Here is a 133,424-nt window from a genome sequence, read left to right as displayed (position 1 = left end):
ACAAATAAAAATAAAGAGAAAATCAATTTCTTTTTATTATTACCATTTTTTAAATGTTTACTTTTGAGAGACAGAGAGAGACAGAGTGTGAACTAGGAAGGGGCAGAGAGAGAGAGAGAGAGAGAGACAGAATCTGAAGCAGGCTCCAGGCTCTGAGCTGTCAGCACAGAGACCGACCGGGGTTTGAACCCACGAACCATAAGATCATGACCTGAGCCGAAGGCGGATGCTTCACCGACTGAGCCACCCAGATGTGCCTGAGAAAATACATTTCAACAAATTACATACATCATGCTGAGTGAGAAGGTTTTAGGTAAGAAGGGTACTATGGAAGAAAATTGTCACGTCCAGAAAACACTGGTCATTTTCCAGTTTTTAATTTATTAAAAGTACGAGCTAGCAGAAAAACAAGAGTGTTTCAAGACCGCAAGAGCCACAATAAATCCACAGACTCAGTGGTCATTAAAGGCATAAAGGACAATGTTAGAGCCAATCAGCTTTCTGAAAAAAAAAAAATTAATCTCTTCAATCTGTTGCTTAAGGAACACAAATTGTTAACAGCATCTCATGTCAGATCTTGGCCCAGAAATGACCTAATAATGACTGTGAGGTAGTAACAAAGATACTGGGATTACTTTCAGGATTTAAAAAAAAGAGAGAGAGAGAGAGTTTAAGATTCTTATGTTAGCATTAAAAAATGACAGAAGATGCTACAAACATTTCTAAATGCAGTGCTTACCGTTAGAAGAAAGATAAATGGCTATTTCTCTGGAGCTCTGTGGCCTTCTAAATCTCGGAGAGTATTTTGTGATTACAAAGTCCTCTGGTTTTAAAATTCCTTGACTGTGCATTGGAAGCAGGAGAGGATTATTTCAACCCAGAGACGTTTTCGGTTGCTGTGGAGAAAACTGCTCCGGGGATACCAATGAAGGCGGGTAAAAGTGAGAACTTTCTGTCTGGCAGATTTTCAGGAAAATCAAATAAAAGTGGCTAATGAACCTAACGTTTTAGATCAATATTTACCAGTTCTCTTAGAAGTCTAAGAAAAACCTAGAATTTCTTACAGTCACGTGCCTTTTCCTCTTAAAAGATCTAGGTCAAAGGATTCCACCTTGCAGGACGGAAAGGCTTTAGTGTTAGATCGAGATTTCTTTTTTCTTTTCAGTTGCTTCTCTGTTTTATCAACCCTCAAACCGAAGATTTATTGAAAAAGTAAGCTCTTTAAAGCCTTAATTTTATCAGGTGCAGAGGTTTAAAAGGTTGAAGGCATTCGAAAATCTGTAAAAAGCTGTCTTTAAACAGGAGGGAAAGTCTTTATCGGAGGCATAAAGTTCTTACCCGGGAAGTAAGTGGATGGGAGTGGGGAACTGTAATTAGCGTGTATATTCTGACCCCAGCGTCTGTGATACAAGCGCCCTGTGAAACAGGCTCTCAGCAAATTCTTACGAAGGAGTGACTGAGAGAACAAAGTGGCAAATTGTATAGGAGGTAAGAAGTTACAACCCACGATTTCAAAATGCACACAGTGCATGTAAATGGTACATGAAAAACGAAGAGAAGCTGAAGGATGAAGGGAAGGGACGGAGTTCCGAGTTCGGGCCCTGGGGTAGGAGTGGGGAGGGGAGGGGGCTTCTGGAAGGAGGCGGAGGAAATGAAAAGAGAAAGCAGTTGGGAGGATTAGCAGGGTGAGGCCATCCTAAGAGAACGCTGGTAATACTCACAGAAACGTGGAAGGCAAATGCTCCCAGAAATGCCCGGCTTCTCTTTAATTGCACATCACGGAGCCCTTGGATTTGCCTAAACTGCCAAGGGCAGAGACCTGGCCTGTTTCTCCTGAGCTCTCTGGTGAGATGAGCTGCAGTTAGTGTCCAGAATCATCAGGCCAGCAGAGGCAAGAGGAGCTGGTCAGGACCCCCCCAGTTGTGACCCCAGTCGGGGCGGAGAAGGGCCTGGGCTCAGGACAGAGGGACGTGGCCAGAGCCCCCTCCATCTCCACAGGGGAGACCATCTCAGCCCCGGGGGTCTCAGGGGTCGTCTGGGAGGTGACTAGAGCAAAGTAGTCCAAAAACCTACTGAACACAGTATCACGTCCTCCCATCGCGTGCTTTCAGTCCCTCGGCTTGACCTTGTTTCCGGAATTAAGCCCTGGCTTCCCGGCCCCGCCCCAAACGAGCAGGTGCCGCATCTGTCTTCCCTGCCCAGGTCTCATTGCATAACCTGCCGGGTTGCAGCGGAACCGGATCCTGATTCGCTCTAACCGCTGGTGCCAGGACAGTGCCCCCCTTCTGAGACTTGGGGAGCTTTTTCCCGATTCCCCTATGCCGGTGTCCACCCCAGAAGTCCTATTTCCCAGCCTCGGCTTCCCTGTGGCTAAGGGATTCGCTCCCGATAGGACCCCAGCACGTGACCTCCTGCAGGACTTCTCAGCTGCTCCCACCGCCTGCAGCCACCCCACCCACAGCCGCTCGACACCCCACGAGGTCGACTGCCTCCCCCTGTCACGTGCCCGAGCCTGCGCTGTTTGCCCCCAAGGCTGGCTGCGCCCCCACAGTCAGCCACCGACCACGTCCCTGTCCCTGTCCCCGTTGAGATGACGTTCAGGTGGGTTGGGGGGAAGCCCTGGATGTGGCCCCAAGTCCAGCCAAACCGCGGAGGGCCGGCAGGCGGATCGGAAGAAAGTGGGAATAATAAAGGGTAAGGAGACACTTGGCGGAACACGGCTGGTGTCACCTTCTCCTGACTCTGGGTCGTAGCCGTCTGCTTCCCCCACAAGCCTGAAACCAACCTTTCTCAAACGGTTGTATCTGCAATCGAAACCAACGTCGAGGGGTAGTACGTTTCAGATGTTAGCTAAGCAAATGCATAAAGAAGGAGCTAATTTCCTCCTGACTGATAGTTACCAGGCATTTAGCCCCCTTGGGACCACTCACGTCTGCTGCAGTATGTCTTGATATACAGATACTTTGTGCCATCACAGGAAGATGCAGGGGACCGGAAGTGGGAGGGAAGACGGGGACTGACCAGTCCTTCCTTCAGTGTGGATTCTGTGCCTTTTGGTATATCCTACCTTTCAACTTCTTCAGGTCTTATAATGTATTGACATGGATTCCCTGCCTTGACCTAGAAAGAATTTAAAGGGGCCCACCGGGAAACGTAAAATACACATCAGCAATTTAAGAGACTAAAACAAGGAGAAAGCCATCTTGTGGGTATAGTTCTGGCATGCCCAGTACAGTTTTGCAGGTTGTGCACTGTACAACTTTAGGGATCATCATTCACTTCCGTAGTCATCACAGATTTATATATCCATTTCAACAATTTCCCAGCAAATTTCCTCAGGAAAGGAGGCTTTGAGCTGGTGACAGGGTTTTGTGCGTGCCTCTTCAGCATTCAGCCTTGGGGGGGCCTTTCTCAGGCAGTAATAGGAGGTCCTACAACTCTGAGCTACCTCTGGGCCCAGTTTCTCCCCAGGTGCTCCTTTACGTGGTCTTCTTCCCTCTTTTTCCAAGACACTAACCTCTCTAAATAATAATGTTTATTATCATTTTGTGAGTATCTTTTATGCCTAGGCACGGTGCTAAGCAACTTCATGTGTATTTTCTCATGTGATATCGATGGAACCTAATGAACTCATTGTACATCTCAGAAATACTCGGTGTCACACGGACGGTAGGTGCCGCAAGAAATCCAGGCCCGTCCGCATTGAAACTGGTGTTTACACCACGGAGCAACCTTGGGTTGTGATGAGGTCCCTTGATTCTACTTGTAAGTGCAAGCTTCTCTTACAGCACGGCATGGGTGGGGGGCGGGGGGGGGATACACAGAGGAATCAGAAGAGAGCCCATCATCAAGGAAATGATCTGCTACATTCTGATTTTCGAATTCTTCCCCAAACCTTTCAGCCCAAAAATTCTCAGAGGAAAAAAAAAATGTAAGCAAAAAATAGAACTTTGAAACCAATAGAATCTCAGGTTCTACTTTTCAATACTACCTAACAGGGCAACGTAGCAGGCGTGTGAGACAAATGCTACCTGTTCACGAAACGATGTCTCAGAGGAAAGGCAGGATATTCCACTGAGAAGACAGCCCCTACAGGGTAGGGACTACCTTACACAACTTCTGATTCTGCGACACGGAAGTAACAATTAGAAAATGTCAATTTGTTTTGACTTTAGACCTTTCGGCCATCTTCGATTCGGAAGCTGGTAGTAAAAATGATTCTTAAAAGAAACATACATTTCATGTGCAGCTTTCAAGCAACATTCTTCTTCTCCTTACGAAAGCCATATATACTCACTAATTAAAAAACCATAGGGGCACCTGGGTGGCTCAGTTAAGCGTCTGACTTCGGCTCAGGTCATGATCTCACAGATCACGAGTTCCAGCCCTGCATCGGGCTCTGTGCTGACAGCTCAGAGCCTGGATCCTGCTTCGGATTCTTTGTCTCCCCCTGCCCTCTCTCTCTGCCCCTCTCCCACTTGGGCTCTGTCTCTGTCCCTCAAAAAATGAATGAATGTTAAAAAAAATTTTTTTAATTTTTAAAAATAAAAAATAAAAGAAACTAAAGAAAACACCTAAGAGTATAAAAAAAAGTGGCCTCTGTATTATGTGTATCTTTTTTTAGTTTATGTCTTTTAGTTTATCTCTTTCGATTATTTTAACGGAATTTGAATTATGTTATATGCATGATTTTGAAGCTCCTTGTTATTCATCTCAGGTCAGTCTCACCGTAAATGGATCCATTTTAGATGTCATTTCAAAAATTCACCTTCCCATTGGGCTTTGATGAATCCTCATTTATAGCTTGCTTTCCATGTCATTGGTGTCTTTCCATGATTCTCTCTGTGGGAACAAAGCTTTGAGGGGCAGACTTTGCTGGGCTCCCAGCCTCTATCCATCCGCCTCACTTTTCCAGGCTCCCGAGAAGTGAGGCACGTGACATAGCTGATGTCCGCTGGGGACAGCAAAGGGAGCGTCCGGAAGGCAGAAACGACGCTGCATGTGGCCCCAGGGACTTAAGGAGCCGGAGGCCAAGGGCTGGAGCCAGAAGACCGAAGAAGGAGCCTAAACAGGAAAGTGATCAGCCGAGTCACGAGTCACGGTGGGAGCCCCTGGCGCCCTGTCCCTGCAGTTTGGATTGAGTGAAACCGATAAGCCCCTACATCTGGATGTCTGTGAGGTCCCTTTTGCCAAGACTTCCATTCGTCTGTGCCAGATGCAAACACGGGTGCCCCTGGAGACAACAATGATCCACGTTGTCATCCTTTTCTGCTTCTCGAAGTGACTTTTTCAGACATGGAAAAAGCTAACAGAAGCGGAGAGTGGCTCTGACGAGGTCCAGTGACCACTTCGTTTCACAACTCCTTTCTGACTCACTCTGGGTGAATCACTGTGTCAGTAGGTGTATTAGTCATCTACTTCTGCATAACAGATTGACACAGATTTAGACCATAAACAGGACACATTTGTTACCTCACCATTTCTGTGGGGCGGGAGCCCCGACATGGCTGACGTGCGGTCTCTGTTTTCAAGCCTCGTCAGGCCGCAACCCAGGCGTCGGGCAGGGCTGGGGTTTCTCTTGAAGACTTGCCCTGGAAGGATGGCCTGTCAAACGCGTGTGACTGTTGGCAATCTTACGAATTCTAATCACAGAGGGACATTTCCTATTTCACTGGGCAGAAGGGAATCACACATCCCACCCACAGGGGGGCAGGGGAGACGGGTACCGTAAGGAGGTGAACACCGAGAAGTGGGGGTCATCGTGGGGCATGAGTTGTCGAAGGGAAGGGCACAGGCAATTATGTAAGTAATTATGGCCACTTCACATTCCGAAAGGCTGTATTTTTCATCCATGTTCTTTGCTGGGGAAGTGGAGACACTGGAACTTCTTACAACATCTTTCTCGATCTTCTGGCCACACCCCAACTTTACTTGTTTCCAAGCCCTCCCGGGGTTAGCCACAAATATTACGAAGGATATATTCAACATTGAATATTTACTCAGAATCTTGAGCGCCAGTCTAAAACACGGAATTTTTTCCTTTTTAATTTCTTATTTGCTTGTTCCTAAAACGAAGCTCTAATCCTTTGTAATTTGAGATGAAAGGGTATTAAGGTACACAACCGTCGAATATATTTTTTATTCCACAAACCCAAACCATTGCGGTTTCTAGAATATTTTTAGAAAAATAGCAGAATCCTTATTTAACATTTTATCCTGCTTTTTTTTTTTTTTTTTTTTTTATTTTATTTACTTGAGAGAAAGAATAAGAGAGAGCAGGGGAGGGGCAGAGACAGAATCCCAAGCGTAGAGCCTGACATGGGGCTCAGTCTCACAAACTGTGAGATCATGACCTGAGTGGAGATCAAGAGTCATCTGGGGGCACCTGGGTGGCTCAGTCGGCTGAGCATCCGACTTTGGCTCAGGTCATGATCTCCCAGTCCGTGAGTTCGAGCCCCGCATCGGGCTCTGTGCTGACAGCTCAGAGCCTGGAGCCTGCTTCAGATTCTGTATCTCCCTCTCTCTCTGCCCCAACCCACTCGCATTCTGTCTCCACCTCTCTCAAAAATAAACAAACATTAAAAAATTTAAAAAAAAAAGAGTCATCTGACTGAGCCACCCAGGGGCCCCTTTATCCCGCTCTCAAGATTAAGATGTTGGTGTTAACGGATAGATATCAGAATTATGTGATGTGCTGAAATTTCTGTCTGTTGAATATCCTTTAAGTTAAAGACAATTTTAAAAAGTTTTTAACTCAAATATTGCCAGAAAGGATGGTTCAACATTTATGTTGATTTAACTAATGGCATTCACAAGAATTCTACAAAATAAATTGTTCAGTGCTTCTTACTTGGTGGATTTCCTTCTCAGTATGGAAAGAGAGTTTTCCAATATTTATCCCATTCCTAGGCACATTGTATAACAAGAAAAGTTAGCTTTAAACATTTGTGTATAATGTTACATAGATCATAACTATGTCATATGTCTATGATAAGAATATTACTATAAATTAAGTATTAATAGTTCCCCACTGGTGTAGGAATATATAGGTGATTTTTCCTTCTTTTTTCTAGATTTTCCACATTTTTATAGTAAATATGTGTCATTTTGCACAGGAGGGAAAAAATAGTCATTTTTAAAAGAGGATTGGAATAAATAATTTTCCTTTTCTAAATCATGTATTTGTTTCAGCGTCAAAGCTCTCTTGTAAAAAATTTTTGGGGGGCGCCCAGGTGGCTCAATCAGTTGAATGTCTGACTCTCGATGTCGGGTCAGGTCATGATCTCACGTTCGTGAGATCGAGCCCCACGTCAAGCTCTGCAGTGACAGCACAGAGCCTGCTTGGGATTCTCTCCCACCCTCTCTTTCTGCTGCCCCCCTCCCAAAATAAATCAATAAACTTTTAAAACTTTTCATTTAAAGGAGGGCATCCTAATACATAAATGCAAGAAGAGTAATAATTGTGTTTTGGTAGGATAGTATTTTTTAAATTATTATTATTAAGTAAAACTCTACTCCTCTAACATGGGGCTCAAACTCGCAACCCCAAGATCAAGAGTCTCATGCTCTACTGACTGAGCCAGCCAGGCACCCCCTTGTTTGGGAAAGTACTTTTTATTGTTTGTGGAACTCTACAACAGCTGAGGGCTCTTTGCAATACTTTGAAAACTGCAAGCCACGATGATTTCTAGAGTTAAAGCAGGCTGTGATGGTAACAGGAATCAGAGAGACATGGAGGCGGGGGGAAGAATATTGGCCCCAGGTAGGATATTTTATGGATGCTTTGAGCCTTCTCCTAATTTTTTAAGATGGGGGTATCACCTGCTTTTATCGCATTTTGGTACCTGGCACAGCTAGGAGCTCAGTAAATGGACTGTCATCACTCTGCAATTATTATGCAAGCTCTACAGTACAATTCCGTGAAAAGTTCCCCTCCAGTCCCTCTGTCTTCGGCTCCTTCTCCAGGCCACTTTCCTTCACTTCTCTTTCCCTGAGCTTCTCTAGGTTCTAGTATTCAAGCTATTTTCTCAGGGCCGTCAGCGCCCTTTCTCCCCTCTACTGCCAAATCTATAATTTGCTTGGTTTGATTTTCCCTAAGACCCAGCTCAGATAACACGTTCTTTTACATTTTTTTTAATGTTTATTTATTTTTGAGAGAGAGAGAGAGAGAGAGAGAGAGAGACAGAGCATGAGTGGGGGAGGGGCAGAGAGAGAGAGGGAGACGCAGAATCCGAAGCAGGCCCTGGGCGCTGAGCTGTCAGCACAGAGCCCGACGCGGGGCTGGAACTCAAAAACCGTGAGATCGTGACCTGAGCGGAAGCTGGACGCTTAACCGACTGAGCCACCCAGGCGCCCCAACTAACACGTTCTTTTAAAGAAAGGCCCCACGATTCCCATGCAGTAGTAGAATCGGCATCCTCTTTGCTTTGTGAGACTTTGTTTTCATCCTACTGGTCCCAGGATGTGGTGATATAGACGTCTGTCTTATCTCACCCATTACTGGGCCCGGGTCTTCACCATTTTTGTAGCCCTGGCATCAAGAACTGCATGCAATATGTAGCAAGCACCCGGGAATGGAAAATGGCCACCATCAGTGAGCTCTGATGTAGCCAGCAGCCACTTACCTGTGTTGGTTAGACAGAAGGCTGCTACCATTGGAAAACAAGGAGGAGGGGAATCACCATTTTGGGAACCTATTGCTAAATGTAGAATCATAGGATGATCATGCATGAACCAAACTCCTATGTGAGAGAGAGGGCAGGCTCTGCGAATGGAAGAAATCGGGAAGATATACCAACATCGGGAAGCTACCAACTTCAAAAAACCCCCCCTTTTTTTTTTTTAACGTTTATCTATTTTTTGAGAGACAGACAGACAGAGCACAAGTGGGGGAGGGGCAGAGAGCGAGGGAGTCACAGATTCCGAAGCAGGCTCCAGGCCCTGAGCTGTCAGCCCAGGCCTGACACGGGGCTCGAACTCACCAACCGTGAGATCATGACCCGAACCAAAGTCGGATGCCCAACCGACTGGGCCCCCCCCCAGGCGCCCCAATACCAGCTTTTAAAGTGTTCATGAGTTCTGACGATGGGCACAAGGCACTTCAAACCCATCCAGAAATTTTTCCCACAGGATGTTAAAATGTAAAGCATTGAGGAAAGAGAACTTCCTTTCCAGTGTATTTGTTAAACCTGTGCATCCAAGATGGAGGACAAGCATCACTTTTCCAAATGGTTTAAATCCATCCGTCAATAATTACCCACAAAGCTGCTGACAGCTGGACAGAGGAGCACGCGTGTGCGTGAGACATATGGCTTCTCTTCATTTTCTCATGTCAACCTCGGTCTGACTCTGAGCCTCCAAGCACGCTGGCTGGAGGGAAATTCCATCCTCAGGTGGGGGAAAGGTCCCAGGTCAAACATCAGGGAGCCCTTCCAGTCCATGGGGTTCTCTGGTCATCGCTAAGAGTCTCCTGATCCCCACTCCCGTGGTCTGCTTCTATTTACTGCCTCTCTTGCTTCCACTCTGCATCCTTGCTGAGACTGGAAACCCCTCTGTCACTTCTAGGTGCTCCCCTGAGGTCGTGTCACCCAGAGCACCACAGCAGGGCAGTGAGCCAGGATCTGGTTCTTCCCGGACTGATGCATGAGTAGGCGACATTTCCCTTCTTTTTCTCCCTTCTCTCAAGAACGCTTTCTTCTCTTCCCTTATCCTCAGGGAACCCTGGCATACTCTTTTTTCTTTTTTTTTTTTTCTTTAATGTTTATTTATTTCTGAGACAGAGAGAGACAGAGCATGAATGGGGGAGGGTCAGAGAGAGAAGGAGACGCAGAATCTGAAGCAGGCCAGGCTGTGAGCTGTCAACACAGAGCCCGACTCGGGGCTCGAACTCACAGATCACGACCTGAGCCGAAGTCGGACGCTCAACCAACTGAGCCACCCAGGGGCCCCCTGGCATACTCTTTTGGATGCAAGTTGGCTCTTATGAAAGATAAGAGGACCCTTTGATATCAAACAGGTCTGCCTTCTTGGTGCAAAACCCCTGAGGCCTAGAAGCACTAAGATCCCAACTTCTGGGTCAGAATAGGGCAGGACACATAAAGTGTTGATAGGGGAAATAATCCCAGAATAGTCAATGTGAGAAAGCAGAAGTTGTCCTTGCCATTTGTTGGGGAAAAAAAAAAAAAAGGATTCCCTTCCGAGTAAATGTTCCAGAAATAATTTCCAGAAAACCTTTTACATCAACACATAATAATGCAGTTCAGGGAGCACCCGTTCAGCACCTGCTCTGTGCGAGTTACTGTTACAGCTTACGCGCAACACGAAGACCTATACTGTCGGATCTTCCAGGCGCTAGTCCTGGTGGGAGACCGCGGCCCATCCCCAAACATCGATAATCCAAAGTGGTTCAGGATACGTCCTGTGTTGTGCGTGTGAGTGGAGGAAAGTACTTCATTCTTAGTGGACCACCTCCGGTGAGAAAAATAACCACATCCAGGGATTTCCTTTTTTTTTTTTTTTTAAGTTTATTTATTTGTTTGGAGAGGGAGAGAGAGAGAGCACACACATGAGTGGGAAGGGGCACAGAGAGGGAGACAGAATCCCAAGCCGACTCTGCACCATCAGTATGGAGCCCGATGCGGGGCTCAAACTCACAAACCAGAAGATCAGGCCTGAGCCAAAATCAAGAGTCGGACGCTTAACCGACTGAGCCACCGAGGTGCCCCTAGGGAATTCCCTTTTAATCAAATTTTGGAGAATTGAAAGGAAAATAAAAGAGATCGTCTCAACTAGGGTTTGTAAAGTCTGGGAGCTAAGAAATGGCGCAGGCTCACCCTAAGCAGTGGGCTCCCACCTTGCTTTTTTGCCTCCCTAACTGCTCCCCACACACTCTTTCCCGACCACCCAAGCCTCCAATTAGCAATTTCTCTGAGCTTTGACTCATTCCATCCTTTACAACTTTCTCAAGTCTCCTCTGACCTCAATACGTACCTTCACGTCTTCCCGTAAGTTTCTTCCATTGTGCTTCCTTCAATAACAATTGAAAGTTCTGTGTGAAATCATTTATTTACTGATTTCTTTTCCCGGGTGCCTGGATGGCCTGCCTGGGATTCTCCCTTTCTTTCTGACCCTCCCCCAGCTTGTGTGTGTGTGTGCGCGCGCGCACACGCCTTCTCTCTCTCCCAATAAGTAAACTTAAAGAAAAAATTCAGTCTTTCCTACAGGCCTGCAAGGTCCACAGGAGGAAGGACTGTGTCTTCCTGTCACTTCTGTATCCCCGTTTCCACACGGTGCCTTGCATACAGTGGATGCTGAATAAATACCTGATGAACGAATAAATGAATACTTGAATGAATGGCCCAGAGGAGGAGAGGTTGATTAGAACTGTGTGATCCCTGTGTGGATAAAAGAGAATGGGTGCGATCAGGACACACTTGCTGCTGGGAAAAAGGGAGGACAGCTTAATAGAAAGTAGCTCAACCACTGAAAAAGAAATAGTCACAGTCAAGATGATAAGGTGCTAAACGGAGAAAATGATATCATGGGGAGCCATGCTCTGATCTCTTATTCTACTTAGCATCCTCCTCTTCTAAAGATGAAAAGATTAAAAAAAAAAACCCAAAAACAAAAAACATCCAGCTAATACATGGGCCTCACTTGCCAAACTGAGCACCTTTGTGCAAATAATTGCTACGTTCCAGGATTCCTACTGTGAAAGGTACATTGCAAACACCTAGATCGGACCTTCCTTGAACTGGAGGGCATTTCTATATTACAAGGAGAACCCTTGTTGGGTCCCATAACTGCTGGTAAAGAGCCCTGGATTCAGGAAAGTTGAAGCCTCAGCTTGACCTGGTATCATTCACATAGTCCATGATGTGAATGGTGCCCCCCAGGGGTGTGCAGTGCAGTGGCCCTATTCACTACATTTTGGAACTGCCAATTTCATTAATTTCCCAGAGAAACAGAACCAATAGGAGATATATAGATAAAGTTTAGATAGATAGATGATAGATAGATAGACACATACGTAATAGAAAGATAGGCAGACATTGACTGATTGATTCACTGATTATAAGGACTTGGATCATATGATTATGGAAGCTGAGAAGTCCCAGTACATCTAGTCCAAAGGCCTTAGAACCAGGGGACCTGGTGGTATAAGCTCCAGTGCAAGTCCAAAGGCAGGAGAAGACTGATGTCCCAGCTGAGAGATTCTCAAGTAGAGAGAGTGACTTCCTCCTTCACTTTTTTCTATTCAGACCCTCAGCTGACTAGACGAGGCCCACCCACATTTAGAAGGGCCATCTGTTTTACTCTGCCCACTGATTAAAATGCTAATTTCATCCAGAAACACCCCTCACAGACACTTTCAAAAACAATGTGGAACCAATTACCTGGGCAACCCATGGCCCTGTCAAGTTGACACATAATATGAACTATCCTGTCAATATAATATTATTGAAACCCAATTTCCTGTCAAAGTAGAACTTCTGGAAACTCAGCTTCTCTCTGAAACTATATAGCATGTTCCATTTGAATTTCTTTAGATTTTAGAGTTGAAGAGAGTGTGAAAAGATTAAGGCTAAGCTAGGGGAATACTGGAGGTGAGGGTGCTTTGGGATAGCATCAGAAATCACAGATGGGGTGCCTTCATGTTGACCTAAAACTGGTTCTCATCGCCCAGTTTCTAAGATAATATTGTTCTTATTTTTCAAATGTCATTTTAAAAGAACAACAGACTCTGGCAAACTTCGCTGAGAATATCTGGTCCTCATTGATATACATTCATTCCCCAAACTGAAGTTCGATCCAATCTACTCAGGGTGGTCAGGAATGAGTCAGAAGAGAATATAATGAGCAGCCCTGGGAGTTAAGAAAAAGGTTTCAGGCAAGTGTAAATTTAAATTCCAGGCTCGGTCATCCGTAAGATTCGTGAGCTTGGTCAGTTTACTGGATATCTGTGAACTCCAATGTCCTAATCTCTGAAATGCAGACGATGATATAGTACCTATTTTGTGTGAGGATTAAATGAGAGAGAAAGCACATGTAAAGCACAGCACCTGGCACTGAAAATGTCAGGTGAATATTACTGTTATTATTATAAAAGCCCAGATTTTGTTAGAATCCTTCCTTCTCACTCAACTTCCCAGAGATCGTCCGTGACTGCCCAATCCTGGATTGATTTCCAGCTGCGCTCCATCAATACCTTTTGTCAGGCTATCAATATATAACAAGACTTCTGGTTAAACATCGTGTATGTTCATCTCTGAGCTGTCCTCCAATGTAACTGTAATAACGTAATGCAATTATATTGACCATTGTAATGACAATAGAGGATTTTTTAATAAAAGAAGCACAACCCTTCAAATAAGGAGAACAGAGAAGGGATGAAAGTGTAAAAAAAAAAAAAGAGAGAGAGAAGAAAAACCTTGGAAAGATGAAAATGGATGAATGGATATTCATGTGTGTGTGTGTGTGTGTGTGTGTACTACTATTAAAAGTTTCTTGTATATTCTTCCAGAGAAATGCTGTGCATATATGTGTGTGTATGCGTATGTATACACATTTGTGCGTGTATTTATAGCTTATCTCTAGAAGAATATACAAGAAACTTCCAACAGTACTTGCCAGTGGCTGAGGGATGGGGGTTGGAGCATGGGGGGTGTAGGGGTTCCCCATCCTCTTGAATCTTTTAATTTGTGTACCCTATATATGCATTATCTATTCATTCATGATGGTGACAATAAATGTAACAAATACAGTGAAATACCTCATTTGTTGTTCTCAGTGCTGATATTTGCAATTCAGCTTGAAATCCTGAAGATCACACCCCACCCCAATGCCCCAGGGAATAGTCATCCTGGAGAAGGAGGAGTGGGTAGTGCTGGGAAACAAGCTGTTCTTGCGCCCCCGGCACTATGATCCCTTGCTCTGGGTCGCTGTCTCTGGAAATACTTCATGCTTTGCTGCTGGCGACTTGGAGTCATATTGACTCTCCCTTTGGTTTGAACCAGAATGCTACCTCATGGCCAGTTCCATTCCACCCTGATCTAGTCTACTTTTCATGACCTCTGCTCCCTCTTGCCCAGGGAGGGAGTTCAGACAGATAAAAGTCCTTGTTGTCCGTACTTCCTTTCCTTTTTCATTTCTTTCAAAGTCAGCTTACTGACTCAAGAGCCAGACTGCCCAGGCTTCATTTTCACCGCAGCCACTTGCTAGCTGTGTGACCTTCCACGACTTTCTTAAACTTTCTTTCTTTTTTTGTTTGTTTTTAATATAATTTATTGTCAAATTGGCTAACATACAGAGTGTACCCTGTGCTCTTGGTTTGGGGGTAGTTTCGGTGGTTCATTGCTTCCACACAACACCCAGTGCTCATCCCAACAAGTATCCTCCTCAATGCCCATCACCCATTTTCCCCTCTCACCCACCCCCCCATCAACCCTCAATTTGTTCTCTGTACTTAAGAGTCTCTTACGGTTTGCCTCCCTCCCTCTCTGTTTGTAACTATTTTTTCTCCTTTCCTTCCCTCATCGTCTTCTGTTAAGTTTCTCAAGTTCCGCGTATGAGTGAAAACATATGATATCTGTCTTTTTCCTAAACTTTCTATCAGTTTTCTGTGATGAGAGGATAAAAATAGAAAACTTGCCTTCATAGAGCTGTTGTGAGAATTTACCCGAATTAAATTAAATAACAATACAATCAATGACTTGTCCATGTCATATTGGAAGTCTCAATGAGCGTTAGGCGTTACATGTATATTTACATAGTGTCATACTCAGATATTTATTGAGCATGCCTACATCACTATATGCTGCTTATATAGTGATGAATGGAGCATGATCACTACCCACCATCACAGCTTGTCAGAGAAAAGCAAGCAGTCCAACAGAATGCAGCAGGAACGTCTATGAGAAAGGTATATACACTGTCTTCTATGGGAATCCCTTACCCCATGGTAGGCCATGAAAGGCAAGTTGACTTGAGCACTATAGTAAAATAGAGAAGTCCGTGTGAAATCAAGTGAAGCAGGGAGGTTAGAAATATCCTTGAACAAAATGATTATCACTGAGCACAAATTGCCATCCAGCTTCAGCTCTCAAGGATGCCTCTGGTGACATATAAATAAGACCTTCAAGGTGATGCCATAAGGAGTCACGGCTAATTCTGGCTCGTTAGCAGCAGACAGAAGCCTTCAAGCACTTCCTTGGTCTAAGGGGGTGGAAAGTTGCTTAATAGGTTAGAGTTTTAGTTTTGCAACATGAAAGAGTTTTAGTTATACAACAATGTGAATATACTTACTAGTGAACTATACCCATAAAAATGGTTACAATAGTACATTTTATGGTATGTGTTCTCTACCAAATTCTTAAAAATGAATGGAAGCATGGATTTAAAGCAATTCAACTGGGTAGAGGTGAAGGTACCCACTAATGTCTTCATATCTTCCTGCTGGCATCTATCCACTGCCCTAACTCAATGTTTGCCCAGCAAGGAAACTCCTCCTACCTGCAAAGTGCTCTTTCTATACACAAAAGAAAGAGAGGGGAAAACATTGAAGAGACTGCACGCTGGAGGAACCTGGATGCTTTATAAATATACTTTATCTAGGCCCCATCCCTAGAGATCTGATTGAATTGGATTAGGGAAGGGGCAGGACATTGATACTTTTAAAAGCACCCCCCCCCCAAGTGATTTTCACAGTGACTCCAGAAAACTCTTTTTCTTTCACTTGGGCTTTGGGTTCCATAAAAGTGGATCCCAGGGAGGCTGTATTTGGTTGAGTATAGGTGACTCCCTGCTGACTCTTACACTTTCGTTCTCTCCTAGGTCCGTTCATGTACTCAACTGTACTGAAATCTTTCCCTCCGGTAACTTGTGCCTGATCTCTCTTCTCCTTCACCAGTCTTCTTGAAACTGCTCTTACCAAGGTCACAAATGACTCTTAAAGCTAAATCCAGCAGACAGCTTTCCACCCTTGTCTCGGTTGACAAATGGCAGCATTTGGTAGAGCCTACCCCTCACCCCCCTTCCTTCTTGAAGTGTGTCCTTTGATTGGCTTTCAGAATATTCTAGCAGAGTCCTCCCTCTCCTACTGCTTCTTCTGAGTTTCCTTATAGGTTTTTATCCTGCTCCCCAATGTTGATATTAACATGCCCCTGGATTCTGCCTGATGCCCTCTTTTATTATTTTAGTATTTAAATTCTTCCATTGATTCAATGGTGTTAACAAACGTTATTGGGTACCATCATGAGGCAAGGACTACTGAAGGTCCCAGAAATTCATCAATGAATCAAACTAGATATTGGTTCCTGCTTTCATTACACTGGGGTAGAAATAAAAGGGAAATATTAAAGAATTAGGAGTGTTTTGGAAACAAGCAGGAGGCTGGGTTGAAGAACAACAGGATGGGAGCCTAGCTTAATGAAAATGACTTGAAGGATCTAATGGGTCTAGCTCTTGAAGCTGGGAAGAAAGCACATTCCAAGTGGAGGGATTAGGAAAGTCCCTGAGGGAAGAGAGTTCTACTTTCTGACATGCTGAGAAAGGATTAGTAGGCTGGTGTGTGGGTGGTGAGCCTGTGGCAAGCCAGCGACAGATCATATGGGTCCTATCGGTCATGGCAAAAAGGTTGAGTAGCCTTCTAACTGTAATTAAAAGCTATTGAAAGGTATTGAGTTGTGGAGTGACATATGACCCACATTTTAATAAAGTCACTTGCTGCACATTGGAGGACAAATGGAGGACAACAGAAGCAGAAATATGGAGATCAGGTAGCAGGCTACTTTTGTATTTCAGGCAAGAGATAATGGTGGTTGGACTGGGGAGCAGCCATAGAAAGAGGGAGACATGGACGAGTCCAAGAGCTTATCTGGGGAGAATTGAATAGACATGGTGACAGATATAGGGCGTGAGTGAAAGAGACGAAGTAAGAATGGCTCCAAGTTGTCTAGACTGAACGACTGGATAGCTCATGTTGCCATTCACAAAATGGAGAACAGAGTAGTAACAGCATGGGGGGAAAGGCTGTGTTCTATTTGGGTAAATCCGAGGTATGTGTGAAATATTCAAGTAGACCAGTCAAGTAGACATGTTAAAAGTCCCAAGCGCAAGTTAAGGCTAAAGATACAAATTTGAGATTTATTAGCATGAACATGCTATTTATTCATTCTCATGCTTACTTCTTTTTCCAGGATCTTATTTTTCTTTTCATTAAATGACTATTTACGAAAACAAAATCAATTACTCACCATACATTTCACAGAAGTCCTAAGTAGAATGGGTTATAAATATAACACTATATCAAAAGGGAGGATCCACACTATATCACAAGTCAAGATCCACAAGAATTCTCTCTTTAGAGCTGATCAAGTTGAACCATGACCTAATAAATTAAGTCCATGATCAGCTTGGGATCACTTACACCTATGTTGACAGAGTTACTACCTTTTCCTGGCCTATAACATGATCTTTTTTTTATTTCAAAAAGAGGAGGAAGGTTTTTTTTATTATCATTATTAAATTTTTTTAATGTTCATTTATTTTTGAGAGAGAGACAGAGTGTGAGCAGGGCAAGGGCAGAGAGAGGGAGACACAGAATCTGAAGCAGACTCCAGTCTGGGAGCTGTCAGCACAGAGCCTGACACGGGGCTCAAACTCACAGACCGTGAGATCATGACCTGAACCGAAGTCAGACGCTTAACGGACAGAGCCACCCAGGCACCCCAAAGAGGAATAAGTTTTTAGTAATAAATTAATTTCAAAACAAATGTACTAAGCATCTGGCATTTCTCTCAAATTGCATCAAAATAATGCACAAAATAATACCTTATTTGGACTTAACAGAACAATGGAGAAGGAGAAATGTCCCCCAGATTTCCAAGCACACTTAATACAGAAGTAGTTCTTTGTGTAAATGTCCTTCCAATAATTCCTTCTTAATCTGTCTAAAGTCCATTAAGTACTTTGCTGGGTGTAGTGCTACTTGTAGCCTTTAAAGGTAAATATGGTAAAAGAGAAGTTAAAAGGGTCACAAAGGGTAGGATCTGCTTACCATTTGGAAGCTTTGTGACAACAAGCAAATATTGCCCAGTGGATCTGGGCTATCTTGAGTTTGTTGTTGGTATCTTTCGTATTTTTACAATCTGTCAAGACAGTACTGACTGTGGCCTCAACTCTAGATTTTTCTGTCATCAGTCATCAGTATAATATCTCAACCTCCTTCCTTCAAAACTGTAAGTTCATAACGCGCATGCGATTTGGGGTGTGGCCTTCAGCTGCATGGTCAGCACGGATGGTGCCTTCATTTCTGACTCAGCTCTTCATGCCCTGATGCGATCACTGATGCCAGAGACGTGAATCCTTAGGGGTGATGGTGTTGATCATCCCTGTGGCGGTTGTTTTGGCCTCAAAACATAGTTTTGGCTCTTGAGTTCATAGTTTACACAGTCGTCACTTTTCTCTTTGGCTTTTTACAGCATTTTACTACTGGATGCGTTACTATCAGATACAATGGAAACTGAAATACCATTAAGTGAAGAGAACAAAGTGAGAGCTAAAGAAAAACACCCCAAAAAACCCCCAGCATGATCACGGATGTTGATGGCTACCCAGGTATCCTTAGCGGTCCTTGAAGCACTACGTTGCCTTAGTCTTTTTGAGTGCCTTAGGGTCGGTGGTGGCGACTAAAGCAGCTTAGGTTGGCCCATCGCGAGAACTCTTGGAGGAAGAGTGACTGTGTTCTTTCCACCAAGAACATAGTCTCATTCTCCTTAGGCATTTTTTAAAACATCTGTTCCTTTTTTGTGTGTGTGTCTAGGTCCATGTGATATATATTGGCAGAACTATCCTCTTAGCTAAATCATTTCTTACGAGAGAGAGAGAGAGAGAGAGAGAGCGAGTATTTTGTAAGCGTTTCTTTGATATCCTGAGGCTTGGCAACTGTGGAATATGTTCGGTTGAAGACAGTCCAAAAGGACACAGCGGCTTGGATACTCGAAAGGTCAACTTCAGGAGGGGTTACCTGATGCCACCCTGGCCTCCCCAGACCTGTTCTCCTGCCTCCTCTCGGCCCTCATAGAAACCCCTGAGTGCTGAGATGTTGCTGTGTGTCGGGAAGGCGTTCTGACTTTTAAACAAGAACAGGGAGGAAGCGAAACAAGCACGATGACTGCACACATCTTGAGGGGGAGCTCGGAGGAAAGCTGTGGCTTCCGAAGTTCCAGTTGGCTGAGGCTCTTCGGAGATGATGCCAGATTCTCTGTTGCTTGGCAGGGGAGTCTCCGTCAGCTGCTCAGGCAGAGCCCGCAACTGGATCTGCTTCCTTCTTTATGCCCTGCAAGCTTGGCCCAGGGGGTCCTCCCGGGGTGAGGAGTGGCCCTGTGGATGGTGGAGGCGGGAGTCCCGCCACCTCTGTGGGACACACGCCGCACGTGCTGGAGCCAGACGGTTGTTTCTGGCAGGGCTGCGGTCCAGCTGGGGAGGCGGCCCACAGCAGAGTCACGGCCCCCGTGGGGTCCACAGGGTATGGAAACTTGACTCTTCTGACGAAAGCGATTCTTGCACAACCCGTGTCTAGTCACAGCCTATTGATACACGGGAGCAAAGGCCCAGAGAGAAGTCTGGACGCTCCAAGGAAAAAAATCAAGACTTCTTATGGAGACCCAAGATCAACAACACGGAACGCATAGGGACTGTAGAGATTTTGCTCATCTCTTAATCCAGTATTTCCCGAAAGGAGTCAAATCTTGCCTGATGAACAAACTGCCATTTTCAGAGAAGTGGATGCCTGGAGACTATCAACCCCACATCCTTCCTTCTTCTCTGTTAGAAACTCCAAGTCTCCTCCTCTATCCCCATAGCTCAAGAGCCAGGACCTCTGGGTTTTGGAATTAACCCCTAGGGTGGCACATAGCAATCGGCCGAACACACTTCAGGACTATCTGGAATTCATCCGATTACATGCCATTGTGTCCAGCATGACAGGAACTTAACCGGTTTCCCTATCACCTTCATAGCCAAGAGTTTCTCTGATTTCCAGAAAATTGAGGGGAAAGAAGAGACAGAACCATCTTTGAAATATTTCTTGCAATTTTTATCAAAGGAACTGATGAGGTTTCTTTTCCCTTTTAGTTCTCAAGGAGCTAAAGGTGAATTACAGAGCTATGATGGTCATAGCATCTGAAGATTTTTATTTACTTCCTTTTCTAACGTGAGCAAGCCCTGACCCATGACAACTGACCTTTCCATGAGCTGGGAGTCTCTATAGGGATAATTTTCAGTTATCACCCATAGCAAAGAGAAATGGTTCTTTTCACAAAGATCTAGCGTTCTGTCTAGGACCCCACAGTAGCTTTTCCCTTCCTTGAGCTTAGACTATAAGACTGGATAAGAGAGACAAATCATCAACTCATACATATTCATTAATGGTGATTGTGAAGGGGATGTAGGAATTGTAGAAGGGGATGCACTGGGGGCATGTCTTAGACCACTCGGGCTGCTCTAAGTTCTGGAGGCTGGGAGTCCAAGATCAAGTTGCCAGAAGATTCAGTGTTTGGTGAGAACCTGTTTCCTGGTTCACAGACAGTCGTCTGCTTTCTATGTCCTCCCATGATGGAAGGGCCAGGGAGCTCTCTGGGGTCTCTCTTATAAGGGCACTAATTCCATTCACAAGAGTTCCACCTTCATCACCTAATCACCTCCCCGAGGCCCCCCCTCGCAATACCATCATATTGGGAATTTGGTCTCAACATACGAATTTGGGGAGATGGGACGCAGAAATTCAGCAGAGGGCAGAGAGTATGAGGGAGTTTATGAAAGGTAGTGCAGAAACGTTTTAGCATCTAGAGTTCCCGGTTAATTAGCAGAGAGAATAGAAAAACTGCAGCTTCGGTGACCTCTCATGCTGTTGGGCTAGCCTGCTTCTACCTCCTGGATTATGTGAGATTTCTAACAGCTTTGAGGAAATGCCATGTCAATGCAAAATGATTCTGAAATAGAATGCTCCTCAAAATTGTAGCACGAGGGCATCAGAGTCCCTTGGGATTCTTGCCGAAATGCAGATGCCAGGACTCGGATCGAGCTCTATTTAATCAGAATCATAAGCATGGGCCCAAAGGAATCTGTATTTTAAATCAACCCTCTAGGGGGGTTCTTAGGCCCATCAACGTTTGAGAACCCCCTGCCAAAACCCCACATCGGGAGCCAGCCCAGAGAGTCTTGAACTTTCTTGCCCTTAAAGAAGAAAAAGTTAAGTCTCCAGAAAAGGGAGCGTGAGAGCTTTGTGGCATTCTCTAAAACTCCTAGAGAATTGCCTGTATATGCGCTGTAATCAGACCCATGAGGAGAAAGCTGTGATAGGAAAGGTGTTTTCACTCAACCCACAGAGCGAGTTGAATGAGATCAATAATCGTTGCCAAAATCTAATCGTGCGGAGCCGCCATGAATAACGTTAATGTTTAAAAGCCCCCACAGCACAGCCAGGATCTCCGGCCAACTCAGGGGGCCTTTCCAATGTCAATGCCACCTTTTGATTAAAGCAACTGCCTGTCAGGGGGCCTTTCCAAATCCAAAACGTTATTTATAGAATGCTAAAGAAGTTCCAATACCCAAATATGTGTTGCACCAGTTTGCACAAAATCACCAGTGGAAGGAATCTCCTAAAACATTTTTATGATAATGTCTATTCAGGCTTGACCAAAAACAATGTTTTAAGGAAACTTTCTTATTTGACACTTGGACACAACATAAATCCTCTAAGAAAAACCAGAAGTATGAAAGGGCAAATGACAATATTACTATTTTTGGTGATATCTTCTTTTTGGTTAAAAAAAATTATATTAAGGGCAGCCATTCTCCATCAGGAAATTCACCCACTGCCCTCTGCTAATTTTGAGAAATATGTGTTCATGCTCTCAAGAATTTTGACCTACTAGGGAATCCTGAAGAATAATGAACAGCTTCAGGGGTGCCTGGGTGGTTCTGTTAAGCGGCTGACGTCGGCTCAGGTCATGATCTCACAGTTCGTGAGTTCGAGCCCCGCATCGGGCTCTGTGCTGACAGCTTAGAGCCTGGAGCCTGCTTCGGATTCTGGGTCTCCCTCTCTCTCTGCTCCTCCCCCATTCATGCTCTGTGTCTCTCTCCTTCAAAAATAAATAAAAACATTAAAAAAAAAATTAAAGAATATCGAACAGCTTCAAACGTGAACTATTTAACACGATTGCTTCATTTATCCAGTTCATGAAGTCAGCTGGGGAGTTTTCGTTTGCCAAGGTCTTGTCAAGCTGCCAAAGCCTGAACACCACGCCCAGTTGCTCGTCTCGTGGGTCTGAGACGAGGCCCAGCTGATTACAATGTGCAGCCAGGGTCGAGACGTCCATTTACAGCCAGCGCAGTAGGTTTTCCCTAAGACACCAGCGGAAAATAAATGCTCGCTAATATAGGTGACTTACATTCCTCACAATTCAAGCGTTTCTAAACTAAGGCAGGATTTTCCACCTCCAGTCTTGTTATGGAAACAAGCCAACTCTTCCAGGCCTCCCCGAGTTATCTAAGTCTCCACGAGTCTGTAAGCCTAATTCTTCCTGAGTCTACGACAGTAACTCTGAGTAAGAGGGAGTGTCATTTCTGAGGACCTCCTTAAGTTAGGCCACGTTACCTACGCAGCTTTGATTATGTGTGTTTAGGCAACGAACGAGTAAGACGTGTTGTCCCCTTGGTTAGGTCACCTGGGCCGAGCCTGACACATCAAGGGGCTGTGAATGCACATGAAGTAAGGCGAGGACCAGCCAGAAGACTGCCTGCTGTGAGTATTTGAGGGCATGATCCCTAAATTCTAGTTCCTTCTCACATTCATCCCGCTTTACTCCGTATCTGCGACCAGTGGTTTCTCATCTCAGTGGTTTTGCTCAAGTTTTCCTCTGTCTGCCATCTGTTCCGACCTTCCCCCCTCCCTGCTGAGATGCTTTTTTCTCATCTTTTTGGGTTTTTTTTGAGAGAGAGAGGAAGAGGGCATCCGCATGTGCTTACCCAGGGGAGGGGCGAAGGGAGAGAGGGAGGATCTTAAGTAGGCTTCACACCCAGTGTGCACCCCAACCCAGGGCTCCATCTGACGACCCCGAGATCGTGACTTGAGCTGAAATCAAGAGCTGGATGCTTAACCAAACTGAGCCACCCATGCGTCCCTGCTCTTTTTTCTCGTCTTACCAGATTGCGTTCAGGTCTCCAGTCCGGTGACACCTCTCTCAGAAACTACTCCTGACATTCAGAATGGGTTCTCTAGTGAGGTTTTCAAATGAAGCCTAAGTTTGGGGGCCCTCACTGGCATGGTTCCCTGCCACGCCAGTGGACCAGGCCCTAGCAGCATTTTCACACTGAGGTTGTGTTTCTAAAATAAGATGTGTAGAAGTAAGATATTCTAACCCTAATTATTTCAGACTCTCCACTTCAACTACACTTCCAATGACCTCTTGTCTTGTGTCCCGGAGTGTGGGAGTGACCATGGGCATTTGGGGGAATCAGGGTAAAGGGACCTTGAGTTTGAGACACATTTGGTTGGTTTAATGGAATAATATATTTATGTGGTTGTCAGTATAGAAATGGTGTATCAGTCAGGGTTCAGCCAAAGAAAGACAGCCAGTGGGAAACGTTAAGATAAGAGATAATGGACGGACGGATGGATGGATGGATAGATAGAAGATAGGGAAACATCTACAGAGACAGAAGAATTGGCTTATGTAACTGCAGCAGACTGGCTAAGCAAGTGTGAAGGCCACAGGGCAGGCCATCAGTAAGGGAAGGACAGGAGCGAGCTGGAACCTCATGGGCCAAAGCTGTTTTCTAAAAGCAGGAGTTTGCGCCCACATCCTACCCCGGGGAAAGCCTAAGTCCAATTTTGAGACCATTTAACTGATTGAGTCAGGCCCGTACAACTGCAAGTCACCCGATTAGGGACTTTAATGACTTCTACAAAATCCCTTCACAGAGCAGCTAGATCCATGTTTGATTCACTGAGTACTGTAACCAGTGAGGCCGCCGCGTCAAACAGCCGCCTCACAAACGGCTTCTAGGAACGGACCCACCATCCACTGTGCCCAGTCACCTTGCCTTGCCTGGAAGGTTGGAAACCAGAACTCATTCAGCAGCGTGAGCATGGCCTGGTGTACCCAGGACCCAATTCAGTGGATTTAGAGGAGAAACAATGTTTGAAATATTTGAAACCAGAAACCAGTCTGCAGAAATTCCTACAATTACCACAGGGCAAAAAATTGAAGTAGAATTTCATTTCTCATCAAAGCCAGATCAAAACTAAAATAATGCAGCATGTACAATATGAAAGAAAGCACTCTGCGGCTTTCCTTTTTTTCTCTTCTTTTGCCAGGAATGTGGTACACAGCTCTATCCAGTATACTATGTTACCTGTAACTTGGAAACACACTTCTGGAATATTCTCAAAGCAATCGAGAAATTCTTCTGTAGGTACTGGCAGACTGCACATTTGCATGTATAGAAAATATACCTTACCTTGTCGTTTTAAAATTTGTTAAAGGATTAGAATAGAATGAAAGTCAAACGAATGGAAACATGAAACAAAGCAAAGAATCAACCAATAGAGGGGCGCCTGGGTGGCTCAGTCGGTTAAGCGGCCGACTTCGGCTCAGGTCACGATCTCGCAGTCCGTGGGTTCGAGCCCCGCGTCGGGCTCTGTGCTGACAGCTCAGAGCCTGGAGCCTGTTTCAGATTCTGTGTCTCCCCCTCTCTCTGCCCCTCCCCTGTTCATGCTCTGTCTCTCTCTGTCTCAAAAATAAATAAACGTTAAAAAAAAAAAAAGAAGAATCAACCAATAGAAAATTGAAATCGAGAAGTTTGAAAATTTCAAAATAAAACCAGTAGAAATTATTCTGACATCAGGATGGAAATATGAGCAAGAACATTTTCTGATTATTCCCAAAGCAATAATTTATTAACAGGAAGAGACTAATGTCAGGTTGAAGTACTGAAGAGACTCTTAGGTTATATGGTAATTTAGTTAATGAAGAGAATGAAGAGAACTGAATCATATGAGCATATTAGAAAAAGATTTAAATTTTTAGCTGATTTGACACAAAATACCAACCTCCCCAAACCTTCATAATATGCCATTATAAAAAATGTCAACAAACTGATTAGTGATTATCATCAGATTCAAAGGTATTTATGACTACTTGTGCACACACACACACACACACACACACACACAAAATAAATGCCCTGAAGTATTAGTGCTTGAATATAAATGAAATTCCAGAGGTTTTCCCATATTCGACTATAACCCTGAAGTTTATACTATATTATCAACAAGTTATATAAAGAAACCTCTTAAAACTATCATTCTTTTAAATTCTGATCTATCATGCTGAAGACTTATCTTCTATTATCTTTCTATTCCTTACATAAAAAATATCACAAAACCATTGCCATATAAAGGGGTGTGATGGTTAATTTCATGTGTCCATTTGGCTGGGCCATGGTGCCCTGCTCAAGCATTACTCTGGATGTTCCTATGAAGGAGTTTTGAATGAGATTAACATTGAAATCAGTGGACTTTAAGTAAAGCAGATTACCCTCCCTAGTGTGGGTGAGGCTTGTCTAATCAGTTGAAGGCCTTAATAGAACATAGACTGACCTTCCTTGAATGAGAAGAATTCTGCCAGCAGACTGCCTTTGGACTCAGACTGCAACTCTTCCCTGGGTCTTCAGCCTGCTGGCCTATCCAGTACATTTTGGACTTACCAGGCCTCCACGACTGCATGAGCCATTTTTCCTTAAACTTTCTCCATTTAGATAGATGATAGTTAAGTAGATAGATAGGTGACAGATGGATAGATAGATAGATATATAGATAGACAGACAGGAATATCCTATTGGCTCCGTTTCTCTGGAAAACCCTGAAAAATACAATGGACAATAAAAAAAAATGTTATAGGCTAAAATAAGTCCCCACTACCCCCACCAAATTCAAATGTTGAAGCCTTAACCCCTAAGACCTCAAAATATGACTGTATTTGGAGATAGGATCTTTAAGGAGGGTATGAAGTTAAAAATAATGTCTTTATTGGGGCGCCTGGGTGGCCCAGTCAGTTAAGCATCCAACTTCAGCTCAGGTCTGGATCCTGTGGTTGGTCGGTTCAAGCCCGGCTTCAGGCTCTGCTGAACAACTCAGAGTCTGGATTCTGTGTCTCCCTCTCTCTCTGACCCTCCCTCGCTCACACTCTGTCTCTCTCTCTCAAATAAACATTAAAAACAATTTTTTTAAAATAAGGTATTTAAGGTGTGACCTAGTCCAATGTAGCTGGTATCTTTATAAGAAGAGGTAGGACGCACATAGAAACAGCAGGGACTCCTGCACGTAGAGGGCCAGCCATCTGCAAGCCAGAGAGAGAGGCATCAGAGAAAACCACCCCACCAGGACTGTGAACTTGGACTTCCTGCATCCAGAACTGTAAGCTGTAGGAACTCTGAAAGAAAACAAACTTCCACTGTTTAAACTACCAGTCTGTAGTACTTTCTCGGGGTAGATCCTAGAAAACAAACACAAAGTAGATCAGCAGTTAATTATTAAAACTAAAGTACAATTATCCTGAATTTATGATGTTCGTTGTACGTGCCGACTTTTAAAAATTTGTAATTTCTCATGACTTCTTTTCTCATTTTGAATGATTTTTCCCTTTTGTACTACTTTTTTGTATTATTTTTCTTCAGAAGTGCCCCTCCCCACCCAAGGTAACTCCTCAGGCCCACGAAACCTGGCTGTCACACTGCTGAAACCACGTCTGTGTCCGTCACTGTTCCATTAATATCTTCGGTGTATTTCAAATTGTCATTATGTGAGGGGCTGGATGTGCTACCTAACCTTGAAGTCATCATTTTGCAATATGTACATATATCAAGTTATTATGGTGTACATCTTAAACTTACACAATGTTATATGTCAACTATACCTCAATAAAGCTGAAAAAGTATCTTAGGCGTATTTCTACTAGCACATTCCCACATCGCTGTAAAATGATCTGTGTCTACACCTCCGTTTGTGAACAGGCACTGGTCCTGACCCAGATCTGAATCTCCAGGAGTTAGCTCAATGCCTAGCGCATGTAATAGATGCTCCAGAAATATCTGCCAGATGAACGGGCAGATATTCAGACAGATGCACTAGGGAATACGGAAAAGTGAATTAAAAGTCTCCTGGTGTCTACAAATCTCAGCTTTAGTTTTAGAGTTCAAGTTACAGACTATTCACATGGTATGAGCTCAACTGGGGAAAAACAATATCCTTAAGGATCTTCCACCTGCTGGATGCTGATGCAAACCTGAAGCAAGTGCAAAGCCATCGAGGAGAACACTTAACCATTTACCGCCAGATAGAATTTCTGGTTAAGACGCACAGCTCAACTATAATAATCAAAACCAAAACTGCATACAACTACTCTTCTCCCCCCTATATTTCTCTCCCCCACCCCCAAAATACCCTTGATAGTTTAGTATTGTGTTTGGATACATGCGTAGATACAAATGACCTAACAATTTATGTTTGAGGGGATAATGTGAGTGGGACGTATAAGGCTCAGCACTCTGCCAACTATGGAATATTTCTTGCAAAGGTAAGACATTTAAGTCTGAGATACATGTTTGAAGCCCAAAATGTTTTCTGTGAAGATGCAGCTCTCAGTTATAATGAAAAGGACTTGTGTCAACAATTTTTAAATCATGCTCACTTAGGTATTCCTCCTTATTCAACATTTCTAATGCTCTCTTGTATCTTGAGAGATACAAATATGTGCATTAGGAAAGGGATATATATAAAGAGAGAATATGTAGTATATATATTAGGAATATATTAGTATATATATTAGAAATATATATAGCATTTCTATACAGAGCATTATATATAGAGAATATATATTATATGTTAGGGGAATATATATAGCATTCCTAATATATATACTAATATATACACACACTAACATATATAGCTTATATATGTACGTATATATATATATATGTACTAACATATATAGCTTATATATGTACTATATATATATATATATATATATACACATATATTAGGAAAGGCATTTCTGTAGTACAGTTCACTACACACAGCTGTGACACTACAGCCATCATCTCCATTAGAACTTCTTCAAACTGAATATGGTTCATTCTCACAAGAAAGGAAAAGCAATTTGTTTTCTCGTGTTTCAGGGATCAAAGGGAATTGTTTGTGCTCAGCAACCTTTTCCACAATTGCCTCCCTCTCACTTCCTATTTCTTTCCACCTGTTACTCATCTAAGTTGGGGTATTAGAAAGTCCATCCTGTCCCTACCCAGTGTTCTGCTTCTTAATCTTTTTTGAACACAGACTTACCTGAAAATCTATTTTCTTCCCAGAAAAAAAAAAAAAAAAAAAGAAGGCACAAACACAAATTGGTACAATGTTTTGCCTGCAATTTTTTGGACGTTCATAGACCCCTTAATGGCATCCAAGGAGTCCCATCCAGAGACCCCAGGTAAGGAGCTCCCGCCCGTTGAGCAGTCCCTTGAGAAAGGCAAGGATGGGCTGATAGTGTAGTCCCTGTGTGAGATGCAAAACCTCCAGGTATTACACCATGTATGTGAAGCTTTATTTAGGAAAAAATTTTTTCTTTTCTTTTCTTTTCTTTTCTTTTCTTTTCTTTTCTTTTCTTTTCTTCTTTTTTCCTTTTTGAGAGAGAGAGAGAGAGAGAGAGAGAGAGAGTGTGTGTGTGTGTGAGCCAGGAAGGGGCAGATGGGGGGGGGAGGGAGAGAGAGAGAGAGAGAGATTGAGAATCCCAAGGAGGCTCCATACTCAGCATAGAGCCTGACATGGGGCTCGATCCAATGACCCTGGGATCATGACAGGAGCTGCAATCAAGAGTTGGATGCTCAACCAGCTGAGCTACCCAGGTGACCCTAAGGTAAAATTTTTAAAAGCAAAAAGGAATTATTAAAGTGACAAAAAGATATTTAGAGATCTGATTCTCAGTAACAGTGCCTTTGGTTGTGGAATTCTGAGTGGCATCAATGTTATAGATGAAGATCTGGGGAAATTATGTAAGTCACCATGAGAAAAAATTCATTTTGTACATAATGCTTTAGCAACACATCTTTTCCAAACAGATGGAGGGTCTAGTTTAAAGAATTTATCTAGTAATAAATTGTTTATTTTCAGAGGAAAGACCAGTATAAAGAAAATAGATAAATAAGTCACACTTAAAAGAAAATTTACATTTACCAAGATCACCAAAACACAAATATATTATAAATAGACCTTGTCTTTGATGTTTATTTCACATTATCTAAGTACACCCAGTTATGCAAATTTACATTTTTATTTCACATCTTTGCATTCCTGATATACATATAACAGGACAAAGAACACATTTGCAATATTCAGCCTTGAAAACCCTGCTAGGGGAAAACAGGTTCTCAGCTGCCTCATTCTTTCTGCACATGTACAAATGCAATTCTAAATAACTGATGTAAAAGTCAGGATTGGAAATCCTGAAAGGATTTGTGACTAAATTTTTATGCTACCTGAAACAACAAAGAACAAGTTACGGGTACTTGATTTTCAAAATGGTTTTCTAATTACTGAATTATAATTCAATAGGTAACATTTCTTTGGGAGCACCTTAAACTATTTTAGGAAGCTTAGATGTTTGGGGTTCTTCTAATCACTCTGTCACAGGCAGTCGACACTACCGACACACAAGTGAGGCTTAAATGTGTTGGCATTATGGTGTTGTGTGTTCACCTAACATATTTTTAGAAGTGGTCATCAATATCATTACCTCTCTTTCATGAAGATACCTTGCCAGACTAGAAAATGAGCGATTATTTCTTCAATTAGGCAAAGGAAAAGGACAGGCCAGTGCAATACAGTACTAATTGTAAAGGAGACAATCACATTGAATTAAAGAACCTTAACATTTTAGTATAATGTTATGAAATTCAAATATATCAAAATCACATTATGAGACTAGATGCCTGCATGTTCGTTCTGTTCGATGTTGCCCACGAGATCTTTTGTATCGCTAGTTCCTGGACTCAACCTACTGTTAAAATAGAGAGTGTTTTCAAAAGTGTTCTCTTGAGGTAAGTGCACACGTCTCTTCTTGTAAAAGAAATACGCAGCGAGGCCAGCACCTGTTACGATCAGGAGGACCACAATGACCACGACTCCTGCCATGTTAGAAGCTGGTTTGGAAGGGTCCATCTTCCTGGGGTCAGCTGGAAATAAACAAACTCATCAGGATAAAGATGGAGGGAGGCCAAAGGTAGAATGCTATGAAGAATAATACAACTTTCTTTTTGGAAAAACTAAACAAAGAATATATATTCTTTCATTTCAAATGTTCTTTGACATCTGTCAAAGAGAAATGCAGGACATGAACACAGGAGTCCAGGTAACATGAAGGATTATTTTAAACGTTAATATTAGTATTCGGTTGCAAGGATATTTCATCTCTTAGTTAATCAACGTTTTAAAATATTTATCGCTGTTTGAAAATAACTGAAGGCTGATGACAAATACATCATACGAAGATACATAGACTAGCAATAATAATGATGATTTTTAAAAAGCAAGAAAAGGGGCACCTGGGTGGCTCAGTCGGTTGAGCATCCGACTTCGGCTCAGGTCATGATCTCACGGTTTGTGAGTTCGAGCCCCGCATCAGGCTCTGTGCTGACTGCTCAGAGCCTGGAGCCTGCTTCGGATTCTGTGTCTCCCTCTCTCTCTGCCCCTCCCCTGCTCATGCTCTGTCTGTCTGTCTCTCTCTCTCAAAAATAAATAAACATTAAAAAAATTAATAAACATTTAAAAAGCAAGAAAAAATAGGGAAAAGAGAAAATCAGAATAGTGGAAATTTGAAATCATGAGTATAATTAAACAAATAGCACCCGTAAGGTTAATAAGGAGGTGGCAGGCAAACCCTAAATCTCACTTTGAGTTTTTTTTAGCTGCTAACACAATAAGCGAAATAAATCAGTTGTCTATAAAATTGTAAAGAACCTTAATGTTCAGGTTGTCTATAAACTTAAAATTTAAAAGGTTGCTTTAAAAAAAAATGAAAAAAAAAAACCCACAAAGATTCGAGAGAAATTTCCCCCATGGGTTCCAAAAGGTAACTCTGCAACACAGCAATGTCTTCAATAATATCTATGGTAAAAACCCCGACCTGACTCCAAGGCCTGCTTTTCTAGAGCATCGTTCAAGGAAGGCTGATGACATAATGACAAAGGTTAATATAACCCCAAGCAATTCTACTGAGAGTACGGGGGGGGGGGGGGGGGGGGGGGAAGGGATTATCATGGTTGTTAAAACAAGCAAACTGTATTAATACATTACTAATACAGATCTTAAAATTTCATAATGAATGGTCTTACCTTTTGTGGTAATTAATGCATGAGTAGGTTCAGCATCAACAACTGTTTGTGAAATAAGAAATCAATTAAATACTTATAAAAACCCATAATAATTGCATGTAGATAATGAGTATTATTTGGCTCACAGATACATGGAGTCCTCCATATTTTGTTCATGGTGATATGATATGATGCGATATGATAGGATACAATATAGATGTATCGTATAGATACATGTATGTATAGATAGGATACAATATATATACGATATACGATATAGGACAGATGATAGAGGCTACAAGACTTATGGGTATGAATGTATGTATATACATATGTATGTATGTATGTATGTATCTATCTATCTATCTATCTATCTATCTATATACATACTATATCAGCATCCTACAGCTGTAGGGAGAGTTTGAATACAATGGAAATCGCTGAAAATACAATCCAGTGAGTTGCATTTGAGCCACTGATACTGACCCTCAAAATCTATCCAGTCTATCCAATAATCATGTATTCTTGGCTAGATCTTTTGAAATTGGCCCACTGAAGCCTAAGGTACCACACGGCGTGTTGGAATGAAAAGTAAACTAAGATTTCAACACTGCACCAAAGAGTGTGGTGTCTCAGAACAGAGTTTTAAAAGACTGAGGAACTACCTAATTCCAAAATAACAAGATCTATTGGGGAGAGAGTGTTAATTTACCTAATTCATTTATTTAAATAGATTCCCTAATTAATTTTATCTCTTCGGAAGGATGTTATATAAAGTGGACTGGCGTGAAAATATTAAAGTTTAGGTAGTACCACGTCGTGGGCATATCACACCATTAATTCCCCCAAACCGTGTCTTCACAGGGTCTGCCACTTAATCTCAGAAGGAGATTTCATCGGTCTTCCACGATTCATTCTATAACAAATTCTGAGAACTCTCTGGAACTTTGACCCCATCCCCTTGGTGGGGATGACTTTGTCAACTGGCTCTCCAAACCGCTTACAACTTGACAGTCCCTCTGTGTGGGTGTCCCATTAGAAATGCACTGATATACCAACATCATTATGTCAGCTGAGCAAGCTACTCTCTGCTCACTCAGAGCTGCGGATAGCTGAGCACCAGGGCAGAGTGGGTTTTTCACTTACACTGGGGTAGGGCTTGCAAGGGACGTAAAATCACATTATAATCCCACACATGACATCTTGACATTTAAAAGAAATGATGGCCTGTGAACATATGGGCCACAAGGAACATTCTTACTTACTTTTTGGTCTTTTACAAATATACCCCTTGTAGGAAGAACAGTGAATATTATTCCAAAATCCAGAAGCTGCGGATAAAGCTACACAATCATTTCGTTCACCAGAAGGATCTCCTGTGTTCCAGTTGACAAAGGAAACTGGATTGTTGTTTATCCACATCCACATTCCTGGTTGTCAAATTAAGTCAATAAAAACAGAAGTTAAAAATCACCTTTGGGTTTTTTTTGTTGTTTTTTTCGAATAGGCTTCAATGCAGGGAGTGCAACCCGGGGCTTGAACTCACAACCCTGAGATCAAGACCTGAGCTGAGATCAAAAGTCAGACGCTTAACCAACTGGGTCACTTATGCAGCCCCCCAAATCACCCATCTTAAAATAAATTCTACCTATTCGTGCAAAATTTCTACACATATTATTTTAAACTATAATCAATAGTTGTTTACAACCAGACTTTTAGTTTGCAAGATTATAATGACCAATTATTATAGGGAAAAAAACCTGAAAAGAATATGTCTCTTATACAGCTTTCGTTGAACATTTATTCCTAATTAGTACAAATACGTATACTTATCCTCCCCTAATTTTTTTCTGAAGATAGAAAATGCTTTTTAAAGCTTCTTAAATCAACTTAGCTACAGAAAACACTCTATTAATTGGCAGCTTCCAAGATAGCATACATAATACGTGAGTCATTTAAAATTTCAGTTCTTATCATAAGTGAAAATATGAGTTTGAATTTTCAAATTCTTCACCAATTAATCATTATTTAAGGCAAGACTTTCTGGAGCTGAAAACTTGTTTTGCAAACACCACCGTGAAATATCTGTGATTATCATGCCGCAAAAATTACCTTCGACATTTCTGAACAATCCTATCCAAAAATTGGTTTTGCTTTGAAGTGGCTCAACTCGATATGACAGAAAACTTGACTCAGCAGCACTTTCAATGGAAACCAAAGAAGAGCCTGCAACGTAGAAACACACACACACACACAATGATGGAACTATAGATAAGCAGTTAAAATATTTTTGTAATGACAGTATTGATCTTAGAAGTAATAAAAATCACCCCGACTTCTCCACTTAAGGGACAGAATTTCAAAGAACAGACATTTGACTTCTAAGAATTTCAGTTTCCATTCTGCAAATATGATGGTTTAAGCATCATGTGCGTTACAAACACCGAATGAGTTGCTGAAGGACATGAGAAGATGAGTAAGACAATGCGTCTTTTCTCTTTTTTTGAAAACTCTGCTTTAATGTTTCAGGGGCACATCAAGCTCAACGTGTGCAAAACAAAACTCATAAAATCCTTGCCTAGAAATCTTATTCCTCCTTAACTGTTTCCATGTCGGTACGTAGCGTCATCATCTTCCCATTTGCTCGAGCCTGAACCTGAGAATCACTCTTGGCTTCCACCCTTTCTAACACCAATGCCTAATCTTATTGATTTTACTCTTTGTCAGTCACGTCTGTCTGCTGTTAGTCCATAACTGGAGGCCTGTATCTCTCTCTCTCTCTCTTTCTCTCTCTCTCCTTCGCCCATTTTGCCCAACCTTCTACCTCCCTCCCCTCTGGCAGCCATCAGTTTGTTCTCTGTATTGATAATTCTGATTCTGCTATTTGTTTACTTATTCTTTTTTTTTTTATCCCATTTCTACATAGGATAATATGGTATTTATCTTTCTTTAAATTATTTCACTTGGCAAAATGCCCTCTAGGTCCATTCATGTCTCAAAAAAAGCACAATCTCATCCTTCTTATGGCTGTGAAATATTCCACTGTGTGTGTGTGTATGTGTGTGTGTGTGTGTGTACCACATTCTCCTTATCCACTCATCTACTGGACACTTCCACATCTTGATTATTATAAATAATGCTGCAAATAACATAAGGGTGCATATATCTTTTTGAGGTAGTGTTTTTGTTTTCCCTGGGTAAATACCCAATAGTGGAATTATTGGCTGATATGGCACTTCTATTTTTAATTTTTTAAGGAATCTCCATACTGTTTTCCATAGTGGCTGTAGCTATTTGCATTCCCACCAACGGCACGTGCAGGTTCCTTTTCCTCTACATCTTTGCCAACACTTGTTATTTCTTTTCTTTTTGATTTTGGTCATTCTGACAGGTTTTGGCCATTTGCCATGCCATTATGGTTTTGATTTTTATTTCCACAATGATGAGTGCCGTTGAGCATCTTTTCATGTGTTGCTGGCCATCTGCATGTCTTCTTTGGAAAAAATGTCTGTTCAGGTTTTCATAGAGTGTGTCTCAACAAGGTTATGGTTCAGGAGACATTATAGACAGATAGACGGATGCATTAGAAGAGAAAATAAGTACGATATGTAACTGACATGTCAAACCGAAGACTTGTTTTAGGTGAAACAACCAAAGGGGAACATGGAAAAATAGAATTCAAGCTGTAAGAAGCATAGGATTTCAAGTAGAAAGAATAGAAAATCATTCCAAGAAGAGAAGGAATAAGAGAAAAGACAGGGAGGGAAGCATAGTGCTTACTCAGGAACATGGCGCACAGATACACGGACTCTCCCATGTTTGGTTTGTGGTGAGAGGAGTTAGACAAAGGATAGATGGATGGATAGATTTATCTACTGCGAGGAGCCTAGAGTGCTAATAGATGGCTCCTTTTGGCCGGACTAATCTGACCCACAGGTGAAAAAAGACTTGGGTTGGGCCTCACTGCAGATGGCAAGAGATTGGTATTTAGGGTAGTGATAAAGAACACTTGGGTTTTTTTTCAGGCAGCAGAATGATGCAGTGCCCTAGAGTAGTGATCCTCTAGGTATGGGATCGTAGAAAGTAAAATGAGATAGGAAACTGACAGACTGGTTAGATTACTATGGCACCAACACCTTACACTACATTAGGGTTGATTCAGCGTCAGCATTAGAGTTTATAGTAAAATACTATAGCTTTCTAATAATAACCACTAATATATTTTAAGTACTCCATGCCAGACATTTTGCTTTGTGCTTTACCAGTATGATCTCCCTAAACTTTTACAACAACCGTATCAAATGAGCACTACCCCCTCTTTATAGATAAGGAACCAAAAGTACAGAAGGTAAGTAATTTGTCAAGATCCCGAAGATAGGAGAGGGTAGGGTCATGGCATGATCCAGGCCTTCTGGATCTCAAAAACCTACACTTAGCCGTGTGCCTGCATCCCATGTTACTGGGTCCTGGATTATCCCCTTGATTAGTGTTTTTATTTCACAGTCACATATTCCATGGTTTAATATATTTCAGGGATGATAACCATTTCGAAATATTGATGACATATTTTGGTAAGTGAAAGTCATTCATTTTATTTACAGGAAAACGCAGTCCTCTAAAATTGGAAACAAACTTTCTCCATCTTCATTGCAATTTTAAAATCTCATTATTTATGTATTTATGTATGTATGTATTTATTTTTAAACACTTAATTTTTGAGAGAGAGAGAGAGAGAGAGAGAGAGAGACAGACAGTAAGTATCCACGGCAATCCTCTACAAAAGCAGTAAGAACACTGACAAATTTTGGAACCCTAAAGATTAATAAACAGCATGTAACAATCCAGCGATACTTATCTTAAAAAATTCAGTTTTTGTGTTAAGAGTGAGCTTCATGATGTTTTAACTTGCTCTAATTTCACTGCATTACCCTCAGCTCTCTGTTTACCTTAAAAACGACAGCTCCCAAATCACAGTGAAAACTAACAGCCTAGAAACCACTAGAATAATCAGAATGGCGGTGGAGCTCTTGCGAAGTCCCACTTCAAAGAATTTCCATTATTTTATCTCTCTGACAGTTCCCTGGAAAGTCTGAGTTGCAAAGCTTTGGCTTTATTTGCCCCAATTCAGAGCTCTTCCAAATGTAAACGGTCTTGTCTCTGAAGCTGTTCATGCAATTATCTAACATCACAGGTGCCTGAGGCAGGGATAACAGTTGAATAAAAAAGAATAACAAAACAGCAGCAACAACAACAACAACAAAAGCTTAAAAGAAAAAATGGGAATAAGATGTCTGTAGTGAGCTCCAAAAAGCTTTGATCCATTCTTGAGAATCGACAAGGCCACAGACATGCACTGGGGCGTGTACATGTGCATATTTACAAAAAATCTGAGAGATTTCTAAGCTCTCACTCTGGCTAACCTTGAGGATCTGCAAGAAGGAAGTGAGCACTAAGGCAGAGTTGTTGGGGGTTTTTGTTTGTTTTAGAGACAGAGTGTGCTGAGTTGGGGAGAGGGGCGGAGGGAGAGAAAATCCTTAGCAGGTTTCATGCTGAGTGACACAGGAGTCCATCCCATGACCCTGGGATCATGACTCAAGCCAAAATCAAGAGTCGGATGCTCAACCAAATAAGCCACCCAGGCGCCCCACTAAGGCAGAGTTGTCAACTATTGTATGAGTGTGGAAGCTGTCATTAGCTGACCCCCTGAACTAACTAAGCAGTAACTACCATGATGACACATGAAAAAGAATATAAACTTTACAAAAATAGTTAAGGAAAATCACTGAACAAGAAAAAAAAACCCAGCAAAAACAACACACTCTGTGGAATGGAAAGAATCTTATTTCCAGAGTTGTACATCATATTATTTAAAATGTCTAATTTTCAACAAAAAACATCACAGGAAACGCAAAAAAAAAAAAAAACAAAAACAAGAAAGTATGGCCCATACGCAAGACAAGGAGTAAATACCAACTGTTCCTGAGAAAGTCACACCTTCGACTTACCAGAGACCAAATCATCTATGTTAAAGAACTAAAGGAAAACATGGCTAAAGTATGAAAAAAGAGTATGAGATACGTCTCACTAAGTAGAGGATATCAAGAGAGAGATACAAATTATTTCTTAAAATTCTGGAGTTGAAAATTATAATGATTGAAAGGAAAAATTCACTAGAGTAGCTTAACAGCAGATTTGATTAAGCAAAAGAAGTAACCACAAAAACATGAAAATACGTAAGTTGAAATTATCGCATCTGAATAATGGAGGAAAAATAAGAAAAATTTACAGAGCCTCAGAAATTTGTGGGACGTCACCAATTAGATCAAAATATACATAATGGATGTACAAGAAGGAAAATAAAGAGAAATGGGCAAAAAGAATACTTGAAGGAATAATGGCCCCCAAAAATCTGAAATTTGATGAAAAACATTAACGTATGCATCTAGCAAGCTCCACATCTATCCGAGCTCCAAGTAAGATAACCGCAAGGAAATCCACATCCCCGAGAAACTGTCAAAAGATAGAGATTCTTAAAATCAGCAAGAGAGAAGTGACTCATCATGTACAAGAGATCCTCCCGAGAATCGACAGTGATTTCTCAACAGAAACCATGGAGGTCAGAAGGCAATGCACGACACTCTAGATAACTCAGAATGACAATCCTAACAATTTAGAATATTAGAGCAGGACGCCTGGGTAGCTCAGTCAGTTAAGCGTCTGATGCTTGATTTCAGCTCAGGTCACCATCTCATGGTTGTGGGATCAAGCCCCGCATTGGCCTCCATGCTAAGCTGTCTGCCCCTCCCCTCTCTTTCTCAAAATAAATAAATAAATATACATTAAGAAAAAACCCTACAGAACAAAAGACTACTAGGGCAGAAAGTGAGAAAGACTTATTCAGCAAATGATTGTTTTTCTACTGTAATTCTTTAAAATTTTGAGGCTGTAATGTTATAAATTACATTGGGGACGCATGATGTGGACCATCCTGTCACAATAGAAATTAACAAGAAGAATAAGCCGGTGTGTTTACATTCCACAGGATTTTAATGTACAGTGTTTTTAAGTACATGGTAATCCGGACTAGGTGATTATGACATTTTTCTTACAGTAAACGTGGCACCTACCCATTCGGAGACATTCCAGAGAAGCCTGGCCCCAGTTTCTCGTGTATGAAGATTCGATATAGTAGCAGTGACCATGGAAGGGAATCCATGCTGTGTGCTCAGACTCTGGGCACCTGCCAGGCAGTTGTGGAGGTTCGGTGGCAGGGATTTCTGTTAATAAAAAGACATTTAAAACAAAGCGAAGCGTGAGGTTTCTCTACTATGTAGAATAAAAGATTAGCAGCTCAGGAAAATTTCATCACCCATCACCATTTTTTTAAAAAGTTCTAACGGTAATCATTTGGATCTGCCATTTTTGTTATTGGGTGTTCTTTTTAGTGTATCTTTTTCTTTTCTTCATTTTAAATGTATTTCAGTAGACGCTACTCTGGTAGAATAGAAATCAATTGCCATCACAATGAAGAATGCAGATCTATAAATATTTACGAAGGTGTTAAGTTCCTAAAAAAAGTTATCAAAAAATAATTTGCAAAGGGAGTCCCCCTTCACTGTATTTTAGGAAAATTATCACCTTCGTATCACTGACTCTTATTAATCGATATGTAGTCTGATAAAATTATATTGATACAGATGTGCTGTCAACATAAAAACCAGTCATAGTTGCCTGACAAATCTGACATCACATAATCTCAAAAATAAAAATTCAAAAGTTTATAAAGTGCAAATAAACTCTAGCCATGAAGAAAATTTTCTGTCCCCCTTATTTGGATCTATGTATATTTGCTTATTATCAAGTTAGTCTTCTGTTATGTGAAGGAAGATGTTTTATTATCTTGTTCTTTAAAGCTATTTTTTTAAGGTTTATTTCTTTACTTTGAGAGAGACAGACACAGCGAGAGTCAGGGAGGGGCAAAAAGAGAGAGAGAGAGAGAGAGGGACAGAGAATCCCAAGCAGGCTCCACACGGCCAGCGCAGAGCCCAATGCGGGGCTTGAACCCATGAAGCCTTGGGATCATGACCTGAGCCACATCCAAGAGCCATTGCTTAGCCAACTGAGCCAGCCAGGTGCCCCTTATTATTTTATTAAGTTAACCAGGAGACGTTACTGTTTAATAATGTCAAAAGTCATGTGTATTCACTTATTGAGGAAATTTCAAATCCCTTGATTGTTTTTGTGTATTCAATTACCATCCGATCTTTTGCAGAGAAAATAAAAACTTTCATTGCAATATGCTGTCTTCCAGGAGCCATCGAGATCCATGTAAACACATGCTGATTTCAGTCTGGGCTCATCAGCAGCCCAGTTAGTGTACCTCATCCTCCATTTATCAGTCCAAGCGTACTCATTATTGGTCTGCAAAGACGAAAACAACAATTAACGTGCAGTCTTGCTTCATTTAGAAAAGACCGAAAGAACCAAGTGAGAAGTAAAAGTATATTTTAGACTGTGATTTGACAATCTTCAACATTTGGTAATAAATCGTTTCTACCAACTGCAATTCAGTAGAGAGAGCCCTTTCTTTTAGAGGGACTCTTGGAGTTCCCCATAAATACATCCTTGAAAGCTAATTTGAAAAACACTGACTTAAAAACCTATGTCTTATTCTATGAAACGTTTTATTTGCAGGTTTTCAGGGTGAAATACAAATTTTGTCTTCAGGACCAATAAAATATTTATTACATCAACACTAAAATGACAATAAAACTAAGTAATTTTCATTGAATTTGTAGACCTTGGAGAGAAACACTAATCTCTTCTAATCGCCTCAATGTTCAGCTGTTGAAAAAGCACACGTGACAAATGACTTAGGCAAGATCCGACAGATAACAGAGGAGCCTAGGTGCCACGCTTTCCAGGAAGATGGTCTTTCAACTATAACAGATACTTCTGGGTATTTTTTAAAAAGCAGATTGTTCTTTTCAACTTGCACACTTAACTTCTTACTGAATTTAGTGGAACAAAATTTATGATCACATGTAAATTAATTAACCACATCAAAAACAGTCCTTATCAATAATATCCTTTGACCAGTCTAAAAGATCTGACAGGCAATGTCTAACAACAGATGATATATAATATTAATGAAATAAATGAATTCTGAAACCGAACCATGGGTCCCATTTTAACTGCATTATTTAATTTCCCAAGCCAATTACCAAAGATTTAATGACAAAATCAAAACCATGTATTACCTCAAGTTGGAATTTTGTAGTATTCTACCACATTTAATCAAATAATGCTTACGTTGTCCTTAATTCTATAGATGTAAGGAAGATAATAGTACTGTTTTCATTATAAATGTCGGTATAGTGGAAAAGCTACTTAATCTTTCTAAAAGTAATAAAACCTTATGTTAAACTCATGAAAGAATTGTGACCCTGTGCGTAAGAAGGGAATGAGTGAACTAACAAGCAAATTAATTACTAAAAAACAGAGTCAACACAGACATAAAAATGTCTTGCCTAAGTTTACTCACAGAAATCAGCATGGAACTACTTACTTTTAAGTATTCACTTCCCTACTTAGGAAATACTCTTCGCATGAAGTGTGTATTTTGATCTCTGTAGCACAGCATTAGGAAATCTATAAAATCTGACGCCAACCTACTTTCCAGTTTTATCTCTTTCCGTCCATTTCTCTCTTCCTGGTACTCCCTTCCTTATGTTCCACCGTCCCAGGCCACGTCAAAAAAGTCCGCTTTCTCAGAGAAAACTGCTTGGCCCTCTCCCCTGACTCGACTGATCCCTTTTCTCTCTTGCAGCACTGTTAGATACCCCTCTTTAACATTCTGGTTTTGTCTCCTAGTAACGTGTTGACATTTCTATTTCTTCTACTAGGAAGTTTGCTGGTTGACTAGCTAAATGGATGAAGATAGACGGATCACAGGGGCACCTGGGTGGCTCAGTCGGGTGAGCGTCTGACTTCGGCTCAGGTCATGATCTCATAGTTCGTGGGTTCGAGCTCCGCATCGGGCTCTGTGCTGATGGCTCAGAGCCTGGAGCCTGCTTCAGATTCTATGTCTCCCTCTCTCTCTGCCCCTCCCCCACTTGTACTCTGTATCTCTCTCTCTCTCTCTCTCTCTCTCTCTCTCTCTCTCTCTCAAAAATAAACATTAAAAAAAAAGGATGCATCAGAGGGCATCAGGGAAGACTCATTTTAGGAATATTTTAGCAACTCCATCACCACTCTTAGTTCTGTGTCCCCCACCCCAATTCTCTGCCACTGGCAACCTGCCTTTTTCTATTATGGAATAAAAGAAACGACTGCAGTGACGTTCTTCGCACAGGGACAGAAGCTTCACAACTTCAGGACTCACAACTCTAGAATGACTGGCCACAAAAAAAATAAATAAATAAAACGTATCCTCATTACCCAGGAACCATGCCCCTGATCGGCTTTCTTGATTCCCATGGTAGAGCTGTAATTGTGACACTCTAGAGAGAAATAAGTTAATACCTGAGAGTGTTGAGCTGCAGAATCTAATTTTAATATTCAAAAGCAGTGTGAAAGTTAATCTAAGTTATGTAAATTTAATTTGATCTCTGACATATATCACTAGCTTGCTAGATCCCTGAAGGCACTGGATCCTTAAAAGATGAGGTCTAGTTTATGTTAGTATCATTCACATTGCCCAGCACAGTGTCTTACATTTAATGAGTGCTCAGCAGAATGAACAGAAAGAGAATCCTGTTTCATCACAATTTATAAATCGTGTCGAGTTGCGCATGTTTCCAGCATCTTACCAAGTTACTGTTCAGGGCGATCCACACGGGTTCGTTAACTTTTTGTATTTGCATAAATGCAAATGCATTACTATAGGGGTCCAGAATGCTAGCAATAAGGGAAGTGTGGAGCTTGCAATAATTTTCCGCCTCTTGCCACTGTAACTTTAATTTCATGAGTGAATAGTTACTTTCACCATATTTAATAAAGCCATCTGTTGGAATTGTTGTTGGAGAACTAGGCAAGGAAGAGTCTGGAAGAAAAAGATTATCTTTCATTAGCATTACCAATAAGCATCATTTAGAGTGTCAATGATATACTGTATCTACTACCATATCTCATTCCATTATAAAAACAATCAGAATAGCATCAATCCAAACCATCAGGTGTTAAAAATATTTCCTAAGCCATTTCACACCAAAAACCAAAGCTCTGATTTTTAATCAGTATGCCTGGTTAACTTAAATAATTTCCAAACTGCATCCAGATCATTAATATAGATATGTAATCAAGTTTCTAAATTAAAAAAAAAAAAAGGCTCGTAAATTCAACGATATGTAGAATCTAAGCAGAAGAAATGACACAGTTTAATCCCATAAATTAAAGAGCCTATCTATTGTCCTGTCATTACTAATTTTTACTTTACCATCTTGGTCAAATTTCAAGGTCACCAACAGTCTTCCTTCCCCTCCTCCATCTGTCCCACCCTATCCATGAATTTGCATCTATTTGTGTGTATTTGGCTCCACCTGTTAGTAAGGCACCTTCAAGAGACTGATTTAAATTCTGGCACGAAGCCAGATACTAGTCCCGGGTTCATTTAACCCCTATCACACCATCATGCTTCATCCCCACTGATGATTGCCTACGCCCTTCACCCAGGCACCCCCACGCCTTGACCAAACTGACTCAGTGGCTGGAGTTCTTCTAAGCCACAGTCACTCTGGCTTTCTGAAGCTTTTTCCTCAGTCTTCCAGCATGGATTTCTAAATGTTGTTGTTGTTTTTAATGTTTATTTATTTTTGAGACAGAAGGAGAGAGCAGGAGAGAGGCAGAGAGAGAAGGAGACGGAGAATCCCAAGCAGGCTCTGAGCTGTAGGCACAGAGCCGGACAGAGGGCTCAACCCTATGAACCATGAGATAACGACCTAAGCCAAAATCGAGAGTCAGATGCTTAACTGACAGAGCCACCCAGGGGCCCTTCCCAGCATGGATTTCTAATTGCTGTTGTAGGCCAATCTATCCTTTGTGCCACTTACTGTATAGACCCCCCCCAAAGAGCTTCTTTCTGTGTCCCTTAACAGATGCCCTAGAGTTAGAGGTTAGCAAATGTCAGCCTGTTGTCTGTTTCTGTAGCCCAGGAGCTAAGAATGATTTTTAAATGGCTGACAAATTAAAAAAAAAAAAAATCGAAGAATAATATTTTGTGACATGTAGACATTATATGAAATTCAGATTTGTATCCACAAATAAAGTTTTATTGGAACGCAGTTATGTTCATTTGTTTACATGTTGTTTATGATTGCCCAATATCATGGCGGAATGCTAGCAACAGAGAATGTATATTTACAGCCTAAAATATTTACAATCTGTCTCTTTCCAGAAAGCAAAAATTTGTCAACCCCTGGCCTAGGGTTCTAGATGTCCTTGCCTGCCAATTTTGTCTTGGCTAAATCTCAGATGTGTTCCGCTGTATACCAACCTAATCCACCATCTGTCTTGTCCCGTCGCTATACAAAAGCCGAACGTTCTTTTGATTACGCCTGGTATGGTGACAACTTTGTATCATCAAGGGCAGTTTCCCCTTTCTTCTGCTGTTGCTGCCACCTTGTGTTGGTAAAAGAATATCCTTAAACCAAGCGACCCAGGCCAGCACCCTCCAATGGTACAGCCAGTAGAGACTGAACAATCTTACGGTTTCCCAACTTGGGGAGGTCTGGGTTTGTCTTCACAGCACCAGAAAATTGTAGGACCACTAAAAGTGGCAAATGAGGCTCGAGGGCAGGCTGAAAAAAACCGTTTCGTGGCAGACTGTATGCAGCTAGGAAACAGCTCATCTGTCCAACTTGCTTATGAAAACAGTCATAAAACAATTATAGGGGAAAACTAAAATATTGAGAGGTTATTTTTAGGTGGTTGGACTGTGGGGAATTTTTTTCCCTTCTTTTTTCCTTTCTGCATTTTCTAAATGTCAACAAAGAACAGGTGCTATGTGTTTTTTAAAACAGTGGGTTTTGGCTCATATATATTAATATACATATGCATAAAAACATGACTCTATATGTGAATAGGATTATAAATATTATCTATTTTTTAATAAGTTTTTATTGGGGGCAAATAGTCTATCACTTATGCTTGTAAGAAGAAGAAAAAGATTGTTAAAAAGCTTGTAAACCGTCATTCACTCCTGGAAGGACAGTCCCTCCTTTCCTCGACACACAGATGCTTATAAGAAGAAAAAGATTGTTAAAAAGCTTGTAAACTGTCATTCACTCCTGGAAGGACAGTCCCTCCTTTCCTCGACACACAGACACAGATCGCATGTTTGGCATTTCTCGTGGCCCAAGATTCTGGTGCCATAAGACACAGCGGAGAGAGAAAAGCTCCTGAATTAATGAACGCTTAGGATTCCCGCGGTACTTGCCAGTCATCTGAAAATATCTTAAGTGATTTTCACTCATTGCCATGAGCTGGTCTGAGTTCCCTGATCCCCCAGAAAGTGTGGAAAAATCCATTTGATGTAGGAGAACAAACACCTTCTAATTCAAACTCTAAGAATTGTTCTTAGGAGGATAGCAGCCCATGCTATCCCCTCCCTCATCTCTCAACCACCTTGCATTGTTGGTCCTCTTTCTGTGGAGCTAGATAATTGTATTCTTGTTTCACTGGAAACAGCCATAAAGTGCATACAACCATCATCCTGATTCTCAGTACATATGTACATTTTCTGTTTTATTTTCATTAAATGATAGTAGGGCTTCCTAGGATAAACAATGACACACAAAGCAGATATCTACATTTTTAGGGGCTCCTGGGTGGCTCAGTTCGTAATGAATTAACTCTTGATCTTGGGGGTGTGAGTTTGAGCCCCACGTTCGGTGTAGAGATTCCTTAAAAATTACAGCTTTAAAAAGAGAGAGATCTATGTTTCTTTTAAAGTTTCTTTTATTTATTTTGAGAATGAGAGAGAGAGCGCACGTGAGAGTAAGCAAGCATGAGCAGCGGTGGGACGGAGAGAAAAAGGGAGAGAGAATCCCAAGCAGACTGTGTGCTTTCAGTGCAGAGCCTGACATGGGGCTCAATCTCATGAACCATGAAATCATGACCTGAGAGCCAAGAGTCAGCCACTTAACCAAGTAAGCCACCCAGGCACCTTGAGATATACATTTTTTTAAATTTTTTTTTAACGTTTATTTATTTTTGAGATAGAGAGAGACAGAGCATGAATGGGGGAGGGGCAGAGAGAGAGGGAGACACAGAATCTGAAACAGGCTCCAGGCTCTGAGCTGTCAGCACAGAGCCCGACGCGGGGCTTGAACTCACAGACCGCAAGATCATGACCTGAGCCGAAGTCGGATGCTTAACCGACTGAGCCACCCAGGCACCCCGAGATCTACATTTTTAAAGGCAGAGAATATAGAACCAAGGAGGCATATATGATATTCTGTGTCAATGGTTCTCAAATTATGCAAGCACGACTGAGGTATGCTTACCGTGACATTTTTAAAAAGGTACAGGGAGGCAAATACCCTAAAGTTCTAACGAAGTTTGAGAAAGTTCCAACTCCAAGTGTAATCTGCATAAAACTTTTCAGATGGATGAAGGGGCACACTCATGAATAGTTTATAGAAAACGCCACCCTTTTCATCTGTCACGGGCATCCATGGATTGAGGTGAGAAACAAACCTGTCAAGGTGCCATTCTTTAAATAAATTTTAAATAAATTTATTTATTTATTTATTATAAATTTATTTATTCTTTAAATAAAATTTTATGTTTTTAGAGCAGTCTAGTGTTCACAGTAAAATTGAGAAGAAGGTTCTCAATTTTAATATTTTCAAGGTTTAATATTTTATAAGAAATATTAAATAACCCCAGCTCTCATGGGCAGGCGAGGTTTGGTAGAACTTACCAGGAAGTGTTTGGCATATGTAGCCCCGCCTACTGTCACACGTGTCATCCATCCATTTTCCTGCATCCCTTGATTTCCCACCAATAATAACAACACAGTCAGCCTGTACATTTATGGAGAAAGGGGGAAAAAAAGGAGTGTGAGGAGTGTGAAGCAGTAATTGTTAAATCAATTCATTAATGAGCCAAAAAAATCCATTATTCCTAACCTCCAAATTTAATCATCCTATTTTTTAATATATTTTTTGATGTTTCATTATTTATTTTGAGGGGGGGGGGGAAGGACAGAGACAGGGAGACACAGAATCCAAAGCAGCTCCAGGCTCTGAGCCATCAGCACAGAGCCCGATGCGGGGCTCGAACCCACAAGCCGTGAGATCATGACCTGAGCTGAAGTCAGATGCTTAACCGACTGAGCCACCCAGGCACCCCTTCATCACCCTATTTCATTTACAGTATGTTCAATTGCTCCTTACTTTCCATGCACCTGCTTGCACTTTCTACCTGGATCTCTCACAGTGAACTCTTGCTATTTTTAATTAACAACCCGGTAGATTAGGGTAAGTTTAGAGACAGGTCTGAGAAATTTTGCTATCAGAAATTCTATTAATCTCTATCAAAATTTAGCAACCAAATGTTAGGAGAATACAATATCTTCTCCACATAAATTCCCCTGATTCAACCCCCAGAATAGGTGTCCTGCTGTTAAAGGGAAATAAGTATAATCTATATTTTTCATTTGCTAATTTAATTTATAAAAGCATCATTATGGATTCAGAACAAATTGCCGTGGTAGAGCTAGAAAGTTTCACATCTTATTTGCGATCTTACAGGGAAGTACGCCAGGCTGGAAAGAGTTCTCTATTCTGTGTTGTGGATATGTTTGCACTATCTAGCTTCCCATAGGATGGTCTATGAGCCAAAGCAAGTCATAAAGTCATGAAATCTGCACCTGCCAAAGTTTTCATCCCATGTCAGATGAAGATTTTGACTTATCACATGTTGGGCTTCTTGAATCTGTCAGTTCGAATAATGAGCTTCAACTCCCAGGAACTCCCTGTCCGACACGTAGATGGGCCATCATTATCATCCCCATCTTCCTCCTTAGCTCTTCTTATCTTTGTTACCCTGGCTTACAGCCTGTGCTCTGCTCCAGAAAGCCTGGACACAGCAAGCATGTTTCCGCCACAAAATGCACACGAAGAGTTCTCTCCCACCCTCTCGATCACACTGTATTTAATCCTCTCAAGTTCCTGAAATTGTAACAACACAGTCTGTGTGTTTTGATTCCATTTTCATGCAATCGACTTTATATTTTGTGCTCAGAAAACGTCTAGAAACAAATTCGACGAAAGATGAACAGTGTTTTTTCCTGGGTGGTGAGATTACAAATTTTGTTTTTGTTGTTTCTGCTTGTCTTTAGGTTCCCAAGACAAAAAAAGAAACTTGGGCCGTAATGATTTTTGTGTGTGTGTGTGTGTGTGTGCTTTACACAAAATTCACCTCTCATCCAGAAATTGTTCCCAGCAAATCCCCTATCACTCTATTCTGCTTCATCTTCTTCAGTAAGTTTTTAGCCCTCATGTATGTAAATGAAGATTCAAGGAATTTCTGCACAGAAAATCACTAGGTACCCTACACAGAGCTACCAAATTAATAATCACAAACACACCATTTCGATCAGATCATGTTTCTCCTCTAACCTTTTCTTGCTGCCTGTCTGACAAAGCCAAACTCATTCCTGGGGCATTTAAATTTCTCTAAATTCTGCTTTCAACATTTTAAAGTTTTCTCCTACTTTTTTTCTGTATAAAAGCCCTGCTCTACCAGAGCTATTTACTCCTGCCCAAACCCACGTGGTGCCTTTTTCTTGAAGAGTTAACTTGCTTCACTCACTTAGCATGGCCTTCCCCAACCCTCACCTAACTTCTGGATCATTGTCTCAAACCTCTTAAGGAAAAGAGCCCTCACTGATTCTTTCTCATGCTCCTTCTCTGCATCAAATGAAAGTCTCCCTATGTAAGTGTTTACTGATTAGATCACTCCGTCCCATAGTAAGTTCTTTCCTGCTAACTACACAGGGCTTTATAAGGGATCCTGACATTATACACTTGCATTCCTTACTATCTTCTTTCCCATATAAGACTTGTGGTCTAAGGGGCACCTGGGTGGCTCAGTCAGTTAAGCATCTGACTTCGGCTCAGGTCATGATCTCATGGTTCGTGGTTGGAGCCCTGCGTCGGGCTCTGTGCTGACAGCTCAGAGCCTGGAGCCTGCTTCGGATTCTGTGTCTCCCATGCTTTCTGCCCCTCCCCCACTCGTGATATGTCTCCTTCCCTCAAAAATGAAATGTTAAAAAAAATTAAAAAAAAAAAAAGACTTGAGGTCTAACCTAAGTGTAAGCTTCTTTAAGGTAAGAAAAAAGTCTTTTGTTCATGTTTTTCTCAATGCCTAGTGTGCTGTTTAATACTGACCAGTTGACTATTCAGTGATACAAGATTAAAAGCACTAAAATAAAGAAACAATCATCTGTCTCTTAGGTTAATGTACAAGAGCACCCAGGGCACTGTTTGGCACATAGCAAGCACTCTACAAATGGCAGCTCAGTCATGATAATGATGAGGATGGGATCTTTAGTAGTAGTAGGTCCTGGGCATAAACCCTCAACACTACAAGCATCAAGAATTTACAAGGGGCGCCTGGGTGGCTCAGTCGGCTAAGCGTCCGACTTCAGCTCAGGTCACAATCTCACAGTTTGTGGGTTCGAGCCCCGCGTCGGGCTCTGTGCTGACGGCTCAGAGCCTGGAGCCTGTTTCGGATTCTGTGTCTCCCTCTCTCTCTGACCCTCCCCCGTTCATGCTCTCTCTCTCTCTTGTCTCAAAAATAAATAAACGTTAAAAAAAATTTTTTTTTAAAAGAATTTACAAGCAGCTGGTACAAATAAAGTTGATAACTCTGGGCTCAAGTGCACATCATGACTACAACAGAGACCCAGAGTGGAGCCGGCTTGGCCATCCCTTGGGATCCCCACCAGCTGCCCCACGAGCTGAAGAGTTCTGAATTGAATTTATACTCCTTCTCTCAAGGCTGGCTCAGTCTGAAACACTTAAAAACTGCAAGAATGAACCAGATCAGGGAGAACTCTGGTAGACTGTCAAAGAAGACTCATCACTAATATGATGAAGCAGGCTGACGGTATACGGAGAGGTGACCTGAAACGGATATTTACATCTTCGTAGGACAGACTGCTCCTTCTCCCACCAGGGTAACCTTTCCCCCAGTTTGTATAATGAACTCCTCGACCATCCGTCCACAGGAAAGTGTGCTCTGAATTCACATCATTCAGCCCAGTCCAGGCATTAAACTTGGAGTCCTTCATGTGATAGGTGAGAAATGCTGAAAGAAAAGTTGCACAAGATACTTTAAAACCTGGGGGGAAAATACTCAACATATGGAAAGTATTCAAAATACAGAATTTTAAAATACTGAATCCATGATTAACATCTTTATTATTTAAAAGTACTTACCATGAAAACAAACACAGTCTAACCTTAAAATCACTTTATCATTTCAGTTTTGTACTTTGGCAAGTTTTGCGTCATACGGGTCTAGGTTCTTCTCCGGGCCAGGGCAGATAGCTGTCCGGTCTGTGCCCCGCCCAATGGCAGTGAGGAAAGGGTGGCTCAAGCCCATCCCATACACTGCTTTCCATTTCATACACCCCGATCTGGGGGTGACTGCCTGCCTTCTGCAGGAAGAGGTATTGTTTCTAATTCATACATAGTTATCTTATGAGTTATCGGGTGTCGTGATTTTTTTAAATAAGATGATCTAATTATAATAACTAGGGGGCAAAGAGAGCTCTTAATCCAGAAAATTTCTGAAAATGAAAACTACTTGTCAAAACGAGAAGCATTAGGCTGTCAAATTCTCGCTACTTTGGGTTTCCGAGCCCAAAGAGCTACCCAATTGAAACTGCTTCTGGGCAGCAACTGCTAGGGGTCAGGGGCCATCCGCTAAGTGTGCTTGGACCCAGGGGGGTAACTGGATGCTAAGCACTCATGTCATTAGGAGAGAAGATCTAGAACAATTCAGAGAACGAAGAACAAATGTGGCCTTTTGCTTCTTTGCCAATTCTGTGGCAGTGAGAGAGGATGGGGGCAAATATTCAGAAGCTGGAAAAGGCTGAAAGGCACAGGTGCCCCAACCCCTGTCCACTTGCCCTTCCTCACGCCTCCCACACCGCGCGGCCACCTTCCACAGCTAGCAACCTCCCAGCCAGGAGTCGTGGTTGCCCAGGTGGATGAACACCGACTCTCCAGAACAATTTCCACACCCTTACGCTTGAACACGACTCCTGAATGCAAAGAGGATACTGACTCACTGTGCACTGGGGTTTTACTAAAAAATGCAAAATAGAGAGAAGCCCAAAGAGACACAATGATCTGTTTATTCGTGAACAAGTAATTCCATGGAAGGGCTACTACTCCATGGTTATTCTGACGAGTAGCAGAGGCAGTGAGTACTCAGCTCAGAGATTTTTGCTTATTTCTCAACTAAAGGTAAAAAAAAAAAAAAAATTTTTTTTTTCTTCCAACATTTTTCAGAGAGAGAAGAGAGCATGGCAAGGTATTTACTTTGGTTTTATTTTATTTCCTAAACAAGATCATAACCTTTCCCAACCCCAACTTGAAATAATGTGGAAAAGAACTAACTACCTGCCAGTGTTTTAGCCCTGACTTCTTTTTCTGCCAACAACCACAAATAAGAATTCAACAACGTGTGCTTGCTTTGCCAGGAATAATGTTATTTTATCTGAAAATTGTTTCCTTCTGCACGTCTCTATTACCCAGGTTCTAATTCTGTTATGCCAGGAATCAGCACTTTGTGGTTAAGAGAAGAAGTCAATTATTGTGTTTCTCCACTGGGTAGCTAAGCCCAAAATGTGGTAGGCCAGTTAGAGAAATATGAATATTATATTCTTAAAATGTTTTTATTGTGTGCTATGGTTTGACCCTTTTCTTTCCGTGTCTGGAAAGTTGCTGCACTTGACAAAGGTTCTCAGCGAAACCCTGGTTGATTTATCGTATAATATGATAATATGTTCCAAGAGAGCACACGGCAGCCTTTATGGAATAAGGTAAACATTTGAGAGAGTGTCTTTCTTCTTTCTTATATTTTCTGAGATGTACCATGATTTTGGAAGTCAAAGGATTTCAGAACCAAGAGGGAACTTAGAAATTATCTAGTGCCTCATCTCCCCCTTAACAACCCACATAAATTCATTCATACAAACATTTATTAAACATCTTTCATGCCATGTACGAGTCAATATGTACACTATATGCTAGAGTCTATAGGATCCAAATAAGAACTTTCCAATGTAAGCATTTTCACAGTCCTTTAGAGAATTCACAAAGCAGCCCATTTAATTAGTTCCTTTTTTTTTTTAATGTTCATTTATTTTTGAGAGACAGAGCGAGCAGGGGAGGGACAGAGGATCCGAAGCAGTGTGCCCAATGTGGGGCTCGAACCCGCGAACCTTGAGATCATGACCCAGGCCAAAGTCTGACACTCAACCGACGAAGCCACCCAGACGCCCCTACTCCGTTCTAATTCTTAGAATGGCCTCCCAATTTTGAGCCTAGGCCTATTTCTTTATAATTGCCATTCATTGGTGTTAAATCTTCCTTCCAGAAGCACACGTGTCCATATCCTGTCTTTTTCAGGCTGTGAAAGATGAAGGTCTTTCAAACATGGCTCACTTGCTGCCTGCGGTGGCTTCCAAATTCTCCAGCCATTTGGTTTCTTCATCTGGCTGGCCTGTCAGTGGCCAGCATCCTCCTTAAAGTGGTGGCTCACTTATTTAACTTGCTATCTATTTCAGGTAAGGTGGCCATGAAGAGACCATGCGAAAGTAGTCAACTGTCTTTCTCTTGTCAACAATACAGTAAGTTTTAACAATCCGCTCTATGGATATGATGCGTTTTTCCCTTCATTGTTCTTCAAAGCAGTTGTTCATCCTTATGTTTTATTAAAAATTTTTTCTCAATTTGTTCAAAGTTCATATCTAAAAATTAGTTTTAGTGCATTTTAAAATGTTTTCTATTGATGCTTATTTACTTATTTATTTATTTAAAAAAATTTTTTAAGGTTTATTCATTTTTCAGAGACAGAGAGACAGAGCGTGAGCAGGGGAGGAGCAGAGAGAGAGGGAGACAGAATCTGAATTCAGACAGGCCTGAAGCCTGCTTCAGACTCTGTGTCTCCCTCTCTCTGCCCCTCCCCTGCCCGCACTCTGTCTCTCTCTGTCTCAAAAATAAATAAACGTTGGGGCGCCTGGGTGGCTCAGTCGGTTAGGCGTCCTACTTCAGCTCAAGTCATGATCTCACTGTCTGTGGGTTCAGGCCCCACATCGGGCTCTGTGCTGACAGCTCGGAGCCTGGAGCCTGTTTTGGATTCTGTCTCCCTCTCTCTCTGTCTCTGAAAAATGAATAAACCTTAAAAAAATTTTTTTTAAATAAATAAATAAGTAAATAAACATCAATAAAAAAACATTATAATTTCCATTTACTGCTCTAGGGGTAGTTCTAGGAGTGAAAGTAGAGACTAGTTCTAGGAGTGAACTCTCTAGGAGTTAATTTTAACAATTTTCCATTTCACTCCTAGAACTACTCTCTACTTTGGCTCTTTGGGGAACAAACTGGCTTGGTGGAAAAAGAATAGCGTCTAAGTGGGAATAGCCAGTTTGATTCCCAACCCTCCTGCTTACCAGCAGACTGCCTGAACACCAATCACAAACGGGCTGATGATAACCTACTTCACAGAGTTGTCATTAACAATGAAAAGGGACTTCTTTTGTTTTTAATTTGAGAGAGAGAGAGAGCATGCATGAGAGCAGGGGAGAGGGGCAGAGGAAGAAAGAAAGAAAGGGAATCTTAAGCAGGCTCCATGGTTAGTGTGCAGCCTGATCAGGGTCTCAACCCCACAACCCTGGGATCACGACCTGAGCTAAAATCAAGAGTCAGAGGCTCAACCGACTGAGCCACCCAGGTGCCCCAAAAGGGACTTTCTATGTTAAATGCCCAGCAGGCTCCCTACAACTGAAAAATAGTTCTCCATATGTGTTTGGGTTTTCTCCCCTGCCTCGTCAAAAACCAAAATATCATTTACTATCATCAGCGGGAAAAGGTTACATATTGAAGCGCATCACTGATTGTACAATGGTCTGCATACCTTGTTCTTTGTCATTGCGGATCGATACCAGATTTCCCCCAAATCCTATGCAAGCTTTTCGTGCCTCTTGCCAATTTTTTCTTTCTTCTTCAACAAATCCAAAGATTTTGAAACACTTGGAGGGAAGAAAAAAATAGGGACTAAGTCAAGATAATAGTGTTTGCCCTAAAGAAATTTAAATTATTCATGCAGATCGACGCTAAATATAAATTTTCTCATCACCCAACAGAGATCCAGAAAGTTAAGTTAGTTTCGTCACCCACGGACTTCCTTTGCAAAGTGTTTTTTCTTCCTTGTAACAAAGGGCACATCTATCTGGATCCTTCAAGTATACTCTCAATTTCCACAGGGAATTTGACACAGGAACCTTCATCTATTCTTGCCTAAAATTTTCTCAAGGGACTAGGTAAGAGGAAGTTAACTTTCAGCTGAAAAGTTTGCACTGTCACTCTCCACATCGATCGATGCCAAGGTTACCGCTAATTGTTTTAGTACCTTGTTATTGTAAAAATTCCAGCCTTCCTTACAACCTCCTGGGACTGCAGGCACGGTAGGAATGACCGTGGCATTGATGCTGCTGTTGTGCCGCTGGCAAATGAAGGCATTTGGATAACCACAATTAATGTCATTCCAAAACCCTGGCAGAGGACAAAATAGCTAAATTAGATTTACATATTTGCATTTAAAAACACTCTTTTTTAAATAAAATGCCTTATGTTTTCTAAGGATTCTCAGAAATGGCTTAGATTACAACACCATTTTTACACAAGTAACTAGAAAGATCTATGCCATACCCTTTTGTTCTTTCACTTAAACTAACAATAGTTCGGCTTTATTTTATTTTATTTTGTTGTTTTATTTTAGAGAGAGAGAGCACAAGCAGGAGAGAGGGGCAGAGGGAGAAAGAGAGACAAAGAATCTTAAGCAGGCTACCCGCTCAGCATGGAGCCTGATGTGGGGCTTGATCCCACAACCCTGGGATCATGACCTGTGCCAAAATCAAGAGTCACACACTTAAATGACTGAGCCACTCAGGCGTCCCGATAATAGTTCAACTTTATGGAGAGCTTCCTACGAGCCCAGAATAAACTTGATGTTGCAGATACATTATCTAAACAGCCATTAACAGCTAAAGATAATAATCTAATCGTATCTAAACTTATAGATACCAAGCATTTGTTTAGTGGTTTAGAAATATCATATCTTTAATTCTCTCAACAACACACAAGTTCTGGTCACTATTCTCATTTTACAGACAAAGATGTGGAGAGAGATAATGGAGACAGATAAACCCTCTGGATATTCTGCTCAAATCAAAACATAAAAAAAAAAAAAACACTTCCTAAAATAAGTGACAAGATAGTGTCCTTTATTAGAGCACATGGGAAGCACACATTCTCCTCGCCAACTAAGCCAACATTCTCCTCGCCAACTAAGCCAACTAACAGTTACGCCGCTGAGACTTAAAGTATTTCTTCTGCTTTTCTTGCCTGACGTAAGGGTACAACTTGCTACTTTTAGGCTAGGGATGTAGCAAAAGACACATCGCACCATGGGGCAGATTCAAGATGGTGTTTATGTTGTCTACCTGAATTTGAATACATGGTCACACAATTTTCATCGTCGTTTGCAAAATTCGGTTCACCTGTGGCCCAAGACACATAATCCACTTTGCTTCCGTCCATCCAACTGAAAGAGAAAATTCAGGCCCTTAGCAATAATAATCCAAACATGGGATAATTGGTTACAGCCTAGCGTGAGGGAACACCTGAGTCAGTGAAGATGCACAGAGCACAGGATTGGAAGCAAACAGAAGAGAGGATTCTAGAAAGACTAGCGGAAAAACTCTGAGGAGCCGGTGATTCCCGGGCCATTGTGCTCCTCTGCGGCAACCCAGGGCTTTGGATAGTCTGTCTTCTTTTCCCTCGCTGGAAGAAGCTACCTTTAGTCTTGAAGCGAGAGAGGAAATGGAGATCCCAGTTGCTCTGGAAGCAGCCAGAAGCAAACATCTCTCGCAGTGCTGATTAGACAGGATTCCCACAAAAGAAAACCACCCATAGAGAGAGACGGAGCATTGAGACTTTCTCGGTAAGGCCCATTCTGTGATTTTTGTGTTTATTCTAGGTTTCTCCCAGGGTATGCAGGCCAATGCTTATTTTATATAAATTACAGAAATTCAGAGACTGTTAGCTGGGAAGAGAGCAAGAGATCATCGAATCCGACCCTCTCATTTTAGAGATGATTAAAACGGATGCTTGTCCAGGGGCACCTGGGTGGCTCAGTCGGTTAAGCGTCCGACTTCGGCTCAGGTCATGATCTCACAGTTTGTGAGTTCGAGCCCTGCATCGGGCTCTGTGCTGACAGCCTGGAGCCTGCTTCTGATTCTGTGTCTCCTTTTCTCTCTGCCCCTCTCCCACTTGTGCTCTATCTATGTCTCTCAAAATATAAATAAATGTAAAAAAATAAATAAATAAAACAAAAACGGGGGCTTGTCCAAAGAAGCATCAAACATTTCTGATCTTTAAAATTAAGGAGTGTGAGTTTGGGTCTCTATTTACTCAAAAATGGCAATAAGGGTCAAGCGGAACATATGTGGCTAACACGTCTGCACACGAGCCAGGAAGACATATCTGTTCTTCAAACTTAGGAGAACATGTGTATTCATGAACAAGGAAAGAAACCCCAAAAATGTGCTAATTTCCTCCCTCTCGGAGCTTTTCCTGGCCCCTGTATCTAATGGAAAACAGTACAGTCATTCCTTTGAAACGAAAGCATTTCATGCAGTTGAAAGGGTATTTCAAAGTAGGGCTGTTAAAGCAGTGAGTGGGGCGACATAGAAGGGCGGTTTAATTCTGTGCACCACGGATGGTCCAAGTGGGAATCATAATTTTAACGGTAAAGTCGGTATTCATATACGCAGCATGTATCTCCTTAGCAGGTGACTTACTAACATGGGATGACATCCTAAAACAAAAATAGGTGGAGTTTTGCAAGATTAAATCAGACTTTGAATTGTTTACTTGAGAATTATGATGCTCAAAATATTTAACTGGATTTTAAGAAATTCTTTTGCTTTCTTTTTAAGACGCTTTTTAGATTGAGAGCTCAGCAGGATTTTTTTTATAGATATATATACATCTTTATTTTTTATTTTTTTTAATATACGAAATTTATTGTCAAATTGGTTTCCATACAACACCCGGTGCTCACCCAAAATATGCCCTCTTCAGCCCATCACCTACTCAGCAGGATTTTTAAAAATGCGTTCAGCAAAGCCGAAGTCTCAAAATAACTGTGAGATGTTTATCAGATCCTCCTCTGAAGCAAAGTTGTCTTTATTTTGATGTACTTACATAAACTTTTTATCCAAGCTGATCAATAAGCCAATAAAATATGCTGGTTGTGCATCATTCCTGTTTACCTAAAAGATGGAAGTTGACATATAGTTCAATCCATACTTACGTAATAAGAAAATTCTTAAACAAAACCTACTTAGTAATGAGGCAGCCCATTTGGGTTGCTTTCTAAGGAGGGATTCATGCAGAAATTTTGTGGTATATTCAAAGTTACGTTTTTCATAGAAATAGAAGAAAAATATTGGGGCACTTGGCTGCCTCAGCCAGAAGAGCATGTGACTGACTCTTGATCTTGGGGTCCTGAGTTTGCACCCCAAATTGGGGGTAGAGATTACTTCAATAAACTTTTCTAGTTTTTTTTTTCACTTTAAAAAAATTTTTTTAATGTTTATTTCTTTTTAAGAGACAGAGAGACAGAGCATGAGCCGGGGAGGGAGGGGCAGAGAAAGAGGGAGACACAGAATCCAAAGCAGGCTCCAGGCTCTGAGCTGTCAGCACAGGGCCCAGCATGGGGCTCGAACCCATGAACTGTGAGATCATGACACTTGCCAAAGTTGGACACCAAATGAACCACCCAGGCATCCCTTAAATTAACTTTTAAAAAAAAAAAAGAAAAAAGAAAGGGGTGCCTGGGTGGCTCAGTCAGTTGAGCGTCCAACTTTGGCTCAGGTCATGATCTCGCAGTTCATGGGTTTGAGCCCCACATCGGGCTCTGTGCTGACAGCTCAGAGCCTAGAGCCTGCTTCAGATTCTGTGTCCCCCTCCCTCTCTCTCTGCCCCACCCCTGCTTGTGCTCTGTGTCTCTCTGTCATTCAAACATGAATAAACATTAAAAATTTTTTTAAAAAAGAAAAAGAAAAATATGCATACTATATATGAACCTGAATTTATAAAGCAAATACCTTCAGTCATTTTCTGCAATAGCAAATGCCTATAGTAATTAGGTTGTTGGAGATATTCTTTAAAACAAAGTAACCATGTGGTACTTTGCATCTAAGGAAAGACTTTGTCCACATATATATTTATTTGTGCAATATTAGGAAATGTCCTAAAAAGTTCAAACCAAAATATATCCACAAAGATAAAGATAGGTCAGACTACACTGGAATAGCTTTGTAAGCAAACGATTTTTTATTCTTTCATTATATTCAACTTATTTTTATGAGGTCATTCATTTCTGTTATGGCCACCACCCACCTCTCCTCTGGCATTCATGTCTTCCCCTGACCTGAGAAACTTGAAATTTAGCCCCTCATTTGAAATTGCACCACAGGGTACCAGTAGTGGATATTATCTTTGCTTATCACACGTCACTGTTTCATTCTGAAATTAATCGTATTCTTACATATTTCCATAGAAACTTCTTTTTACTTTCACTCTGAATAGAAACAAGATCACCGAAGTTCCTCCTGCAAAATGCTCGGGCGTTGTCCATGGTCTCCTTTTCTTTGCTAAAGTAATACTGGTAGTCTTTGTAGATAACCCACCCATCTTCGGTGACTGGCGGATCTGAAAAAGGAACGGAAAAGGGTGATGAATTTTCCCTCGACAAATTCAAGAATCTCGTACGTGTGCTGCACCAAAGTAAAAAGGGCAGAGTAGCTTTGTCAGAGGTATCAGCAAGTCTGAGAGCCCAGAATAAGCAGGATATTTATGCCCAACACAGACTGAATTACCTAAGTGCAGGGATCCACTCTGCACCAGATCTGGAACTCTATCTTCTCCATTAAGTCCTATGTATCATCATTGGGTAAAAGAACTCCCAGGGCTACTTTCATCAAAGGGATCACATAGCAAACAACTTACATACCTGGACCTATGATGTTCTGAGTTCAATAAGTGAAAGCTGTGAGAAATCAGTTGCATTCTTATACACCAATAATGAAGCAACAGAAAGAGAAATCAAGGAATTGATCCCATTTACAGCTGCACCAAAACACATAAAATACCTAGGAACAAATCTACCCAAAGAAGTGAAAAATCTTGATTAAAATCATGGTTGATCATGATTAAATTCAGGGTCTTGAGATGGAGCCATTATCCTAGATTATCTGGGTGGGCCCTAATGTAATCGCAAGTATCCTTAAAGAGGGAGATCTGACTACAGAAGAAGAAAGCCATGTGACAAAAGAAGCAAGATTGCTACATTGTTGGTTTTTCAGGGTGCAGGAGGGGGGACACAATCTAACTTCGAGGGATGCCGTTCTAGAAGTTGGTAAAGACAAGGAATCAGATTCTCCCCTAGAACCATGGGAGGAAGCATGGCCTTGCCAATTTTGGCCCAGTGAAACTGAGCTCCTGTTTCTGACCTCCAGACCTGTAAGGGGGAATAAATGTACTTTGCTTGAAGCCACCAACTTTGTGGTAATTTGTTACAGCAGCCCTGAGGAACTAATAGAGTACCAAAGAGAAAACCTGGGCCCTTGGGTTGGATTCAAGAGCCCTTGAGCCAGCATATTAAAATACTTTGCTTTTGTGCCTATGAGCATTTGTCTGGAGGAAAGGATCCATACTCCCACAAGGTTCTCAGAGATATTAAGAACTCTGTTCTTCCTGGGTGAAGGAAAGGAAAGGAAAGACCAAAAAAGGCTATCAGTGTGGAGATCACGAAATAAGGAAACACCTACTGTCTTGAGGAGCTGGTGTTGGCTCAGGTTTTGGTGTTTGTCCTGGAAAACAAAAGAAAACCAGATTATAAAGTGTGCGTGAACTTCCTCAATCATATCTCCTTCTAATTTTCCTATTTTTGTGGGTCAAAACAGTTTAAAATGTAGCTCTTCCTTCTCTCCCTCTCTTCTACTCCTCAATTGCCCTAGCATGTTGTAGAGGAGGAGAATGAAGGCTAAGAGAATTAGTACAGTAATAGCTACTAGAAATTGGAAGACACTTTTCAGACCCAACAAATAGTGTCATCAAAAGGGAAGAAAGGAACACGGAGTTTTAGAATCAGAAAACCTAGTTTCAAACCAAACTGGGGTTTAAATTGCCTACCTTCAACTCTGTCAACTGCTAAAAGGAGTTAGTAGTATGTGTAAAGAGGTAGAATAAATTATGTGCATTATTGGTATGTAGAAGATATTTAATAAATGTTAGGGTGACAGTTACACATCTTATAATGAGCTGTGGACTTACTTAAAATTTCATTATTTGAAACCATTAAAGATACACTATTTACTTATAAAATGTTTTTCCCAAAGAATATTATGTTTATTAAATGTATCTTATCCTAAAAGTTAAATGAAATATTTTTCTTTCCAAGGAGTTAATGATATATCTGGACTTTGTTGAAATCTGATAAATGGAATCAGATTACCCAGCTTTTGGCTTAATGTAGTTAACATCTGGAAGAACAGAGTTACTAATAACATGTAAGGAAACTTACGTAGTCATTGGTAGCTAGGAGACTTCTAAAGAAAAACTGGCCACTCTTTATTCCTCTACTCTGAAAACTTTGAAAGCACTCATCTATGCAGGAGTGAGGAAAACAAGCAGACAGCAAGAGAGCAACCCAGGGTCTCTAGCAGTGGAGTTGGGACAGTAGCCGAGGTTCTCCAACAGCAGAGGGCAATGTGGTTCCACAAACTGTTTTAAAATGAGGAAGATTATGTATATTGTGGTTCAAGGGAAGGTCTGTTTGTTCCTTTATCTTAACAGAAGAACCTGGATCCTCTGACCTCAATGCCTGACTTGGATATGTGGAACTTTCTGAGTCCCAGATCGTGACTTAAAGTATGCACTGATACTTTTTGACAATCATAAACATAGTGGCTATAATAGCATCAGGGCCTCAAAATGGTGTTTGTTCTTTGTGTTGAATATTTATTTAAGAAATCAACATTTAGAATATTCAGATGTTGGGAAACTTTTACCTACTGGATGGCTAACATAGGTCAGAGGGTGAATATACCAAAGAAGAAACAGCATGTGCATTACTCTACTTACAGAGTAGAACGCCCACCCACTCCCACCCCTGTAGAACCTGAGCCAGAATCACAGCTCGTGGGAACTATTTTAGAGGACGTGACTGTCATCCAGGATTCCCGGGTGGCCTTTTGATCTTCTGTTCCTTTGGAACATTTATCCGTGCTCAGTGACTTCATTCTTATCCTGTGAAATGATGGCCCCTGCCAGTTCCCTTATTTGGTTATTTTGTCTGTTTGGTTCTGCTAATAAAAGGAAAACGCTGGGATATCAGGAGGTTAGTTCTCCAGTGTGAGACAGAATAGAGGACAGGTTACCATACCTTTTTGTATCTGGCAAATCCAGTTGTTAAGATGTTCACAGTTAATATCATTCCAGGACATACCAGAGTCACCTTTCAACTCACCACAGTATTCAACATTTTGATAATTATTAGGTTCTCCATAAGCCCAATTTTCATATGAAACCTATGTCAGAAACATTACATCGCAATCATTAATTACGTAAGTCATTTAAATCAGGCCATTGACAATCATTTATCTAAACAAAAGAAAGAAAGGGAAGGTATATTAACATTTTTTAATCCATCCACTTTTTTTGCAATAGCTTTGTTTTGAAAGCAAGGTTTATGAAAATGGATTGGAAAGAAATAGCTTTCACTACATGGAAACTTTCAAAGCTGAATAGAATATGCTATTATTATAACATTTTCTTCGGTCTTATAGATAGAATGGATGCAGGGCCTTGAAAGTGGGATTTCTATATAGAAAAAAAACAGCAAAAAAGCTCCACTTGTCAGTATTGGGTGTTCCTAAATCTCTAACCCATTCTTAAGTGGTAATATTTCAGTGTGACGTTGGAAACTTTCTCTTTACAGGTAGGATAGAGAAATATAATTAGTTTTTATAATAAAAGAAAAAGACTTATGAAATGCCGTTAACAAAGCTACATAACTCCGCCTAAAAGAACAGTGGAAATAAATGGAGGGCTGGGTGTAGAACCCCTTGCAGGTTTCAGTGTAGAATCATACCCAACAGAGTTTTAGGCTAAGCATTTTCCAGAAATATCAATATGAAATCCAAGTGTCAGTGGAGCTGTCAAAGAAATCACCTTACTCAAGTGCCTTGAAAAGTTGCTGATGGGTTATAAGAGGAGGTAGAACTGAAATTACACAAAATCACTTCCTTGGATGACCAGACCACTAAATACTGCCAACACGTGTCACAGCCTCACACTTCCCCATTCTTAGGAATGGGGAAGGCTGACAAGGCCCAATGGTTATTAATGGATTCTCAAAAATTGTTTCCAGATCTCTTGCTCTATAAGAAGCTATAAAACACTCAACTTTTTATATGAAGTTTTAAATTTTAATTCCAGTATAGTTAACATACAGTGTTATATTTGTTTCGGGTATACAATATAGTGACTCAACAATTCTATACATTATTCAGTGCTCATCATGGTAAGTGCACTCTTAATCCCCTTCACCTATTTCACCCACCTCCCTCCCCTCTAGAAACCATCAGTTTGTTCTCTATAGTTAAGAGTCCATTTCTTGATTTGCCTCTCTCTTTTTTCCTTTGCTCATTTGTTTTGTTTCTTGAATTCCACATATGAATGAAATCATATGATATTTGTCTTTCTCTGACTGACTTATTTCAGCCAGAATTATATTCTCTAGCTCCATTCATGTTGTTACAGAGGGCAAGATTTCATTCGTTTTTATGGCTGAATAATATTCTGGAATTTTATGGCTGAATAAACATAAATGTTGATGGGCACTTGGGCTGCTTCCATAGTTTAACTACTGTAAATAATGCTGCAATAAACACAGGGGTACAGGCACACCTATGAATTAGTGTTTTTGTGTTTTGGGGTTAAACACCCAGTAGTGCAATTACTGAATTATATGGTAGTTCTATTTTTAAGTTTCTTAAAAAATATTTATTTTTTGGGAGAGCACAAGCCACGGGGGGGCAGAGAGAGGGGGACAGAGAATCCAAAGCAGGCTCTGTGCTGACGGGAGGGAGCCTGATGTGGGGCTCAAACTCAAAAAATGCAAGATCATGACCTGAGCCAAAGTCTGACACTCAACTGACTGAGCCACCCAGGTACCCCTATTTTTAGCTTTTTGAGGATCGTCCATACTGTTTTCCACAGTGGCTGTATCAGTTTGCATTCCTACAAACAGTGCACAAGGGTTCCTTTTTCTCTGCATCCTCACCAACACTTGTTTAAAACTCGATTTCTGGGGCACTTGGGTGGCTCAGTTGGTTGAGTGTCTGACTTTTGACTCTGGCTCAGGTCATAATCCCAGGGTCGTGAGATCAGACCCCATATCAGCCTCCATGCTCAGCTTGCTTAAGATTCTCTGTCTTTCTCCCCCTGCCCCTCTCCCCCACCCATGCTCTCACTAAAAAATACAAATAAAATAAAAATTTAAAAACACCAAACTTTTAAGAAGTTTAACTACTTGCACACCAATTTTGCATGATAGAATGAAAGCATTATTTTATTCAAGCTACCTAAATGAGTTTTCTAAAAAATTTTTTTAATCCAGCCAGTTATGCTTATACCTTGGGTGAACAGAACTAAATTAGGGCAGGGGCAGAATAATGATCCTAGAATTGGATTTATTTTTGCATAGAAAAATGTTACTAGCTATCATAAAAGCACGTTTCACCAAAAACTTGGATTAAGCCAAAGGGTAACATCAAAATAAATACATGATAAAGTGAGAAAACAATGTATCAAATCAAATTACTCACAGGAGAACCGTCACTCCAAACAAAGCCCTCTGAAGGACTTCCATACGTAAGTCCCAACCAAAACAGTTCATGGTACGTCCCAGTAGCCCTGCAATTTACAAGACATAAAGAGAGCTCATACTATTGGATGAAACAAGTCTGGTTACTTAACGAGATTTCTATGGTTACCTAATGAGACAAATATGAGAGCTAATCAAATTTGAAAGTTGTCTTTGAAACCTAAATTAGTACACAGGTAAAAAGATTCAATGACTATAAGCAGTATGCAACTGTGTGTTTTGGTACAGCCCATGAATATCCTCAAAAGGAGCCACCACTTGAGAACATATCATTATAAAGCACTGCAAGAAAGTCATTCATTTATTCACTTAATAACATGTATGGAATGTCTTGTACTTTTCTAGAGTAATTCATCACAGGGTTTATATCGATAAAATTAAAGCATTCGTAAGTGAAACTAGATTAAAAAAAGGTCCTATGGATTTGGGATATAATACAGCCATTCAAGGTAGCATTATGAGTCAACAATTTCAGAAATGTAAGACTTTTCTCAACATCAGAGCATCAAATAGGTAAAAGGAATATTATATACAAAAGACACTTACGCTATCAATCGCCATATTGCTTGCTGTTCCTCTTTATTATTGATACTAGCTAGATCACCACCCAGAGCTTTACAAAAATCTCGAGATTCAAACCATGTTTTCTTCTCGTGTTTTCCTTTTGCAAACAGCTAAAGATGATACAGTTTCAGAAGTTATTTTATACTTCATAGCTTATCAAATCAAGAGAAATAATTATTTACTTTTGATGAGATTTCATTTTATAGAAAGACACTGCTATGGTATAAAACAATGTAATTCTCTTGGTTGAAAATCAGTGTAGGAGTAAGTATTTGGGTAACAAAACATGTGGGGTGGTTTTGTTGAGAAAACCTTAGAAAATAAAAATACTTCATAGCACAGAAGAAATTAGATTAAAGTCTTAGAAGTTTGATGCGTTTGGCAGAATTAATTTGGTTAGATGGGAAAAGTAGCATTGAAATGAGAAAGAAAAAAAAACACTTTTGATACAGGAAAAGTAAGGAAGGAAAACTTCAAAAAACAAAAATTGTGGCATAGTTTGCTATCCTGCCTAGCTTGAACAAACACCTGACAGTCTCAATATTTCATTGCCGGTGTCTTTTACAATGGCCTTGTCTTTTTTTCCTTACAGCTGCATTAAATTTTAATAGATTATATGAGTTAGGGAATATCTTGTATTATCCAGAGGGCTACAGTGAAATGGAATTCCAGACTAAGAAATACCTGTCAGTATGCAAATAGTATAGGAGTCCGTTGTATCCGTCAACTTTTATAATTTTCATTCACTATTTCTCATGAGTCATGCTCCCCACCATTATAGGCTTGTGGGAAATGGGGTTGGCTTCCAATGGACTAGGGCTGCCCAGCCATCACCAAGCAACCCAAGGCAATCTTCACCTTGACCCTAACTTGAGCTCTCTGGACAAGAGTGCCTTGAGCAAGCTTCCACATCATTAACTCCCAAGACTCTGTGGGCACTGCAACCTGTTAGACTATGATATAAGACTTCGTTTTCTTAAATAAATTTACTATCACCTGAATTTTATTAATAGTTCCCACATCTTAATATGTACAAAGACGGTCTATATATTTCCAAACAAACCTACGTAAGCACCTCTAAAACTATATAATTTTCTAACGAAGCACATATTTCAACGTGTTGAATATCCACCAGGATAGCATCTCTACCAGAACCCTCATTCACTTCCCAGCTCTGGAGAATTCTGCCACTTCTCGCAAAATCCTGCTACAAATCTCCATAGCCTACCACCCCCAGGTGAATGGCTGCGTATAGGATGAGCCTGGCCTGTGTGCAGTAAACCAAAAGTTTCCAGATGCAACAATGAACACCCGATTTGCTTTGTATTAGTCCTCAATTAACCCATTTCCAAAATCCTCTCTTGTCTTGGCCCAATGCATCCCCTTCTATGTAAATTATGCATTTAGCCCTGACCTGCTAATCAGGATTGAACAAGTATTTAGCAATCTCCGCTGCCAGTAGTGGGAATGACTAACCCAACTACCCACACCCCTTGAGTTACAGAAGACTAAACAGCCTCATTCTGATACACATTAGTAATTCAAGTTTTCCCTCAGCCTTACCTAACTGTCTTACAAGGCACACCATGGCCACATGCGACCAAAAGGTCTGAATAAAAGAGGTCCTGGGAGTGGGACGCTAAAGAACAATATCATTAAGGGGTAGAAAGGCACATTTCTGTATGTGACCAAATCTAACTTTCTCAAGAAAGGATATGACTTACAAGAGTGAAAAAAAAAAAAAAAAAAGACCCAAATGCATAATTCACTGAGGTTTTTGTCTGTTTGTTTTGGTCAACTTGACTGCATAAGGAGAAAATGGACGGTGTGAACTTGGAAGGAATAAAATGAGAGCAGGATATCAACTCCTCATTTAAAGGACACTGAACAGCCACGTGCCCCTACTTAGTAAGGCTCTCATCGCCCATCGGGCATAACAACCGGGGGAGGGGGGGCTAAGTCACAACGATGGAGCATCACCTCCTAGATGACCATTTGGCATTAATGTAGACTCATTTATCAGTGCAATTACCTAAGAGCTTGGGCTCTGAGACCAGGGCAAAATGGGACGTGATGGGATAGCATGAGGGGAAACAGACATTTTCATGAAAAGTGCAAGCTCAGAGGAGGGCAAGGCAGCCTGGGGGGGACAGTGGGAGGGTGACGAAGCAGAGCACGTGAAGAAAGCTGCTGTGAGTCGTGTTTGCAGCTCTAAATGCAATCGGTCATTAGCATGTACCCGAGGAGAGCTTTTGAAAACACAGAAGCCCAGCTCCCCTTCCAGATTCAGAGAATTAGACTTTCTACAGGTAGAGCCTGAGCACTGCGGTTTGGGGTTCCGTTTTAATTCCTCGCGTGACTTTTGAGGCTGAAACACAGTCCACGTTCTCTCTTAGCTTAGCGGATGACAGTCACCTTGAAACACAAGCTCGTTTTACTGCTGGCGCCCCATTCCTCCGGACATTTGGGTTCGGGAGTTGTCGTGGGCTCTGGCGGGCGAGTCACTCCCTCGGCCCAGTGTTTGCACACAAATTTTGCTTTCTCTTCGCATCTCAAAACATCCCACAAGCCCCCTGCAACTCCAGTTCTCATGGCGACACATCCTGCTTTTCGCCCTGTATTCAATACATAAAGGAAAATTCACTTAGCAGGAGCTACTGACGGCCGGCCCCGCTCGCAGGTCAAACCCGAGGGTCACCCAGGGCCATACACTCCTCAGGTGAAGAGAAAATATAGAGGAGAAATTACGGCCGCATTTGGCAACTCCTTTCTACTATTTTGAACTGTTGGCGACCTTTTATTTGTGTGGTCAAAATCCCTAACAGAATTACGAGCTCAGACGTCAGGGTTTTGATAGCATTTCGTGTTTCTAACATCGGGCAGGGTGCCCCCCACATAGGTACTTAATGATACAATAATTTTAGTAGAACAAAATGTACCATAATGGCAAAAACAGGGGGTTCATGGGGTTTTTTTTTCTTTTTTTAAGAAAACATTTGTAAGAGTCCCCTCCTCCGCCCCACAGGCCTTGGAGGTCTCTCAGGACAGAAATTCATCACACACTTCAAAGGGAGACACAAGTGAGCTAGAGATTTTTGTTATTCGTTGAATACTCAACTACCCTTGAACTTGCTTCCTTATCTTACTAGGCAAATATCACCACCTACTTTACAGAGTAGTGATGAGTGCCAGCTTTCAAGGATAAAAAAAGCATAGACAATGGGGACTATAATCAGCTTAGTGCTTTATAAATCTGTTCTACAGGTGTGATTATTTCCAAATAGTAATTCATTTTTAAAGAACTTTGAAAATAGTAGGAGTCTTTGCTGGAGTGAGATGTTCTCTTATTGTTCTTTTAACGGACATTAAGCGTCTAGAGAGAAATCTCAAAGTTCTGGGGAGGCGCATCTTTTTCAAAACATTTTCTCTAAGATCTCTGATTCCCTATGGCTCTGATTTCATTTATTTTTATTCCCTAGGGACATTCCAGGATTAAGCTTTCAGGGTCCCACTGCTGAAGGAGCAACACGAGGAAAATTAAAGAGTAGGGCCTAGAAGTAAAAATTACCATTACCACTCCGACCGATACTTAACAACAACAACAACAACAACAAAAGTGTATGGTCAGCTCTTATTCTCCTGCCCAGTTAATTTAAAAATAAACTGGAATCGTTGGGGCTCCTGGGTAGCTCAGTCAGTTAAGCATCTGACTTCAGCTCAGGTCATGATCTCCCATTCATGAGCTTGAGCCCCGCATCAGGCTTTGTGCTGACAGCTCGGAGCCTGGAGCCTGCTTCGGATTCTGTGTCTCCCTCTCTCTGCTCCTTCCCCCACCTGCACTCTCTCTCTCAAAAATAAATGAAGATTACAAAAAAAAAAGTTTTTTTTTAATAAAAATAAACTGAAATCGTATTGTTTTCAGAACATTCAAGAACTCACCAAGAATCACACTATCCAAATTACTGTCCTATTTTCCTTATTTGTCAATAATTTGAGAATACAAATTAAAAGAACTTCTGAAGATCAGGATTTATTAAGCCACGTAGTAAATCCAGGTACTTGAGCGAACAGTCTTGCTTTAGCGTTTAGCCCAGATACAACAAAACATTGGGCATGAGGCATTTCTGCGCGGTGTCATGCCCCTGAAACATACTAATATTTCCACTCATCTCTGCAAGGCCAAATTTTAAATCTCTTTAATATAGTTTTAAGTTTACAAACATAAGTTAACTGTCTGGAACGTTTGTGGTTATTTAGGATTTCATAAATATTTTTCAAACAGAGCAATACCAGACAACTACTGGTTTTACCTTCCCTGTCTTCTTAGACGACTGTGAACTAATTAGAAATTTTAGGGGCGCCTGGGTGGCTCAGTCAGTTAAGCGTCTGACTTCAGCTCAGGTCATGATCTCACGGTCAGTGAGTTCGAGCCCTGTGTCGGGCTCTGCGCCAACAACTCAGAGCCTGGAGCCTGTTTCAGATTCTGTGTCTCCCTCTCTCTCTGATCCTTCCCCGCTCATGCTCTGTCCCTCTTGGTCTCAAAAATAAATAAACGTTAAAAAAATTTTTTTTAAGAAAATTTTAAGAAAGAAAGTAAAAGCAAAAGAGAATGAAATACAAAATGTCACAAGCACAACTAATCTATGTAGTATATTTGGAAAGGTACATGGAGGGCTAATAGGCTTTGCCCCATGGACTTGTAGGGTGAATGAAATCCTCACCTCCAAGCAATGCTCATACCTGGCATATCTGAATTCCAGTGGGTGAACTGAACCTTTTCCTCAATGGTCCATTGAAAGGTGCCTTTGTTTTGTACATCTGAAAGTCCTGTCCAAAAATATCTTTCAGGCCTCAATCCAACCAAACTAGTTAGAAACGCTTGTTCATATCTTAAAAGAAAAAAAATAACTAAAATTTAGAAATGTGAATTTTTCCAAACAACAACACGAAAAGCATGTCAATTACATGTGTGAGCTATGATTTAGTTGGTACTTCAAACATACTGTGTTTTAAGTTATATGCCATTTAAATTATGCAAATTTCTACTAAGGAAATGAGGGGGGACTATCATGGAGCTGAGTGAATAAAATCAAATATACTCAAATCATTTCTGTCCACTCCTCACCAGCCCCTCGGCCCCTCCTCAAAATCTAAGAGAATTCTGCAAAGGCAAAGGAGAAAACTATAGCATTCTCAGATACACTGTTTAAAAAAGTAGTCCACTTTCCAACTATTTCAAATGCCCGACACAGTTCTTGGGTAAGTAAATCCCGAGGTCGTAACGTTATCAAAGATGACACAGACAGAAAAATCTGTGTGGATTACCCCTCAAATTTTATTCTCTTCCCTCAGGTCTGAAACAGAAGAGAAAACTATTGAGGAATACGGAGAAGCAGAGATTCGATCTGTAGAAAGAAGTAGGAGAAGAATCACAATTTCCAAAGGTTTTCTTTGGATCTCATCTCTTTGGCATCATCCAATGACCCAATTTGGTTCGTAAAGCAACCAAAGTTGATCTTAACAGATAAAACATTAAATAATGAGGCAGCAATGTAGGCAAAAATTTTTCTTTGGAGCAAAAGAGAAGTGAAAAAAGTGGTGTTCACAGTTTCCAGGATAACGGAATGTTTACTTCTCACAATTGAATAATTTCATTCTCACAACTGTACAAAGAAAAAATGTTTAAAGTCCTAAACCCAATTTCTCCCAAAAGTCTAGAAACAAAATTTAAGCACAGAGTTACCAAGCTCCCGAATAAAAATGTAGACAATACAAAGGAAAACAAACCTAAAATATAGGGAAATCTCTGCTCCAATAAACCAAAAGATCAATAAACCAACTCATCAATTGATTAGTCAGGATCAATGTGCACTCAGTGAAGATCAGAACAGTAGCATTCTTTACCTTTTATCAGGTGTGCCTTAAGAAGCAATGAATAAAACTTATTGTATTAAAACTATGCCTTGACCTTTTTATAACAAATCAAATGCACATTTTTAAATTTCGTGGGGCGCCTGAGTGGCTCAGTCGGTTGAGCGTCCCACTTCGGCTCAGGTCATGACCTTACGGTTTGTGAGTTCGAGCCCTGCATCAGGCACTGTGCTGACAGCTCGGAGCCTGGAGCCTGCTTTGGATTCTGTGTCTCCCTCTCTCTCTACCCCTCCTCCTCTCATGCTCTGTTTCTCTCTCTTTCCCTCTCAAAAATAAGTAAACATTAAAAGAAAATTCTTTAAGTTTCTTCTGTGTCTAATCCAGTGCTTTGTGAAGATTAAGGGAAAAATAAATAACAACTAAAACCTCAAAGATGTTTGGTACTCTAGAGGTCAAAAGTTATATAAAATCCTCTACATTCATGTGATTTTTCTGGACCTATCGGTCTAGCAAAACTAGCAAAGAAAAGAAAATGAACAGAAGAATGTAAAGGAATAATAAAATATTCAGTGAATCTCTCCACCCTTTTTTTGGTGGAGACAGTGGTAAAGATAGAAAGTGGCATTTTTGAACCAATAAATTTTACTTTTTCTGCTTTAAAAAATTTGGTATATACTAGATCAGAAAAAAAGTTAGGCCCATAAATTATGTTTGCTAGAACATTACTTTTCTGAAATGAAATTATATGATTCATATAATAACATAATGAACGTTTGTTACTGAATATTGCTTTCAAGTTCTAAAAGGAGCAAAATATTTTATAGCACTTACAATGAAGAATCCAAATTAGGATATGATTTTCAACGCTACTCCTTCTGCAAATCATACCTCAAGATCATATGTAATTTGCAGAAATTTAGAGCATGGTGATACTTAGGCTTCTGTGAAACCATTTCATTATTTGACATGCATTAAAATAGAATTAAAATAGTTGCATACCTGTCTTCAACAGTTGTTAAGTAAGCCTTCTCATTTACGCAGGTTTGGTTTGCTTCTGCAAATGTTGAAAGTGTGTGTCCAATCAAATAGCAGTAGAAGCCGTGTCTTTTCCAGCCCTATTAATGTTATCAAGCAGATTATCATGGATATTTATTCAATAATATTATTTTAATAATTCCTCTATCATGAAATGTAAATTGCTAAATAACAGGTATCTGAAGAACACAAATCTGAAAAGTTTGAAATGCAATGACGATTACTCATGTGAATAAGAAAACAGTAGAATGTTGTTTGTCATATGACAAATTAGGACGCAAAACTGGGGACAGGGCATTCATTCTCTCCGTTTCTGACACCTCTTCTAACAAAAGCGATGTGTGAAGTGCTCACTGGGGAGACGGAACAGAATGCCTAAGATTTCAGTATTAGAATGAGTAACCACAGGAAATAATTGGCAGAGTAGCAAGCTCATTTGCCCACTGACGTCAAAAGTAGATGACTATGAAACTGTATCATCTGGTCCTGGGAGAATACTTATCAAACTTCTGGCAGCACCATTTGGCATGGTTCCTCTCCCATCCTTAAAACACACAGAAATGCTACATAAAAGCATTATAATAGGGGCACCTGGGTGGCTCAGTGGGTTAAGCGGCCCAACTCTTGATTTGGGCTCAGGTCGCAATCTCACGGTTTGTGAGACTGAGCCCCGCTTCCAGCTCTGTGCTGACAGCATGGAGCCTGCATGGGATTCTCTCTCTCTCTCTCTCTCTCTCTCTCTCTCTCTCTTGCTCTCGCTCTCGCTCTCTCTCCCCCACCCTGTGCCTCTCTCAAAAATAAATAAATAAACTTAAAAGATAACAATAAAGAAAAAAATTCCATACTTGAGCTCAAGAGAAAGAAGAGGTTGTCTCCAGTTACTGAAAATACATCGAAAACTAAAACCTAGAATGGGAAATACTCAAGCTGAGACTGTAGTTGCCCCATTGTGCACGAACCTCAGATTATGGTACTAGGGGAGGGGTACTAATCTCCATACAAATGAGCACATCAGCTCACTTGAGGCAGGGGAATGGAACTGAAGTCCTTACATGAATATGGTACCCACTAATGGGAGCCCCTCCGAAAAAGGAGAGCGAAAAACTCTACTCACAGAACCGAGAAATGACAGTTTCTTATCATCTGCCTGGGGTTCTAGGTGCAGGGAGAAAAGTTCTTCTGTTAAAAATAAATACCAATTCTGTGCCAGGGATGGCTGCCGGTCCCAACTTGATGCCGTTCACATCGTATTAGCACCCGCAGCCACAAACATAAAATAAATATCAGTCTACGAAAGGAGAGACTCCTAGACACTCAGAGAAGTCAAATGCAGAAACACACACTAGAACTATTTCTACAACACAGGTAATGTGAGGCTAAGACATTTGAGGCTTAGGTTGGGGATGGGACGGGGACTGGTTGAATCAAAAATTACAAACCACGTGAGGCTCACGTTCAAGGAAAGTCAGTAATTGCCTTTCTGGGAAAAAAAAACATAAAAATAAGCATGCTTCAGATGATTTAACAAAAGAAGACAAAGGAAGAAGCAGAATCAATAATTAAAGAACAACATGTTATGAACAAAGAACAAGAGGATGTGAACACACAACAGAATTTGTAGAAAAGAAAACCATGAAGTTAAAAACTCAATGGCCAAATAAAATATAGAAATGCAGTTTTGGAAAGATTAGTCAACTGAATGAATGTAGCAGAGTAAGGAGCACATGAAAAGACATTTAAAGAACACGGACAGAAAACACAAAATAGAATGAGAAGGTTGAAAATCAAAGTAAGAAATGTTTCAGAATCACAAAATAAAATTAATGACTGAGAATCTTCAAGATTTTAATTTTTTTAAATGTTTTTACTTATTTGTGAAGGAGAGACAGAGACAGAGCATGAGCGGGGGAGGAGCAGAGAGAGAGGAAGACACAGAATCTCAAACAGGCTCCAGGCTCTAAGCTTTCAGCACAGAGCCCAATGCAGGGCTCCAACCCACAAACCGTGAGATCATGACCTGAGCCAAAGCTGGATGCTCAACGGACTGAGCCACCAGGCGCCCCATATAATTAAATTTTTTTTTTAACATTTATTCACTTTTGAGAGACAGAGAGAGACAGAACGTGAGCGGTGGAGGGGCTGAGAGGGAGGGAGACACCGAATCCAAAGGAGACTCCAGGCTCTGAGCTGTCAGCACAGAGGCTGACGCGGGGCTCGAGCCCACGAACCGCGAGATCATGACCGGAGCCAAAGTCGGACGGTCAACCGACCGAGCCACCCAGGTGCCCCAATAATTTTCAAGATTTAAAAAGAAAGATACATTCTGAAAATGAAGAAGCACACTGAATACCAAAGAGAAGAAAATTAACCCAAAGCTCAACATATTGTACTAAAAGCCTGCAGAATGGCAAAGACAATGAGTAGATCTTAAAATCAATCAGAGAGAAAATACAAGTAGCCACTTTTTAAAAAGAAGAGTTAGGGACGTGTAGGTGGCTGAGTCGGTTAAGCATCCCAGCTCTTGGGGCGCATGGATAGCTCAGTTGGTTAAGTGTCTGACTTTCAGTTTCCGCTCAGGTCATAATCTCACTGTTCTGTGAGTTCAATCCCCACATCAGGCTCCTCACTGACAGTGCAGAGCCTGCTTGAGATTCTCTGTCTCTCTCCTGCTCACACTTCTCTGTCTTTCTCAAAAATAAGTAAATAAACATTAGAAAAAAATTTTTTTAAAAAGCATCCCAACTCTTGATTTTTGCTCAGGTCATTATCTCACTGTTCATGAGTTCCAGCCCCATGTTGGGCTCTGTGCTGACAGTGTGGAGCATGCTTGGAGTTCTCTCTCTCTCCCTCTCTCTCTGCCCCACCTCCTTCACTCTGTCTCTCTCTAAAATAAATAAGTAAACTTTTTTTTTAAAGTACGGGTGCCTGGGTGGCTCAGTCGGTTAAGGGTCCGACTTCAGTTCAGGTCATGATCTTGTAGTTCGTGGGTTCGAACCCCTCACTGGGCTTTGTGCTGACAGATGGGATCCTGGAGCCGGCTTCAAATTCTATGTCTCCCTCTCTCTCTGCTCCTCCCCCACTTGTGTTCTGTCTGTCTGTCTCTCTCAAAACTGAACATTAACAACTTTTTAAAAGAAGGATAAAAAGAAGAATTAGTCTAATAACAGGGGAATTCCAGTGGCAAAAATAAAGGCCAGGAGAAAACGAAACAATATGTACACAGCACTGAGGCGCCTGAGCGGTTCAGTCAGTTAAGCATTTGACTCTTGATCTCAGCTCAGGTCACGAGTTCCAACCCTATGTTGGGCTCCATGCTGGGTGTGAAGCCTACTTTAAAATATATCATATCACACACACACACACACACACACACACACACATACATACAGATAGCATTTTAAAACAACCTACCTAAATTATTACGCAAGGTAAGGGTGGATCAAGACATTTTCAGATAAAGACAGAGAGTTTTCCACTCTGAAATCACCAGTGAAGGAATCACTAAAAGTTTTACTTTGTCAAGGAAGAATTTTAAATCAGGAGGAATAAGAGAGCTGAAAGTCTACACTGAGCAAAGGAACCAATAAATGTGTGTGTGAATCCAGGTCTAAATGCCTGTGCAAACAGCAAAGATAACTAATTGCAGGTGGGAAGTTAAAGAATGGGAAATTAACGAGATGTGTGGTTTAAGCAAAATAAGTCAGTGGGAGAAAGATCAGTATCCTATGACTTCACTCATGTGGAACTTAAGAAACAAAACAGATGAACATAGGGCAAAGGAAGGGAAAATAAGATCAAAACAGGGAGGGAGGCAAACCATAAGAGACTCTTAAATACAGAGAACAAACTGAGGCTTGCTGGAGGGGAGGTGGGGGGAGAGGCTACATGGATGATGGGCATTAAGGGAGGCACTTGTTGGGATGAGCACTGGGTGTTATATGTAGGGGATGAATCACTAAATTCTACTCCTGAAACCATTATTGCACTGTATGTTAACTGACTTGGATTGAAATAAAATTTTAAAAAAATACTCTAAAAAAATAATCATAAAATAAAATTAGAGATAGACTTTAAAAATAGAGGTTTATCAGTATTACATATTTAATTCTTACAAGAATCCTGTGAGATAAATAAACCTTAATGTCCCTATTTGAAACAAAACAAAACAAAAAAACAGAAGATGTGCAGTTTAGTTAATATATTGTATCCATGTAATTACCTAGCTGTGATACTATAGGCCTCACATGAGAAGTTCTCACCAAAGGTGGGGGAGTGGATGGCACAGGGGAATCCTCTGTACTCTCTTTCTCAATTTTTTGACAGTCTAACATGATTTCCAAGTTAAAAAAAAATGTTTTAATGTTTAGGTGGAATAATAAACTTCATTTTGTTCAGGAAGCAGAGAGATGTTGATTAACTTCAAGTTAGACATGCATGTTAAAAACATAAGGTTAACCACTGAAAAAAAAAAAAAAAGAAATAGAATAATTCCCAAACCTGTAGAGGAGGAAAATGGGATAAAAATATTCCAGAGAACTAGTTGAATGCAGGAAAAGACAAACAAGATAGAAAGAAAACAGAACAGTAAATGAAATAAAGCTCAAAATGGTAAAACAAATACAAATATATAAATGTGCAAAAAAAATCCACACTCACATTTGCCGGTAAAAAGCCAAGAGTTCCTCAAATGAGATAAAAAATAAAAATGCAGATATATTTTTACAAGAGCCATTCGATGACATACAACTATTAAAAGCTAACAGGCATTTCTAGGGAAATGCCAAGCAAAAGATAGCTTCTGTGGCAATTAATTTAAAATTGACTTTCTGGTCAAAAAAAGGATTAGTATGAATAAGGAAAATAATTACACTATCAAGGACTGACACATCAGGAAGATATAATGCAGTTCAAAGCATATAAAACAAACATTGACATAACTGTAAAGAGAATATTTTGTCAAGGAGACAAAATACTAGGAATGCAGAACATCTGAATTATACAAATTGTTAAAGTTTATCTAGTCACCATATAAAGATCCCTGAACCGAATAATCAAAGATCATTCTGTTCAAGCACACGCTGAATATTTACAAAATCTGACTATTAACTAGACCATAAAGAAAGTCTCGGCAAGTAACAACAACCAAAACTGTATATAATCACAATGCAGTGAAATTAAAATCAATAGTTTCTAATTATTGAGAAACTAAAAACCAAACAAAGTCCCCATCACAACCACCAAAACCACACACGCACTCTCTCTCTCTCTCTTCTAAATAATTCGAGGATAAAATAAATCTTAATGGAAATAAAAAATATTTGGAAGTGAATCACAATGAAAGCACTAGATAACAAAACTTGGTTTGGTTGGTCCACAGTTTTAAATTCACCTTTTATTTCTGCAAATATTTAAACACACATTCATAGTCGGTTAAGCGCCTGACTCTTGATTTTGGCTCAGGTTATGATCTCATGGTTCATGGGAGGAAGTCCCGTGTCAGCACGGAGCCTGCTTGGGATTCTCTCTCCTTCTCTCTGCCCCTGCCCCCACCCCTGTCTGTCTGTCTGTCTCTCTCTCGCTCTCAAAATAAATAAATACACATCAAAAGAAAAACACATTCGCTGGAATGTCATGTCCATTAATTCCACCATCTAAAGCACCCAGTAGATTTTATAATTTTGGGTTTCAAACTCATCTGAGAGATTCCTGGAAAAGGGAACTTCTGGGTACAGAGTCTTTACATTTGCCTCTGTCCGACATCCAGGAATATCAGCGACTCAGGACCACTTTGCACTAGATTTCCCACAAAGGTAGCAACAAAGTGAAAAATGAACCTGAAATCAGGCCTGTGGTTTTGAATTCTCCAAAAGATCACGTCATCGCATGCCCAGGCCCAGACCAAAAAAGAAATAAAAAAAATTTTTAAGTCTTGTTATCTTTCTTTACCGGTGAGTGGATTTTTTTTCCTAGTCTTCCTAGCTCTCTGAAGAAGTCATGCCTACAGAAGGTATTTTTAAACTGGCCAAATTATTTAACGTCTCTGGGCTTTAGTTTTCCCTTCTAATTAGGAGCATAGCATTTATCCTTTAAGGTCATTGGTGGCATAATAACCACACTCAACAAACAAACACTTGTGGATATTTTTTTTAATATTTCATATTACTACCCTAATGATTAAATTGGATTTTATCACATGTTGTAGATATGACAATGACTGGGCTATGTATATGTATACATATATACATACATAAACTATATATATATGTTACATATATATACATATATATACATACATATATATACACATATATACATATATATACATACATATATGTATACATATATAAACTTTAATTGTATAGAAGTCATGAAATTTAAGGACTATTTATTATTTCTAGAAAATTACAATAATACACACATAAACACATATGCATATGATTAGGCAAAGGATACTTAAGTGCATTGGTAGAAAAACCAGTGGTCTAAGTGTAGAGACCTGGGGTCAGGATGCTGGGGTTCTAGCCTTGCTTCGGTACCCTAAGAAAGTCCAAGCTTCTCTGGGCTGAATTTCCAGAATGTAAAAATTAAAGGGAGGATTTTGATCATCACAAAAATCCTTGATGTCTCTAACAGTCTCTGATTTTCTGTATCTGCTCAATGTTTCTTTTTTCTTAAATTTGTTAATGTTTATTTACTTTTGAGACCAGAGAGGAAAGACACAGAATCTGATGTCGGTTCCAGGCTCTGAGCTGTCAGCACAGAGCCCAACACGGGGCTCGAACTCACCAATGATGAGATCGTGACCCGAGCCCAAATCAGACGATTTACTGACTGAGCCACCCAGGTGCCCATGCTCAATGTTTCCTTCTAGTTTATTTGGACAGTACTGAATTGTGTTTCATGAACTCTCAGCTTTCTGGTGTTTGTTATAAGACGATCTGATCACAACATGACATGCTTGGAAAGAAAATTGGTTTCTACTTTATTTTTATCCAAGAGAAGTGAGAAAGGAAGAAAAGAGGAAGATGAGCAATTCAGCAGTTAAACAGGAAAATGAGAACCCAACAAACACCCTGTCTTCTGTAGTTTCTTTATGTGTTTAGAAACTGTTTCACAGAGGCCATTTGCTTCAACCTCAAAGAACTAGAAGAGTTACAGGGAGGTAGAATGCCAAGTGGGATACAGGTGAGGGGGATGGGCAGTAAGATGGCGAAGCTTTATCCACTTTAACTGACGGCTGACGGCTTACTACCAGCTCATCGGATCTCTCCCCTCCCAATGCAGCCATCTACTGCGAAGTATCCCCGTCAGACGTAGCCTTCTCAAAAATATTATAAATGGAGAAAAATGACAGGAGAGTTGGCTATCTGAAATTCATGGTTATCTTCTGGAAATGTTCCTACCACCTATGGGATCATCGACCACCAATAATACCTCAGTGACCCTTCTTTCCAGGACCTTAACCCATCTGACTCTCATTACCCTCACGAGGTTCCACGGGTGTGTGGTTTTATTCTCTGTTCTAGCTCCCCCATTTGGGGTGGGAGAATTCCCCCGACGTTCTGAATCACATGCACCCATATTAACTGTAGAGGGCACCTGAAGAAGACTTCAGGGAGAACAAATACCAAATACTACTAACGAACAGTTGAACATTTAAAAAGTTAGAACATCTGACTACCTATGACAATGATACAACACATTCCCAGGCAAAAGTAAAGCCAAGGTATCACAGAATATTTGCTGGTCTGAAATGATTGCATATGTTTTACACTCACTTTCCGGCAGCCTCTTTCTACTTCTACTGTTCCTGAAGGTTGGGTTTGAGATTTCATCTTACAGATGTAGTCAAGAGGCCGCTCACAAGCCCTATCCGCCCAGTACCCGTCCTACGGAAAGCAAAGAGAAAAAAAAATGAATGATTATCAGCTGTTTCACTCTGAGGCCATTTTCTTGTAATGGTGTCTCAGGAAAGGAAAACGAAGATTCGAGGTTCTTAAGAGAAAAATGGCATCTGTGAAAAGGAAAGGTGAATTGACATTTTATAAGTAAACAGCAAATTTGACTCCGGCTGCAAAGACGTGAAAAGCTATTGGGGCCCCAATATGTTTTGATACTATGGCTATCCATGCCACTGTGTCGAAGGATCTAGAGAGAAACTAAAAATGCTTGTAAGCCCCTAAGTGATTATACCAACAGAAGGTCTACATGCAGCCTCTCCCATCAGCTGTTTTCAAGTTAACCAAGTACAGAGAAAGCCTTCCAGAAAAACTCCCTCACCCAACACACCAAACTTGAAAACACACCTTGAAACCAGTCATCTCTCCTCCCTTTTCCAATTTGTACTGAGGAGTGTCCTCCCGGGTCTACTGCCCTCCAGCCTGCTTCAGATTCCACCTTCTCCCCCTTCCTCAACGACTGCACATCAAAATGACCTCTCCTCTCCTTCAGTCTCCTACAGACTCCTTCTGTATTGTCTGCCTCTGGTTCCTCATTTCTCACTCAGTTGCAACCTACTGCCATCTGGTCCTCAATCTCCAGCCAGAGTGAGAGCTATACATTGAAAAGTTGGTTTAGCCACTCCTCAGCTAAGGCATGTTTTCTCAGTCTCAACACTCGCCAGCTTTCCTACCTGTCCGTCCACCTCTAACTCCGTGCTTTCAGCCATATTGTCCTTCAGTTCTTTATAAGAAGGATGTTTTCTGGTTTCCTCTTCCCAGGACACACTTCTGCCTACCCTTTCAATAGTTTATACCTGCTCTTTTCTTAAGCTTTCAATTAATCACAATGAGGGGCACCTGGGTGGTTCAGTTGGTTGAGCATCTGACTGCGGCTCAGGTCACGATCTCAAAGTTCGTGAATTTGAGCCCTGCATGGGGCGCTATGTGACAGGTCATAGCCTGAAGCCTGCTTCGGATTCTCTGTCTCTCTCTCTGTCTGCCCCTCCCCTGCTCGGACTCTGTCTCTCTCTCTCAAAAGTAAATAAACATTTAAAAAAAACAATCACAACAAAAACAACCACAATGATGAAACAGCAGCTAATACTTATTGAACAACTGGTTTGGGGCAGTCACGGTACTTGTTATACACATTAACCCATTCAATCCTTACACTCACTGTTAGGCTGGGTACAATTAGTATGCCCTTTTCATAAATGAGAAAATAAGCCAGGCATCCAGACCCAGCCTCTTAACCACCGTGTTCGTCATCCATTAATAAAAGATAACCTGATGATATTCTTCTGTCACTAAACTCCTATTTAGGCCGTGGAAGCAATCTTTTAGTATTTGACATCTCCACGTGACCTAAAAGAGCAAACGTAGCTCTCCAGGTACAGACGGCAGACGGTGAAACCCAGAAGAGATCTAAGTGCATCTGCTCAGAGCAACCAGTCAAAAGTTGAACCAAAGCTCTAATGTGATCAGTCAAGTTGTAAGTATTGCCATTTAGAGCCCAGCACAGGAACAAGACGAATATGTTGGTTACTGGTTAATTTCATCCCTGCACCAAATGTTTCTGTCTGCTGCTTTGAAAATTTGACTTCCCCGAACAATAGAAACACAGATAGATCACCTAGACTAGAAGCAACCTAAACAATATAATATGTAATAACATATTATTATATGTTATTCTTTATACAATATAACAATGTAATAAGTGAGGCAGAACAGAACATACCCTGTGGCTTTTGCTAGGCATCAGCAAATAAAGTTGCCTTACCTTGCCTTTCATTACAACGCAATCTTCCTGCCTGTTGTTTTCATGGCTTGGTTCCCCCCGCAGCCATTTAGTAAATGTTACCGGGGTGCCATCGCTCCACTCAAAATACATTTGGATCTTGATGTCATTTAAGCCAATCCATAACTCATCATCTGGCTCTAAAGAGGAAGAAAAACACGAAATCAATGTGCACATGTTTTCTTTCCTAAAATCAGGAGGTTATCGGGAAAGGAAGGCTCCCTGCTTTATTAACAAAAGTTCAACTCCCTTAAGATTATAACAGATAAAAGACCATTCTCTTGAGTGTTAATCTGATGTGTCAACTACACTTTATGTTGTCAATATTAGTTTCATTGAGCAACGTATTCTTTACATTGTGAAGGCAACTGTATTCTTTTATTGTACAAGTGTAACTTGTATCTCCTGGGAGTTGCTAAAATGAGGCTGAGGTTGGTCCATCATTACCCCCTGTTTTGTGAAGCTACCCTTTTGTTATAAATAACTTTCCATACAAACTGTACTCATTGTGTTGGAAATATGACAGCTTACTTATACATTAATCTATTTGAATATCATTAAATCTCATGAATGTTTTAAAGTACTATTAAAAACCACTTCTAGTTTACTTACTATGTTATTATTAAGAACATTCCAGATATTAAAGCTTAATAACTGTACTAGGAGTGAGAAGATATATAAACGAAGGAGTTGAGCTGTCTCTCCCGACATTTAGGACTTATTTATTGGTCTATAAATATAAATGAATCTGTAATCATGTTCACCATAAAATACCAGACAAACTCAACTAAGTAACAAATAAACGTTAAAACAAAAATAACCAGGTACAGATACAAAATGTCATCATTTTGTTTTAAAATTCTATGAAGAACATTATTGACCTTATCTGTAGTTATAATTCCAAAAATATTATAACTAAAATGGAACAAAATGTAAGGCCTAAGTCTTCATGCCTAGAAACATACATTTGCAAATTAAAAAAAATTAATGAATATTTAATTTGTTCTACTGGAAATTTCATCATGAATGCTTGACTTTCGTCCTTTAAATGGCAAAAATAAAATTACTTGCCAAAGGACTATAAAGATGATGTTGTAGTAGAAAATGAGAAAAATGCCACACTAAATAGGAATCTCCCTAAATGGTTTAATCTCTTCCTCCTAAACGTTGTCTCCCAACTTGCTTTTGGAGAAGTCGCTGATTGGCCCATTGCCAGCCCCAGCAGATGTTTCCAGCACCTTGAGGCATGAATGACGGTGCCAGGATGAAACGCTTTTCCTTTCACTTAATTTGGCAGCTCATGATCTTTTGGGCAGCAAATGTAGGCTTCAAAATGACCTCATATGCCCTTTCAGGATTTAGGTTCAAAGCTAATAAAAACCTAAACTCTCCCCTCGCCCCCGCAATAAGTAAATAAAATAAAAATAAAACCCGAAACTCCCAAGGCCCACAGTTAAAATAAAGTGTTAAGAGTTCCCTATAACATTTTTTTTTACTACATTGTGCACCCCCATCTAGCTTTTGTAATTCCTAAACACAGCCTACACTCTATAAAAATATATGATACACAAGCGGAAAAAGTCATTAAACCAATTGTTATGAGTCTGTTAGGGAAGCTGTCTTAGTTGATGTAGTCATAACCTAGGTGCGCAAGTCCCAATTTCTCCACTCTATTTCCACAATCAGTATAAAAAATATCCAAAAAAAAAGATAATTATCTCAACTAGCTAAAACAATTTTTCTAGGCTTTTGATCCAGAAATAATAATTTTACAACTTTTCTTTACCTTTATCCATATTATTTTCACTGTTTTAAATAAAGAAGTCTTATCCATGACAAAAAAGGGAAGGTTTCCCTAGTAAAAATTTATTAATTCCTCTTCTGAATTGAAAAGCAACCTCTGGGGCCCCTGGGTGGCTCAGTCGGTTGAGCTTCCGACTTCGGCTCAGGTCATGATCACGGTCTGTGAGTTTGAGCCCCGCGTCGGGCTCTGTGCTGACAGCTCAGAACATGGAGCCTGCTTCAGAGTCTGTGTCTCCCTCTCTGTCTCTGACCCTCCCCCATTCATGCTCTGTCTCTGTCTCAAAAATAAATAAACATTAAAAAAAATAAATTTTAAGAAAAGCAACCTTTGCCAGAGGCAGTTCAAGATGACAGCATGGAAGGATCCTGAACTAATGTCCTCCCATGCAGACAACAAATCTATAGCTACATATGGAACAGTTCCCTCTGAAAGGAACCTGAGAACCAGCTGAACAACTACAGTACAACAAAAACTGAAATACGGGTAGGAGAAACAGAGACCTCGTCTTGCCAAAAACTCCACCAGGGTGTAGCCACCCACCATCAGGAGGGTCTCACAAATATGGAACTTCTCCTCAGGGAGTAATGGGTTTGTGTCTCACACCAGGCACTCCCCACTCTCAGGATGTATACTGGAGAGATAATCCCCCCAAATGTCTGGCTTTGAAAACCAACGGGGCTTAAATCCAAGAGAACCATAGGGCTGTAGGGAACAGAGAATCCACTCGTGAAGATCTCACATGTGGACTTACTCACCCCAGGGCCCGGGGAAAAAGTAGAGCCTAGACCACATGCAAAGGAGATTCACTTGATAATCTTAAAACTTCTGCCAGAGGGGCAAAAGCCTGTTGGAACTCTCTCCAGAGAAAGATGTTGACAGGCACCATTTTACCTTCCTCCTCTCCCTTGCTTGTGCTGGCACTGGTTGCCACCATTTTTGCCCTATCAGTCTGATCCACTATTGCCCACCCCACCACACTGATGCTGTAGCCCTTCCAGAGGCAGGAGCAAGGGCCCCATGCCCCATGCCACTACTGCAGCCCCAGAAACAGCAGGTACCATTCTGCTTCCTCACAGCATTTCCATGCACAGCCAGCACAAAGGATGCCCATTGAATCTTGGGCTCCGGTAGCCAGGAGGGACTGTACGTCTGGGCCCCATAAGTCTGAAACAATTGCAAGAACAGTTCAAGAAACAAGTAATGAGCAGAGCAAAGTTAAATGGTAAGGATGATGCTCACACAGGGCCACCACTTTAAGACTGAGAGAGATTACTGTTTCACATAAAGAGGCAAACAAAATGAAGAAACAGAGGGGGCACCTGGGTAGCTCAGTCAGTTGAGCATCCGACTTAGGGCTCAGGTCATGACCTCACAGTCCGTGAGTTCGAGTCCTGCATCAGGCTCTGTGCTGACGGCTTGGAGCCTGGAACCTGCTTCAGATTCTGTGTCTCCCTTCTTTCTCTCCCCGTCCCCCACTTATGCTCTGTCTCACTTTGTCTCTCAAAAATAAATAAATTAAAAAAAAAATTTTTAAACCAGAAGAATATATTCCAAATAATTAAAAAAAGAAAAAAGAAACAAGATAAAACCCAAGAAAAAAACTTAAAGAAATGGAGATAAGTAATTTACACATACACAACATTCCATCCAAAAACAGCAGAATATGCATTCTCTTTAAGTACACAAGGAACACTCTTCAAGAAACACCACATGCTAGACCACAAAATAAGTGTCAATAAATATACGAAGATGGTATGAAACCAGAGATCAACTACAAAAAGAAAACTAAACACCTAACTTTATACCTAACGGAACTAGAAAAAGAACAAATAAAACCCAAAGTTAGTAGAAAGAATGAAATTAAAAAGATCAAAACAAAAATAAATGAAAGAGAGACTAAAAAGATAACAAACAAGATCAATTAAACTAATAGCTGGTTCTTTGAAAAGATAAACAAAACTGACAAACCTTTAGCTAGACTCAATCATATAAAAGGAGAGAAGGTGCAAATAAATAAAAATGGAAATGAAAGAGAAGAAATTACAACTGATACCAAAGAAATACAAAGTATCATAAGATACTACTATGTGCAATTATATTCCCACAAATTGGACAAACTAGAAGAACTTGATAAACTCCTAGATATATACAATCTTCCAAGACTTGATCATAAAGAAATACAAAATCTGAACAGACCAATTAATAGTAAGGAGAAGTAATCAGTAATTAACTCCTCCCCTCCAAAAAAAGTTTAGGGTCAGATGACTTCACCAATGAATTCTACCAAACATTCAAAGAAAACTTAAAGCCTATTTTTCTCAACTTTTCCAAAAAATTGAACAGGAAGGGAAGCTCTAAAACTCATTTTATGAGTGTAATATTGCCTCAATACCAAAAGCAGACAAAGATAACACACACACACACACACACACACACACACACACACACAAAATTATAGGCCAATATCCCTCATGAACATAGATGAAAAAATCCTCAATAAAATGTAGCAAACAGAATTCAACAATGCATTAAAAGGATCATGACCTTTGGGATTTATTCCAGGGATGCAGGGATGGTTCAATATCTGAGAATCAATTAATGTGATGCACTACACTAACAAAATGAAAATACAAATCATATCATCATCTCAAGGGAGGCAGAAAAAGCAGTTGACAAAATTCAACATCCATTTATGATAAAATCTCTCAGCCAATTGGGGATAGACAGAATGTACAGTAACATAATAAAGGCATATATTGTGAGCCCACAGCTAACATACTGAATGTGAAAAGCTAAAAGTTTTTCCCTTAAGAACAGGAAAAAGACAAGGATGGCACTTTTGCCACTTTTATTCAACATACTATTAGAAGTCCTAGCCAAAGCAATTAGGTAAGAATAAAAAATAAAAGGCATCTAAATTAGAAAGGAATAAGTAAAACTATCAGGATTTGTGATGACATGATTTTACAGACAACCCCAAAGACTCCACCAAAAGAAAAAAAATGTTAAAACGAATAAATTGAATAAAGTTGCAGGATACAAATAAATTTAATAAAAAATCTGTTGCCTTTTTATACACTAACAGTGAACTATAAGAAAGAGAAATTAAGAAGACAACCTCATTTTCAATTGCATCAGAAAGAATAAAATACCGGGGAATAATTTAACCAAGAAGGTAAAAGAAAATTCTAAGACACAAATGAGAGAAATTGAAGAAGACACAAATAAAAAGATAGTCCATGCTCATGGATTGGAGAAAGGACAGTCTCTTCAGTAAATGTTGTTAGGAAAACTGGAAGCCACTTACAAAAGAATGATACAGGGCCACTATCTTATACCATACACAAAAATTAATTCAAAATAAAGACTTACATATAAGTCTGGAAACCATAAAACTCCTAAAAGAAAATGTTAGCAGTAAGCTCTTTGACAATGCTCTTGGTAATACTCTTTTGGCTCTGACTCCAAAGGCAATGGCAACAAAAGCAAAAATAAACAAATGGGACATCAAACTAAAAAGCTTCTGCACAACGCAGGAAATTATCAACAAAATGAAAAAGCAACCATACTGAATGGAAAAAGACATTTGAAAATCACATATTCATTAATGGTTTATATATAAACTATATAAAGAATTCATACAGTTCAATAACAGAAAAACAATCTGATTTTAAAATAGGCAGAGGATCTGAATAGAAATTTTTCCAAAAAATACATATAGATGGCCAACAGACACGTAATAAAAGATGCTCAAAATCACCAACCATCAGGGAAATGCAAATTAAAGCCATATGAGATATTACCCGACACCTATCACAATGACTATTCTCACAAGGACAAGAATAACGAGTGTCTGCGAGGATGTGGGGAGAAGGGAACCCTCATGCACTCTTAGTGGGAAAGTAAATTGTTGCAGCCACTGTGGAAAACAGTATGGAGGTTCTTCAACAAATTAAAAGTAGGACTACCAGATGATACAGCAGTTTCACTTCTGGGTATTTAAAGAAAAAATCACAAACACTACATCAAAAAGATATATGCACCCCCATGGTCATTGCAGCACTATCTACAATAGCCACGATATAGAAATGCCTAGGTGTCTATCAATGGATGAATAAAGAAGATATGGTATATATATATATATATATATATATATATATATATATATATGTTCCATTGCATGTACACACACACACACACACACACACACACGCACGCACACGCACACACTCAAATACTATTAAAGCCAAAAAAAAAGAATAAAAACTTTCTAGGGGCACCTGGGTGGCTCAGTCGGTTAAACATCTGACTCTTGATTTCGGCTCAGGTCATGATACAGTTCATGAGATCGAGCGCTCCTTCGGGCTCTGTGTTGACAGGGCAGAGCCTACTTGAAATTCTTATTCTCTATCTCTCTCTGCACCCTCTTCCTCTCTCTCAAAAGTAAATAAAATAAATATTCAAAAATTTGTTTCAAAAAAAGAATAAAATCTTCCCATTTACGACAACAGACAACACGGATGGACCTTGAGGGCATTACGCTAAGTGAAATAAATCAGACACAGACAAATACCATTTGCTCTCACGTATATGTAAATTTAAGAAGCAAAACAAATGAGGGGCACCAGGGCGGCTCAGTTGGTTGAGCTTCGGACTTTGGCTCGGGTCATGATCTCACGGCTAGTGAGTTCGAGCCCCACATTGTGCTCTGTGCTGACAGCTCAGGGCCTGGAACCTGCTTCCGATTCTGTGTCTCCTTCTCTCTGCCCCTCCCCCTCTTGCGCTCTGTCACTCTTTCTCTCCAAAGTAAATAAGCATTTTAAAAAGACTTGTTTTTTAAAATAAAAAACAAAACAAACGTACGGACAAAACAAAGCTCAGATACAGAGAATAGATTTGTGGTTGCCAGAAGTAAAGGCAGGGGATTGGGGGGAGATGGGTGAGGGCACCAAGAGGTTCAAACTTCCAGTTATGAAATTCAAAAATCACGGAAGTGTAATGCACAGCACGGTGACCAGAGTCAATGCAGGTAACCAGGTTTAGTGCAGTGATCATGATGCAATGAACACACATGTGCAATCAAGGTTGTACACCTGAAACTGATAAAAAGTATGTCAATTATACTTCAATAAGAAACAAATAAATAAGTAAATAAATAGAAGCAACCTTTGCCACCAGCTTCGCTACATAACTATAGCAATAAACATATCAGCTTCTGCTATTACTGCATCATGTTATAGAAAGTAGAGCACAATTTGCTCTTTGGGCCTATGGCCTCTTAACGAATCTGTTTTTCATGGATTCATTTGTAACACTTTATCACCTGCTATACGTATCATGACTTGTAGGTCGTGATATTATTCGGACCTATCAGTCTTGATCCCATTATTACCGTCTAGTCTGATTTCTCCAGAAGGAGTAAATATAAAATCGAGAAATGGCGTCCAGGCGGCAGCAGGCTACCATCAGGGCCTAGTCAGCACAGGAACATATGCGCAGGGGAAAGAATCCCATCTGGCACCGGTGTAGGAGTCCTAGTGCTTTGGGGTCTTTGCAGTCTCTCTCTGGGACGACTTTACCAATTCCTGTCCATTTGTCAACTGTTTGGTCTTTTCCCCTCGCCACGGACTCCTATCAACGTTCAGGCTCTACGTGTCAGGAAGCAGCCCTCACCATCGTCACCAGCCATTTCCTCTTGTTTTGCTGGCTGGAAATGGACAGCTGCAGCTATTTAGAAGTCCCACGGGTGGAAGCAGAAAATGATAAACATTTAATCAGCAGGTATCGCCGAACGCCCGTTATCGTTAGGTTCCTCCCTGCCCGCTGCCCCTTCACGGTGAGTGTTCCCAGCTCCTTCTCCCCAGTGTTTTGTTTGTTGGTTTGTTTGTTGACAGAACCAGTTTTTGAAAGCTTTGCAATATTTTGTTTAGTACATGTTCTATATAATCTTTAAATTACATCCCTAACAAGGGAGGCATAAATTTCTTTAAAAGATTTAGGCCAACACCCAACCACCCCAATAAAATATCCTGGTTGCTTTGTTTTGTTTTGTTGCTGCTCAACACTGTGACAGCACTAGCTAGGTTAACAAAGAAAATAAAGGCACCTGGGTGGCTCAGTGGGTTGAGAGTTCGACTCTTGATTTCAACTCAGATCATGATCTCACAGTTGGTGGGTTCCAGCCCTGCATCGGGCTCCGCACTTGTGGTGCGGAGCCTGCTTGGAGTTCTTTCTCTCTCCCCTCTCTCGCTCTGCCTCTCCCCTGCTTGCTCTCTCTTTCCCTCAAAATAAATACATAGACTTAAAAAAGAAAGGAAAATCCAGAGTATGAGATTTAGAGATGTTTCTGCTGAGAGAAAACATGGGCACTAAGAAAGAAAATACAGGGGCTCCTGGGTGGCTCAGTCGGTTAAAGCATCCAATTTCGGCTCAGGTCACGATCTCACCATTCCTGAGTTCAAGCCCCATGTCACGCTCTGTGCCAACAGCTCAGAGCTTGGAGCCTGCTTCTGATTCTGTGTCTCCTCTCTCTCTGCCCCCCTACCACTCATGCTCTGTCTCTCTCTCTCTCTCTCTCCAAAATAAAATAAACATTTAAAAAAGAGAGAGAAAGATCTTTTAAAAAAGAAAGAAAATACATATACACAAATACTTCCAATAAATATTATTGACAAATTTAAGGTAGGCTGCTCTGAATCCGGATTATACAGGGAAAAACAATATTTTTTAAACTACCTATTAATTGATTACATATCAAAAGAAAAATAAGTCAAATTCTCTTTTTGTGATACAAACTCTTTAAATTTCTAAACAATGTTTTACTTTCATGCAGGATTAATATTTGTTGTATTAAATAATCTAACTATTAATCTTAAATCACTAAGTTTACATTTATGATTAAATTTTCTAGTGATGGGAGGAGAGCGGGAGGAGCCAAACATATTACAAATTTAAAGGTTCTCACCATATCCCAGCTGGGAGAAGATAAAGTCAAATTCCTCGATGCTGTGGATACTGGCTAGATCACCACCTTCCTTCCTACATGCAGTCAAGGCATCTCTTTGGATTTTCTTCTCCTCTCTGTAAATCTTGTAGCAGTGGCCTGCATATGGCCACCACTGGCTTGGACAGTTAGTGGGCACATCACTTTCTAGAGAAAAAAGAGTTTGGAAAACATTTAAGAGGGAAGGTTGTTCTCGTTATAACAAAATTTTCCATCATTCTATATAAAAAAACAGTTCATAGTTATAAGCAACTAAAGGTAATATTTGTTTTTCATCTTTGGCATACATATTCACTAAAGATAAACCAGGTTGGGTTTGCTTTTCAACTAAAAACTATACGAATCCATCTTTCATTTTAAAATAAACTACCGGTATCTGAGTGGCTCAGTCGGTTAATTGTATGACCTCAGGGCAAGCATCTCATGATTCGTGGGATCGAGCCCCACACCAGGCTTTGCACTGACAGCTCAGAGCCTGCTTCAGATTCTCTGTCTCCTCCTCTCTCTGACTCTCCCCTACTCACACTGTCTCACTCTCTCTCAAAAATAAACATTTAAAAAATAATAATAAAATAAAATAAAGCTACATGTGAAAACTCTTTTTTTAAAAAAATTATACCTACAAAGCCACACTAAGATGCAACAGATCGTCGCATTTTATCGTCAGCAAACCTGTACTAAGCACGTTATGTAAATGTTGGAGGCACAAAAGATTTGACATACAATACGTTCCTTAAAAGATTTCAATTTACTTTGATTTTGTGGACACTAGGGAGCCAATCATCCCTCAGAAGAAGGGCAATACTCAGAAAACAAGCACAAAAACTGGGTTAAAATGGGGAATAGAATGGGTGGGGGCAGAAGGGCCAACAACGAGCCACAGAGACCAACCACAGCAATGTGAGCTGGCCACCTGTGCCTCTGCCCCAGCCCATTGCCTCTGGCTTGCTCCCACAAGGTGGCATGTGATCCTGTGGTGATCACAGGGAATTCGATTCAGAAGTCTTTCAGGCAACACCTGAGTTTGCCACAAGTTGTGTGACCTTGGGCAAGTCACATCACATGAACCAAAGTAACCATATATAACATAACCATATTAACCATACTAATATTAAACTACCCATCCTCACTGTGTTCTTCTGAACTACAAAGCATCTGAGATAACGTTCCTATAAACTGCAAATACCACACAATTATTATTTAAGTCAATAGGTCATAGTGGCCAACATCCTAATTATTACTACTAACAGTTACGGCCAAATTTCATAAATCTTGATTTCGCATTGCAAAAAAATGTACTGTAATAGTCATGAGCTGGGGAAAGTGAAGGGAAAGATGCGTGGGGCAGAGACTCATATTATTCATCCTTGTATGCCCTAGAACCGGCATGGGCCTGCCATATGGCAGCGGTGATGAATGCTGGTCAAGAAAAAGAGCGGAAGATATATGTGCTACACGGCAGCTTCGCGTTACCGTTTACAGAAACGATTTCAAACTGCAGTTTAGCAATGCACCTTGCTTAAAGAGGGACCGTATTACCAAATGAACGTTAATTAGTATATGTGTTTGGTAGTACATGTTCTCAGATGTGCTGCCTTAGTAAATGTTCAATACAGTGAATGTTTGTTATTCATTTCATGAATCCCTTAAAGCCATTTTTCCTTAAAGACTGGGACTGTCTGCCACATCTTTGTTTGAGTCCAGGATTCGGTTTACAGTAGTCATTTAAGTAAACGGTCACCCACGATGACTGCATCACTGTAACAGTAAAAAATGCACATACTTAAAAATTCTAGCCCCTCAGTACAATTGAGATATTGCACACTGTCACGTTGCAAAAAAAAAAAAAAAAAAAAAAACAGAAAGAAAAGAAAAGGAAAGGAAAGGAAGGAAGGAAGGAAGGGAGAAAGAAAGAAAGAAAGAAAGAAAGAAAGAAAGAAAGAAAGAAAAAGAAAGAAAGAAAGAAAGAAGGAAAGAAAGAAAGAAAGAGAAGAAAGAAAGAAAGAAAGAAAGAAAGAAAGAAAGAAAGAAGAAAGAAAGAAAGAAAAACTTAGTATAACTCTGGAGCCCTCTGGTGGGATATTTTGATTTTGCTACCTAGGAAGCTGAAAATGCAGCAAATGCTGAGGACCTCAAAAACTGAACGGATAACCTTAAAAAAGATCTTAAAACATGAAGATAACCAATGAAAAGGAGTTCCATGGGACAGCCACAAAAGATCACCCGTTCCTGTAGAGCAACACCGTCCAACAGAGATATAATGTAAGCCACAAATGAGAGCCACATACATAGTTTTAGATTTGCTAGTAGCCACGTTAAATAAAAGTAAATAGAAATGGGTAAATTTAATGTTAATAATATGTTTTATTTAACACAAAATATTTTCATTTCAACACGTGATCGATAAAAAATAAATAACGAGATATTTTATGTTTTCACATGCTAAGTCTTGGAAATGCAGTATGTATTTTACACTTAGGGCACATCTCAATTCAAACTAGCCAGGCTTCATGCTCTCAATGGCCACTTGTGGTTAAGTGGCTACCGAATGGAGCAGTTCAGGTTTAGAGACCCAGGATTTGTGAACAAACAGGGTAGCATTGGAAGGACCAACAAGGTACAAGGTAGAACTCTTGCCCAAGAGAGTCACCAATCATGGGTACTGTGTCATTTTCTTTTCTTTTTAAATTTTTTTTTTAATGTTTATTTATTTTTGAGACAGAGAGAGACAGAGCATGAATGGGGGAGAGGCAGAGAGAGAGGGAGACACAGAATCGGAAGCAGGCTCCAGGCTCTGAGCCATCAGCCCAGAGCCTGACGCGGGGCTCGAACTCACGGACCGCGAGATCGTGACCTGAGCCGAAGTCAGACGCTCAACCGACTGAGCCACCCAGGTGCCCCTGTACTGTGTCATTTTCACCCTCATATGCTTTTCCAAGCTCTGGTTTATTTGAATTTATAGATAAGACAGAACGATTAACCCAGGAAATACAGAGAAATTCAAAAACCAATGTCAAGGGGCGCCTGGGTGGCTCAGTCAGTTAAGTGCCCGACTTCGGCTCAGGTCACGATCTCACGGTCTGTGAGTTCAAGCCCCGCATTGGGCTCTGTGCTGACAGCTCAGAGCCTGGAGCCCGTTTCAGATTCTGTGTCTCCCTCTCTCTCTGCCCCTCCCCTGTTCATGCTCTGTCTCTCTCTGTCTCAAAAATAAATAAACGTTAAAAAAAAACAAAAAACAAAACCAATGTCAAAGTGAACGTTAGCAGGTGAAACAAGGCAGGTATTGTAGAGAGATAAGAATAACTTACTGAAGTCTTAACAGTATGAATGAATTTTCACAGAAAGAACAGGTATTAATATTTCCCCTTACAGATGAGGAACCTACAACGGGGGAGTTAAGAACAAGGCTAAATTCCAGAATTCTGCTTCCTGTACCAGGGAAGCTATAAAACAACTATTCTCCTCTTGCCCAAAGTGGCAATTCCAAATCTTCTGAAGAACTGTATGAGCTTTTCCAAGAAGAAAGAATCATACTATTTCTCCTATGGGAGGAAGAGAGGATATGAAGTACAAAGGCGACTGAGGTCTCCTGGACAATGCCTGCAGTCAAAATGGTGCCTCTGTAAATATCAAACCCAAGAACCATGACCCTTATCTGGAGATCTTGACCATATCTGTATCTATTAAAATTGTAAACACACCCACTCTCTGATCCAGCAACGCCACTGTGAGGAATGATCACATGCACGAAATGGCACGTGTAAAAAGTCAGTCAGTCTAAGATTGTTTGTAATAATAAAAAGTTGGAAGTAAATTGAAGGTCCATTAATAGGTGACTGGTGAAAAAGTCTACATGGTCTCTCTCTGCAATGGCTATGGTGCAGCCATAGAAACAAAGAGGCTATTTACGTATCATATGGAAAGATGTCCAAAATTTTTAAGTGAAAAAAAGTCGAGAATATATGTACAGTATGCTTCCATTTGCATAAAACAGAAAAAAATAATTATCAGCATATTTTTTATATATTTATTGAGTAACCAGGTGAGGATAAACACCCAGAAACAGTTCTTTACCAGGGAGGAGAAATGGGTGTTAGAGGTAAGAGGTGGAAGGAAAATACTATTATTTTCTATCATTTTGTGCCTTTTGACTTTCCAGCCAGGCAATGAAATTGATTTTAAAAGTCCAGGAGAAAAGTCAAGAATGCCACACTGTCCAGTTTCTCCAGAAGAATCCATCCAGCCATACATCCAGCCATACAGCCCTTTAGAGCATTAAGTGTCCCTGCAAAAACAGCTTATAGTGAAAAAAGTGTAGATTGTTTGCTTTTCGTCAAGGCAAAAATGCCTTAGTAATTTAATTCTTCTATAAAAGTATAAGAGAGAGCATAATTGGATTCTTTTCCCAGAGTCTATCCTAAATGTAAAAGTAAGTTAGTACTTTTGGGATGTTTTATCCCATTTCTGTGAAGACTTCCATTTGAGATGCTAAACTTACAGCATTAGAGCCTATACGGAGCCTTAAACAGTGAGAATAAAAACATCCCTTTCAGATATTTATTTCCTCTCTTGGATTCCAGTTTTGTCACATGTGCAAGTTTTATATATCCTCTTAATATCCTTTTCCTCATCTAGAATGTGTGAATAATCGTGCCTACCTCACAGGGCTGCTGTGAGGACAGAATTCTGATTGCTGTTCTTTCAAAGGCTTTGTGCATGCCCGAACACCACAGCACACTCCGGAAATGTTACTGCCCATCACCAGTAACCAACAAAAAGAAATTCTGTAGGAACATCATTATATTTACTCCATAAATTATCAACAAAACCTCTCATTTCATGCAGTTATGTAAGCTATGATTTTCTTCTTTCAGTGATAATATTTTATACACTTCAGATCAAATGGATCACTCACCAGAGGGAATCACAAAAGAATTCAAAGTTGTGTTGCCTTTTTTGCAAATATAGCCTAGCTTCTGAACACATTCCAGATTTTCCCATTTAGCATTTTTCCCAGGATTTAATGACACACAGCTTTTTCCAGGTTCTGTTGATGGACTTCCTTTGGGGAAAAGGAAAAAATCACAGTGGGATTATCATAGGTAATACAAGTAAATAGCCCCCCAAAACCTCACGTCTTCATCCTTGGGATTTAATGGATCTCCATTCTGTTATCTGTCGCAAATTCACCAAGAAAGCTTTTACTGACTGACTGCAGAGCAAAAGACATGTTGCGTGTCTATTTCTTTACTTGTTGTTGGACCATTTTGATGTCTAAAATGTTGATTATACACGCTTGCTTCTCTGAAATAACTCCCCCCCCCCCCCCGGGATTTCAACAAGAAAAGCTAGGGCTTATAATCCTGAACAGCCTTCACACTGGGTTTGGTTATGTATAACAGAGAGGTACTGAACAAAATACAAGAGACGTGATGCTCTAAAGCAGCCATATTTTAAAAAGGTGGACACCTACCAAACAGCTAAGTAAGGCTAACTGTGAAGAGCAAACTAGAGAATTTCTGAACACGGGAAAAATTTCCCCAACTAGGGAGAGGAGACAGAGAGGAATTCAGTGAAGAGGAGAAAGACAAGAGGAGGAAAGCTTGGGAAGCAACATGACACAGGAAATGCCAATCAAGTAAACGCGAAACTAAGATTGTTTCTCAAGATTTTCAACCCAGTCTACCGAAGAGTTTTAACTGCTAACCCCTCATCCCCTATCTTACTGAAAACTGATAAAAGAACCAGATAAAGTCAACGTCGGGAAGGCAACGGATACAGGCAATGATACCCACATCTCTCATGCATTTTTGCTCGTTCATGTAGGATTTTAAAACCAGTACTCTGAAAACTAGTTCTGTCTCACACCTGAAGCCAAGGTGATGAGCCACAATTTATTAATGACTCTGCTTTGTGACCTGCCACATATATATAACCCAGACCTGGACCTCACTTTCCCTTCCTGCAAAATGAGAATCACATCACCTGCTCCGTAAAGCTTTTGTCAGAAATTTTTAGAAGTAGTGAAATAGCACACAAAGCAAACCACTGTTAGTGATAAGGACTTTAATACAGCAATTAATTGTCTGTAAATGGCTACCATGGTTATGTGTTGCTTGATCAAAATTTTATGCAATGACCATTGCTGATATTCCACAAGGTTTCTAATTTTAGTTGGAAGAAACTCTCCTATTATTTCAGAAGGTGATTTGATCTTGTGCCTACTACTTCCCAGGAATTTGGTTTAATTTCTTTTCCTTTATCATTAATATTCCAGTTTCATCGCTCACTTTCACTGAAGTTATACCCCCTCTTTTCTCACTGAACTCTGGGAATGCAAGTGCAATGCAAATTAAATATTACAGTCATCACTCCAAAACTGTAAGGTAAATAAAGAGACTTGCCCGACATACAATAACTAAGCAACAAAGAGTAAACTCTATTTCCTGAAAAAAAAAAAAAGATCATTATTGATTGATCTGATTGAGCCCAACTGCCATTCTCCCATTTAATTGGACTTTAATCCTCACCCACAAAACTGACATCTGATATTGCCTTACAATGTTGATTTCCCATGTTGTAGAGGCAAATAGAGATGACTCTAGCGACAGTCCCGTAACTATGCATGGAAGGAACGCACTGGAAATGGAATTTCAGAGTTAAAAGCAAATCAATTTAAACCAATGATTAGTTGGTTAGTTCTGAGCATTTTCTGTCCTCCAAAAAATTAGAAAGCTGTTAAAGGCTTGATCATCACCCAAGTGTGTTTGTGTGTGTGTGTGTGTGTGTGCGTGCACGTGTGTGTGTGTTTAACAATTAAACTACAAACTGCCAACAAAAGTGCTAATAAATTATTGTGCTAGTGTAGAATATCATCATCTGTGGCTGAAATATTGTTTTAATCTAACTCTATTAGATTAACAACAGGAGAAAATGATGTTAATGTAGACCTTAAGATCATTATGACAATGACAGATATATTGCAAATATCTCAAGGCTCACAGTGAGAAATTGTCCAGCCCCAAATAATTTATATTTGCTTAATTTCATACTTTTTGTGTGTATAAATATAAATACATATAAAATCTTTCAATACACTATATAGCATTACATAGTATATATATCTCATAAGTATACATTTTATACATATGCACTTTCAATTGGAACACTGTAAAATTCAAAAATTTGATTTTGAATATAATACCTAGCAAATCAAGTATACTCAGAAAATATATACTTTCACAGAATCCTGTATTGATTTGTGTGATTATCCTCTCAGACAAATCCCTATCCTGGGAAGCAGGTATAACCTTAAGGTTTTAGTATCCACAAATCACGTTGGCAGATTTCAAAGCAACATGAGAAATGGTCTAAATTTGGTAAAGTCTCGCAATTCCTTTCTTTGAGCTCTATATGCGAGATGAAGAAGATCTCCATGGTATCCAGATAAATTGAATTTAGATGAGTTTATCCACAGGCAAGCTGAACTCTACCTGGTAACCAGTTCAAATACCGGAATGGACTCCCACCACTCCACTGCCAGCCACTGTTGAAACTCAGGCTGTTAAGTCCAATCCAGAGTCCGGAAGTCAAGGAACTGGTTAATCCTATAGAATAAAAGCAAAAACAAAAACCAGACTGACATTTGGAAAAGACAATGAAATCAAATGCACAATTAAGCAGCTGACTCAAAATGTATTTGAAGGAAGTAATAAAAAACCATGCCTAACATTTCTCCTTTGATTCTCCTAACAACCTGAGGTAAGCACAACTACTGTCTCCATTGGCAGATACAGAAATGGAGGTGAGAGTGTAAGATTCTTAGTAAGATCTATTAAGATTCCTGCCGAACTTCTAGCCCAGATCTGACCAGGCTTCAACCCACCGTCTTGAATACGCCTATACGCCAGTATGAACGTGCTTTTCATTTCTCTAGCATCAAACATTAACATTTTTACTTCATTTTAGAGCACAAGGTTTATTTTGGATAAAATTCAGAGTTTTCTACCATAGAAATGTTTTTTTAATGTTTATTTAGTTTTTAGAGAAAGAGAGAGACAGTGTGAGCAGGGGAGGGGCAGAGAGAGAAGGAGACATGGAATCCAATTCAGGCTCCAGGCTCTGAACTGTCAGCACAGAGCCAGGCGCAAGGCTTGAACTCACGGACCATGAGATCTCGACCTGAGCTGGAAGTCGAATGCTCAACCAACTGAGCCACCCAGGCTCCCCTCTACCATAAAAATGTTTAATAAACATTTCAATTTACCAGTCTCATAAATTATTACCCAGTCTTACATTCCAGGACATATTCTAAGAATTTTATTTCATGACATTTTTAAAACTCACTTTTTCTTTTCATTCAGATTTTGCTTAAATTCTAAGCACAAAATCTTTGGCTAACAGGAACAATGCTTTGTTTAGGCACTTCATAAATCATAATTACATTGCTTCGAACTCTGTGCCAGGCCTGATCTGGGATTAAAAAAACAAGCCACAAGGACCTCAGCCCTCCAGGGTCAAATACTCTCATCTGTTACTACCCGAACGTTTTTAAAAACCACAGTTCTCTGTTCTGTCTATATTACTTTTAGTTCATTGAAGAGTTCATCAAACACAAAACTGTCCTTTGTCTTTAATAAAATACCAAACTCAGGTGGGTATTTTTGTCAATGGTGAGAATTACCACTTACTCTATTTAGAGCGCTGTACTTGTTCATTTAATCCTCACAAACCATGATAGTGTCTCATGACACCAAAGCCCAGACTCTCTAGTTCTGATGTAACCAGCTGAGCTCTCTGACAGTTGCTACCATTTTCCCCAATTTTTCATTAGCTTAATATAGGCACACATTCGTGTGACCAATTCAAGTGAATGGAAGTTACAGCGACTCAGTGGCAAATAATCATATCTCACATTTATTACACCCACTTCCATGAGAGTGCAAATGGCTGTCTTAGAGGTCATGTGACCTGAACATTGCACTCAGTTGACTTAGCATCTGGCGGAGAGGTACTTGCAAAGGGAGGTGAAAATACCCACTTGAGGACATCGATTAGGTTGTGATTAGGTGGACTGAGGCTTAACAAACCGAACTGAATTCAATACTGGAGTTACTTATTGAAAAGTAAACCCTATTGGGTGATTTCTTTAAATAAATAAGAAAATAACAGTGGGATGAAATTAAACTCTGGAATGTAAAAATCAGTGAAGATTAATGCAGATTCACTCATTTATATCAAGCGTTCTGAAAACAAAGTTTGAGTTAGCACAGCTCTTGTATGCTGGTACTTTATGTACCTTGGGAGGTATCTAGCCCAATTCCTTCATTTTACAGAGGAAGAACGTAGAGACGGAGAGATTAAGACACGCGGGGAGGATTAGTGGATCAGGATTGGAACCTAGTGTTCAGTGTGGTTTCTCCAGTGGATTCAATTCCTGTTTAAATTAAACTTACCTGTGAGTTACTACCCCTTCTAGATATATTACCCTTTCTAGATAACTCTAAATGTTAGGACACCTTTAAATACACAATAATGACCTAGACAGATATTTCTGATACGTGTCCTTCCCTCCCAAACAACAGCCCATGCCAGAACTCACTCTCGTCACCTGCGAAGACTCAACTTTTGGTTCTCCAAAGTTGAGATCTTACCAAAAACTAGAAATGTTTACCGTAAACTATACCAAGAAGATGACATTATCAAAAGGGGAAGTCTTTATATTTCTTTAGTCTTAAATCTCTGGGATGAGTGGCACCAAATATGACTGCTTTCACTTAAAACATAATAATAAAGCGATAAAAATTTACTCATATTAAATCAATTTTATAATTAGTCATCTTATCAATGGCCTCCTTTTAGTTTAGTAATTATGTTTTGTGTATAGTAAAAATACAGTTATTAAAACTATTTTGAGTACCATATGATTGCTTAGATCACTTTAGGGTAAGTTAAAGAAACCAACTAAAAAATAGTGTCCTACCTCATTTACACAACAGGTAACTTATAACGTGTCAAGAGGAAATACTCGTCCACCAGACTGTGCCTTAGAAATGTCCTTCTAGGGTTGGATACTACATTATATGTTAATGATCACTCCATGAAACACTATTGAACCCTGAATGGCTTTTTTCATACATCACTTAAAATTGCAGTGACTTGAATAATAATTCTGTCTGTACCTACAGAGGCGTATGCTAGAGGAAATGATGCCAAAAGTAGCATTTCACAAATGTTAAAGACAGATATTTCCCGAAGTCAAATCCCCTGGCATTGTAAACAATTTATTAGTTAAGAATATAAGCATATGTAACTTTTCAAAACTGTAAAGAATTCGCCGCCTATAGGAAAAATTAAAGTAGATTTTCATCTGACATTGCTGTGTTTGGCATACTGAGAAAAGGTGATAGCTTCTTCAGGGAATTATCTATCCTCTGACGTCCCGCACATGCTCTAGGTACTGGTAGGCTTATTTTCAAGAGCGAAATTAATAAATACCTCTCAAACCAGGGCCTAACATGTAACAAGTGCCCAATAACTGTAAGCTGTCTGACTATTGTTATTACTCCTTATTGAATCAGGATCGGCAAGAAGTGTGTTCAGAAACAAAATTCAAATTTTGTGTTAAGTAGGTCACTTAAAGAAGATGGTCGTCATCCACAGATTTCTTTCTCGAATGTGCTTTTGTAATTTCATAGAGAGACCAAGGCTTTGCTAGCGATACTACACAGAGGATCACTTCCGCACGCTGAACGTTTCAATTCTTGATTTTTCTGCACACTAGTCTGAAACGGTTATACGCCTGCTTCTGCGCTTAGGTATAATAGATGATGTGTTCGTGTCCAGTGTTACACTTTGTTTTCATCTTTTCTGTATCATGGTCCAGTACTTTTTCCAGCCAGCCCCCAAAACAATCAGGGTAATGAGCCAGCTTTCAGTTCCTACATCTTATTTCGGTTCTGTAAATCTTAACCCTGCACATATGTGGTTAGAACTCTGGTTCGGGCACTGAGGATTACATAGCGTCCCAGCATTTTGGGGGTAGAGACGGAAGTGAGGATATAATGCAACGTGTGTGGGTGATGTAAGAAGGTGCCACCGGGCAGAGCGGTAAACCCTGCAGGCAAAGGGAAATCAGACTGTTAGTTTAGGTTAAGTTCACTGAAACAGGGAGCTGTTCACACCTAAATTAGGGTTCTCTGTAGTGCTTCGGGGACCACCAGATCCTTGCTCACTTTGTGAGAAGGACCCGGGCAGAGTGAAATGGAAAGACAGTACCTGGTTCCAATGCAACTATTTTCTGAACAGGAGGCACTGGGCAAGTTTCAACCTTCTCCCCCCTAGTCTGTTATTTCATCTATAAAGCGGAGACAATAATATTCATTTAGGAGGTAGGCGTGAGGTTTAGAAACAAAGCCCAGCGTCTGGCACACAGGAGCCGATCCATAAATGACAGCTAATTGGATCTGAGCGTCATAAAAATGACTTGGATGGTTTTGTTTTGTTTTGAATATTTATTTACTTTTGAGAGAGACAGAGACAGAATGCAAGTAGGTTAGGGGCAGAGAGAGAGAGCGAGACACAGACTTGGAGGCAGGTTCCAGGCTCTGAGCCGCCAGCAGAGAGCCCAACGCGGGGCTCGAACCCACAAACCGTGAGATCATGACCTGAGCCGAAGTTGGCCGCTCAACCGACTGAGCCACCCAGGCGCCCCTACTTAGACTGTTTTTTTAAAAAAAAAATTATATTTACTGCTCACAATCCTCACATAGAATAAGCCTTAAGAGTGTAACTATTTGTGGGTATTTTTGTTTTGTTTTGTTTAGTTTTTAGTGACCTGTTGCCCCAAATCGATCACAGTCCTTCACTCACACCATTGTTTTCCAGATTCTTCCCCCAATACATCCCAGTAAATCCTGAATGTCATGAATATCTTCCCTCCAGAAAACAAAATGCTGTTTATTTCATGAACTCCCCTTCAGACTCTTTCCCCCCAATCCATGATATTTTTGACTTAAAGAAAAGCAGGAAATACTCCAAATTTCATTGGAGAAGTCATTCTTATCCAGGTTTCAGTTAAAATTTGCTGACTAAAATTCCGGAGGCTTGGATAAGATTCAAACAAGTATCTGAGGTGAACTGAGCCTCTGAATCTCTTCAGGCTTGTTGGCTCTCCTGAGGGACACAATAATAGCTCTGGCTGATTAGGAAAGCATTTCCTGCCGCAGCTGCTGTCCCTCCTGCCAGCATTACCCCTTTCCTCTAGGCAGCTGGGGAAGGCAGTGAAAAAGTAACCTGTGTTCAGTCCCTTGGCTTCCAGAAAGCCAAAAATCCAGTAAAACTCGGATGAGTCAAGATAATACAACCCACAGATTCCCCTAAAAAAAAAAAAAAAAAAAAAAAAAAAAAAAAAAAAGCCAATTGAAACCATTTCAACCTCTTTGTAAAGTTTTTATTTTAATTCCAGAATACCTCACCCAATTTTCCTCACAAGTGCCTTCCTTAATCCCATCACCCATTTCACCCATCCCCCACCCACCTCCCCTTGGGTAACCATCATCATTGTGTTCTCCATGTTTAAGAGTCTCTTTCTTTGGTTTCTCTCTCTCTCTTTTCCCCTTTGCTCTTTTGTTTTGTTTCTTAAGTTCCACATACAAGTTCAATCACACGGTATTTGTCTTTCTCTCACTGACTCAGAAACCATTTCAACTCTGAGAGAGTTCTTCTCTCACCCACGCCAGTGCACACAGATAACACCAGCGTTGTCTTCAATCATCCCTTCTCTCCCTGGATCATCTACGTGAAATTAGTTGTGTCTCTTTCTGGGCTTTCTGTCCTTAATTTTATGCATGGTTGTAAGTATTAATCACTCTGATACTATGTCCCAACACTGGGAAGGCCCCCCAAACCAACACAAGACCGAATAACTGAGCAGACTGGGGCACGATTCCTTCTCTGAGCTTATGAATACACAGCGAGGTCAGATTGCTTTTCTGTTGTCAGTCTCGTGAATATGCCCCAGAATGAGGCTGGATGGTTGATAATATGCCGATTCCTGGGCCCCACCTACTGATCCAGCATCTCTGGAGTTTGTGCCCACACGTCTTTGTTTTACCAAAGTTCCCCGGTGATTTAAGCAACTTCACATTTAAGAACCACCGAACTTACTGTCTCCTTGCCGTAAGCTGACCGCCCATCCAAGCACGAGGCTGGATTTCTAGATAATTATTTTTTGTGTGTGCTGCACCATCATTTGTCAGTCACCAGACATTCATTGAGACTCTCTTCCTTGGAAGGTTCTGTGTGAATCTCTTTGGGGTTTGGGGGTCATAAATATTCATGAGACATTCCTCATATCAGCCATTTGCTCGTATAATCCATCCTCCACATAGCATTCAGTTTGCTTTCTTCGTGGCACTTCTGTGGCACGTGTATTTATCTGTTGTTTATGTCTGTTTTCCCCACTGGACTTTAAGCTCCATGTAGAGAGGACATGACTGGCTTCGATCACCATTGTGTCCCTATGACCTAGCATAATACCTCACACACAGATACCAGCCCCCTTGTTGAATAAATGAATGAAAAATAACAAATAAATGTATTTCTAATCTTGTAGGGGAAGTGGAACATATAGGTAAGTAGCTATTATAAAAGCAGTAAACAGGGCCACCTGGGTGGCTCATTTGGTTAAGCGTCCAACTCTTGGTATGGGCTCAGGTCATGATCTCACAGTTTGTGGGTATGAGCCCCGAGTTGGGCTCTGAGGTGACAACACGGAGCCTGCTGGGATTCTCTCTCTCCCTCTCTCTCTTTCTCTGCACCTCCCCGATGTGTGTGCACATGCTCGCTCTCTCACTCTCTCAAAATAAGTGAACAAGGGAAATGCAGATGGAAATGGATAAGATTGCATTTCAGCTGTATAAAATTTTGGCAATTCCAGGTACGAGAAATGGCATGAGATTTAAAGATGTGGTGGTGAGAAAGTACGAGATAAAGATGAGAAACCCAGGGGCTCCTGGGTGGCTAAGTCAGTTAAAGCATCCCACTTCGGCTCAGGTCAGGATCTCACAGTTGATGAGTTCGAGGCCCGCGTCAGGCTCTGTGCTGTCAGCTCAGAGCCTGGAGCCTGCTTCAGATTCTGTGTTTCCCTCTCTGTCTGCCCCTCCCTGCTCCCACTCTGTCTCTCTCTCAAAAATAAATAAACAATAAAAAAAAAAAAAACTTAAAAAAAAAATGAGAAACCCAAACCCTTCTGTCGAGACTGCAAAATGCATCTGTCAGGGGGCAGATGACAGCCTTTGAATGCCAGGCAAAGGTGTTTTGTTAATTACTTGGTAGAAAATAAGAAGTCACTAAGGGCTTTTCGAACACAGGAGTCATAGGCTCAGGGATATATTAATCTGGTAGCAGAGAAAGGGGGACCTGGAGGGAGGGGATTCTGGAACAGGGGATTGAGGATGCTTATCCTCCCCACTCCTTTCTGCTCCTAATCTCTCTCTGTTCCCCAAGTGTGGGTCTCAGAAGCTAGAACAAATACTTTCATCTCAAGCAAACATTGGCTCTTTTCATCTTCATAATCCTACAAGAACAAATGCTTCAAAAGCAAACACCTTGAGGAAAGAATGCCAATAAAGCCTGAAAACCAGTACGGTCAGGGAGTTTGAGAGACAAGAAGCAAAAAGGACGCAGGGTTTCAGAGCGGCTCTTGACTGGTCCCTGCTTGTGGCGGGAGCGTTTACTTCATTTTATCCTTTTGAATGCCATGATGCTGACAGAAAACCTTGGGCTTCAGGTTGGACCTGGAACACTTGACCAGCATAGCAGCCCTACTGTGTCCAAGAACATCCCCTAGCGACGGAGACGTCTTCTACTCTGAACCCAGATTAACTCTCGGAATCCTCAACGCAGGTTCTAGAGAGACTGTCGCAACGGATGGAAGCGGGTTGGCTGAGGAGACAAAAGCCATTTGCCATCCCAGGGGCCAGTGGGTCATACCCTGGGATGGCACCTGTTCAGGACTGACTCCGTCATGATGTCCGTCTGTAATCCCCTATGCTGGCTGCTCTTAGGCTCCAGCGGATAGAAGTGGAACCATCATGATCTTACTTACAACTTCCTTTTCTTTTCCTGCCATTACCTGTCAGGTACGTCTGCTCGTGGATTTCCGTGATACTCAAGAGCTCGGCACTTTGTTGTTGGCAGCTCCTCCTTGCCTGATGCCAAGTTAAAGCCGATTTGGAGTTTATCTGGTAGGAAATGCCAGTCAACGGGTCTTTGTTCCATAAGCTTTCACTGCCCTCAACTGTAAAAGAAGTCAAATGGAATTGGCTGTATTAGGCGGAGAAAAGACTTTCAGGGAACAATGTTTTGTACACAATTCTAATAGTAGCATTATTTCCTGCAGCTTATTTCTTTTCCTTTCTTTCCTTTTCCTCAAAGTGTCTATGAGATTTTCTTCACTCCCTTAATGAAAAGGGGAGTTTTCAAAAGATGAGCCACATCCAACTGTTGTCATATGCCTAAGCAAGGAAAGAGAGGCATCATCTCCCTACTTGTCCGTCAGGAGGTTTGGGATCAGGTGAGTTGGGGAGTGGGGCAATTGCAAATACTAAGCAAGAATAGAGATGCCGGCCCGCGCTCCTTAATCTAGAAAAAAACATACAAGGAAAAGAGAAAATATATGTCTTCTCTCAGCAAGTGGATATTCTGCCTGCACGTCCTAGTTGGGTCTTTTTAGACCAAAGTCACAGGCATTAGAAGGCAAAGTCATGGATGCCACCGCCAGGCTGACCTGGACGTGCATTCAGGCAATGTCACCTCACTAGAGGTTTGTCCTTAAATTGCAAACCCCTCAAGTCTCATTTTCCTATCTCTAGGATATATTAAATAGAGGCAGCTCCAGGCAATAACAGATGCAGATTGTTAATTTTTCTTCCTTCAGGGCAAAAAATAATACTTGTAGCTTATTTTTTCCTTTGTTATTTTATGATCCCCAATATACTCTATAAACTTAGTTATACCTTATGAAAGGTCAATAGTAGAAATAAATATTGTTTACAAGTGTGTTACATATAAGATGTTGGGGAAATTAGTCAACAAATGAAATATTTCTGTGTGCTTCATGTTATGAAACTTTCCCTCTTGTCTTTTTAATAATACAAATTTCTACCTACAAATCATAGGACGTAATAATTTCTTCACTTGTTTGTAAGAAAGAGAAGGAATTATGTAACTTCTCAAATTTTCTAAGAGGTGTTCAACCTGCCACAACGTCGGCCAGTCTCCAATAAGCATGTAGCCCTATGCTGCCATGTGACAAGGAAGTGACCTTTTTCATACGCATACCACAGAGTGTGACATGAAACTTGGGGTTCCTTTGCACACCAGAGAGAAAGAAAAATATATCAAAATTCCATTCAGGCAACAACACAGAAATTTCTAAGAAGCTTTCATTATAAAATTATTATATATTTAGATAAAAATAAATTGGAGGGGCGCCTGATTGGCTCAGTTGGTTGAGTGTCCGACTCTTGATTTTGACTCAGGTCATGATCTTGGAGTTTATAGGCTCGAGCCCCGCACTGGGCTCTGCGTTGACAATGTAGAGCCTGCTTGGGATTCTCTCTCTCTCTCTCTCTCTCTCTCTGTGTGTGTCTCTTTCTCTCTCTCAAAAATAAGTAAGGAAGGAAGTAAATAAATACACTTTAAAAAGATACATAAAATAAAATAAATTTGAATTGGTGACGTTAAATTTAAATGATCACGTAGTTCCATATCCAAATGGAGTCTTGTCCACATAAGTGAGACCATTCGAATCAGACTGGTTTGGAGTTCATCTGAAGATGGAGATGTTTTATACCCCTATTTTTAGAAATTTGGAGGCCTCATACGGTAGAAAATGTGAGACATCCAAAGAAAGTGGGGGGGGGCGTTATTTTCATGTCTGGGGATATACATAACCAAAAAAGGGAATGCAGTATGACTCTTCATTTAAAAGAAAGTATGTTTGGCTCTTGAGGTCAAGGAATTGAAATCTATTTCTCACTGCTTGCATAGGTTTCCTGACACTACATCCCCCCTCACGTTCAAATTCCCGCAGTGAACCAGCACAAGTGATGCAGCAAGCTCAAGTTGCAAGCTACGGAGGATTGAGAGAAAGGGTCTTTTCCTTTTCCGGTTCTCACGATGCTTTAAAATAGATGTCTAAACAGAAGGGAAACACTGTAATAAACAATGCGATGGACAAGGAAGAAGAGCACATATGAAAGTGTCACGGGGTCAAAAGCCAGTACCTCATCTTCCTGTATTAAACCTTAACCTTAAGGTTTAAATTAAGGCTAACCTAAAATCAAATGTTCTTTTGAAAGGAACGCAAAGCAATGAAAATGAAGTAGACTGGGAAATTGCAAAGCCCTTTAAGAAAGGCATGGGATGCCTAAAATGTGCTTTACGGGTTGAATGCGTGTTGAAATCAGACACTTTCATTTCCTAGAGTTATTTTTACATTGAACAAGAAAAAGGATGTATGCATAGGTTTTGAAGGCATAAATTACAAGGATGCGAGAGAATACTCAGGATGCCCATCCAACACACATCTATCCCAAGGTTGTGAGGGTTTTGTGGGGTTTTTTTCACGTGTGTGTGATTGGTGATTAACCATCTGTCTTCCATTTAACGATTGATTAAATCATACATACAGCTAACAACTCCTTCATCAATACCACTTAAGTCCCAGATGCTGTAGTCAGACCTGGGAAATCCACATCCCCAAGAGACTCCATGATAACAGATTTAGAAAATACCATTCCTACTAAGTAAAGGTGAGAGACGCTCCTTACCTTTGGAAAACAAATCTTGCTTTATCTTAGGGGAAAAAATAGCTCGATTCAGACGAAAATACTTCTAATACAGAGATCAGACATCTATAAACCTTTCATGGGAATCAAACCTCTAAAGTGGTTCTAAGAGACGTGAATACAGTTACTTCCCCCCAAGAACGGGAGAGCAGTGTCACTCTGAATGGGAAGCCTGTGAGTTTTTGTCGATATTCACCCAGGACATAGGGACTGCACCCAGTAGAGGATTATGATAATATACGAGGCTGAGAAATCACATTCATTTTAAGTGGGATTGTGTATCGAGAGACATAAACAAGTATTTTTCTTAGAATTCTGGCTCTAACTTGAGAAACCACAATATTTTTTTGTGAATTACTTCCCCATATTGCTCAGAATAATGCGATCGTTGGGTGGGTGCATGGTCCCCAAACTTCAGCTGTAAGCAATGCTCTTGCAGCTGACGTGGGCTTACCGCCATGCCAGGCTGCTAGTGTACCCAGATTCTACCCCGGGTCCCACCCCTTTGCAGGCCAGCAGGAGGAAGAGTTCTGGGTAACAGCATAGAATGGGAGCTACTGCGACCCAGAAAGCCTGAAGGAGCAAGGGGGGCAGGGAGTAAGACATTTGAGGAGTAAAAAGGAAGGGGGTAGCTAGCAGAAGAGACAGCAGGTGGGATAAAAGGGAAAGTGGAGGGGCGCCTGGGTGGCTCAGTCGGTTAAGCGTCCGACTTCAGCTCAGGTCACGATCTTGCGGTCCGCGAGTTCGAGCCCCGCGTCCGCTCTGGGCTGATGGCTCAGAGCCTGGAGCTTGCTTCCGATTCTGTGTCTCCCTCTCTCTCTGCCCCTCCCCCGTTCATGCTGTGTCTCTCTCTGTCTCAAAAATAAATAAACGTTAAAAAAAAAAAAAAAGGGAAAGTGGAGCAAAGAACCCCTCCCTCACTGGCTCCATCAGCCCCAGCCCGCCTCCCCATTTGAGGCCCCTCCCCCATCCCACCTAAACCTGCTCCCCTGTTTCTTTACAGATTCTTGAGTATGGAAAGACTACCCAGGACTCATGTTCTGGCTGCTTCCCATCAATATCATGCAAAGCCACTTGTTTTTGTATTCTTGCGATAATACTTAGGTTTTCATTTTAAAAAATCCTTCGAGCATGAAAATAATCCTCTTCCATTTGATTCATAGCTATGCTGAATTAAATGATACTCTTTTTAAATGAAATTAAAGTTACTGTCATTACTATTCATTACTATCATTTTCACAGAACGGAGACACAAAAGTGAGGAGCCCCTCACATGTCTCTGTCTCCACCAGACCACATGCTCATGGCATTAAGTTTTATTTTGGGGCTATCATTTAATAAAGGCAAATCCCTGGGAGGGCAGTTTTAAGTAGACATTGCAACGTGTACAGTATAATTTGCCCTAAAGTCTTAGCAAATAACCTACAGGAACAGGAGAAGGTGAAGGAAAGAAGCAGTTGGTGGAAATAAAGCGATCATGTGATGCAGCCCAGGGCTGAGAGTCAGAAGATCTGTGTTCTGGTCTTCAGCCAATATGGATCACTTTCTCCATTATAAAACGGGGACAATGACACCCGTACAGGGGTGTGGTGGAGGGTGACAAGATAATAAGTGGGAAAGAACTTTGGAAGGGAAAACGTTCTCAACAAACGCAACATGTGCTCGTTACGCTGACGTAGGAAATGTGTCAAATTTTCTTGGTGGGAACGTTACTTACATTTCAATGGACAATATCCAAATAGCTTGTCTGTGTCATAATCTGGGGTGGTTCCACACCAGAGCCATCCATCTGATCGCCCAGCGCTCGTGCAATCTGCATACCACTTGTTTTCAAACTTGAATGGAAATGCACAGGTTGCCCCATTGGCATTGCCCAGCAGCGTGTACATGTCTAGAAGAGACATATCGACGTGCACTTAGAATGTCAGTCAATCTTCTCAAGGTTGACTTTCCGATAAGAAGGATGCCGAAAGAGGATCACACCTGAGGTCCCCACCCAGGGAATCCCTTTTTCTTTCCCTTCTGTCTCTACCCCAGTCTTTTTCTGAGTACACACAGCAGTCTCTATCAGGAACAATTCTAGGACCGCTTCATTTCCACTGTCTTTTAGGACAGATTTGCCTCCTGCCTCACATGAGGCAAAAGTAGTCAGCTATACTGACACCTGCTTGGATTTCTGCATTTCCTCCAAAACAGGGAAGAGCCCATCCTTCCTCTTGCTTGGAATCACAGAATTATTCAATCTCTAGATTAAAAAATAAACTTATAGCTGTATAACTCAAACGCACAGTCAAAACTTAAACCCCGCCTACTTTAATCCTGTCAAGCCAGCCTCCACTGGAGTCCCTCAACAACGACTCTGAGAAAGAGTCGGAAGTTGGGCATAACTCTCTAATCCACATCATGGAAAGAAAGCACCGAAAACCATTTACGATTAATATCTGCTTTCTTAAAACTGAATTCAAACACAAGAGACAGAGGAAATAACAACTTGGGGAAATAACAACCTTCTATAGCAACATACTTAGCCTCTTGCCACCAGCTGATATTCAGAATTTGTCCTAGATTAAAATACTCTTTTCCTAATTAAGTTTTGCAGATCCTATGCCTTTAAACAGTTCTTAAAAGACATCTCAGGGCACCTGGGTGGCTCAGTCGGTTAAGCATCTGACTCTTGATCAGGTCATGATCTCACAGTTTGTGGGTTCAAGCCCAACTTCAGTCTCCACACTGACGGCACGGAACCTGCTTGGGATTCTCTCTCTCTCTGCCTCTCCCCTGCTTGTTCTCTCTCTCTCTCTCTCAATAAATAAACTTTAAAAAAAGACATCTCAAAATTCATTTAGACAATATAAAGTTTGTAAAACATGTAGCACAATACCCAACATATCTTAAAATCAAAACGCATGTTAAGCTCCTTACCCTCTTTCCTTCCCCCTTACTGCACTTATCCCGTCCTCCTGACAAAGCCAGGTTTATTTTCATTTACCTCAAAATTACTTTTTTGCCAATTAGCTAGTAGTTAGTCACTCCAAAACGCAACTCTGGCTTTTGTGCCACTAAGTTACAGGACTAGTTTTCCAAATCATATCTCATATAGGGGACAGGCTAGATTTAGATATGATTATGCCATTCGTAACCACTGGGGTTCCTGTTCCTTCGTATGAGGAAAATCTGTTAAGACCACCTCAGGGCTAGTTGTACTGTTCATTCAATTAGCCAAGAAATTATCGACACTGGATTTATAGATATCAATCAGAAATGGGCTTTTCAGGACTAACCTGATGTGTTTTTTTTTAATTTTTTTTAACGTTTATTTATTATTGAGAGAGAGACACAGAGGGTGAGCAGGGGAGGGGTAGAGAGAGGGGGAGACATAGAATCTGAGGTAGGCTCCAGGCTCTGAGCTGTCAGCACAGAGCCTGACGGGGGGCTCGAACTCACAAACTGTGAGATCATGACCTGAGCCGAAGTCGGTCGCTTAAACAACTGAGCCACCCAGGCGCCCCAAACCTGATGTATTTAACAACGCCCTGACGAAGCCAAAAGAACCACATTCTAGTCCAGCCACTTTCACTGGCAAGCCATGTAATTGCAGTCAGTTTCTCTTCCACTGTGGTCCAAACTCCCAGACAACACTTAGATTCTTCTAAGTCTGTAATTCCGATTCTGTTATTCTAAAATAGTCCCTGACCTCGGCCAGTTGTCTCCCCCAGGTTTTCTTTAGAGAGACAGGCTCTACATATACCCTCTCTGTACTGTCTTCAGATAAACGTGTACTCTACAGTGAGCAGATACCAAGATCACTCTGAAAGCCTAGATCTTCCAGCAGGAATATCTTAAGTATTGAGAAAGACTTGGAGAGCACCAAGTGTGGTCAATGGACCATCTTCATCCAAGCACCCAGGTGTTCATAAAAATAATTCAATAGATTCTTGGACTTTCCCCTTCATGTGCTGATTTAGAGTCCGGGTAGGGGGGGACCTTGGTATCTTCACTTGTAACAAGCTTTCCTGGTGATTCTTAAGCATATTTAAAGTTTGAGAACCACTATGCTAAACCCTCTGCATACTTGCCTCACAGAATCCAAAGCAGGCTCCAGGCTCTGAGCTATCAGCACAGAGCCTGATGCGGAGCTTGAGCCCAGGAACCACGAGATCATGACCTGAGCCAAAGTCCGGTGTCCAACCAACTAAGCCACCCAGGCACCCCTCCAGTGATGTATTTTTAAATGAAATAAGAAGTCCCATGTCTTAGCACCAATCTTCGTGTTTTGAATCCCTCAGGACTATTTTACGATCTGTGAAATTTAACTCATTCAACTTTGGTTCACTCTTGTCCGGCTATAGTTTTCAACCAAGTTTCTCTTGAAATGTTATCTCTCCTATGACTTCTAAACTTTCATTATGTTCAATAAATGCTCCCGAATAGTCTCTTTCTGAACACTTTCTCTCTCTCTCTCTTTCTGCTCTCCCTCTTCTTTATAAAGAAGGAAAATGGATGGGGCACCGGGGTGGTTCAGTTAAGCGTCTGACTTCAGCTCAGGTCATGATCTCACAGTTCCTGAGTTTGAGCCCCACATCGAGCTCTGTGTTGACAGCTCAGAGCCTGGAGTCTGCTTCAGATTCTGTGTCTCCCTCTCTCTCTGTCCCTCGCCCCCCACCTCTCTCTCTTAAAAATAAATAAACATTTTAAAATTTCAAAAAAGAAGAAGGAAAATGGAAAGTTGACATGTTACAGCCTCACAAAGACTGAACTCTGGTGCTCTGATTAGCTATGATAACCAGGTTCAAGCAATCTTTGCAGCCCCAGTAACATAGTAATTTTGGAAACAGGTAATCTCTTATCCCAAAAGGCAGGCTCTTCCTCTGACCTTGAGGTTGTTGTAGATAACACTCCCAAATAATCAAGTGTCCAAACCTGGAATGTGTTGATAACATCATCTGACTCAAGAAAGCTTTGTAAAAGGCTTCAAGTTCTGCTTTATCTTTGTTTTGTTGTTTCTGTGCACAGCCACCAGAGGAATGAAATTTGGCCAAGATCAGAGAAAACGAAATACTCTGATTTTATTTAACTTTCAAGAGCTTAAGGAACCAACCTCACATAAAAGCCTTTTCTCAAAAAAAAAAACAAACAGTCTTTCCATTAATTATAAATTGCTAAAGCATCATTCAGGACTTTTTACCATGTATTCACTGTCATGTTTTCATAGAAGATAGTTCAAAATGCAAACATCATCAGTTACTAATTCTACGACGATTAAATAAGAATATGCCTATTTTCTCCAATTAGGTTCCAACTAAGAAGATGAGAAAAATGTGACAGAAGGAAGGCAAGACGGTCCATGCTTCCTACCTTCATAACCCCTGGCGCATAAATCATCTGTGGTTCCATAGATTTTCCACCTGCTCCATAAGCCGGAGCCCTTGTAAAGCATAACATTCTTTTCTTGTTTATTGCCATAGTTAAAAAATAAATCTTCTCCCTTGATCCCCAAAAGCGTGTCATTTTTGCACTCCCATTTCTGAAATTCGCTCTTCGGATCACAGGCATACAGAGTGACAGCAACCCAATCCGTCTTTGATGGTACCCCCAGACATAATTTAAACGCCACACTCATAATCCGCGAGTCAGACACCCATCGGAACTTCTGTGTTTCCTTGTCTTGATTACAAACGGCTGTTTGGACCGCGCTGGGACTTAATGCTTCCACGCAGCGCTTGTGATCTTCATTATATATTAAAAATTGCCTCGTGTCTGTTTAAAAGAAAAAAAGAAAGAAAGAAAAGATGTTTAAGGGGATACATGTGACAAAGAATAGTTTAGGTCAAAATTCCTAATGTCTCCTCCGTAAAACTGATCCTGGGAGAAGGGGTGATATGAATTCTGCCTGAGACAACTCAGCTCCCTTGAAGGGGGTAGGGGGTCCATGAAGCTAGAGAGAGAGAGAGAGAGAGAGAGAGAGAGAGAGAGAGAGAGACAGGGGGAAGGGCCAGTCGCATGGCCCCCAGCAATCAGCTGGAAATCCTCAAGACCTGCGAGTTCACTCCTATAGCTTTAGGAAAAGGCCTGCCTTAAATGCACACAAAGGGTAGTGGAGTAAACATAAAAATTAGATAACCGAGAAAGAAATAATATCCATCTGAGAAAAGAAAAGTTAGATATGAATATAATAAGCTATAAAATTAGGTGCATGTGTTCCCTGGAATAGAATTTTGAAGTCTGATTCACCGCTACTCTCTTTGAGATAGAGGAAACTCTATTCGAATTCTAACATTAGGGAGGTTTTTGAAAATAACTGATTTTATTTTAGGAAATGTTTGCCTTTATATCCAGCAAATTTTTGAACGAAGTGCTTTCTGGATAGCCCTACTAGAGAAGACTTTTGTTTTGTTTTGTTTTGTTTTCCCTTACAACAATAGGTAACTTAGAGATCTATCATCTAGAGGTAAGTTAGTATCTATTATATAGTTTTAACTTTCATTTTATTGGCATACTCAAGATAGCCTTTGCATAACAAAAAGATGCAAAAATGTACCTGCAAGTGTAACAATGTGTCAAGTTTGCAGTAAAGGTTAAATAAATGCAAGTTCTTATACCATTTGAGGGAATATTTATGAGAATAACTACATATAACGGTGTTGTTTTAGTCTCGTAATTTGGGGCTGATGATTTAAATTAGTGTGTGGAGATGGCTTATACTTATAGTACAGAGCTGCTAGCTGGCAAAAGTGAACTTCCTCTTGCCAAAAAGAAGAAGGAGGAGGAGGAGGAGGAGGAGGAGGAGGAGGAGGAGGAGGAGAAGGAGGAGAAAGAGAAGGAGGAGAAGGAGGAGAAGGAGGAGGAGGAGAAGGAGAAGAAGAAGAAGAAGGAGGAGGAGGAGGAGGAGGAGGAGGAGGAGGAGAAAGAGGAGGAGAAAAAAAGGATCTGGTAAGCATATTTTTTCCCCTTACATCAAAACTGAATTCATGTAAAGGGTTTTCTTTTTTGTTTGTCTTTTTAAGAATAGACTAATGAAAAGAACTGACTTTTCATTTTATGACCTAAATATCAAACACTACTTCTGGAGTGTTACTAAACTCCTCCTACTTAACTGGTCTTTCAAAATGAGCCCGTAGTATTGCAGATGTTTGAGGGTCTGACTAAATTAGCTCATTATTTTTAATCAAACCATCAGTGAAATACAGCAAAGGAATAAAAGTGCCACTAGCAGAGTCCTTTCACAGTTTACAAAACATTTTCACAAGCCATATTCTATTTACTGTCCTCAACACCCCTGTGGGGTTAGCACCACTTACATTCTGAGGTCAGTTCTTGGACCATCAATTTAGGGCTTACAATGGACGTTTGCCTTGAAAGATTATTTTCCCCTGCCTCGCTCCCATATCCGTTCTCGTCCCACACTCGAGAGAGACCTCCTGCCTCTAATCCGTCTGGGCTCCTAATTTGGTGCCACTTTGAACTTTAGCCGGGTTCCTCAGCTGGGTTTCTCGTTTCTGCTGGTTTGATTTCTTGGAATTGGGACTCAATAGAGTCTCAATTCAGAACACCTGCTCCTTTTGGCTTCTCCGGAGTTGACATCTGTCAACGGAACATGCGATGCCCAAGCTGCAGCTCCTCCCAAGTAGCTGAACTCCTTCCCAGACTTGATCTCATCTTATTACTGCCTATGTCCTCATGTGACAAGATGAGGAATTTTCTGCATTGGCAATAAAATGAAAATACTCATGATATGGTGTTTTGTTCATGATAAAACACAGGAGATAGGAAAACAAAAAGTTTAGAAGTCAATTACTATGATAATTTGCCACACACAAATGTAAATCTAGGCTCCTCTAATAGAATATGATAATGAAGTCTGGGGGCGCCCGGGTGGCCCAGTCAGTTGAGCGTCCAACTTTGGCTCAGGTCATGATCTCGCGGTTGATGAGTTCGAGCCCTGCATCAGGCTCTGTGCTGATGGCTCACAGCCTGGAGCCTGTCTCAGATTCTGTGTCTCCCTCTTTCTCTGCCCCTCCCCTGCTTGCACTCTGTCTCTCTCTTTCTCTCTCTCTCTTTCTCTCAAAAATAAATAAACATTAAAAATTTTTCAATAAAAAAATTAAACGGTAATGAAGTCTACAAATTTTGTCATATAGATCTTTGAACTCATCTCTACAGCCCTTTACCTTTAATTTGTGTTTTCCATCCCAACTGTTGTTTTCCTATCTTCACATACTTTCCACTTTTCAGATAGTTTTGCTGAGTAACATCTATCTCATCAACAATAATATCTTCCATCTCATACTTTGGCATCCATCACTGCATGGCCAGCATTTATGAACCACTCAGATTCAGTCACGCAACCAGCTCATAGCCAGCTGTTTAAGGTAAGGTGCTTGAATGTCTTTGGGCACAGTGAGTGTTCTTCCTTCAGAGGTTTTTATACTTATTTGACTTGTAATTTATGTAACTAATTTTAATCTGTGGCTCCATCTTAATTTTTCTCTGCATATGATGGCACTTAATGACCAAATATCCAATCTTCTGTTTTTCATTAATGGCACCATCATCCATTCATATCCATAAGCCAAAAACCTAGGACTCATCATGGATTCTCAGCTTTCCTTCACTTTCTAGAACAAAAGCAGAATCTATTGGCTCTACCCAAAAATACACTGTGATAGGTAATTTTATGTATCAGCTTGGCTAGGTCACAGTACCTAGAAATTTGGTCAAACCCCAGTCTGGATGTTGCTTGGAAGGTTTGTTTGTTTGATTGATAAGATTAACATTTGAATCGGTAGACTTTGGGTAAAGCAGATTACCCTCCAGACTGTGGGTGGGCCTCATCCAGTCAGCTGAAAAGCTTTAGAGATAACAGACTGAGGTCCCTGAAAAAGAAAAAATTCTCCAGACTGCCTTTGGATTTGACCTGCAATGTCAACTCTTTCTTGAGTTTCCCGTCTGCCAGGCTACCCTTGTAGATTTTGGACTTGTCAGCCTTCACAACTGCATGAGCTAATTCCTTAAATATTTCTCAAAAGATAGGTAGAAGATGATGATAGATAGATAGATGATAGATAGATAGATAGACAGACAGACAGATAGTAGATAGATAGATAGTAGATGATAGGTAGGTAGGTAGATAGATATATGATAGGTAGAGAGAGAGAGAGAGAGAGAGAGAGAGAGAGAGAGAGAGAGATACACACACATCCTATTGGTTCTGTTTCTCCAGAGAACCCTAATACATACACTCTAATCCATTCTTTTCTGTCTGTCTCCATGGCCACTGCCTTAGACCATGCCACCATAGTCTTAACTCTGGTCGTCCTCTCTTTGAAATGCAATTATCAAAGAAGATAACACCTGCACCCAGAACCATGATAAAAGCAGAACTCTGTGTTGACCAGTTGGTGAGAAGAATAACGTATGACTGTGAAATCATGAAGTGATAATTTTAAGTTTCCTTATATTGCCTAGCAATATAAGGAGTTTCCTGGGTGAGATGGGCCTAATTTGCCACCTGACTCCGAATTTCAAATCCTACCTAATGTAATGGGTTGTTCCCACTTAACGGTATAATAGAGTCAGATTTCTGTCTGTCTTTGCAGTCTCTCTAGCAGATTGCCCATGATGTGCATTGCATTCTGGTTGAATGCTCATTCAGTAATCAGATTGTTTTCTTTTTCTTCTACCTTTGTGGAGAGGTTTTCTAGGTTGAGAGGAGATTTTGTTTTTAACGGTATTTTCCCAACAGTGTCAACCCTTCGAGAGTGCATGGCTGCACAGAGGAGAAAAATATCCAGCCTCCACATCGTAGCTCACTAGGAGAGGCATGGTCCAGCCGGCCATCCCTGCTCTCACCCACCACCTTCCAGCCACAGACCTTTCTGTTCCTCAAACGCTTCGCTTCCACTTTGGAAACTTCGTATTTTGAGTTCCCTATTCTTGGGATGCTCGTGAAGGTCCCAGGTCAAGTGTCAACTCCTTAGTGAGTAGACTATCCTAATTGTGCTCTTTTATTTTCTACATAATATTCATAACCATCTTAAAATATGTTCTTTTTTAAAAATCCCTTCAGTTATCAGGGTGCCTCGGTGGCTCAGTCGGTTAAGCATCTAGCTCTTGTTTTGGGCTCAAGTCATGATCTCACAGTTCACGAGTTCAAGCCCCACATCAGCAGGCTCTGTGCTGAAGCCTGCTTGGGCTTCTCTCTCTCCTCCCCTCTCTCTGCCCTGCCCACACATGCTCTCTTTCTCAAAATAAATAAATAAACTTTAAAAAATCCATTTAATTATATTTTGTCTGTGTCCTTCTACTGAAATGCAAATTCTACAAGTAGAAAGAGCTAGCCTTTCTGGCTCAGTACTCTATCCTCTCTTTTTGGAGCATACTAGCCTCTCAACAAATATTAGTTGAATGCATGAAAGAATATTAATTAAGTCTGAAGCATTTTGACTAGTAACCCAGATACATTATTTTATTTAGTAATTGACTGAGGATGATGAGTATATTTAATGTTACTTTTCCCTCTGAACATTTATTTTTACTGAGGAGCAATTTATAAACTTTTATAAAAGGTGTATTTGGAGGGGTGTCTGGGTAGCTCAGTTGGTTAAGTGTCTGACTTTGGCTCAGGTCATGATTTCACAGTTTGTGGGTTTGAGCCCCGCGTCTGGCTCTGTGCTGACAGCTCAGAGTCTGGAGCCTGCTTCGGATTCGGTGTCTCCCTCTCTGTCTGCCCCTCCCCTGCTCTCTCTCTCTCTTTCAAAAATAAATAAGCATTAAAAAAATATTTTTAAGGAGTACTTGCAAATGAAAAGCTTCTATTTCGATTCAAGCGTATCTATTCTGATTTCCTTTATTTATCTTTGACAGTAAGGAGCAGTGTAAGTTTGATATTGTCATTGTTAAACAATATAAGGAAATGTAAAATTATCACTTTATGATTTCACAGTCATACATTATTCCTCTCCCCAACTATCAACACGGAGTTCTGCTTTTATCATGGTTCTATGCGCAGTGTCTCTGATTTAAAAGGTCACATTTCTTCTGCTGAAAGTGATTCAAGGCCTTGACCAAAAGGCATTTTGTGCCATTCTTGCCACTATCAACACCACCAATGTTTTATATGTACAAACATTCGTGTTTTTTTTTTTTTTTTTTTTTTTTTTTTTTTTGTCTAGAGTAATCCTGATATCGTAAGCACTGCAAAGCTAACACATGAAGACAACACATTTCCTTGCCATCTCAATTATGGGATCGAATGAGTATTTTTCTTTCTTTTTGCTTTTTATTTTTTTAATGTTTATTCATTTTTGAGAGAGAGAGAGAGAGAGAGGGAGAGAAACGAGCCAGGAAGGGGCAGACAGAGAGACACGGAATCCGAAGCAGGCTCCAGGCTCTGAGCTGTCAGCCCAGAGCCTGACAAAGGGCTCAAATCAACGGACTGCGAGATCATGACCTGAGCCGAAGTTGGATGCTCAACCGACTGAGCCACCCAGGCGCCCCTCTTTTTGCTTTTTAAATACTTACACATCAGAAATTTCTTCGCAGAATTGAAGAGACCCTCCTTCCATCTTAACTCGATCTGCCTAATCTCATATTAATTCTTCAACACATCTGTGCCAGGCACTGTGCTGGTGACATTGTAAAGGACAAACCAGAGACAAGTTCCCTGCCACTAAACTCACACCGCCTGATGTTAATTCAAAGCCAGAAACCTCAAAGGTCAAAATACACTTGGGAAAGAAGCAGTAAGTTTCAATTCAATATCTCAAGTCAACATAACCAAAGGGGAGATATCCAGTAACATGAGTATGAGTATTCTTTCAAACATATTTTAACAGTTTTAAAATTTTCCATAACATTGAGCAAATAAATTAGATTTCTGAATTTACAAGCAAAGAAAGTTAGGTTATTAAATGGGACTATCTACAGATATGACTATTATATGCTATGTTTCCTTAGACATTTGCAGACTTTCCCCAGTATCAAGAAATAAGACGCTGACACGCAAACACGAAACGCAATCTTTCGCAAGATAGAGAAGCTGGCAAAGAAGAAAACAAGTGGAATCCACTTATTTCTTCTTGCCTTTTGCCATTTCGGTGCATGGCAGCCCCACTCCCCAACGTCAGCACAACATCTGTGAGCCTGGGGGACGTTTTCTGGTCATCACAGCCCCCCGCCCCACTGTGCCTACACACTGCAAAGACAAAGGTCAGAGAACTAAGGCCCCCCAAGAGGAGCCCTTCACCAGTGACTGATAGCAATCAATGAATAAACGCCCCAAATCCCCGGCATGGTGGGCGGGATGATGCTAAGGCACATACTCTACACTGTCCCCCAGAGCGCCCCAGCAGGGCTGAACCCCAGTTGTCCACAGTGGTCACTGGCTCCTTCCCTTCTGGTCTCAGCTCCCCACTCCTCTGCTGGTGTTTCCTGGGACTGTCTCCCAAGTAAACTAGTTCACTCAAATCACCGTCAGAGACAGCGTCTTGAGCAACCCAAAGAAATCTGTTCATAAGCCTCAGTAAATGAATGTAAAACCTACATATGCGTCCTCCCAGAACTGAAGTTAGGCAAAAAGCAAATATTTATCATGCACATAGTATATGCAAAAAAACACTATGCCAAGTGCTGGGGGCAGGGAGAAGACTAAGGATTACAGTGTTAGGTTTAGGAAGATTGAACAAAAGAATAAAGGAGGGATGCCTGGGTGGCTCTGTCAGTCAGAAGTCTGACTCTTGATCTCGGCTCAGGTCATGGTCCCCCCGTGTTGGGCTGTGGTGACAGCACGGGGCCTACTTGGGATTTTCTCTCTCCCTCGCTCTCTGCCCCTCCGCCTCTCATGTGCATGCATGTGTGCACTCTCTCTTGCTAAATAAATGAATAAACATTAAAAATTTGTTTAATTTTTTTTAATGTTTATTTTTGAGAGGGAGACAGAGACAGAGACAGAGCACAAGTCAGGGAGAGGCAGAGAGAGACGGAACACAGAATCTGAAGCAGGCTCCAGGCTCCGAGCTGTCAGCACAGAGCCCGATGCGGGGCTCGAACTCAGGAACCACGAGATCATGACCTGAGCCAAAGTCAGACGCTCAACCGACTGAGCCACCCAGGCGCCCCCAAAATTTGTTTTAAATAAATAAATAATAAATAAAAAAAAGATAGAGGAAAAATTGAGAATTATTTTATTTTTCATTTTGCTCCTTCATTTATTCACCAAATATTCAGAGAACCCAATAATTTAAGTCACTGCGTTCGGCTATTTGGGGAGGTACAGCTATGAATCCAATATGGGTTATGACCTCGAGGAGAAAGGAGAGGTCAGGAGCTAGACATTCCTCCAACTTCCTGTCTCCTTTCCTAAAGATATGAATATCTCTACCCTTCCTGGGCTAGTTCATTCTTGTCTCAGCAGGTCTCCCTCGGTCTGCTGATCTCTCTACCCATATCCTAGATTCTATCCCCTTCTGTCTCTCCACACGTTCTCCTTTCCTTTCTCTCCTGGATCTTCAACCCCAGAATGCCAGCCTCTCCCCCAATTCTCAGACAGACAAGCAAAATCTGTAGGTAAGGTGTTGACACTATGCCACTCTATCTTCTTCCCCTCGCAGCCGTGCTAATTAATCCTTAGGTATCGCGTCGCTCTGATCATGACACGATCAGAGCTCTGACGCTCACTGACTGTGTGACTTTGGTCACGTTCCTAAGCCACTCTGTGCTTCCTTTTCCCCATCTGAAAAATGAGGGGAGAATAACAAGATCTGCTGGTTGTTGCGAGAATTCAGTGAGATCATCTAAGTGAAGCACCGAGAACAGTTCCTGACACAGAAATTGCTAGAAACGCGGCAACTGTTCTCATTGACTTGGGGGAAATCAGTCTTGAAGACAGCGTGAAGTGGTTTAGAACAGGAAGCGACTAGAGCAGATAGAGATGTTGCAGCAGCCCAGAGAAAGGGACAGAAGAACAGAAATGGTGGAGACTACAGAGTTTCCAAACTCAAGAGGCACGTGATGTGGTGGAGAAAGGTATATTCTTTGGGGTCAGTAAACGTGTTATCAAATTCTGGCTCCACCATTCCCTCGTTGTGTTGCCTCAGTTAAATTAATCATTCCAGCCTCGATTTCCTCATCTGTAAAATAGGGATAATAATGTTCCCTGAGAGAGTTGCTATGAACTTGTAAATGAGATAAGTGAGGTAAGACACGCAGCATGTCCTTTTGCATATAGTAAACGCTCCAGTGTTAATGCCCTCCTTCCCCTCCCCAGGTGAGAAGTCTAAACAATTGGTACAAACAGAAGGACTAAGCCCTTCTTTGACATACTGTTGTTTTGAGCACATGTACGTCTTTCCTGGTCGACACACTCCGGCTGGTAACTCCTGTCTACTTCTTAGCCTCAGAGTCAGAAGACACTGGCAGAGAGGCTCTGGTCCCTCCTGGCTAGCTGACTTCTGAGCCTGTTTTCTCCTGTAGTAAAAGCCGGCTACTACCCCTTACCCATCTTACCCCACGGGCTGTTGTAAGGATCTGATTAAAGACCTGAAAGTGATTAATTAATGTGATAAAGGATCTGAAAGTGCTCTTAGCTTGAATGACCTTAACTTGGTTTGTAACTGGGCAAATTTGTCTTAGAATGCATTATTTTTTCCATGTCAGTTTCAATTCTTTTTGAAAGGGCACTTGCTTTCTTACCTTCTTTACGCTCATTTTTGGTCAGTCTGATTTCCACTACACTCTTCTAGATCAAACTACCCACACGACTTTTCCATCCAACAATGCTTGATGGTGGCCAAGAGGCAAGAGGACACAACTGTTCTCATCTCCACATCAGTTTGACTCCCTCTTTGCTATGTAGAGACACATAGGAAGTAGAAACTACTTTCCTTTCGTTCAACTCCTTTTGTGGCCTCTGTGACTTCCTAGTTCTCCCTTAGCTGCTTGGGATTCAGTCTCAGAGACCAGATGTGAGTGTCAAAGGATGCCTGTGATCTCTAGTTCCTTTTTTTTTTTTTTTTTTATGTTTATTTATTTCTGAGAGAGTGCAGGCAGTGGAGGGGCAGAGAGAGGCAGACAGAGGATCTAAAGCAGGCTCTGAGCTGACGGGCTGACAGCAGCGAGCCCGATGTGGGGCTTGAACTCATGAACCACGAGATCATGATCTGAGCCGAAGTCAGATGCTCAACTGACTGAGCCACCCAGGTGCCCCTGTAGTTCCTTTCTGAAGACAGGTGTCTTTGTCTTTAACTGAGGTTGAACACATTTGACTCTGTGAAGTTCACATCTAGCCAATGATGACTCTTCCTACCTAGAAATTTGGTTCAACACCCTCCTCAGGCGCTGAATTGTCATGTAACAAGGCAATTGCCATCTTACCTATATCTGCAATATCTTACACAGCCAGGTCTCCATCTCTCAATTTCAGAAAAATCAGAGGAAGTTTGGAACACTAACAGGAAAAATAGACAAATATAACAAGAACTGAAAAATGAAAGATGATAAGGACTTGGTTTTGCTCAATAACTTTAGAAAGTATGTCTTAAATCTGGCATCTAAAAGAAGTCACAAGTAAAGGAAGAAACAACGGGACTAGAAATCAAGAAAAGTAGAAATATTATAAAGAAAATTTTATGAAAATTAAAATGACCAAGGGAACAGCAGTGGGGAATAGTTTCTTGAAGAAATCCTAGATTGGTATTAAACCAATCATTCATTCAGAAAAAAAAAAAAAATTGCTTCTGTTTAATAGAAAGAATGTTCCATTAAGAGTCAGGAGTCTTAAGCACTAAACAGGTTGTGCCAGTAACTAGTTGTGAGACTCTGGAAAGATCACCTAACATGTCAGGACTTCAGTTTTCTTACCTATAAAACAAGGAGGTTGGACGCAGCACAAGACCACCAGAGGTCAAATTCACTGTAATTTTACACTCATTGGCTAGTGAGATCCTATTATTGGCATCTTTTCCAGCTCTGCCTCCAGGGCCATCACATCGGTAGTTTGAAATCAACCATGGCAGGAATGTTCCACCATGGCAATTGGTTAAGTGCCCCACATCAGTGCTTTTCTTCTGAGAACCAATTGTTAAGTTTACCAACACACCATTGCTTGTGAGTCAGACCATCCCATTTTGAGCTAAGCCTCTCTGCTGAGGTCCAACCATCGTGTCTGAGCATCTCTCACCGTGTCTGACTGTGACGACATCCCCACTGAGATCTAAACATTGGTGCCGAATGCGATTCCTCCTGCTGAATGGGTAGCAGGGCAAGAAGGGTAAGAACTTGCCCCCCCTCAAGCTTCGCCTCCTGGCCCCTCAAGGTATGGTGTGGATGTTCACGGTGCTGATGATGTGGGATGCTCTCAGGAAGGTGGGACAAAGGGTTCTGGGTTGAAAAAAAGAATACACGACAGACAGTAGGGAGACCTTTCCACGGATTTCCTTAATGGGTAGGGAGCCAGGGAAGAGGCTGCAGGGGGTGCAGGGAATTGATACAACCTTTGGTCTATTGCTAACGCAGCAGCAACTAACCTCTGTTCATGTGCTGCCTGAGCCAGAAAAAGGTAAAATCAGAATTATAGGTTCTCAAGTTGAAAAAAAAAAAAATTGGGGAAAGAGCTCCCTTACCCATGTTTTCGTTTGCTTTTTATTCTCTGAGTAATCACCTTCAGCACCTCCCTGCTTCCCCTGTATTCGTGCCTCTGAAGAGGAAGACATTCATCAGAGTAAGGCATCCTGCTGTCTCAAGGAGGGGAAAATTCCTAAGCAAGTTGAGAAACATTTCTTGCCCCAAAGCACTAAGAGTCAATATAAAGAAAATTAGTAGCCAGGCTGCCCAATATGGTAGCCCTTGGCCCCAAGGGTCTATTGTACAGTTGAATGAGGCCAGTCTGAACTGATGCATGGCTGTAAGTATAAAATACTGTGTTTTGAAAATGTAACTTTTAAAAAATGAGTGCGAAACTATTCCAGTGTTTTATTGTCATTCATGTTCACTGACAATATTTTGGATATATTGGGTTAAATTAAATACCTTCGTATCTTCGTAAAATCAAGGTCAACTGTTTCTCTTTTACTTTTTTTTTTTTTGAGTGTGGCTCCATAATGTGGCCAATGATGTTTCTGTTGGACTGCCCTGGGTTAGAAATTCAGGTCACACACAGAACCCTCGAATTGTTCGTCCAGGTTCCAACTGAAGACCTTCAGAGACAGGGAACTTACTCCTAACCAGACTATTCTATTTGAGACATGGCAACTCTTAAAAGCTTTTCACTGGCTTTAGTTTTAACCTTTGGGGCCCATGAAGAATATATTAACTCCCTTCCATGAGACAGATTTGCAACACGAATACTGTGATGATGTCTAAACCTCTAGACCCACCCCATGGTGTTCTTTTGCTTACGTTAAGCATCTCCTCTCCAGCCCCCCTTACACATTGAGAGATAAGCTTTGTAGCCAGGAATAAGGCCAAATATCTTCTTAAGCTCCAAGAATCTTTCTCAGCATTGGTTTCTTGGGAAATCTCTCGCTTAAATGCTTAATATACTGCTTTTATTGGCTAGTTAATGATTATTGTGGGAACCAGAGTCCCTGTTTTAATAGCTAGCACTTGCCAAGCAATTCCTATGGGCCATCCTATGTTCTACACATTTTAGGGGTGCCTGGGTGTCTCAGTTGGTTGAGCATCCAACTTTTGATTTTGGCTCAGGTCATGATCCCAGGGTTGTGGGACTGAGCCCTGCATTGGCTCCATGCGTAGGGCTTGCTTGAGATTCTCTCTCTCTCTCTCTCTCTCTCTCTCTCTCTTCCCCCTGCTTCCCCCCACTTTCTCTCTCAAAAATAAATGAATAAATAAATAAATAAATAAATAAACAAACAAACAAATTACATTTTGCAACTCACTGAATCCTTGCAAAAACAAGGGGTATATAGGGGCTCCTGGCTAGCTCAGTCAAAAAAGCATAGGACTCTTGATCTTGGGGTCATGGTTTTGAGCCCCACGTTGGGTATAAAGATTACTTAAACAAATAAATAAATTTAAAAACAACAAAAACAGGCACTTGGGTGGCTCAGTCATTCGAACGTCCAACTCTTGATTTCAGCCCAGGGCATGATCTCAGAGTCATGGGACTGATCCCTACATCAGGCTCCGTGCTGAGCATGAAGACCACTTAAGATTCTCTCCCTCTGTCTTTCTGTCTCTCCCTCTCCCTTTGCCCCTTTCCCCCACTTGTGTATGCATTCTCTCTAAAATAAAAAATTAATATTAAAAAAATGTTTAATGAATTAAAAAAGAAAACAAAACACAGGGCCAAATAACATCATGCTCCCCATTTTATAAACAAGGAAATGAAAACACAGAATAATTAAGTAGTTTCCCGGCAGGGGCAGGGTGCCTTGGCTTGTGTTTTTATAATCACTGCAACCTAATGCTCGTCATGATTTCACATTTTCTGTGGTCAGCACTCTCCCCGGGCAGTCTCCTGGTGGTTGGGGTTTCTGTGTTATCTGTGTGGTCCCAGTTGTGCCCCCACAGTTACATGGAGAACACAAAGTGCCGTTGGCACAGAAGGGGCACAGATGGCGTGTGCTGATTTGGGAGAAAACGGGGGGATCAGGAACCAGAATTTCAAAGGTGAAGCCCTTTCCATCTCATTTCCAAAGGGAACTGAGAATGCAAATTCTAACTGGCACCCTCTTTCTGAAGTTTAAGCAGGTTGAGTCTAGAGAGACAGAAAAGAGAGACTTGATAATGTCTTTGAGGATTTGAAAAGCTGTGAATCTGTTCCTCCTAAGTAATCGCCAGTCTCCAGGAAAAAAAAAGGGGGGGGGAGGAAGAAAACAAGTATAAATCAGTTTGAACAACTTAGAAAACTGATAAGGGTGAAATTTGTAGCTATAAAAACTATGGACAATTAAAAGGTTTGCTCACAGGCAAAAAGCAGCATTGTGAAAATCTCATGGAATCCCTCCTTGGAGGATGATCTACGATCCTGTCCTTAAACCCACCACGAGGAAAGACACCAGGACCCGCCCTCCTTGTGGCCCAAAACACTCACAAGATTATTTCTTGCAGGTTAGACAGAAATACTGTGAACTGAAAGCAAGAATGCACAAACCACAGAGGAAATCCCTCGGAGAACAGACCAGGGAAGGAACAATGGGAACTGGGGGATATCAGGAGGAGACAGGGGTTCTGCGGGACCAGGTGGCACATCTGGCCTGAGAAGCAGCCTCTGGGCTCAAGGTCCCCAGCTTCCAGGCCCGGCAGCCAGGAGGAGGCGACCAGGTTCCCCCAGAGCTGGTGGCGCAGAGGACTTTTGCTTTCCTCCTCACCGCAAGCGTTGAAAGGACCCCACTAACCTTGACCCAAAGAGGAAGGTGCTCCTCCAGGCCCCAAGTCAGAAAGCCGTCACCTCGGTCAACTTACCCAACAGCTGCACAGTCACTGGAATGAGACAGACGAAAACCAGGAGCAGGGACAGCCTCATGGCCCAGAGTTTATCCTTTCCTTCCACTGATGGAGAGGAGGGGGTAAGCAGGAAGCCAGACAACGCAGGCACCCAATCACCCCTTCCCCTACTGTGTTCTCAGAGCTGCCCTGCTGAAAAGAAGTGTGGAGGAAGCTCTCACTTTTAAAGGGCTTCTGAAATTAGGGAAAACCTCCAATAAGGAGATATCCTGTCACATGAGGGTAGTTGGAAAAACAGGAATTCAAAGTTACAACTTTGCTTTGTAAGCTAACTTCTGAGAAGAGCAGACACAGAGGAAGGGAAGAAAGAGACACATGGGGGAGAGGGGTGAGGAAGGGGGGGTTGGTGAAAGGGTGATGGTGAGAAACGCGGAGCCAGGCTGGGCGAGCTGGGAAGGGGAGAAGTGAAACAGCTCTGTGCCTCAGGGCCGGCTCAGATGGGGCTGGTGAAGAGCCAGCCAGAGGTCATTACCTGGGCCAGAGAGCCAGGGTTCCCTCTGAGAAGCAGCTGAACCAGCGGTGCCTCAGCAGCCAACCCCACACTGAAGGGACAGAAATGACAGGCACTGAAAAGGACAGTTTGACGCTGGAGACATTTTCTTAAGGGCTGAAACAGATACCCCTCATTCTCTATATTCATTGCTTAGAGTCCCCTTTTTTCTTAGCTTCAAAAGACACAGTTCTCACAGAGCTTTGGTGCTTTGGCCAGAGGAAAAGTGAGAGGTTAAACCTAAGAGGGAATCTCAGCAGGGCTACGAGAGGGAAAGTTCTAGAAGGCTTGCTCTAGAAAAACAGAGAAAACAGTGACACAAGATTTGTGATAAAGCCTTGATGCCCTGTCTCAATCATGCTGGTTCTTCAACTTTGGAAGGGACCTCTTGGCACGAGAAACTCTGCTCATTTGGTCAAAAGAATGTATATTCATTACATGATGGGTGGAATTCTTTCTTGAAGAACAAAAATGTTCATTAGACACAATATTAATCCCTAAGCATCTATCTTTGTTACTTTTCATAAGCAAAACATGAATTAAGAATATCTTGATGCAGGGGCGCCTGGGTGGCTCAGTTGGTTAAGCTTCCGACTTCAGGTCAGGTCATGATCTCGCAGTTCATGAGTTCGAGCCCCGTGTCGGGCTCTGTGCTGACAGCTCAGAGCCTGGGGCCTGTTTCAGATTCTGTGTCTCTCCCTCTCTCTCTGCCCCTCCCCTGCTCATGTTCTGTCTGTCTCTCAAAAATAAATAAATGTTAAAAAAATTAAAAATAAATAAAAAAGAATATCTTGATGCAGATATCAGTAATTAGAGAGCCAACCCACACCTGGAGTGGGTTAAAGATTAGCAATTCAAAAACGAAGGCTGCTGGAAACATTGCAATTTTTCTTTAATTTTAAACGAATAGTTTATCTTCAAGCGGAAAGCCCCAAGATTGATCATCTTTGTGATAAAGTTATAAACTGCTTCCTAATAAGAAACGTGATATAGTCCTGTTACTATTTTAAAAACATTCTAAATTTAAGATTATTCTAACAGAATGCAAAAGGTGCTAAGAATGTAGGACACAGGACAGGTTTTTCCCCCCCCATTAGGCTAAGACCTGACTGACAAAAAAAGTTTGTTATGAAACAGTACAGATGAAACAAAAATGTTTCTTTCTAAAACATTGTTTCATTAACTTATCATGAAAAAAAAAGATATTTTAAATGAGCCCTTCATGGCTTTTAAATGTAAACAATTTCTATAAATTTAAAAAATTTGGCCTAATTTGGATCTAAATCAATTTGAGAAGCAAAGAAAACGTAATTGAACGCTCTCTACACTCACCCTTCAGGTTTTTTGATTTATATAAAAGTGCCACATAGTCAACCAAGATCCGTGATAAGGCTGTGACTTTGAAACAAAAGGAAACCAACTGTCCCACAAAGAATTTACCCCAAGACCTTGACCTTATTGAAACAAAGATTTATCAGGCTAGAAGCAGTGAACAGGCAAGAAAAAGAAATCCAACTTTTGGGAGAGGGACATCACCGAGGATAGCAAAACAGGAAGCTCTCGGACTCCATCATTTCACTTCAACGACTGTTGAACTGGCAGGAACGGTCTGCAGTAACTATTTTGGAACCCCAGACTCTAGTAGGAACCTTCCCTGGAGGCACTGGCTACCACGTTCATCCCCACTCTTCACGGCTGGCAGCATGAGGGCGCAGACTGAGTTTCTGGGGCAACGTGCTAGAGCCTGGGCCGTGTCCTCCAGAATATCCGAATTGTGGGTTCTGAAGGCTGACTGCTGCTTTTATTTGCTTTCACCACTTTTACTCAACATAGTAGTAGACATTCTAGCTGGAGCAATTAGGCGAGAAAAAAAAAAGAAACAAAAACAATTAAAAATACCAAACCGGAAAAGAAGTAATACTGTCTCTCAAGAAGAGGTAAAACTATCTCTTTTCACAGGCATGATTTTGTATGTAGAAAACCATAAAACTTACACACACACACACACACACACACACACACACACATCCTGTTAAAGCTAATAAACAAATGCAACAAAGTTGAAAGATACAAAATCAGAACCCAAAAACCAGTTGCAACTCTATATACTATTAACGAAAACTTTGAAAAAAAATTCAGAAAACATTTCCATTTCCGGTAGCCTCAAAAAGAATAAAATACTTAGGAATCAACTTAATTAAGGAGACAAAAGACTTGTACAATGAAAGCCACATAATATTGCTAAAAGAAGTTAAAGAAGAGCTAAATAAATGGGAAGCTATCCCATGTTCACAGAATGGAAGACTTAATATCATTAAGATGACAATACAATCCAAAGAGTTCTATAGATTCAATGCAATTTCTATAAAAATCCCAATGATATTTTTGTATAAATTAAAAAAAAGAAACTTCATAAAATCACGTGAAATCCAAAGAGATCCTATATAGGCAAAACAATCTTGAAAAAGAATAAAGTTGGAGAACTCAATTCATACTTCCTGATTTCAGAATTTACCATAAAGCTGTAGTAATCAAAATAATGTGGTGCTGGCAGAGGGGAGACATAAAGACCAATAGAATGGAATAGAAAGCCCAGAAATAAATTCTTACACATGCGATCAACTGACTTTTTACAAGGGTGCCAAGACTATTCAATGGAGAAAGAACAGTCTTTTCAAGAAATGGTGCTGGGAAAACTGGGTATCCGCATTACAAAAGAATGAAATTGGACTTTTACCTTAAACCATATACAAAAAGTAACTCAAAATGAATCAAAAACCTAAACTTAAGAGCTAAAACTATAAAACTTTTAGAAGAAAACATCAGGAAACATCTTCACGCCATTGGATTTGGCAATGGTTTGTGGGGGGTAGGGTGGGGTGGATAAGACACTAAAAGCACAGACATGAAAGAAAATATACACAAATTGGGCTTCCCCCAAATTTAAAAATTTTGCACATCAAAGGACACAGTCAAGGGGCGCCTGGGTGGCGCAGTCGGTTAAGCGTCCGACTTCAGCCAGGTCACGATCTCACGGTCCGTGAGTTCGAGCCCCGAGTCAGGCTCTGGGCTGATGGCTCGGAGCCTGGAGCCTGTTTCCGATTCTGTGTCTCCCTCTCTCTCTGCCCCTCCCCCGTTCATGCTCTGTCTCTCTCTGTCCCAAAAATAAATAAAAAAAAAAAAAAAAAAAAAAAGGACACAGTCAAAAGAGTGAAAAGACAATCCACAAAATGGGAGAAAATATTTGTAAATAATATATCCAATAAGGGATTAATATCCATAAAATATAAAGTACGACTCAACAGCAACAAAAGAAAATCAATTTAAAAAATGGGCAATGAACATGAGCAGACAGTTCTCCAAAAAAGATACACAAATAGCCAATAAGCACATGAGAAGATGTTCAGCATCACTAGTCATTAGGGAAGTGCAAACAAAACCACAATGCTATATCACTTCACACCCATTAGGAAGGCTACTATCAGGAAACAAAAACAGAAGGTAACAAATATTGGCGAGGTTGTGGAGAAACTGGAACCCTTGTGCACCGTTGGAGGGAATGTCAAATGATATAGCCACTGTGGAAAATAGTTTGGCTGTTCCTCAAAAAGTTAAACATATAATTGCCATATGATCCAGCAATTCTACTTCTAGGTATATACCCAAAAGAACTGAAAGCAGACACTCAAACAAATATTTGTACTCCAATGTTCATAGCAACATTATTCATAGTAGTCAAAAGGTAAAGGCAAGCCCAGTGTCTATCAGCAGATGAATGGATAAGCAAAATATAGTGAGTGTCACACACACACACACACACACACACACACACACACACACAGGAATATTATTCAGTCATAAAAAGAAATCTGATTCCTACTACATATATAAACTTGCAAACATGCTAAGTGAAATACTCCAGACACAAAAGGGCATATATTGTATGATTCCACTTACATGATGTACATATTCATAGAGACTGAAAGAATAGAAGTTACAAGGGGCTGGTGAGGTGGGGACGGCGATGTTATTATTTAGTGGGTACAGAGTTTCTGTTTGAGATGATGAAAATTTCTAAAAATAGATAGTGGTGATAGTTCCACAACATCGTGAACATACTTGAAGCTAGTGAATTGTATACATAAGAATGGTTAAAGTGGGAAATTTTTATGTTATGTATATAGTACCACATTAAAATGAAATCCAACTGTTAACCATATACTAGTAAGTTTTGGTTCTGGTTTTTGCTTAGCTGTTGATGATGGTGTAACTTAACTAGCAGTTGCTTCAGGCTAAAACTAAGGAAACCTTTACTTTTTAATTGGAAAGATAATCACTGAACTATTTCATTTCCTCCCAGACATTGTCTTTCTCAAGCATCACACACTTCACACCCACTCAATTCCATGAAACATGAACTTGGTGACTCTTCTGCTCTGAAGCAATTCCAAGAAAATCAGCTCAACACATTTTTTTTGTAGCCTGTTCTATCATTTCTCATGGTTAAAACCGGCGACCAGTTCAGAAGCCCGTTCTGCTTAAGCAAGCGTATCCCTTGATGGGCAAGTTTGTTCAAGGGAATCACAATAGTTTCGTCCCAGAAGAAAAAAGACGAGGATGCCATTGAATACAAACTTAAAAACCTAAAAGGATGAAACACTGTTTCTTCACGTTCTTATTCCTCACATTTTCCAATCTTTACCAAAATATGTCAAAACACCAGTAATGCATTTGCAGTTTAATAGAAAACAATTGACTTATGGAAATAAAACAATCTTTGTATTGGGTTATTTACCAAAAAAGTCTGCTTGGGATTCTCTTTCTCTCTGCACGTCCCCTGCTCACGCTGTCTCTATCTCTCTCAAAATAAATAAATAAACCTAAAACACACTTTTTTAAAATTTGACTTTAATGGTAATTTTCTTCAGATAGAATATTTAGATTGACTGTAATTTATAGTATATACATGCAGACTATGTGGGGGGCCTATGAAGTTTCCAGTTCTCCAATCAGTGTTATGTTTTGTTTTGTTTGGCACTGCTCATGTCTTTATGATATCCTTGTTTAGCTTTGCTGAATAATTTAATTAGAAGGTTATATGACCCATTTAATAATTGAAAAAAATTTTAAGATGAAAAACATCCTTTATGGTCTGAAGATGACCGAGACTATAGATGGAAGTCAAGACACAAAAACCTTAGATTTCTTCTCTGTAACTACAAACTATGTAATGTTACCTATAAATTTTAGCAACAGAATGTAAATGTTGTATCTATTCACTGAAATACTCTGGAAACCCTATTCTCTAAGGTAACTAAATCTTAAAAGAAAAAAAAAAGAAAAGAAATGCATTGGAGAGAAAGAAGGCATTTCTGAAAAATCCATTAATATTTTAATTTCAATGCATGAGAAATTAAGATTTGTGTATGTATAAATGCAAACTTTCACATAAAATATTACTATAGTAAATATTATTCCCAAAACATATCATTTTTGATATATTTAAGACTACAGTAACTTTTTTAAAAGATTATTTTTTAGAACACTTCTAACTTTACAATAAACTTGAGAGGAAGGTACAGAAATTTCGCATATACTCCCCTGCCCCCACATGCGCATGGCCTTCTCCATTATAACCATCCTCTGTGCTCCGACTGTTCATCTTTTTTATTGTCTCTGTAGTTTTGCATTTTCTAGAATGTCATATAGCTTGAATCATACAATAGGTAGTCTTCTCAAAATGGCTTTTTACACTTAGTAATATTCAGATAAGCTTCCTCCATGTTTTTGATGGCTTGCTAGCTCATTTCTTTTTAGTGCTGAATAATATTCCATTGCCAGAATTACCGCTGTTTATTTATCTGTTTACCCACAGAAGGACATCTTTCTTGGTTCTAAGTTTTGACAAGTATGGATAAA

General features: G+C 40.8%; 1 protein-coding gene across 1 annotated transcript; it reads right to left on the bottom strand.

Moving 5' to 3' along the window:
* Positions 1-29,301: 29,301 nt before the first annotated feature.
* Positions 29,302-127,328, bottom strand: MRC1 (mannose receptor C-type 1). The gene is made up of 30 exons (XM_049626864.1): positions 126,974-127,328; positions 112,910-113,311; positions 109,272-109,445; positions 104,836-105,000; positions 97,193-97,306; positions 94,615-94,761; positions 89,661-89,846; positions 80,875-81,032; positions 78,933-79,043; positions 71,119-71,234; positions 68,989-69,137; positions 66,664-66,863; positions 64,231-64,358; positions 63,626-63,713; positions 61,180-61,324; positions 59,564-59,605; positions 58,282-58,445; positions 56,934-57,001; positions 55,169-55,269; positions 54,076-54,218; positions 53,581-53,695; positions 49,574-49,740; positions 46,346-46,448; positions 42,234-42,466; positions 39,678-39,843; positions 38,550-38,699; positions 33,535-33,648; positions 32,688-32,852; positions 31,444-31,485; positions 29,302-30,285 (listed from the first exon to the last, which is right to left on the bottom strand). Exons 1-30 carry the CDS (start codon positions 127,032-127,034, stop codon positions 30,035-30,037), a joined length of 4,368 nt encoding a protein of 1,455 aa, XP_049482821.1. The 5' UTR covers positions 127,035-127,328; the 3' UTR covers positions 29,302-30,034.
* Between the last annotated feature and the right edge of the window lie 6,096 nt (positions 127,329-133,424).

This window comes from Panthera uncia, chromosome B4 (genome assembly GCF_023721935.1).
Source record: "Panthera uncia isolate 11264 chromosome B4, Puncia_PCG_1.0, whole genome shotgun sequence".
NCBI lineage: Eukaryota > Metazoa > Chordata > Mammalia > Carnivora > Felidae > Panthera > Panthera uncia.
The sequence above is the reverse complement of the archived record's forward strand: the minus strand, read 5'-3'. Positions and strand labels throughout refer to the sequence as shown.

What these genes read in the sequence shown, in the direction of transcription:
- MRC1 (XM_049626864.1), bottom strand. Translation starts at nt 127,034, where the DNA reads ATGAGGCTGTCCCTGCTCCTGGTTTTCGTCTGTCTCATTCCAGTGACT. An exon ending in GCGTTGTAATGAAAGGCAAG is followed by an intron (nt 79,044 to 80,874) that starts GTAAGGCAACTT and finishes TGCTTTCCGTAG; the next exon opens with GACGGGTACTGGGCGGATAG. An exon ending in GCAATATGGCGATTGATAGC is followed by an intron (nt 63,714 to 64,230) that starts GTAAGTGTCTTT and finishes TGTAAATTGCAG; the next exon opens with GGCTACTGGGACGTACCATG.